This window comes from Pleurodeles waltl, chromosome 3_1, assembly GCF_031143425.1.
Source record: "Pleurodeles waltl isolate 20211129_DDA chromosome 3_1, aPleWal1.hap1.20221129, whole genome shotgun sequence".
Lineage (NCBI taxonomy): Eukaryota > Metazoa > Chordata > Amphibia > Caudata > Salamandridae > Pleurodeles > Pleurodeles waltl.
In genome coordinates, this window is record NC_090440.1 from 449,985,482 (window position 1) to 450,129,660 (window position 144,179).

A 144,179-nucleotide genomic window follows, 5' to 3' on the forward strand; every position below is an offset into this window, starting at 1 on the left:
ACATTCTGATTTACAGTAATTTTAACTGGCTCCACTCCCTTTATCAAATCTACTTCCTTTCCTGTCAGATGCCACACTTTTTCTTTAACCATTCCCTGCAAATCAGGATGAAGCTCATTCACTGTGAACATCGGGAAAAACTCAATCAAAGGGTACTCCTCATTTGTGGTCTCATATTCTGTTTCTGGGACCTGGTCCTCTTCGTCATCACTATTCATCTGATCAAGTCTCTTCCTTGTAGGGATATCAGACTTGAATCGCAGGCTACAAATGTATGCAATCCCTGGAAGTTGACAATCTTAACTTGAACTGGATCTGTAATAAGGGTTGTCAAATACTGGTTTGCTACTCCCACAACCTGGACGGTTCTACCTGAAAAGGGCAAATTTGCAACTTCTGCACTTCTCACTGTACAGTGTGTAGCTCCTTTGTCAACCAGGATTGAAACCTTGTGACTCATAACCTTTCCCTTCACATAGAGTCATCTTTGATCTACTTCTAAGGAAGTCACAAACATGCATGGCTACTCCTCTGAACTGTCACTCATTCATTCATCATTTATTCCATTCTCACTGTGTAACGGGAATTGGTGCACTGTGTTACTACTTTTGTTATCCCTCTGACCTGTGACCTGTTGAGAAAGCATCATCTGTTTCTGCTCCATCGGGGCTTGAGGTATTTGAATTTGCTGTCTAGGTACCATGGGAACCTGCTGTTGCATTGGCTGCAACTGTGACATTTGTGCACTGGTCATTTGTAATTGATGCATTGGCTAAAAATTTTGCATTTGATTCACATTATTCTGAAAATTTGAATAAGGACCTCTCAATTTCGGTCCTCTCACATTCTGGAATGAATTGATGTAATTACTCTGCTGATGTCAACATCAGGACAGAGCGCTCTCTACAGGCGACGAAAATGCAAAAACCCAGCCTTTATGTAAGAGCATAATTCACGCATTGTGTTTATATGCAGTTTGTTAACCTTTTGCATTGCAGGCTTGAACTTTGAAAAACACTATTAATGATGTTTGCAATAACTGTTCAATTGCAAGGTATTGTTGCAGACTCATTGAGTGTGTTAGGGTGTGGTCCCTTTCTAGGACCTTCTAGAAGTTTCCTCTGCAGCATGACTGGGTGTGGTCTGTGGGCTGGGCCAGACTCTATATAAGGGAGCCAGCCCAGCTCCACGTGCTCACTATGCAGAGGTCCCGGTTCAGAGCAGCTGCAATTTCCTGAGCTCCTGTTCTGGAGGCATACCTTGAAGTTCCAGGCCTGCACTGCATTATCTTGGTCATCCTAGAGCAGGGTGGTAAGACGGTGATCGGGCTGGGCCCCCAACCCCGCTCTAAAAAGACTCTTGAATTTTTGGGCCTATTCTTGAAACTTTCAGAGTAGGCGAAGCATTGCTCTGATGTTAATCTTGGTTTTCGGATCAGCAAAGGTTTGCACGATCGTTTCAAGGCATTTGCATATTCTTGTTAGAATCAGCTGTGTGCGCGATTCATTTCCAGCATGACAATCTAGGTGTTCGAATCGCCAAAGGTTTGCGCGATCGTTTCATGGCATTTGCATACTCTTGTTAGAATCGGCTGTGGGCACGATTCATTTCCTTCATGGCAATCTTGGTGTTCGGATCGGCAAAGGTTTGTTCAATCGTTTCATGGCATTTGCATACTCTTCTTAGAATCGGCTGTGTGCGCGATTCATTTCCTGCATGACAATCTTGGTGTTCGGATCGGCAAAGGTTTGCGTGATCATTTCATGGCATTTACATATTCCTGTTGGAATCAGCTGTGTGCGCGATTCATTTACTGCATGACAACCTTGGTGTTCTGATCGGCAAAGGTTTGCGTGATCATTTCATGGCATTTACCTATTCCTGTTGGAATCAGCTGTGTGCGCGATTCATTTCCTGCATGACAATCTTGGTGTTCGGATCGGCAAAGGTTAGCGCGATCGTTTCATGCCATTTGCATACTCTTGTTAGAATTGGCTGTGTGCGCGATTCATTTCCTGCATGAAAAACTTAGTGTTCAGATCGGCAAAGGCTTGCGCGATCATTTCATGGCATTTACATATTTCTGTTGGAATTTACAGTGTGCGCGATTCATTTCCCAAATGTTAGACTTGGTGTTCAGATCGGCAAAGGCTTGCGCGATTATTTCAAGACATTTACATATTCCTGTTGGAATCGGCAGATTGCACAATTCCTTTCCCTCATGTCAAACTTGATTCCCAGATCAGTAACAGTGTGTGCAGTCATTTCATGGGCATACAAAAAAACTTTGAAGTGTAATGTTATTTAATGTTCACATATTTATTTTGTGAAGATGACAAATCCTAAATGTGACGTTCTTTGTGCATATTAAGTTCCTAGTACAATGCCAATTGTTTTCCAGGGATGTTTTTCAGACAGCCTTTAGTACTCATGTTAAAAAAGGTAGTGTTTGTTCTGAAGCAGTATTCTAGAAGGTTCTTGTATTTCTAGATATTGTGTAACATGTTATGAAAAGCTTTTATGAAACATTGCATTAATCAGCCTTGATTTATTCCAGGTATCCAGAGTTCTTGAGGTCTAGTTAAAGTCACTCCTTAGAGTATCCATGGTAACAGTAAGACAATACTAAGAACCATAATCTAGTGAAAGTCAATGTGATTTTATTCTGATGGTGTGTTGTTTAACCTTTTGCTTCCTACAGGCCTCCTTCCCGGCTGGTCCCTACCTAATCCCCTTTCCCCTCTTGGACTCCCTTAGACTCTGTGACATTCTAATCAGAGTATTGGAGCTGTATTGTGGTGGACATGTTGGGAGCATGCGCAGACCCCGAGGATCTGGTGACTCTGAAAGCTGAACAACACCTTCCTGCACCATCATTGGACACTCAAGTTTCCAATGTCCAACGGCTCCGCAAATATGACATGGCAATAACTTCTTCATCCCCTGCACATCTTTCTGAACCACTACAGTATTCATTTCTGGACCATGATTCATATTGCCTCCATAACCTCTACTGTGAGTGAAACGTCAGATCTCCCTGCTGCTGCTGCTGCTGCAGCAACTACTGTGAAACATTCCCTTGCACTCCTGTTTGAGCTGATTTAATCTACATCACCATCTCCTTTTCTTTCAACTTTTTCTGCTTCAACTCAATCTCATCACAACAGTATTTTGCATACTGCAACACCTCATCAATTGGCTTTGCTTGCCAGAAAATCAAATGACTTTTAATCATCTGACTAATTTCAGGTCTAAATCCTTCCACAAATCTGAACACAAAATGAAGCATGTCTTTCGCCTCATTTGACTCTGTACCACTGTAATTCTTGAACGCCTGCAACAATCTTTCATAGTACGCATGTATCGATTCCTTTGCTTCCTGCGCTGTCCTGTCAATTCTCTGCCAATCAATATTCTTGGGCAAAATTCTTCTTTTCAAAAACTCAATCACCTTATAGTAATATTTCATTACCTCAGGAGACGGTGCACCTCTATTTTTGTCTCTCTCTGCTTCACTTGTGGCCAATCCACTCTCCTCTTACACTCGATCCACAGATCAGATGGAACTACTATCTCTAGTAATGTGTTCAAGTCTTCCCATAGACACTTTGCGAGTTTCACAAACCTGGCTGTCTGCTGATACCACTCTACTGGCTTTTCTCCAAATTTTGGGTAATCATTTGTGAATGACAGAATGTCACTTCTGCTCCACGGACATGAACAAATTTGCCCCCTGGAATCTCTCTCATTGGTAAAATTTCCACTGGATCTTTATCCTGCTGCACATTTGCAGTTAGTTCCAAAGAATACCTTTCTCTCTTGTCTCTTTTCTTTATCCATTTGCCTTCCCATTTGTCTAATGCTCCAGAGGTCTGAGCACTTTGTAGCAATTCTTTAACGTGTGCCTTCATTCCAGCAGATCTCATGTGTTAAAAAATCTTTCACCTCAAAATCTAATCTGTAACGCCTTTTCAAATGCTTCGTTTTCTCTATTTCTATGCCGTATTTCTCTGCCAAGTCTGCTAGTCTCTGGTGCACATTGCTCACTTCTCTCATAATCATTGGGCACAAATATTTGAATTCTGCCTCTGTGTAGAATTCTAGCCTATTCACCCCCATCATTCACTCCATGGGTTCACCTGCTTCCATGCTTAATCTAGTATAATTCAAATGCTTCTCTCCCTTAGGGGCACTCTGTGCGGTATTCAGTTTGTCTAACCATTCAGTCCTTGCAACGAAATGTTACTTGCTTGGACCTTTGGCATCTGCTGTGCAACTGCATTTGGAGTCTGCGGTGTCAATAATTTCAGACTCTGACTAGCGTTTGGATCTGTCACAGCATCTGGAAGTGCTACAAATGGACTGAGGTCTAGCAATGATCTTGATCCGTCAAATGTCTGTCCCAGAGGAGAGACTACTTGCGCATTTTCACTGTGTCCTCCCCTCATTAGGTTCTGGGACTTTGCTTCCTGTTCACCTACAGTAGGTCTCTTCTGTGCAAATAATGGTACAGCTGGACCAACAGTAATAGGTAGAGATATGGCATCTGGGGCAGATCTGGTACCTACACTCTGTGAGAGAGCAACTCCCATATTCTGATTCATCATCAGAGTCATATCTGACTGTGTCTCTGTTACAGGAGTAAATCTTGGCATTACCCGTGGCTGCACTTGGGGCAATAAAATTGGAGTTGGTTCAGTCTGAGCCAATATCAGTCTCGGGTAAACTGTTTCTGTAGGCACCATTAAGTTAGAAGTAATTTCCATAATGGGCACATCAGGATAAATTCTCTGAACCTGTGGCGGTTGCATCTGGTTTTGCACTACAGGAGTGGTAGGCACATTAAGACCACTTTGCACTGCATTCTGTGTCAGGTTATCATTAACCTGTACCGGACTCGCTGTCTCATTAACCTGAGTCGGGGCTGTGGGATCACCACTACTTGGACCACTCTCATGTACTGTATATGGTGGTGGTCGATCTCTCAATACCTGTGTAATCCTCTTTTGTTGAGGATTTTCTAGCCTCCTTACTCTCGGATGAACTTTTATTAGTTTTCCTAGCTTTTTTTTCTTCCTTCCCCTTCTCCTACGTTATTGCCAGAAACAACGTAATCCCTTGCAAAGTGTCCATTCTCCATGCTTTCTGAACACAGTCCCATCTAGCCTCCGCTAGAGTCTTCTCTGCCTTTCTCATCCTCCTTTAGAATTTCAGTTGCTGTTGCGGTCTAGCTCTCAAATCGCTAATACCTCAAACTGTGCTGGTCTTAGAAGGGGCTTTGACTCATAAAGCACCTTCCGTAAATGCTCCAAAACTCTCAAACTGAACGTCCTGTTTGTAGGGAATGCTAATTTGCACCATTGCTTTAGCTAAAGACATGGCACAACACCATTCTCTTCCATTACAATGTAAGCTGGTGTACCTTCTGCCATGCACCCCAAAACAGTCAAAAGATAACTTACAGCTTTACTTTTCTATGTAACTTCCAGCCATAAACTCAGTTGGCGGCCTGTCACATTGGCAATATGAAACCTTGAACCAAACCCCGACTCCAACCAACCAAAACCTTGCTCTTCGCCTCAAGTACTTATCAACTGCAAATATGTTCAAAGATTTATTTAGTCTGTGTTCAATTTATATTGTAGAATTACAATTTTGTCAAGCACTCTGTTCCCTCTTCTGAACACCAGAATAAATGCACATAAACAAATAAACAAATCAATCCAGAGCAACAGTCCTGGCAGCATAGATCCGAGAACTTAGAAGGGGACAGTTCGAAAGCCAGTGTCTAAAAATCCTGGTTTCCATGTCCTTCCACAAGATTAAACGTTTGAGGCAAATGAATGACTGGCTTTCGCCCAGGTCTCCTCCTGTTAATTATGAGCTCTAAAGTTATATTTATTTATTTGTATGTAAAAGCAGGAAGGCCTGTCTTTGCCTGTTAGTAAATTTATCATTTAGTAAAATGGAGCAGCAGTGAAACAGGATGGCCCATCTGACCATTGGGCAAAGTAATAGGAACAAACCAGAACCGCAATCGGGAATAGACAGGAGTCAATCCAGCAACAGGTGCAATAGAACACACGTTCTATTTCTACTAACAGCAGACCCATCATTTGTTCACATAGATTATCGTTTGCTAAGTGGAAATTAAATAGCCGATATTGTTGGTTTCTGCATAACGTAAATTTATTAACGTCAGCTAATGTTTATTTAATTTTCCCATCACCATTGTTTATACTGCCAAATTTTGCTGTGATATTACCAAGATCCTTGTGTATTCATGGTTTGCAGTTTAATTTCTGCTTGATTTGCCTATAATTTGTGCACTAGATCTTACCATATGCCTATTAGTTTTTTATTTTTGATTGCACTTTGAGAAATCGCACCACATTTATGTTGCTTACAGGAATAATAGTGTCATGTCAATTTTGGAAAATAGTCACTTACAAGTTTGGAAAGGATTTGTGGCTGTTGACTTTGCAAGAAGTCCTGAATGAGATCCCACAAATTTTTATTTGGAGTCGTGACATCGATTACTAATGAACCAACAGTTAGGACGTAGGTGAAATCAGTTTAGTCACTTACAACTGTACATTTAAACTTTCAATATGACTGTTCATGTCTCTACCATTACCATTACTGCACTTATTATATTGCTGCATTTTTTTTGCCTTTCCACCTTTTAATTATTTTAATTAAAGTTCAAAAAACTAAAACATACAATAATTTATTTGACATCCCTGAGCATGGACATTATTTGCAAATAGTATTTGTTGTAATACTGGGAATCGCTAATCTCTTTATCAACATATAAAGTTCTTTATAAACATTTCTTAAGATAAACCCATCTCATACAGAGAGGTATATCCATATTTAATCGATATACTGAGGTGAAACTGAAATAATATAGCCTTAGACACGAATTTCCATGTCTAAAACACCACAGTCTGCTCCAAGCAAGCGCTTTTTCACTTGTTCTCAGGATCTGCACATGTATTTTTCTGTTTACTTCCATTGATCATTGAGAATAAACCATTGTAAGGGGCTTAAGGCCAGATGTATCATTTTTTACAATAGCGATTAGCTAACTGTGATTTTCAGCGAATCATAATTAAGTAACTGCTATTCCAATGTATGAAACTCCAGGTCTTTCATACCGTCATTCGCAGGGGCTAACAAAACGACCTACCTCGTTAATATTCATGAGATAAGTAATAATTTGTGAGCTATTGCGAATGGCTACAATCACAGGGATGGTGGCCTGCTCGGCTCAGCAGACCACCATTTCTGTGATTGGTTTTCAATAAAGCAACTTTTTTTTTTTTTTAAATGCAGCTTGTTTTCCTTAAAAATTAAAAACGAAAAATGTTCTTGTCATTTTTTAAGAGTAGGCAGTGGTCGTTGGGACCACTGCCTGCTCCTTAAAAAATGTTTTTGCATGCCTTCCCCTTTGCAGATGGGTTACCACCTACATGAAGTTACCGAATCACAAACTGGACTTGTTACATACCAGAAGACATTTTACGATCGCAATGTTTCATACATCTGGCCCCAAGCTAGGAATTCCGAATTCTCTCCCTTGACATAATAGACAGAAAAAATGAATCGCCTAATTTATTTTTATTAGTTCATATTCACTGGGCCAAAAACAACGGGTGAAAATGTATTTGTACTGGTATCACTGGTTTCTCTGAGTCATCATGTGTTCATTTACTCTCATCTCTCCTCTTTCTTTCTACTCCTGTATCTTATCCTGTTTAATCCCGCCCAAGCTGCTTTCTCTTGTAGAAGTTTTGAATCTCCACCTCTCTCCAATTACATCCTGCTCTAGATCTTCTCTTCTTTCAATATAGACAATCCAACTCATAGCTTGCTGCCCCAGTATGGTAATTTTATTCTACCTTACCATCTTTGTTGTTACTCAACCATATGATTGGCCTTTTCCCTTCTTTTGCATATTTTTCCCTTGTTTCTTGTTATTCATCCTAGCTAGTCTTCATTTTATAATTCAGTGATTTATCTGCTCTATGTGCTAATATGGTTTACTAATTAAGATAACCTTTTAAGTCCTGCAAGATTATTTTTTACTCCAACAACTATTTTATTGACAGTTAGGACCAGATGTATGACCTTTTTATTTTGCTGCTTGCAATTTGTGAGCAGCTTGGGAATCGCAAATTGTGAGTCACAAAATGAAATGTACAACATTGTTAAGCATACTGTTTGTGATTTCCAATTGAGTCACAAATTACCTACCACATCAATAATATTGAAGAAGGCTGCAATTTGCGACCCCATTGGGAATAGCCGCACTCACAGGGATGGTGCAATAGCGTCTTTTTTTTTTACACTAAGGCGGAGTTAATGTGGCATTTTCTCCGCACCGCATTTACAAAGTGGCACAAGGTATGCATTGTGGCACTTTGTGAACCCACATTATGACTGCGCCACATTATGCCTGCGCCAGACACAATATAGGCAAGGGGAGCTGTTAGAAATGGGGTCTTTGGTTGACAGTCAGGTTACCTCCTGTTCAAGCAAGGACCCTCACTCTAGTCAGGGTAAAAGAGAATCACCCTCAGCTAACCCCTGTTGATCCCCTTGGTAGCTGGGCAGAGGAGTAGGCTTCACTTCAGAGCGCTAGGTGTAAAGTATTTGTACCAACACACACAGTAACTTAATGAAAACACTACAAAATGACACAACACCAGTTTAGAAAAACTGAAAATATTTATCTAAACAAAACAAGACCAAAACGTAAAAAATCCACAATACACAAGTCAAGTAATCAATTAAAAAGCAAAAATGGTCTTTATGTAGTTCAAAGCACAAACTAACACTGTTAGAGTGAAAATGTACCTTTGGTGCATCAAAAATAACCTTGCACGGGAGAGTGTGCGTCAAAAAGGGTTTGAGATGCGTCGATTCCACTCACGAGCAGGATCGTGCGTCGTTTCTCCTATCGTCGGTTCGGGCGTGTCGTTTCTTCTCTCTGCAGGAGACAGATGCGTCGATCTGGTCAGCACTCTCGGGTCCGGACAGGCCTTGCGTTGTTTTAACACACCCAGCGGTACTTGCGTTGGAAGTCCAGCTGCAAGACGATCTGAAAACCACGCAGCGCGGGTTGCGATCTCCTAGCTTCCATCAGCGATCCTGCACATCGTTTCTCAAGCTCCGTGAGTAGGTTCTTCGGTCGCGTTTCTGGCGAGTGTCAATTTTCAGCCACGGCGCCGGCGGCGCGCTGTTTCTTCAGTCGCAGATGGGAGTGGTGTTGATCTTTTTCCTGCATGGCACTCTCTGCTATGGATTTCCTCCTCTTAGGCTGCCGTTTTCTCCTTTCAGAGTCCCAGGAACTGGATGGGCACCACAGGACAGATTAGGAGTCTCCCCAGAGACTCCAGGTGCTGGCAGAGAGAAGTCTTTGCTGTCCCTGAGACTTCAAACAACAGGAGGCAAGCTCTAAATCAAGCCCATGGAGATCTTCATAAGATGGTTGGCACACAAAGTCCAGTCTTTGCCCTCTTACTCTGGCAGAAGCAGCAACTGCAGGATAGCTCCACAAATCACAGTCACAGGCAGGGCAGCTCCTCTTGTTTCCAGAAGTATTCTAAAGTCTGTGGTTTTGGGTGCCCTTCTTATACCCAACTTCTCCTTTGAAGTAGGCCTACTTCAAAGTAAAGTCTCCTTTGAATGTGAAATCCTGCCTTGCCCAGGCCAGGCCCCAGACACTCACCAGGGGTTGAAGATGGCATTGTCTGAGGGCAGTCATAGCCCTTTCAGGTGTGAGTGATCACTCCTCCCCTCCCTCCTAGCACAGGTGGCTCATCAGGATATGCAGGCTACACCTCAGCTCCCTTTGTGTCACTGTCTAGTGAGAGGTGCAACCAGCCCAACTGTCAAACTGACCCAGACAGCGAATCCTTAAACAGGCAGAGTCACGTAAATGGTATAAGCAAAAAAATGCTCACTTTCTAAAAGTGGCATTTTCAAACACACAATCTTAAAATCAACTTTACTAAAAGATGTATTTTTAAATTGTAAGCTCAGAGACCCCAAACTCCACATGTACATCCGCTCCCAAAGGGAATCTACACTTTAATCAGATTTAAAGGTAGCCCCCATGTTAACCTATGAGAGGGACAGGCCTTGCAACACTGAAAAACGAATTTAGCAATATTTCATTGTCAGGACATGTAAACACATTACTATATGTCCTACCTTAACCATACACTGCAACCTGCCCTTGGGGCTACCTAGGGCGTACCTTAGGGGTGTCTGACATGAAAGAAGAGGGAAGGTTTAGGCCTTGCACGTGGGTATACTTGCCAAGTCGAATTTACAGTTAAAAATGCACACATAGACACTGCAATGGCAGGTATGGAACATGATTGCAGACCTATTTATGTGGATGGCACAACCAGTGTTGCAGGAACACTAGTAGCATTTGATTTACAGGCCCTGGCACCTCTAGTGCACTTTACCAGGGACTTACTAGTGAATCAAATATGCCAATTATGGATAAACCAATTACATACTCATTTGTAAATGATCACTTGCACCTTAGCACTGGTTATCAATGGTAAAGTGCCCAGAGTAACACAAACAATAAAATCAGAGTCCAGCACACATCAACAACCTGGGGAACAGAGGCAAAAAGTTAAGGGAGACTATGTCAAGGATGAAAAGTCTAACAGGAGCATTCATACATTGGGGGGTCGAAGAGATTTCCTTGCACCATTTTGTTCTGACCTTTTAGCGCCTGCTCAGAGCAGGCATTAAAATGGAGCAGCAAGTAGAGCACCATCCATGCATTTCAAACAAAAAAATGAAAAGTTTTGTTTTAATTTTTTCTGTGTAGGCAGTGGTCCGTGGGACCACTACCTGCTCTGAAAAAAATATTTTGCTTCCATTCACAAAGGGGAAGGGGTCCCTTGGGGAACCCTTACCTTTTGCGAATGGGTTAGCAATAATTTGAAATTGGCGTTAACTGCAATTGCTTTGCGACCGCATTCACGGTCACAAAATTATACATACCATTCAGATTCGCTATTAGGTAGGGACACTCTAAACACGCCCCTTCCTAATACCGAATTGCAAAACCCAAATTGAGATTCAGTAACATGTTACAGAATCACAATTTACCCTTTGTACATCCCCAAAAAAAATTTTCTAGTCGCACACAGGCCGATTCTGCGAATCAGCCCATTTGAGACTAGAAAAATAATTTGTGCATGTTTCTCCCATTGCATTCCAGATAGAAACCATAATATCAGCATTGATTTCAGCTGGTCAGGACAGTACATCTCAAACACCGTTTAACCACAGTGACTGGTTGGACAGTCTGATAAGAGAAACAAACCTAAAAAACAACTTCTCAAATCTCCCCTCCCCATCCCACCCACAAACATGTGAATTTGTATTCCTGTATGACTGCTGACTGTTTGAAGAAGGCTGCTTTATACAATATTCCACTAAATTGGTTTGAGCCAGGGAATCTGCCCGTCTATATATTTCAATAGGCTGCACGTATCTCTAATTTAGCTTTCGGGGCACATAGTTCATCCACATGGTCTCTTGAGAGCCTGGAAAACTACAAACTGTCTACAGTATCTCCCTAGCTTCTTGCTGCCTGGAATATCTGGAGCACAGCTTGAAATAATAAAAAAAATTAATCATTCCATACTTTACTTGACTGCGTGGATCTGTTTACTAAACAGATAGGACTAAAATGCTGTCTACTATAGACTAATGCTATGATAACTTCAGTTTGGGATCAGATGGAGAAATGTTGTTTCCACTCAAATGAATATGTATCTTAAAATCTTTTTTAATGGTAACGTTGGATTTTCAGTTACTAGTCTGAAAATGCTGCTTTTAGAAAATTGCCATTTTTGTACTTAAACCAAATGTGCTTTTCTGCCAGTATCCGTGGTCACATGACTGTTAATTGGTGTCCTGTAGAGGTTTGTGCATTCCTTGCAGACATGGAGTCAAAAGAGGCTTGTGTGGGTGGTAAGGTGTCCTGGAGGATGTACTCAGCCTTTCTGAGTTTCAAGGGGTTGCTTGAGGGCTTGCCCCTCCTCCTTCCTGACTTCTAAGTGCCACCTACCTGAAACTGACAAATCTCAAGCTTAGCCCTACCTGCCCTTTGTTACCCAAGGTAATTTGGAGCCCAACCCAGATAAGTGGGAACGTTAGACAATAGATAACATCCTCTACGCATGAGCTGGCATTGGGGATAAAAGTGGAACATTCCTGAACCTGTGGGAGATCCAGAAGAAGGACCGCTATGCTCTGCAAAGGTCAATTGGTTGATCTCCCTTTTGAGCTACTTGGACACAACAAGTTTCTACAGACCCATACAGCAATCGCCAAGCTGACCAGCACCAACGAGACTGGCCTGAGCCCTCTTCTGGAGTGAGCCCCAACCTCCCAAGCTGGTGCCCCCTCTAGATCCTGGACTAATGCCTGGCATTTAAGGGTATTCCTCTGCCCCAAAATCACAAGGCCAGAGCTCCAGAAGTTTTAGGATTCTTTGTGACTGCAAAAGGACTCCTTGTGTCACCTGATGACCACACTAAGTGCCCAGTGACACAAATCTCCAGCTACAGACTGTTCTTCCTGTTCACTTCAAGAACCAATGCCAATATCAGAAGGCCCTGTCAACTATCAATGAGATGCTCCAGGAGTGATCTACTCTTCATGCTGAGCAGTGATAGTCCACAACACACCAACAGCGATTTCACATCCACCTTCAACCCAAAGCTCTGCTGCTGCTCCCTGCATTGACGTCGACTCACTGACGGTAAAGTCACCATCAGGTCAAAACCTGGTCCTGTAACCAACCTGTCCTCCATTGTGGTCAGCGTGAACCTAAAAGTGTGACCCAAACCAGTGTGACCACATAATCACAATTAACCCTAGGTACTATTTTGGGACAAATTATTATAAAGATGTATAAGGATTGCTCTACTGATTGGAGTTTCCCTCTTTGGTGTAATGTTATTCATTGAAATACATTCTATTTTTCTAAATTAGCATGGGATTTTTATTTTGTTGTGATTTAAGTTTATTACTGAAAAGATCCCTTTTTATTAAAACACCTTGATTAACTATTTATTTTTCCTTCTTCAAATTCAATTCCTGTCTCACGTAAGTGTACTCATGTTACTTGCTTTAACAAATAGAAATGGAGATCAGGAGCATTGATATCCTCTGGTGGTAGAGTTGAAGAAGCTTTGTGAGGAGAAAGGACTAATCCTGGGAAAGAGAGCTATAGAAGTGGACTTTCAAATAGCTCTTAAAGCTTTTGAGGAGGTCTGCAGGATGTAAGGTGCAGCAGACAATCAGGAAGGAGGTAATTCTAGGGATGGAGAGGTGGAGGAGGAAGAAGAGGAAGCAGATGGATCAACTGAAACCAGAGGAGGATGGCAACGTGTCCACAGAGTGAGGTCCCCTGCCACAGCAGTAATCAAGGTCCTACCACAATCTGTCCCCTGAGGATTTAGAGGACAGGAGAGGAGGAAGTTCCAACTGCATCTGCCCAAGTGAAATTAGCGGCAGAGGAGAGAAAGGCTGAGGCAGAGCAATCTCTAGGCAATGAGAAGGCTGATACTGAAAGGGATGAGGAGAAGAAACAGAGCTCAGAATGAAAGGAACATTTTGCTGGTTCAATCAATATGACAAAGGGAGCTGAACTTCAAAACCAAACATCTGTAAGAGACCAGCATCAATGGTGGCAGCAGCAATGCAGTGTCCAATGGAGACAAATTGGTTCTTATTCATAAAGATCAGAGCCTGGATAGGGGGTGAAGGATAATATTGATAAGTTGTTTGCAGCCTATGAGGTACTCCCGCAAATGCATAGGATCCTAGAGGAGGATTGAGTAATATATAAAAGCGTAAACCATTTGTTGAGAGAGACACCCGGCTGGCCCTAGACTAGCAGATGGCCTATGCCCCATTAAAGCTGCCCTTATCACCAGGTTTGAGCTCACCCTAGAGAAGTATCGCATGTGATTGAGATATAGTCACGAACTGTCAAACCAGTCTTTGGTAGATTTTGAGGCATTCTCAGGGAAGGCACTAAATTATGGGGAGAGGGGCAGCAATGTGAGTGATGTTGGTGGGTGGGTGGCACATGCTCTATATTTACTTTACAGAGTTGGACCACACCTGATAGATACCAAGATCACTGAACTCAAGAAACTTGCGAAGAAGGCTGGATCCCGATCAGCACCAGAATTGCAAAGGAGGTACATGTGGGAGGATCATGAAACGGGTGGAAATGGTCCCCACCAAAAGGAAGAGGTGAGAGACAAGGATACATTTAAAGAGTTCTCTAAGAAGGAGGCCCAATTTCATCTTGAACAAGGAAAGGAGTTTTTTAGGGGAAGAAGCCTTCATGCTATTTTACACCCAAGTGCATGAGTGCTATTAGTGTGGGTACTTTAAGAGGAATTTTCCTCTCTCTGAGCACAAGAAGCAGCTGTTCACATTAGGCAGACAACATAGATGGCAAGTGCTCGGGGGGAAAGTAGCCCCAGTTAGTGTGGGAGAAAATGCAGCAATTATCCTGGTACCCATGGGTGACAGAGAGATGGCGCCAAAGGTTCACATCAATGACTCTAGTAAAAGGTACAGGTGGTGGCTCACCATCACTGGGCACAGGGTGAATGCTGTGAGAGATACAGAAGCCAATATGACTTCTATTATCTGTCATCTGGTCTCCTCAGAGGAAGTAATCCCTTATGTAGTATACCAGGTTGTGAATGCAGACAACCAAGTGAGCCACTGTCTGGTGGCTCTGGATCAGTTGGATTGGGGGAGTGTGTCAGTTTTCTTAAAGGTAGTTGTGAGTCTGACCAAGCCTGTGGACCGTTGGCTAGGTAATGATCTAGAGCACCCCACCAGGAAAGAGGTGGAGCTTTGGTCACACTATGAGAAGTTAGCATTGCCTGAGTGGGTGTGCCTCACCACAGTCCATGGCAGCCCGTCAGGAGAGTCCGAAGGGCCCATAGCAATCACCCAGGTACCTGCCAAGAAGAAGCGGGTAGGAAGTGTGGGATTCCTGCCTCAGACAATTTCACGGCTTGGGAGTAAGCTGATCCTGAGGCTTAGACCCCAAACTTACAGAGCAGAACATAGCTGCCTTAGGAAACCTATCTTATCTACCCAGGTGGCAAGCAGAAAGGCCCCTTCCTGGGAAGAGTTCTATCAGGTGCAGAAAGAGTGTCCCACTCTTGAGGGTCCACTGTGAAAGGCCAAGACCTCTAGTGATCACCTCATATACTGCTATAATAATCTACTATAGTGAGCCTAAGGTCCCTGAGTCTGAGTTAACCCTTTTGTTGGTGGTCCCCAAGTGCTGCCAAGGCTTCCTACTGGGACTGACTCATGATGTACCCTCAGCAGTTCATCTGAGACAGGTCAAAACCTTTGCAAGTTTGGTCACCCACTTTTATTTGCCCCGGATGAGAATGGCCTCAGATGCATTCTCCGGGTCCTGGTAAAACTGAAGGATCCCCTGATTCCTTTCCCTGTCCTAGGCACACCATTTAAAAGAGTGGGAATCAACATTGTGTGGCCTCAAAAGTCCAAGACAGCCCTGTACAACAGGATTGTCTTACACTTGGTAGACCTTAACACCTGACACCCACAGGCCGTACCTCTGAAAACAGTGTCAGTTCTGTTACCAGGGTCTGATGTGGATCTTTTCCTTTGCCTGACTCCCAAAGGAGGTTGTATCTTACCAGTACAGCCCTTTAATGTCAACGTACATGAAGTCATTGTTGGATGCGTGTGGGGTAACCTATAAGATCTCTACACCCATCCATCCATGACCAGTGACCTTGTTGAGAGGATCAACAAGACCCTCAATGGTATGCAAATGAGAGTATCAGAGCCCTTGAGGTGTAAGTGGGCATCGTCTTGCATGTCTGTTATATTTTTGCATGCAAGTGCCACAAAAGCGGAAATGTTTTTATTCCTTTTGAACTTCCATGAAGCCAACCTGTCAGAGGGCCTCTCTGCCTTGTAATTGAGGGATGGGAGCAAGCACCCACAAATCCCTCTAAGCCCCAAGATATAGTGAGCTACATACTGACTCCCAGGACTTAGATGAAGCTCTTTTGGAAAAAGACCACTCACTGATAACCTGTAAGCCAGCCAGGAACTTACATAAACTCTGGCATGGCCAGATGATTACTCTGGTGTATACTTAACCTGGTCAAAAAGTGTGGATGACAGGCCCAATGGAATCATAGACCTTGCAGGACCAGTGGACTGGGCCTTATGATGTCAAGGAGCACAAGGGTGAAATCACTTACCTGGGGACCTCCTGACACCCAGGAACCTTTTGAGGTACCTGCATGCCAACTACCTCAAGCCTACTTTGAGAGGTCTGAGATCACCATGCTCTTGTGACAGATGGGAGTGAAGAGGAGGAGGGTGGACCTCTCCGAGATCTATTCTCCTCTAAAGATCAAGATGGTTCAGTAAAGGATGTGAACCTCTCCCTAACTCTCACTCCACAACAGGAGAGAGAATGCCATCAGTTACTGGAGCAAATCTTCTTATTCTCACCTACCCCGGGCTCACCTGCAATGTATCCATCATACTGACACAGGGAACAACTAGAATAAGATTTACTGACTGCTTGATAAAATGAGAGAGAACATCAAGGAGAAGGTATCCAAGGTGCTACAGTAGTGAAGTAAAAGTAAAACACAATTAAAATTCCAAACACATTTAGAACACATAGTCAATTTTAATAAATAAAATGAAACTAAAATGGCAAAAAAACAATAAATACAACTTTTTTTACTGCATTCGTCATTGCCAAGGGCACCTGCAAATCAAAGAGGAGACCAGGGTGTGGGGCCAAGCATTTCCCCATGCTATAAAGTGATGCTGGTTCCCCCACACCGCAGGATGCTTTTTTACTGCAATCATCGTTGCCAATGGCACCTGCAAATCAAATAGGAGACGAGGGGCGGGGCCAAGCATTTCCACATGCTACAAAGCGCTGCTGGTCCCCCCGCGCCACGGGATGCTTTCTTAATGCATTCATCATTGCCAAGGGCACCTGCAAATCAAAGAGGAGACCAGGGGGCGGGGACAATCATTTCCACGCGCTGTAAAGCGGGCCCGCCCTTCGCATGTCAGCGACCGGAAGAGGCCGGGCTGGACCACCCCCCTGAAAATTGCCTACTGGGGAGAAAAAAGTAAATAAGTAGATGCCCAATATAAGAAGAAAGTGGGCATAGCTGACTGTGTACACCATAATGTAGTATTTGTGCATTTTGCTGTTGTTGATTTGATAGGGATTACAAGCCCTAAGTGCCAGTGATAAGGAGAGGGGAAAGAGTTGTTTGATCTGTGACTGCCCGAAAGCGCACTGCGCACCCCCTCAATGTGGGAATCATCTACTGTGCTGCCGCTGACCTGGTAGGGACTACAAGCCCCAAGTACCAGTGATAGGACTCAAAATTGAGGTTGGTATTTAAATGACTTTTATCTATATGACATGATTTATCCCTATGGACAAGGTTATCTCACAGTGTCAGTTCTTCTTCTAGATTATGTACCTACGAATGGAGTATTCAGGTGGTAACTGGGAAACGGGACTGGAGCAATAATTTTTGTGGGGTTTGGCTAGTTGGTGAATCACTTGCACACATCCTGCATTCGACCAGCACAAAGAAAAAGATTATAGACTTATAGATGTTATATCTTTTTTTCTTTAACGCACGTTAATAGCCATTATAATTATGGGCAAAAGAAAGTACTTAATGCCGAACCCTCATATAATCGCAAAAAATAGCACCTCCATATTCAAATACATTTCAGGAGCGATAGGGGTGATAGATAAGAAAATCTCTAGTGTTGAAGAAAAAATGCTGACCTCTGGTGAATGCAACTTACCTGCATCAAGGAGACATAGGTTGATTACAGTAATATCGAGAGGGGCATTAGTACAGAGGTAACTGAGTGTCAGAAAAGTAAAAACAATAACAATGGGTGTATTATCTGGGATACAATATTTGTCCTGGATGATTCTCCACCAGCATCTAAGTGCCCAAGGAAACCTTTGTCAGGGTCAGTAGATAATTCCTCTAAAAACAATCCAAAGAAGGAGTCAGTAAATATGCCTGGAAGGCAGCCTTTAAAAAAAGTAATTCAGAGGAAAACTCCAAATAAATCACCTGAAACAACTTTAAATCTCTTTTACGAATCAATAAACGCCTTGAAATCATCGGTCGGGGCCTCATTGGATTCTCTTTCAGAATGATTAAGAGCGGTAGAGAGCAACCTTGAGGTGGGTTTAGTACTCATGAAGTCATTTCAGCCTCTACAGTCTGGGGAATTACATCACCCCAGAAAAGTTCCTAGTACACCACATTTAACTACAAATTACACGACTGATAGACAACCCGTAACTCACACCAGAAAAGTTTCTACTGCCCCACATTTGACCCCAAATCTTAAAAGTAATTCACAATCCTTTAAACCAGTGACAACTATTTAACAACCACATGTTATGTTTTCAAATAGAGGGGGTCATTCCAAACTTGGCGGTAAAAGCCGCTTACCGCTGTCAGAAGACCGCCAACATACCGCCATGGCCGCGGTAAACTGCCACAGTCATTCTGACCCACAACAGGCAAACGCCAAAATACAGACATCCACAAAAGTCTGCCACACCGAAGGCCAGCGAGAAACTGGCGATGACCAAACCTCCACCGTCACGCCAACAGAAATACGCCCACACTATCACAACACATGAATCCACGCGGCGGTCTTTCAACTGCGGTAATCCATTGGCGGTACACACCGCCGCGCTCAAAATACACACACATTTACAAAACACATCCACATTGGACAATTCAAAATACACACACCTGATACACATACACACACCACTCCCACACACCCAACACAATATAAAACACACACCCACATCACCCACAAACCCCCACCTCTACAGAATCAGGACCATGCACTGAGAAAAAGAGAACTGAGCACCCAGACACGCATTTTACTTTTACCCAGCAATATTTCCACGCACTTCACACAACACACCAATACACATCACCACACAATCCACCCCACACATCACCCACACCACCCCATGGCACCGCAAAGATACCCCAGGTTCTCCGAGGATGAACTCAGGGTCATGGTGGAGGAAATTGTACGGGTAGAGCCACAGCTCTTCGGGACACAGGTGCAGCACACCACCATTGCCAGGAAGATGGAGCTATGGAGCAGAATAGTCGATAGGGTCAACGCTGTGGGACAGCACCCAAGAAATAGGGACGACATCAGGAAGCGGTGGAACGACCTACAGGGGAAGGTGCGTTCAATGGTATCCATACCCCCACCCTCACCACATCACATCCTGCTCCTTGCAAATGTCTCACCATCACAGCCCACCCATCCCAACACCAAGCCCTGCATGTGACCACAAAGCATGGACACCCATCAACAAAGCATGCCCACTGCACATACCCATCCCCCACCAAATCACGTCACAAAAGCCCCCACACAGGAATGCCAGCACTGGGGTACAAGGGCACCCACCCATTACACCCCATGGCACACACAAATGCAATAACCATACTTTTATACCCCTGCAGGACCCGAACTCCACGTCACCGCGCAGGAGGGTCCACAAATGTCCACTCCACCCCCAGAAGAGGCCCACAGTGAGGACAGCACCTCTGTCGACCTGGATCTAGATGACCAGCCCGGCCCATCGGGGACCTCAGGACAGTCGGTTCCCCTCAGACAGCCACAGCCCATAGCAGACCTTCCCCCCTCTGGGAACACCAGCACAGCACCCACCCAACGGGCCCATCCCTCAGTCCCCAGGACACGTCAATCACTGGTGTGTCCACCACTACAGGGAACCCAGGTTAACCCCCCACCCCAACAACAACAGGGACCTGGGGGCAGTGGTAGTGGGCACACGGTCCAGGGGACAGAGGCCCAGGGAAACAGGGGAACTGGGAGGGCTGCTGTGCGACAGGGGGGGGGACAGGCCCAGGGAACCCACTCTCCACGAGGCCCTCTCCTCCATCATGGAAGCCTACCACCACTCCCAGGAGACGATGGTGACGGTCCTGGCCAGGTTTCAGGAGATCCAGCTTCTGCAGGAGGAACAGTATTTGGGGTTCAGGGAGGAACTACGAAACATCAGTTCCGCCCTGGCCACCATTGTAGGGGCTCTGAATCAGGTAGTCAACACATTGCGGGACACTGTGGCAGGACAAAGGGCCCCTGACACTAGCATGGACCAAGAACTGCCTACCACCTTTGCCGGCGCTAGTGGACAGGAGGCACCGCCACAGGACCAACAGGCTACCAGCACTCCACCCCCTGCAGAAGGAGAACCACCCCGCAAGCGGGCCCTGAGATCCAGGAAGAAGATAGAGTAAGATGCCAAGACCCCCGCCAGGAAAGGATACCTCCCTGATTGTCATCCCACTGTCCCACATTGACACCCTGTACATTCTTTTTACTGCCCATGCTCCACTTTCCACAGGCATTTGGATACTGTACCTGTGATACTAATAGTCTGGACTCTGCCATGGACAATCCTCCACCATCACCCCTCACTGATTTGCAACCACCCACCAATATAGAGCACTGAAATAAACACAGTTATTGGACAAAACAATCAGGAGTCTGGCTGTGACTTTGTACTAATGTATTAGACATTACCATCCCAAAATGCATATTTACATTGTGATGCCAACATACCACTGTCACACAGCTGTAGTCCATGGGGAAACAAAGCAGATGTCACGCAGAATGGCCCACATCTCTGAAATTGGAAGGGAAAGTCACAACTCAGTTACCATACACAGGGGGAAAAGGTCAGACGGTAGAGAGGTAGTAGGGGTTAAGTATATGTAATATGACGGGTTGGAATCATACCTGTGTGTCATTGAAAATACTGCTGTATTACTGTGTTCCTGTTGTCTATGTCGTCCTCTTCGGCTTCCTCTTCTTCACTCTCCACAGGCTCCACAGCTGCTACAACACCACCATCTGGACCATCCTCCTGCAGAAAAGGCACCTGGTGTCGCAAAGCCAGGTTGTGAAGTATACAGCAGGCCACGATGATCTGGCACACCTTCTTTGGTGGGTACAATAGGGATCCACCTGTCATATGGAGGCAGCGGTACCCGGCCTTCAGAAGGCCGAAGGTCCACTCGATCACCCTCCTAGTTCTCCCATGGGCCTCATTGTACCGTTCCTCTGCCCTTGTCCGGGGATTCCTCACTGGGGTCAGTAGCCATGACAGGTTGGGGTAACCAGAGTCACCAATTAGCCACACACGGTGCCTCCGGAGTTGACCCATCACGTAAGGGATGCTGCTATTCCGAATGATGTAGGCGTCATGCACAGAGCCAGGGAACTTGTCATTAACATGGGAGATGTACTGGTCTGCCAAACACACCATCTGTACATTCATCGAATGATAACTCTTTCTGTTCCTGTACACTTGTTCACTCCTGCTGGGGGGTACTAAAGCCACATGTGTCCCATCAATGGCACCTATGATGTTGGGGATATGCCCAAGGGCATAGAAATCACCTTTCACTGTAGGCAAATCCTCCACCTCAGGGAAAACAATGTAGCTCTGCATGTGTTTCAGAAGGGCAGACAACACTCTGGACAACACCTTGGAAAACATAGGCTGGGACATCCCTGATGATATGGCCACTGTTATTTGAAATGACCCACTTGCAAAGAAATGGAGTACTGACAGCACCTGCACTAGAGGTGGGATCCCTGTGGGTTGGCGGATGGGTGACATCAGGTCTGACTCCAGCTGGGCAATCAGTTCCTGAATAGTGGCTCGGTCAAGCCTGTATGTCAGTATGACATGTCTTTCCTCCATTGTCAACAGGTCTACCAGCGGCCTGTACACTGGAAGATTCCTCCATCTTCTCGCCAGTCCCAGCGGACGTTGCCTATGAAGGACAACAGCAAGCACAGAGTCAATCAGCCCACAGGTACGTAACCACAGTTTGCACAAAACACGATTCCCAATGCATTGAATGGTTTGTATGAGTGTTGATGCAAGGCCTAGGTATGTGTGATGCATTTAAAAGTCAGCCATGTGGGCTCTTGAAATGGCGGCTGCCTGACCTGTGAAGTGTGACAATGGGATGTGAGGTCAATGCGCTGGCGTGGCACACCGTGGCGGTACGCGGTCGAAGACCGCGGCGCAAAGCAGCATTGGTTAACATTGAACCCTATGGGTCTCAGGAGCCAATGACGGTACGCACCGCCGCGGGCGTGACCGCCATTTTCTATCTGCTTAATCACTCGATACCTGATCTTCGACAGGAGAGGACCTACACTGCAAGTGCTGCTGTGACCTCGGTCTGGAAGGGACAATGGCTCATGCGACTGGGGAAAGGGCCCCTGCCTTCACTGCTCAGGAATTGGAGAAACTCGTGGATGGGGTCCTCCCCCAGTATGCGCTACTCTATGGTCCTCCAGACCAACAGGTAAGTACACTGGGACCATGCTTTGTGGCCACTGCCTGTGTTGAGTCGGGTGGATGAAAGATGGTGGGGAGGGGAGCGAATGAGGCATGCATCAAACGACGGATGACAGGTTGTGCCACATGGCAAGGGTAAGGATGAGGGGCCACTCACATTGAGGGTGCAGAAGGTGAATACTCTTTTTCTCCCCCTGTACATTTCACATAGGTCAGCGCCCACCAGAAGATAGACATTTGGCGTGCCATCGCCACGGACGTCCGGGCCCTGGGGGTCCACCACAGACGGGGCACCCACTGCCGGAAGAGATGGGAGGACATCCGACACTGGAGCAGGTGTCTGGGTGGGGGAGGAGGGCTGTGGGTATCCCTAGGCCAGGGCAATTTCTGTAGGCTAGGCCTCTCCGTAAGGCATGGCCCTGTGCCCTTGCCCCCCACCTCTGTAGGGTGCCAAGTACAGTTATCCATGGCCCTGTTTCATCTATGTGTGCAGTTGTCGTCCATAGGCTTGTAGGCCATGTCCCACGGATTGAGAAGTGGACCCCAAGTGCGCGGCGTAGTGCAGGGGGCTTCTGTGTCTGTCCTCTCCGCCAACGGTGTCGCCAATGCATGCACTCAACATGTCTTTATTTTCTCCCCCCCCTTTTTTTGTGGTCTTCCTGTTCATGTGTGCATTAGCATCATCAGGCGGAGGAGAAGTGGCATCGGAGCATGAGGGAGCTGCATCCCACATGGCCCTGGAGGGCCATGCAACGGATTCCGAATACACCAGTCAGACAGAGGGCGAGGGGAGCTCCACAGCGGGGACTCATGCAGACATTAGTGACACGGACTCGTCCTCTGAAGGGAGCTCCCTTGTGCTGGCGGCAACATCCGTGCCCCCCGCAACAACAGGTACAGCCGCCACCAAGCGCACCAGCACCGCCCTCCCAGCAGCCCCTTAGCGTTTGGCCCGTGCCCGCTCACCCAGGAAGGTGGGCATCTCCTTCGCCCCAGGCACCTCAGGCCCTGCCCCTGTCACCCCTGCTGCCCTCAGTGAGGAGATTATTGACCTCCTGAGGACGCTCACTGTTGAGCAGTCTACCATTTTGAATGCCATCCAGGGTGTAGAAAGTGAGGTGCACCAGAGTAATGCATACCTGGAGGGCATTCATTCTGGTCATGCTGCCCTTCAGCGATCGTTCAACACTCTGGCCTCAAAACTGATGGCAGCAATTGTCCCTGCCTCTAGCCTCCCCACCCCAACTTCCTACACTCATACCCTATCACCTGTACCTCTGCCTATCCCAGACACACCATTCAGACCAGCCTGCACACACCTCAACACCCAAGGGTAGCCCATCCAGACATAAGCACCACACATCACACAAGCATTCACACAAGCAACATCCACATACAGACATACCAACACCCACAGCCTCCACTGTGTCCCCCTCCTCCTCGTCTCCCTCCTCCCTCCCTGTCACGTCTCCACTCACACTTGCATGCACAACATCTTCAGCCACTACGTCCATCACCAGCACACACACCAGAACCCCCGCACACGTGCAGTCACCACCCCCACTACCATTTACACGTCCCCTGTGTCCTCTCCCAGTGTGTCTGTCTCCCCGTCTTTCAAGATACACAAACGCAGGCAGCCACCCACCCAACAGCCATCCACCTCACGACAGCCTCCAGCACCTGCACCCAAAGACACCAGACTTAAGACTCCTACAACCACAACCACAACCTCTTCCTCCACTCCCATACCCACTACACCTACCCGTCCCACTGGTCCTAAAATGCTATTCCTGTCCAAACGTAACCTCTTTCCTACAACTCCCCCTCCCGGTCCATCTCATAGGACTCCAGTCAGCACCTCAGCCACCACAAAACCGGGCCCTGTGATGACAGTCTGCCATGGACTGTGGAGTCCCCCACCCTCAAGGGCAGGCAGTTCATTACGGAGCCAAAGCACGGGCAGCCCGCCCCCAGAGAAACACCCGAAGATAGTCAGCGGCCGGCGCGAGAGGGTGAAAACCCCAGCCACTAAAATCCCTACCATGGCTCCGGCACGAAGTGTGGAGACAGGTGGCACACCGCCCAAGGTTGGGAAGGGCCACAGGCGAACAGGGAAGGCTGGGAAGGGCAGCACGCCAGAGGAGATCGCCTTCAGCCCAGCTGGCCAGGAGGGCCCCGTCAGCCCCATCCCAGGTGGGCAGGAGGACACCAACAGGCCCTGTACTGCAGACCAGGAAGGCCCCGCCAGCCACCCGACAGATGGGCAGGAAGGCCCGCCAGCCAAAGGACAGGTGGCAAATGACCTGCACGCCATGGCCGGATCCGTTGAACTGGGCCCTTTCACTCAAGCACCGCTGCACTGGGCACCGCCGTCTCAAGCACCGCTGAACTGGGCCCTTTCACTGAAGCACTGCTGAACTGGGCCCTTTCACTCAAGCACTGCTGAACTGGGCACCGCCGTCTCAAGCACCGCTGAACTGGGCACCGCCGTTTCAAGCACCGCTGAACTGGGCACTGCCGTCTCAAGCACCGCTGAACTGGGCACCACCGTCTCAAGCACCGCTGAACTGGGCCCTTTCACTCAAGCACCGCTGCACTGGGCACCGCCGTCTCAAGCACCGCTAAACTGGGCACCGCCGTCTCAAGCACTGCTGAACTGGGCACCGCCGTCTCAAGCACCGCTGAACTGGGCACCGCCGTCTCAAGCACCGCTGAACTGGGCCCTTTCACTCAAGCACCGCTGAACTGGGCACCGCCGTCTCAAGCACCGCTGAACTGGGCACCGCCGTCTCAAGCACCGCTGAACTGGGCCCTTTCACTCAAGCAGCGCTGAACTGGGCCCTTTCACTCAAGCACCGCTGAACTGGGCACCGCCGTCTCAAGCACCGATGAACTGGGCACCGCAGTCTCAAGCACCGTTGAACTGGGCACCGCCGTCTCAAGCACCGCTGAACTGGGCCCTTTCACTCAAGCACCGCTGAACTGGGCCCTTTCACTCAAGCACCGCTGAACTGGGCACCGCCGTCTCAAGCACCACTGAACTGGGCACCGCCGTCTCAAGCACCGCTGGCCAATTCGCGGCTGGGGCAGGCCCGCATCTGTGTCGGGCAGGGCTGAACAAAGCACTCTGTGCACCAGTCCCCCTCCAGAACCAGTGGAGACTGTCATCCACTTGAGAGACTGTGGCTTTGCACTCCCCAGGATGGTACAGTGGGCAACCCACCCACTGTAGAGACTTGAGAGACTGTGGCTTTGCACTCCCCAAGATTGAACAGTGGGCAACCCACCCACTGCGGAGACTTGAGAGACTGTGGCTTTGCACTCCCCAGGATTGAACAGTGGGCAACCCACCCACTGTGGAGACTTGAGAGACTGTGGCTTTGCACTCCCCAGGATTGAACAGTGGCCATGGAGACCCCTCGTGGATCTGGCGTCGTGCACTCATCTGGCTGAGGTGCCCCTCCTTCCCTTCCCCCTGAGGTACCTGTAGTTTTCCTATCTGATGCCCCTGCAGTGTTCTCTCAGTTGGAGTCAGGTATCCTGTGTGGGCTTTGCCCATGTGATTTGGGCCCAGTGGACCACGGACAATACCTGCTACAATGCTCGGACTTGTACATATATGTATATAAGTGTTTTTGATGTGTAGAAATATATATATATATATATATATATATATATATATATATATATATATATATATATATATATAATTCAGCCAGTATTACAATATATTCCAATGTTTAGAATCATTTCCTTTTGTGTTTGCTTTCTTCCGGGGGGTTTGGGGTGGGGGGGAACTGTGATGTATTTCTATGCATTGATGTGTGTGTTGTAGTGGGTGAGGGGGGGGGGGTGGGTGTGTCGCGTATGTGTGTGCCCGTAATATTTTCTCCTCCCCCCTCCCCTGTGTCGTAGGTGCAGTACTCACCGTTGTCTTCTGCGCCGGCGTTCGTGCTCCTGGTAGAGGAGCAGGAAGACAATCGCTGGGAGGATGTGGAGTTCGGATTCCATGCTGTCCTGATTCCTCGTGGGGTGTATGGAGGTGAGCGTTTTCCATTTGAAATGGCTGTTTCCGCCGTGTTTTTATCGGCCGGGCTACTGCCCCGGAAAAGGTGGCAGATTGGTGTGTTGTGATAGGGTGGGCGGTACATTTTCTCCCGCCTGTCTGTTGGCGGTGACCGTCGCGCTGTTTGTTTGTCCCGCCGTGGCGGGCGGTGTGTTGATGCGGCGGTCTCTGTTGGTGGTTTCCGGCAGGGTCGGAATTCCATTTTTTTTACCGCCAGCCTGTTGCCGGTTTAGCTGCATGTTTAACACCGACCGCCAGGGTTGGAATGATCCCCAGAGTCTTGTCTTCAGATACGGTAATTCGGCCTGTTATACATCCCTCTGGGGGAAGTGTCTAAGTGGGAGAACTTCGGAGTACTCTTATACACCTAGAGATTTTTTACATCTCCCTCCTGAGTCGACACCATGCGTATTGATCCTAGCTAATGTTCCCACCTGGCTAGCCAGCATCAGGAAACATTAACAGCCTTGAGGAATAAGTCCCTCAACTGGATAGGATCGCACATGGATCCCGGTATGGTGGGGTCTCTCTTTGATGACATAAAAATGGTGAGGAGAACTAAAAGGATAGGTACCAGTCAGAAATCATTAGATGGAGATTGTGTGGTCCTCTCATTTAAATCTCCAGAACTAGTAGAGAGAGTCATCCGTGAACTTGGGGCAAGGAATGTTATTTATCATGGCATATCGTGATTACCTTTGGGCTACTTTTACCAAACAACTGTGGGGAAAAATCCTAGTAGCATTCAACCATTCTATTCTGTAGACTTACCTAGTGTTAACCCTATCCCCATTAGTAACAGATTTCAAGCCCTTTCAACACTAGAAGACATGGATTGACTCACTAGGGTGACAATAGAGAAACCCAAAGAACTGACATCCATAATGAACACAGAAGGAGGCAGATAGGGCCGGAAGAGTCATCTAGATCATTAATTCCTATTGCCCACAATGTGTAGACTGTAAACAAGGCACAGGAACAGAATCAATAGAACTTTGAAATTGATTTGCTTTTTTGGAATTTGGCAGGCTTAAGTAATAAGCTTAATAATGAGGAGAGGATAAAGTTTGGCTGGACAAATGTACATAGGGGGCCTGAGAAGGTATGTGGATTGCATGAGATAGACATCGATCCGAGGGTTCATTTCACTCATAATCTGCAAGGAGAAGCTATGAATATACTGGTGCACAAATTTAACTTGTGTTTTGTAAATCAAATTTGCCTGGATGATCCGCAGGGGTATATTCATGAGGTGGGTCGCAAATTGCGGCCCCATAGCGAGTATAGGCACTCGCAAACATGAAGGCCTGCTGTCGTCAACAGACCTCCATGTTCGTGACTGCTTTTAAATAAAGCAGTTTTTTTTTTTTTTTAAGTGTAGCCCGTTTTCCTTACAGGAAAACAAGCTGCACTTAAAAAAAAAACGAAACCTTTAGTTTCGGTATTTTTTCAGGGCAGGGAGTGGTCCCTTGGACCACTCCCTGCCCTGAAAAAATATTTGTGGTTCCAGTCACAAACTGGAAGGGGTCCCATGGGGACCCCTTCCAATTTGCGAGTGGGTTACCATCCACTTGAAGTGGATGGTAACTGCGATGCCATTTGCGACCGCGTACGCGGTCGCAAATGGTATTGCAAACCACTCAGACTCGCAAATAGGAAGGGAACACCCCTTCCTATTTGCGAGTCGGAAATGCATATTGCGAGTCGGTACCGACTCGCAATATGCATTTCTGCATAGCAAAGAGGCATTTGCACCTCGCAAACAGCGATTTTCGCCGTTAACGACGTGCAAATACTTTGCTACATCTGGCCCTAAGTGACCACTTCCCACAGAGTGTAAAGATTTTACTAACATCTAGCATGATACCCCTACAGGACAATACTGTATTGGCAACTGATATTGAATTAGCCTTGCGCAATGGGTACTTGTTACGATGTTCCCAAATAGAACCAAAAGAACTCCTGAAGCAGTTAATATGTGTACATACGCAAGATTTTGCAGACTGCCTTAGCGATGATATAGAGCCATCAAAATGTATTAGTGCCTTTTCCTCGATAGCGAGACAGGTGAAAGAAGCTCTTACTAATAAACGGGGAAACTCATGGCGGAGGAATAAAATGGGCTGGTTTGACCATGATTGTACAATAACACTTAGGAGATTAAAAAAGGCATTAAGTGCCCCCAATGAGAAGTCCAATTGAGATACGTATTCTGGGGAAGGAATATAAGGCGGCCATTAAGAAAAAGAAAACAAGCCTGAAGGAAAAAACCTGGGAATCTCTTCATAGAGCTAGTTTTATGAAAGATAACACCCTTTTCTGGAAGATAATAAATACTCTGATCTCTAGGGCCAGACAGGACCCTAGATTGGAGATTGCTATAGTGGAGAGGGATTAGATCAGTCACTTTTCTAAGATATATGGTATGGCTCCTGATACAGACTTATTTGATTTCCCAATTAGTGACTCCTCTCAAAATAATCTATGTTCAATTGGAACACCTCAGTTCAGCCTAGAGGAAGAAGTAGAAGCTATTAATGTAAGTAAAGCTGGAAAAGCCAGAGACCTTGACGGTGTCCCGGTACACTTATAGAAGGCTAACATACATTTATGGGGCCCCATGTTGACCCACGTCTTCAAGGCTCGTGCCTGCAAGGACCTTTATCATCAAGGTCCGATTCCATTATTGTACTAATATACAAAAAAGGTGATCATCTCAACCCAGCCTGTTATAGACCCATTTCATTACTCAACTCTTTAGCTAAAATAGCTGCAAGAATCATGCTGAATAGATTACAAGGGTGGACCGAGGAAAATAATATTCTATCCGAACTACAGTATGGTTTTCGCACAGGAATAGGCACCATAGAACAAGGGCTGAATTTAAGTATTATAATTGGAAAATACACAAAGATCACAGAAGGTAATTTGTATTTGGCCTTCATAGATCTGTCTTTGGCATTTGACTGTGTGGTCCATGACAAACTATGGGAAATCATAAGTGATCTAGGGGCAGAACTGACAATAATTCAGTTCATACGGGAACTGTATTCAGAAAGTAGAGCGATGATGAGATATGGGATAAAGGGGGAATGTACTAGATCTTTCTGTATACATATAGGCGTACGCCAAGTCTGTGTACTAGCTCCTTTCCTATTCTCAAGATATATAAATTAGAATTAACAAGCAAATGTAAAGATCTTTCTCAAATAGGCCATTGCCCGATTCCGGCTTTACTTTATGCAGACGATGCTGTCCTTATGGCTCGGACTCCGTTAGCTCTTTAAAGACTTTTGACAACGTGTGTAAAATATTTGGCAGATCTGGGTCTCACCATTAACCATTATAAAACTTTTATAATGAAATGTGGTAGAAAACCATTGAAGTCACCTGACATTACCATGTAAGGTGGAAAAATCGATGTTACTACAACATATTCTTGCTTGAAAATAATGTTTGACAAAGTAGGTTCCTGGCGCAGTGTGTAAAAATTAAGAAATTACAGACCACGAAGGCAACAATGGACCTGAAGATTTTTTCTAAAAGGCTAGGGACGATCACCCCACAGAACATGTTAAAAGTATTTAGAGCTAAATGTATTGCGACTGCCACATACGGAGCAGGCGTATGGGGGTATACCAACTGTAACCCGATTAAAATCGTGGAAAATTATTTCCTGAGACATTTACTAATGGTACCAAATGGTGTCTCATTATTTGTTACACATGCAGAATTAGGGGGTTCCTTTCTAGTGGATTTCATTAAGATTCTATGGCAGAAAATTTTGACCTCTGAATATATTGCCCTAAATAGAGCAGTCCTACAGGATTGTATGGCATCAGCATTTTCTTTACGAGTGCCATAGTTGACGTATTTTAGGACCTTTTTTGAAAATATGGGCCATAAAGAGTAATATACAAACCCAGAATTACTAGAGTCATTAACTAGGAAAGAGTTGAGGTCTCTGTCCTTGAGGCATTTAGAAGAGCTGAGGTGGACAGTAGAGGCAAAAAAACATATTGTTGTGTCCAACCAATTGATTCTGTTCACAGATGGTATCCAGCCTTATTTGATGCATGTTGTAAAACCTAGACACCACTTTCTTCTTACTAGATTAAGGCTAGATACGTTCCACTGCTTGGTAACCTTTCCAACTATAAATGATTGGATTACAAAATGAGAGGTGTGCCCCTGTGATTTAATGTCAGCACACAGTACAATACAAGTGGTTTTGTTCTTCAAATTTTATTAAAAAACTGAGAAATGCCTTTTTAACTCCTTTTTTAAGATTGATCAATATTAGGCAATGTTGTCATGCATATATATATCTTAAGACAATACCCTCTATTGAAATATGTGGTATTTTAGTAAACTTTTTAAGTTCCATCATTACCGTAAGAAAGCTTTTGACTAGACCAGTGATTTGAACATCAGGGACGATAAATTTATTCTGATTGATTAATTTGCTGTCTCAAATAAATCATAGTAGGTCATACCCAAATGAAAAATAATTGTCTTTGTCGTAGAAAAAGTGGGGAGCTCCCTTTTAAAGTGATAATAATGTCAAACACCATGTATTTATATATAAGTATGTTTTAGATGGTACAAATTATGTTTTTAAAACTTTTTTTGAATTTACGATGAAATAATCAGGGATCGCAATTGTGCATGAATATATAAATGTTTATGTGATGATTTTATATTGATAAAATTGGAAATGTATCTTTGGCTTTTATGATCCTTTGAGTCCGAATAAAGAAAGATTGACTTACTTAATAAATAGAACCTGAACTATGAATTTTTAATGTTTGAATTAAAAATAGTGCCAAAAAGTATAAAGATCTAATCGGAGGTATCTGGTTGTGTTAGACTAGGTCAAAGTCAAAAGCTAATGCCAACTGCCATGGATCCCGGCTCATATACAGGAAACAGGTGTAACCCATTGGAAGCTTTACCTTCTGAGTTAGAAACTTTTATGGAGAAAAACTGATTATCGACTGGTAGCCAGTGGGGCAACCCGCTACATGGATGCAAAATGGGGCTCAATGTCAGTGGGTTGCTGAAGAGTGGGATCCTGGTGGAGTTGTCAATGAAAGCGGTAAAGCTCTGAGTGGGTAAATTCCAAAGTCTATGCCCAGGAAGGACTTTATATCAATTTAATGCAGATCATTGACGATCTTAATTAAGGTCTTTACGTTTCGACTTGGAAACTTTTTTGGAAGTAGGATCTCCTTCAGCAGGGCAAACCAGCAAGTTTAGAGCAGCTGCTCAACACGTCTTCAGGGCTCGTGCCTGCAAGGACCTTTATCATCAAGGTCCGATTCCATCATTGTACTAATATACAAAAAAGGTGATCATCTCAGCCCAGCCTGTTATAGACCCATTTCATTACTCAACTCTTTAGCTAAAATAGCTGCGAGAATCATGCTGAATAGATTACAAGGGTGGACCGAGGAAAATAATATTCTATCCGAACTACAGTATGGTTTTCGCACAGGAATAGGCACCATAGAACAAGGGCTGAATTTAAGTATTATAATTGGAAAATACACAAAGATCACAGAAGGTAATTTGTATTTGGCCTTCATAGATCTGTCTTTGGCATTTGACTGTGTGGTCCATGACAAACTATGGGAAATCATAAGTGATCTAGGGGCAGAACTGACAATAATTCAGTTCAAACGGGAGCTGTAATCAGAAAGTAGAGCGATGATGAGATATGGGATAAAGGGGGAATGTACTAGATCTTTCGGTATACATAGAGGCGTACGCCAAGTCTGTGTACTAGCTCCTTTCCTATTCTCAAGATATATAAATTAGAATTAACAAGCAAATGTAAAGATCTTTCTCAAATAGGCCATCGCCCGATTCCGGCTTTACTTTATGCAGACGATGCTGTCCTTATGGCTCGGACTCCGTTAGCTCTTTAAAGACTTTTGACAACGTGTGTAAAATATTTGGCAGATCTGGGTCTCACCATTAACCATTCTAAAACTTTTATAATGAAATGTGGTAGAAAACCATTGAAGTCACCTGACATTACCATGTAAGGTGGAAAAATCGATGTTACTACAACATATTCTTACTTGAAAATATTGTTTGACAAAGTAGGTTCCTGGCGCAGTGTGTAAAAATTAAGAAATTACAGACCACGAAGGCAACAATGGACCTGAAGATTTTTTCTAAAAGGCTAGGGCCGATCACCCCACAGAACATGTTAAAAGTATTTAGAGCTAAATGTATTGCGACTGCCACATACGGAGCAGGCGTATGGGGGTATACCAACTGTAACCCGATTAAAATCGTGGATAATTATTTCCTGAGACATTTACTAATGGTACCAAATAGTGTCTCATTATTTGTTACACATGCAGAATTAGGGGGTTCCTTTCTAGTGGATTTCATTAAGATTCTATGGCAGAAAATTTTGACCTTTGAATATATTGCCCTAAATAGAGCAGTCCTACAGGATTGTATGGCATCAGCATTTTCTTTACGAGTGCCATGGATGAGGTATTTTAGGACCTTTTTTGAAAATATGGGCCATAAAGAGCAATATACAAACCCAGAATTACTAGAGTCATTAACTAGGAAAGAGTTGAGGTCTCTGTCCTTGAGGCATTTAGAAGAGCTGAGGTGGACAGTAGAGGCAAAAAAACATATTGTTGTGTCCAACCAATTGATTCTGTTCACAGATGGTATCCAGCCTTATTTGATGCATGTTGTAAAACCTAGACACCACTTTCTTCTTACTAGATTAAGGCTAGATATGTTCCACCGCTTGGTAACCTTTCCAACTATAAATGATTGGATTACAAAATTAGAGGTGTGCCCCTGTGATTTAATGTCAGCACACAGTACAATACATGTGGTTTTGTTCTTCAAATTTTATTAAAAAACTGAGAAATGCCTTTTTAACTCCTTTTTTAAGATTGATCAATATTAGGCAATGTTGTCCTGCATATATATATCTTAAGACAATACCCTCTATTGAAATATGTGGTATTTTAGTAAACTTTTTAAGTTCCATCATTACTGTAAGAAAGCTTTTGACTAGACCAGTGATTTGAACATCAGGGACGACAAATTTATTCTGATTGATTAATTTGCTGCCTCAAATAAATCATAGTAGGTCATACCCAAATGAAAAATAATTGTCTTTGTCGTAGAAAAAGTGGGGAGCTCTCTTTTAAAGTGATAATAATGTCAAACACCATGTATTTATATATAAGTATGTTTTAGATGGTACAAATTGTGTTTTTAATACGTTTTTTTGAATTTACGATGAAATAATCAGGGATCGCAATTGTGCATGAATATATAAATGTTTATGTGATGATTTTAAATTGATAAAATTGGAAATGTATGTTTGGCTTTTATGATCCTTTGAGTCGGAATAAAGAAAGATTGACTTACTTAATAAATAGAACCTGAACTATGAATTTTTAATGTTTGAATTAAAAATAGTGCCAAAAAGTATAAAGATCTAATCGGAGGTATCTGGTTGTGTTAGACTAGGTCAAAGTCAAAAGCTAATGCCAACTGCCATGGATCCCGGCTCATATACAGGAAACAGGTGTAACCCATTGGAAGCTTTACCTTCTGAGTTAGAAACTTTTATGGAGAAAAACTGATTATCGACTGGTAGCCAGTGGGGCAACCCGCTACGTGGATGCAAAATGGGGCTCAATGTCAGTGGGTTGCTGAAGAGTGGGATCCTGGTGGAGTTGTCAATGAAAGCGGTAAAGCTCTGAGTGGGTAAATTCCAAAGTCTATGCCCAGGAAGGATTCTATATCAATTTAATGCAGATCATTGACGATCTTAATTAAGGTCTTTACGTTTCGACTTGGAAACTTTTTTGGAAGTAGGATCTCCTTCAGCAGGGCAAACCAGCAAGTTTAGAGCAGCTGCTCAATCAACACGTCTTCAGGGCTCGTGCCTGCAAGGACCTTTATCATCAAGGTCAGATTCCATTATTGTACTAATATACAAAAAAGGTGATAATCTCAACCCAGCCTGTTATAGACCCATTTCATTACTCAACTCTTTAGCTAAAATAGCTGCGAGAATCATGCTGAATAGATTACAAGGGTGGACCGAGGAAAATAATATTCTATCCGAACTACAGTATGGTTTTCGCACAGGAATAGGCACCATAGAACAAGGGCTGAATTTAAGTATTATAATTGGAAAACACACAAAGATCACAGAAGGTAATTTGTATTTGGCCTTCATAGATCTGTCTTTGGCATTTGACTGTGTGGTCCATGACAAACTATGGGAAATCATAAGTGATCTAGGGGCAGAACTGACAATAAATCAGTTCATACGGGAACTGTATTCAGAAAGTAGAGCGATGATGAGATATGGGATAAAGGGGGAATGTACTAGATCTTTCGGTATACATAGAGGCGTACGCCAAATCTGTGTACTAGCTCCTTTCCTATTCTCAAGATATATAAATTAGAATTAACAAGCAAATGTAAAGATCTTTCTCAAATAGGCCATCGCCCGATTCCGGCTTTACTTTATGCAGACGATGCTGTCCTTATGGCTCGGACTCCGTTAGCTCTTCAAAGACTTTTGACAACGTGTGTAAAATATTTGGCAGATCTGGGTCTCACCATTAACCATTCTAAAACTTTTATAATGAAATGTGGTGGAAAACCATTGAAGTCACCTGATATTACCATGTAAGGTGGAAAAATCGATGTTACTACAACATATTCTTACTTGAAAATAATGTTTGACAAAGTAGGTTCCTGGGCCCAGTGTGTAAAAATTAAGAAATTACAGACCACGAAGGCAACAATGGACCTGAAGATTTTTTCTAAAAGGCTAGGGACGATCACCCCACAGAACATGTTAAAAGTATTTAGAGCTAAATGTATTGCGACTGCCACATACGGAGCAGGCGTATGGGGGTATACCAACTGTAACCCGATTAAAATCGTGGAAAATTATTCCCTGAGACATTTACTAATGGTACCAAATGGTGTCTCATTATTTGTTACACATGCAGAATTAGGGGGTTCCTTTCTAGTGGATTTCATTAAGATTCTATGGCAGAAAAGTTTGACCCCTGAATATACAGTATTGCCCTAAATAGAGCAGTCCTACAGGATTGTATGGCATCAGCATTTTCTTTACGAGTGCCATGGTTGAGGTATTTTAGGACCTTTGTTTGAAAATATGGGCCATAAAGAGTAATATACAAACCCAGAATTCATAGAGTCATTAACTAGGAAAGAGTTGAGGTCTCTGTCCTTGAGACATTTAGAAGAGCTGAGGTGGACAGTAGAGGCACAAAAACATATTGTTGTGTCCAACCAATTGATTCTGTCCACAGATGGTATCCAGCCTTATTTGATGCATGTTGTAAAACCTAGACACCACTTTCTTCTTACTAGATTAAGGCTAGATATGTTCCACCGCTTGGTAACCTTTCCAACTATAAATGATTGGATTACAATATTAGAGTTGTGCCCCTGTGATTTAATGTCAGCACACAGTACAATACATGTGGTTTTGTTCTTCAAATTTTATAAAAAACTGAGAAATGCCTTTTTAACTCCTTTTTTAAGATTGATCAATATTAGGCAATGTTGTCATGCATATATATATCTTAAGACAATACCCTCTATTGAAATATGTGGTATTTTAGTAAACTTTTTAAGTTCCATCATTACTGTAAGAAAGCTTTTGACTAGACCAGTGATTTGAACATCAGGGACGACAAATTTATTCTGATTGATTAATTTGCTGTCTCAAATAAATCATAGTAGGTCATACCCAAATGAAAAATAATTGTCTTTGTCGTAGAAAAAGTGGGGAGCTCCCTTTTAAAGTGATAATAATGTGAAACACCATGTATTTATATATAAGTATGTTTTAGATGGTACAAATTGTGTATTTAAAATGTTTTTTGAATTTACGATGAAATAATCAGGTATCGCAATTGCGCATGAATATACAAATGTTTATGTGATGATTTTATATTGATAAAATTGGAAATGTATGTTTGGCTTTTATGATCCTTTGAGTCCGAATAAAGAAAAATTTACTTACTTAATAAATAGAACCTGAACTATGAATGTTGAATGTTTGAATTAAAAATAGTGCCAAAAAGTATAAAGAGCTAATCGGAGGTATCTGGTTGTGTTAGACTAGGTCAAAGTCAAAAGCTAATGACAACTGCCATGGATCCCGGCTCATATGCAGGAAACAGGTGCAACCCATTGGAAGCTTTACCTTCTGAGTTAGAAACTTTTATGGAGAAAAACTGATTATCGACTAGTAGCCAGTGGGGCAACCCGCTACGTGGATGCAAAATGGGGCTCAATGTCAGTGGGTTGCTGAAGAGTGGGATCCCGGTGGAGTTGTCAATGAAAGCGGTAAAGCTCTGAGTGGGTAAATTCCAAAGTCTATGCCCAGGAAGGACTCTATATCAATTTAATGCTGATCATTGTCGATCTTAATTAAGCTCTTTAGGTTTCGACTTGGAAACTTTTTTGGAAGTAGGATCTCCTTCAGCAGGGCAAACCAGCAAGTTTAGGGCAGCTGCTCAATCAACTTTGATGTCTGTGGCTTCTTTGGAAAGCCCATTCTCCATCTGTCCTCCAGGCAGAAAGCTGGCAAATGTTTGTAAGTCCTACTTTTTTTTAGTTTGGGAACAGGAGGTGTACACTCTAACACTAGCCAAGGGACTAGGATGTGGAGGGCACCACTTTGTCATTATGGTCATCCCAACAGAGACCAGTGGCAGGGTCCAGGGCAGGTCCAGTGAGAACTGGTGAACTAGACAGTTGCTGGAGGCTTTTTGCTTCCCGGTAGCTTAAATATTAGGTCAGCCAACAAACCTTTCAAGTCAATTCTAGGGTTCTGAGTTCAAGGAAAGCATCTCCAGTATTCATTCAGGTTTTCCAAACAGCAGGGAGATCCATCCTCTGATTCTTCACAAGCCCAGGATTGTTTCTGATGAGAGGTCTGTGGGATCCACTGTTATGCCCATTGCCATTATGTGGGTGGAGAGCAAGCCTTTGTCTAACCCTTAAATGATTTCGGGTCAGGTCCGCCACTCACACTGAGTTTAGAGACAGCCTGACTAGGGGGACAAAATAGAGATAGGCCTAGGTGTGAGCTTCATCTACCATTGACAAGGTAAGCATCCTTTGATGCACACGAAATAGCTGGGTACAGCCCCCATGCCATCCTGTCAAAGGGGAGATGCCCTCCCCACTCCCAGTGTACTTTGTCCACTGTATGGGAGCAACACACATCTCACCACAGGGAAGCTGTGATAAATTAGGATGTTGGTTGATGAGGGTGTGAGTCCTGTACAAGAAAAGCCACAATCCTTGTCAGGGTGAACCACAAAAGCCACTAAATTAACTGTGCTTAACCCTCTGGTAACTTGAAATAAAAGCAGTCAGGCCTAACTTAGGATAAATGTGCACGGTTTTTGTGCAGCAAATAAACAGTAATAAGTGAAAACACAAGTAAAATGGCACACCAATTTAGTAAAATATATGATAATGTAATACAATATTGGCACCAAAATGTTAAAAGTCCAATCAGTACCACCAGTGCAATTTCAAAGATTTAAGGTAAGTATAGCAATTAAAAGCACAAAGTGCCACTCATGCTTATCTGGTTATGTGAGATCAAGTGAAAGTCAGAAGTTCAGGTTGAATACAAGGGAGCACAGCTGGTTACAGGGAGCAGGTTAATCCAGCTAAAAAAGTTTAGTCAAGCAGGAAGAGTTATGTTTGTCATGGAGGAGGCCGTGATGAGCAGGGTAATTGTTGTGGATAGTCATCGCTGCAGCACGAACAGCAGGCTGGATGTCATGGATAGTTGTCACTGTGGAGTGAAAATGCTGTCAGTCATTGTTGGACCTTCACTTTGATGGCCACCATTGTCTGTGGATGCAGTAACACAACGTGTAGATCTTACATTGTCGGTTGTCACTGGCAGTAGCTGCAGCGTGAAGAGTCAGGTTCACTGAGTTGAGCGTTGGCGGTCAGTGCAGGCAGCAAGGTCTTGAAATGAAAGGGTCCGTCCACATTTTTGAAGAGCCCAAAACTTAAGGATGTCTCCTTTTCTTTAAGGAGAAGCTTAACTGATGGAACAGCAAGGGTTCTGAATTTGGAAAGCACCTTTTGGGGATCAGGAATTCACTCCAGGAGAGGACAGTAAGGCTCAGGCAGGTCCAGTTGCAGGTCCTGTGCAGCAGGTCAGCTGGCCAGTTGTAAGAAGACCTCTGGAGCTTGTTGTAACCCTGGAGTTCAGAACAGGAGGCCAGCTAACTAGCCCTCAGAGTCTCTCAGGTGGCCTGGGCCGAAGGCTGCAGGTCCAGTCTTTGTTTTTAGATAGCAGGAAAGGCCTCAGGTAGCAGAATAATTCTTAAGCAACAGGGTAGACCTTCTGTAGTATCCACAGATTCAGTAGTGTACTGAAGAGTGGGTCTGAGGGTCACCTTTATATACTTTGTGTCTACCTAGAAGTGCAAGAAACTTCTGGAATCTTCCCCTTACAATAGTGTCTGGAATTTCCCACCTGCCTGTCCTGTCCCAGTTTGTCTGCAGGCACAACAGGCTAGAGTGAATTCCTTTGTGTGCGAGCTGAAGCAGTGTCCTTGAAGTGCAATGTGATAGGTGACAGCCCCAACCCTCTCATGAAGTCAAGATAGCCCATCCTGCCAACACCCAGATTTTCTTTTGTGATGCTGTCTGGGTGGTATACCCAAAAGTCAACTGCCAACTGGGCCCAGTGTCATAGTTAAACTCTTGCTCCTAGGAGAGACTGCTGGTTTAGGGATGACAGCACTTTTGATTATAGGCAACTGAGTCACTCCTACAACAAGTCGCAACTGTTGGCCCAACCCTCCTGGCTCACAAGCAATACCTCACCAAAACCCCACACAGTAAAAGGTCATTTCAGGAAGCCTTACACATGGACTCTAGAGTGTGACATCTCAGGGGAGTCATGGTGGAACAGAAGTTACCCTTTTCTCTCATTAGCAACAAGTCTCAGATATACACAAGCAATGAAGGAGATGCAGGGAAGTTTTCAACAGGTTTATTGAAAAGACTGCAATCTACGGTAAAATGTATGAGCTGTAACGATTAGGATAACCAATAACAAAAGAAGCATAAGTGTGAAAATGAAAGTTATGAATACAAAATCCCCCGCCATCTTACAATAAACATGAGATGTAAAATCCCTAAATCCCTAGCATGGAGAACCTAATATCAAACCTAATGAGAGCTAGGTATGATAAACCTAATCTGCCAGTGTCATCTCCATGAGAAGCTTCCCCCATCCCTCATTGCCTTAGAATGAGATCTGTAGGTCAGACTCCATGGTGACACAAGGGCTAAATTCTGCAGTGAGGGTGGCATGCAGTATACATGGCATAGATGGCATCTGGAAGGGATTCCTCTAATAACCTTGCCTGTGTTATATGTATTTATGTAGATCATGTAGGACCCCTGAGACAGGATTATTCCCAAATAATCGATAAGGAGGCAGAATTGTGGCGGCAATTAAGTAAACAGTCCCCAACAAGTATACATTGTGTTCCTGTCACTTGTAAGTGAGAAAGGGACATGATGTGAATGCCTACACACATCACTTGCATCACTTGATTATGATGTTATTAGTGACACCTTCACAGAGAGGCACTAATAATGCAAATCAAAACATTCATTTAACTATAAACAATAGCAGCCATCTTTAAAGAAATAATAAAATAAATTGGCTATAAGAGAGCAAGCTAAGTAGGTTAAAAGTCAGTAGGTGATGGGGCACAAGCCTGCAAGCCAAAAGGCTAAACTAACCTCCTGAGTCCCCAAAAAAAGTTAATTGGATTCACTACACCAGACATGTGACCAAATCAAAAGGCTGCAGGTATCAAATGGTTTGGATAAGAAATGCCAACTTTATAAAAGTAGAATCAAAACTGTGAGTTACATTCTGACTACTAAATTGCAATTCCTTAGACACCAAACATGATTTCCTACCTGCTCCCAAACAAAAGTAATCACTTATTAAATGTATTAAAGTAACCCAATGTTATCCTATGAGAGAGGTAGGCTTTGCAATACTGAAAAACAAATGTGTGAATTTTTCACTACCAAGACATGTGAAACGTAAAGTTACCTGTTCATCTTTTTAATTACACTGCACCCTGTCCTATTGGCTGATTAGGACTTACTCTAGGTGTGACATATATGTTATAAAAAGGAAGGCTTAAACCTGGCAAAAAACACTTTTACATGTTAATTTAAAACTGTACAAACTAGATTCAATGGCAGGCTGGAGACGTGTTTTAAAGGGCTACTTAGTTGTGTGGTGCAGTAAGTGCTGCAGGCCCATTGGTAGCATTTAATTCACAGGCCCGGGGCATATGTTTTGCCACTTTACTAGATAAGAATAAGTAAATTAAATGTGGAAATTCAGTGAAAGCCTATTTTACCATGCTTAAAGAAAAAGCATAAGCACTTTAGCAGTGGTAGCAGTGATAGAGTGTGTAAAGTCCTAAAAGCCAACAAAAATGGATTCAGAAGACAAGAGGGATGGAGGCAAAAGGTTTGGAGGTGACCGGGCAAAGAGGGCCAGGTTCAAAAGAAGCCATCAGAAGTCAGGTGACAGCTGGAAACTGGTAGGAAAGCCTTTTGGTTTTAGGCAGGCAAATGACAGCTATCTCAAAATTTATTTTTAAAAATAACTATATAAAATCTGACTTGAATATTAAGTTGAATGTTAAATTACTATTAAAAACTAGCCCTTGAAACATTTTTCTAGCCGCTACCAAACTGACTGTTAACATGTATTAACTGTTAAAGTAGAAAGTACTGTTAACCTATAGGAGAGCCAGACTTGCCACAGTGAAAAATGACCTTAGAGTTTTTTTCACTGCCAGGGCATGTAAAATATTAAACATACATATCTCACTTTTTAACTACCACGTGCCCTGCTCAATTTATATATATATTAAAAGCTGGAGGTTTGTGCCTGCCAACAAGTTTATTTTGTCAGTTTGAGGTGACAGTTGAAAACTTCGCACCCACACTGCAGTGGCCAGACATGAAACGTGTTTTACTGTGCTACTCTAGTTGACTGCACAATGAGTGCTGCAGCCGTCTATTAGCATTCAATTTTGAGGTGGTACAATATGCAAGAGATATATAAGCACATTAAATGTGGCAATCAGGTTTATAACAATTTTAACTTGTTTGAAACGTATGACACTAAGGGGCATATTTATACTCCGTTTGTGCCGAATGTGCGCCAAAAAGTTTGACGCACTTTCAGCGCAAACGTTGCCCCATATTTAAACCCTGACGCCCGAGCCGGCGCACAAGGAAAATGGCGCTATGTGCGCCAGTTTTTGGAAGCGGCACCCCGCCCTGCGTTAATGACATGCAGGGTAGGCGTTCCCGTCCAAAAACCGACGCACACAGCGGTGCGTCGTATTTATGCTTCAGGGCAAAAATCACTCCCGCGCGGCAGGCGGCGCAAAAAAATGGCGCAAAGCACGAATATCGTGAAATTTTAACGCCTGGGTCAGGGCAGGCGTTAAAATGGGGCAAACACACCTGTACTTAATCAGAACACACAGAACAAACAACAGAGCAGCAGAGCAGCAACAGGGAGACATGGAGGTGCTTTTTCTTCAGTGTGCACGTAGACGCAGAGCCCTGCAGCAACAACAGCAGCTACAACAACAACAGCAGGGACCCCAAAGACAGGGCAGAAGGCAGGAGAGGATATTCCGCCCAGAACAACCCTGCATGGCCTCAGGGAACGGGACATCATCCAGAGGTACCAGTTGAACTGGCAGGCCATTCAGCAGCTGCTGACAAATATTGAACAGCAATTGGCCCCCACTTTAGTGACTCCACGCACTATCCCAACAGAAACAAAGCTGCTTACCGTACTTCACCTGCTGGCAAGTGGCTCCTTTCAGACAACTGGTGCCCTGGTTGGTGGAATATCACAACCCTCATTCTCCGCCTTTTTACCCAAAGTACTGGATGCCATCATTCGCCTGACACCCCGCCACATCTGCTTCCCTAACACAGTGCAGAAGCAGCAGGAAACTAAACAGGGGTTCTACGCCATCAGTGGCTTTCCGCACGTCCTTGGTGCAATCGACTGCACACACGTACGCCTTGTGCCAAGTGCTGCGAGTGAACACCTCTACCGCAACAGGAAGCACACACATTCAATCAACGTGCAGGCCATAGTCGATCACCAAGGACTGATCACCAACATTGTGGCTAAATATCGTGGGAGTGTACATGACGCATTCATCTTCCGTCACTGCACCATCAACCAACACTTCCAGGATGGACGGTATGGCAATGGACTACTTGTTGGTAAGGACAAAAAACAAACTCATATGCACACTGCACAGAAACCCTCTAGGATAAACAACACATACACCACAATAGCAACACCTAGACAGGAACACACTGAGGTACTCACATCACTAGCCATGTTTCACAAGTCACCATTGAACCTCTCACACATTGGAATTTACTCTACAGCTTAGTGTGAAGACATTAATGACTGTGGTTGCCTAAATGTCACCTTGCAAATTTGAAGGCTCACAATCACCTGTACACTAATACAATGCATAAGTTTAAAGGGATGGGATGGCCTGGGTATGTTCATATGAACGTTTCTAATACACTTTCATGTTTCAACTCTGCATGGAACTATCATCACACCCCCAGTGAGGACACACGGACACCTGTATCACAAGTCACAATGCAAGGGAGGGCACACTGTACTGGAGAAACCAATACATCCTGCTGACAAACAGTTAGCCAACAAACACTTGCTCAGCCAAGGAAAAAAAACAATGCCAAAGTTTTCACCAACAACCATAGGTTGTCACATTAGTACACAAAATAGTCACAGACAACACAACACAACTACTGCCATCAAAGATACGTACAACAGTGCCTCCTACATCTAATTGATACCATTCTGCGTTTCTCTTTCAGCTGATCAGGGGTATGGCATCCAGCCTTGGATAATGACACCATATGGGAACCCAAATACTGCTGCTGGGCGGGCATACAATGACGCCCACAAGAGGACACGCAGCATTGTGGAGTGGACCTTTGGGATCCCAAAGTCAAGGTTCCGCTGCCTTGACAACGCTGGCGGTAGCCTACTCTATTCCCCAGAGATGGTCTGTAAGATCATACTCACTTGTGCCATATTACACAATATTTGTGTAAAAAGGAACATTCCCCTCCTTGAACCGGACCAAGACATGCCTGAGGATGACGAAGAGGAGGATGCTGGCCTGCAACAGGAGGGGGAACAACCTAACACGGGAGCAGGAGTGCGTAGGCGCCAACAGCTTGTCAACAATTTTTTTTCATAATTTATTATAATCACTTGTATTCCACACTTGTAAATAAACACAGATAAGAGACACCACATCATGCTTTGGCCTATTCATTTCTGACCACCTTTATTTTGAAATTGCTGAAGATGAATGTCGTCTCATTGAGCAAGAATGCTATAACATTCATCACACCAAAAAAAAACATCACAAATGTATGCACAGAGGGTAGGATGTGACATGATACATTACCATACACAGAGCCCAACAGGAGTACAAATGTGGCAATTACACATGCCGGATCCAAACAACTGAAACAGTCTCTCATCCAGCCCAAAATTGGAGATCATTTGAAAGTCACATCACACGTGTTCAGAGACAGGGTGGGACCATCCATGTGTACGTGACCATGTCATCAATGGCTTCTCTCAAGTGTGTGATATGAGCAATACACAATTGGTACAACATCAGCTGCCACTAACTCAGGAGGAGACCTTGAAGTCACAGTTTCAACATACACCCAGACAGGTGATAGTGGATCCACATTCCCACACACATGTACACATATGTCATACAATCAACCTAATATTTGAAAGTAGACCATCACAGTTGTGTCCCAGTTTGAACCTAGCAGGAAGATTGTAACATGCCACTAAACCAGTTAATGCAGAAAGGGACACAGACAACAAAAAAATTATTCTCATTATCACATCGGGAACGCTGAGAGTCTTGCAAACATAGTCATTTGAAAATGGTATGCAAGTTTGCTCCAATTCATCATTACTGCAAACGTCAAATGGGCTAATGAGATGAATGAATGGTCAACAGTCATTCATACCATATGGCCTTACATTAGCCTGCTGCTGCAGGTTTGCCATGATATAATAAATATACTCCATGGATACAGTAGCTATTCTGGATGGTCAAATCCTAGGGTGCTGGGGGCCTAAGTCCACCTCTACCGCCCCCAAAACATACAAGAATCATGTACTTGTGAACTAAACACATGCATAAGGCACATGTGTGGCCTACATGTCATAAGTCCAACACAAATCTGAAACAAAAAATCATAATGGGACATGGTTAGCCCCATAAAAACTGTAAGTGACTCTTCCACTCCCTGTTAGGACTACAGATAAAAGCATCACCATCCTAATTGTGGACACATTTTGGAGAAGGAATACATCATGGTACCCATCCATCATTTCAAAATAGCCATCAGCAATTAACCCAAATATGTTGACAAATATGGTCAATACATTAGTTAACGTATCCAAAACATTACAGTGTGAATGCCTTCTATACATAAAACAACGGACATGTGTCATATCCAAACACAAATGTGTATCACATCGCACCGTTTGACCATGACAAATCACCTTTCCAAAGGTAAAAACATGAAGACATAAGGAAAAATTTGCTCCATATTCTACGCATACAGCATGGGCGTCATAATTTGTTCACGTACATGAGTGCACACATGCAGAGTCAAATACGAATGTATCCAAAAGTGTCTTAATATTTCGCCTTCAGAGTATAATTTACATCATCAATTTTTTGGACTCTGCATCATGTGCACTACTGTACGTGGAAAAAAAATGACGCCCATGATGTATGCGTGGTAAAATTGACGCTACATGGACAATATGTTGGTCATCTCATGTACATTAAAAAATATTAATATTCATATCATATTTTTTGACTCCGCATCATGTGCACTACTGTACGTGAAAAAAAAATGACGCCCATGATGTATGCGTGGTAAAATTGACGCTACATGGACAATATGTTGGTCATCTCATGTACATTAAAAAATATTAATATTCATATCATATTTTTTGACTCCACATCATGTGCACTACTGTACGTGGAAAAAAAATGACGCCCATGATGTATGCGTGGTAAAATTGACGCTACATGGACAATATGTTGGTCATCTCATGTACATTAAAAAATATTAATATTCATATCATATTTTTTGACTCCGCATCATGTGCACTACTGTACGTGGAAAAAAAATGACGCCCATGATGTATGCGTGGTAAAATTGACGCTACATGGACAATATGTTGGTCATCTCATGTACATTAAAAAATATTAATATTCATATCATATTTTTTGACTCCGCATCATGTGCACTACTGTACGTGGAAAAAAAATGACGCCCATGATGTATGCGTGGTAAAATTGACGCTACATGGACAATATGTTGGTCATCTCATGTACAATAATAAATATTCATATTCATATCATATTTTTTGACTCGGCATCATGTGCAATGTAATGCGTCAAAAAAAAATGACGCACAATTGTGTATGCGTGAAAATATGACGCATAACGGGAAAATAAAAACGGCGGCCATTTTATGCAGGAAGTGATGTAATAGGATATCCTGTTTACCAAATCTGTACTGGGAGTTAACTTTCACTTTCACTTTGCAGTCTCAGATTTATCTAGACTGTGTGGTTGTGTGAAAGGTGTTGTCCTGTGTTTTACTGCTTTTGTGTCCTGTGTCCCTTGTATTTTGTCTTTTTGTCAATCTATTCTTGTTGTATAACATTGTCTCTGTCTGTTTAGTCTTGTTTTGTCTATTCCTGTGATAGTTTGTATTGTCTGTGGGAGTCTGTTGTGGGTAGCATAGTTTGGGGGGTTAGTTGGGCTATTTTTCTACTTTTTCTTTTTCTTTCACACCTCTACCTTTCCCCATTTCCCACTTTTACTTTAATATTTCATTTGTCCATTTTTAGAGCTCTAAATATGTCAGGTAGGCCTCGCCTGTCCAGGATGGGTGAAGATGAATTGGGGGGATTCATATGGCTAGTTAGCCATTTCCTCCCACTGATGATGGAGGCTGGGGGCCGTGTGATACAGGGGTATCACACGGAGGCTAGGAAAATCCGGTGGGAGAAGGTGCGCCATCACCTGGTCCGGGTATACGGGAGCATGCGAAATGTCCATCAACTCAAGCACCGCTGGGCAGATCTGATCACCAGGGAACAGGACCTGCTGGACCACCTGGGACTCCGGATTGGTGGCCATGTTGGTGAGTACAAATCAATTACATGGGAAAATTAGAAATCTGTGTGGGAACATGTGATGATTGTTACCCAATCTGCTAAATAGGTAGCAGACTGTGTGTAATGCTAGGTAAACCTAGGCCCGTGTTTATACACATATCCCCATTTTTGCAAAACATTTTCACGCAAGAACAGCAGAAAATTGCAACTTCTATCTGTATTTTGCTAAGTAGCCCCCTCTCTGCGTAACAAAATTATGCAAATGATGCGCTACAAAGGTATACATATGTGCTCTAATGTGTATTTGTTGCAGAATGTGTATGAAGACCAATGCTACCAGTCCGATGGCTCATTTTTGCAACACATACCAGATGCCTGTAGCTGTATGTAATGTAGTGTTGCATTTGTGTCAGAAAAGCAACACGTGAACGGCTCTATTTGTACTCTACTGGTCATAATGGCCAGTGAGTAAGTCATGTTGAAACAACATACCTACATATGTAGACGCCATAGCTAGACAGAAAATTAGATACCCATGATGATGCTATACATGTGTGTTGGCTTCACGTCACATGAAGTTAGTTATGTTGTCCACACATATGTCACATGTGTGTGTGGTTGCTGTGTGTTGAACATGTCCACCTAGCCTGTTTGATTGTGAGGGGTCATGCAGTTCTCATGGAACCAGTTTTGGAATGTCTCTCTGGGATGCACATGCTGAGATGTATGGATAACATTATTGGTGGGGCATACTAATGGAGGATTAACTTGGCCGACACATGACTGTCCTGGCCACTGCATGTGTGTAGTAGGGTGTGTCACTGTAGCAGGAGACTCATCCAATGATAATGTTGAATACAAAGTCATCCATGCAGTATGAGCATGTCTGAAAGTCTATCATTACCATGTCATATTCACACAGTGTCATTGTAACTGAAATTATTTGTCAGTTCACCCAGTCTGAGTATATTCTTCCTTTCATGCTTTACAGGTGGACCAGCCCCGTACACCGGGGGAGAGGTGGCACATTTTGACGACCCTGATACCTACAGTGAGTGTCGCCTGAGTGCCATTTTCATTGTTTGGTAAAGAAGCATGATGGATTACTGTGTGTTCAAGAGAATTCATGATTTGATGCGCTCGCCGTTCATTGGCATTGTTGTTTTAGTGTGATATCAAATAGGACTTCTGTTTCTGTAAAGCAATACCTAGCCATCTCTCAGTTTGAGGGTCTGTAGTTCATTCCAGTTGTGCGGCAATGGGGAATGGTATGACTCATTTGGAATACACTGGTCAATGTTAGACTTGGTCAGGGACTTGCCATGAACTGAGTCTGCATATCAGACTGACAGTCTCCCAGATAGCTTAGGCACATGGCTTTGATGACAAGTGCTTCTTCCTAGTTGAGGATGGACTGAGTACACTGTAGGTCGGATCTTCCGGGGGCATGTACTTCCACAAGGTGAACTAGAAGTGTGTGTGACTTGAGTGCAATGGCCTAGGTGTTCTGTGGAATCATCAGAATGGGTGTTCTACCTCCTCTGTGTGTGTTGTAAAACATGCCTCACTGATAGTATGTCATGTTGGCCTAAGTCATATCATTTTGACATGTGTGGACCTGGGATGTGACAATGTTTGGCTGACTACAACGTGTTGCTAGCCCTTCATAGGTGTTGTGTGTGAAGGCACATACTTGTGGAACTTTCTAAACACTCCTGGGTGTGCATTGAACATGGGATTGTTGGTTGTTCTTCCCACACCACCCACAAAGACTGGGATGTTACTGTGAAACAGGGTACCTAGGACTGTAGCAACCAGTATGTTACACGTACTTGACACCTTTTGTGACTTGAGTGAGTACCTAGGGCCAGATGTAGCAAAATGTCTACACGTTGCAAATGGCATAAATTTCTGTTTGTGAGTTGCAAACGTCTGTTTCCGATTCCAAATTGTTATTGGTGGTCATGAACATATTAGCAAAATGCTTTTCAAATTTGCAAAATATTAAGGGGTTTACCAGACCTACTTGCAACTCACAGTGGTAGGCAATCCCATTTGCAACCGAGTACGTGGTTGCAAAGTGAGTCGCTGTTATCATCCACTTGAAGTGGATGGTAACCCACTTGCTAACTGGAAGGGGTCCCCATTGTAACCCTTCACCTTTGTGAGTGGACCAAAATAATCCTGCACAAAACAGCCAGTGGTCTAAGGGACCACTAATTACCGTGAAATGATCCAAGATTGAATTTGTTGTGATTTTTAACTAATTGCAGCTCATTTTCCTTTCAGGTAAACGGCCTACACTTGGGGAAAAATAACCTGCTTTATTTAAAAGCAGTCACGTCCATGGAGGTCTGCTGTTCCCAGCAGGCCTCCATCCCCGTGAGTGCCCATAGTCGCTAAGGTGGCGCAACTTGGAACGCACATCATTGATGTTCATGAGGTGGGTCTTAGGGACACCATAGCGACTCGCAGACGGTGTCAGAGACACCGTTCTGCATTGCAAATTGCTAGTTGCATTTTCCAAATTCCTACATCTGGCCCCTAGTGTGGACATATGATTCTGGGCCAGGGGTTCAATCTTAGCACACAACTAATTCCAAATGCCATTGAGTGAGGAGTGTGATTGTTATCACATAGAATGACATATGTAGTGAAGTCAGTATGCGGAAGAGGTGGTGCCATAATGTCAAATGCCTTAGGTATGATTTGGATGAGTAGTTTAGGGTGATGTCATACATCATGTAGAGACATGGATATGCTAGGTGTGATATGCCCTTATGTATGCATGCTTCACATGTACTTCCTCTGAGCCTTTCCGTGAACTATGTTGTAACAATTGCTGCAACCAATACATTTCTAGTAATGGACAAATGACCCATTGTGGTATTCCACCCACTGCAAATCCAAAGCTAAATATTTGCCTTTTCTCTTCACAGCTGCAAACCTGAGTGCCGCTGATCGCAACCATTTTGAGCGCCGTGCGATGAGATACAGGCACATCCTGCAGGTGCAGTGTGGGTATCGGAGGATGGCCCGCAAGTACCATTCAGATCGGGTCTCTGGGGTGTGGTGGGCCATACCACAGGCTCCCCCAACGGTGCCACCAACAACCACCGACACTACATCCACCAGGTCTGCCCAAGTGGACCCAGCAACGGACCAAGCATCTTCCTCCAGACCTGGACCCAGCCGTGTGGTGGGAGCAGGACTGTCCCGTGGCCACACAACTCCTGCCACAACATCCACCTCCACCGGCACGCAAACCAGCACTGACCCTCCTATCGACCCAGCGGCCTTCCAGGCATTGTCCCAAAAACTGGACAAGTTGATTAGAAAGGTAGACAACCTGACGGAGGACATGAATGAGGTCAAAAAGAAGGTGCGCTCCATCAGGCGCACACTACGGAGGGCAAATCTGTAGTACGTTTGCCCTCCTGAACTTTTACCCCTCCCCTCTCACCTCTTTCCTATTTTATACTGTTGGTTGGGTTTGGGGGGTTAGTTATAGGATAAGTGTAGGTAATTAGCTTAGTTAGTGTTAGGTAAGAGGGTGGGGGGTCCTTATTATTTCTATCTTCTATTTTTGTGTGGGTGGGTGGGTGGGGGGCAATGTTGGGATTCCTGTTTAAATAAATAAAAAAATAAAAAAACACAAAAAAATACTAAAAAAAATATATGTTTGTTTAGGATAGTATAGTATGTGTGTAGGTTAGTAAGTGTTGTCCTGCATGTGTCTTGTCTCATAATGGTGGGTGGGGGGTTGATGTTTAGATTGTTTCGTTACATGTGTAGAGTAAGTTTAGCTTAGGTTAGTTAGGGACAGTTGTGGGTTAGTAGTAGTCAGGTTAGATTAGTGTAGGTTTACCTTTCCCTTAGTTGCCTCTTTTATTACTTCTTCGAAATAAAAATTTAGTTAACCCTTTACATGATGCGTTAGGTGCTACATTATCATGGCCTTGACATCAGTGTAGCAGAATGTTTTAGTATGACATTTGTGTCCTATGCTCGCTATCCCCAGGCTATTGAGGTTTAACATGCCAGCTACCCATGTGCTAACTTGGTAAGTATCCACCATGTGGGAGACAAACCATTGGTAGTGTGCATTGATCATCAAGGTTTTGGGTTGGCATGTATCCTACTTCACAAAGAGTGCTTCCAGACTTGTTATTGTAGGTAAATAGATAGGTCGGACAGCAGTGTGAAGTTCAGGGAGATCTTTGTAGATGAGGATTTGTTCACACTCTTGTCTTGTTGCTGTCATTGCTGACCTACATCATGTGTGTACTGATTCAGCATGACTTTCCTTCATGGAAGTATACGCCGTAAGGGTGATTGATGCAGTGTAATTTGTTTATGATTCCTTACATTTTACAGCATTAATTCTAATTTTAGTATAGCATGGTGACTACATTTCTCAGCCACCATTAGTTGTCTAGAATAGCTATAGATGGTGCATCATTCTGTCCAACACAGCATGATTGTGTGTGCTTAGTCCCTTCATCAGTTATTTTCCTCAGTATAGTAAGGCTATGATGCAATCCTGGCCGATGCACAGATGTTTCAGTATACATGAAATCAGGACAGTAGTATAGAGAATCTACATGGTTGCCACACAGCCACTTTGGAGTTATGTACTGCACATTTGAAGTGTGAAATAACACAGAGACACAATAGGTGTGCAAGTGATATTTATTTATAGGTGGTGTAGTGCAAAATGTCCATTCACAATGTTAGCTGAGTCCATTCTGGTGCATTCTTACATGGTGATCCTACAGACGGGGTGTGGATGATGCTCCTGACATACTGGGGTGATGTCACACACAGTGCAGAGGAACAGGAATTGCCAAATAGTAGGAGAGAGACATTCACTGGCAATAGGGACAAGTCATACAGTGGATTGCCGAACAGTCATTGAGTGTAGTTGTAGTGAGACTGGCATGTGTCAAAACGTAGGACCTTGGTCAGAGTAGGCCATGGTGCAGGGACTAGGGCTTCCGGGTACTCTTGCGTGTGACTGTAATCTGTTCCATGTCTTCTTCTTCTGATGTGTGTGTTGCCTGGTGTGTCCTTGTTGTTGTTGGTTGTGAAGGGGCAACACACACCTCAGTGTTAGAAGACATGGAGGCAGACATCCCGGGGGCTGCTCCCTGTCGAGTAATGAAGGGCAGTACTGCAGCAAGGAGGGCCTGCTGGTTTTTCAGAATGGCAGCCACATCACGATGGTAGGCAGCCAGGTCGGCCCTGAGGGGTTCTAAGTTGCATTCGTGCACACGTTGACTGGCTTGCAGTTGGAGTTGTTGTGTCAACTGGATGACAGCTGTGCAGATTTCCTTCTGTGTTTTTAAAAGTTCCTCCAAGAGCGATGTTCGTGCTTGCATTGCAGCTGCCTGATCTGCAGTTGACAACATGCACGAACGCACCCCCTCAAGGCTGGCTGCCATAGTTTGCATCCCCACCCGCACCTCCTTGGCCAGCTCCCGCTGGACCCCAACGACTGTTCTTTCAAAGCTGGTGCCAGTGTCGTCAGAGTCCTCAGCTGTGTTGGAGCTGGCAGGTCTTACAATTGGGGTGGTGGGTGGTTCTCCTGTGGTGGCTGCTTCTTCTGTGCTCCTCCTTCTGACTGAAGGTGGGGTTTGGAGGCTTTCAAGGACCATTTGAATGGTCTCTTGTGGGAGGTTGATGGTCTCGTCATCCATGTCATCAGGGAACTCATGGACAGGCAGATCGGCAGGAGATCCGTGTTCCTCTGCAATGAAACAGGGTACAATTTGTGTGTCTGTGTTGTGACAATTTTGCACTAAGATACAAGCCTTTGGATGCCTTAACTTTGTACTCTGTGTTTGTCTTGGTATCTGCTGTCCGTCATAGGGCATTGTTGTAGGCCTATGGCCCACCTGTGTGTCACATGTATGATATGGAGCTGTCAGACATGTCTGCCAGGTCGCCTCTAGGTGTTGCTTTGTAATAATTTAGGAATAGGCTTTTTTTTTTCCTACTTCTCCCTCGGTGTTTAACTATTGTTATGGAGGGACATTTTGTGGGGTGGGCTCTCATTATCCTACATGTGATTCTTGGCTTTCTAAGCAGCAGGATAGCTAATGGTGTGGGGGACTAAGTCTGACCCACTTGTAAATAACTCTGTCACCCAGATATTTCATTTTGCTCAGACTAACTAGCAGTGCCTCTGGTCTCCCACAGCAAAGGAATGTTTAGACATCCGAGCGCATGACATCTTTGGAACTTCTCAGGTAAGTCGTGGTCACTCAGATCCTACACAATTATGTCTTTTCCGGTATGTTCCCATACACAAATGACAAAGACAGTATTTGTTTAATATGAAGTTTCATTGTACAACTGACTTGTAGAAATTTAGGTGTGAGCCCTAATAACCCAAACAATACACACTGTTAGAATTTAAATAGTCCGCAGGAGAGTAATACATTAGTACACAGCTATCATGGTGCCTAACAGTTTCTACTCTCCCTCTGCTTGTTCTATGTATAGCACAGCATGTTAAGTTTGGAGCTTGCCTGTCTGAATCACAGGGGAGACATCATCCCTCATATCAGAGGAATGGGCTGTGATCTGGTTGTGCATCAGCAGCAAGGCAGGCAGCATCTAGTTGTGATTTTCTGTTTGGAAACTCCCTCTTGCGTGTCTTGGGACAAGGAAGTGATTTTAAAAGTCATATGTCATGGTGATGACAATGTTTCCCTACGCAGGAATGCCAAACATTAACCCCTACCACATCTATCGGCAACGTACCAGACTGTATCCTTGACTGGGGCACAGAGTGAATATGTTCTGGCAAACTCCAGTGCAGAAGTAGGCAAAACAGTGTGATTTGACTAATTGACCACACCTTAAGACTGGCCATTTGCTACATTAACTGATAGGAAGGGCAATGAGAATCATTTAGTGCAAAGTGCTCTGAGGCTCTTAGATGTGAGCAAATGAGTATAAGTACATTCAGGGTAAGATGCACAAAGGCCTAAAGCCTGAAGCTAATGCGCAATGTATACGTTTCACTTGCCACAATACACTTTGACTGACTGTGGGTGTTGTGACTGCCCTGCCAGCACACTTGCCTCTCAGGCCCTGCCCCATACACTTTTTATTCACATTGCATGAACTGTACATGTTACGTGGCATTACCTATGCATGTCAATGTTAGGATGTGGTATGGATGTAAACATTGCTGATGTTTGAAGATGATGTTGGGTCATGTGTGTCTTACTGGATTGGCCTGTTTATCGTATGAATGTCCTATTTGTTTGTCAGACTGTGCAGGTGTGTTTCAGTGACCAGTTGCCTGTGTCCCCTCCTCAATGTTGTTGTATGAGCAGTATGACATTAGTGATGTAGCCTTGTTAGCCAGGCACGTGAGGGATCCTGACGTATGCAGCATGTGTGTGTCGTTAGTGCTGTGTGGCTCCTATTGCTGGTTACTTAGGCTTATGTATGTGTCAGGTATGGACATTCGGCATTTGAGTGTACTGGTACCTTTGTCTTATTTCTAGGAGTAGTTGCGGATGTCATCCTCACCCCCTAATTTAGGTATGTATGTTCCAGGGGGGGGGGATTCCTGCCATTTGGTACTATAGCTGCACAGAGATGAGAGGTGTTATTGTCAACTGTTGTGGCAGTTACATTGCAGTTGTTGTTTTTGCTACTGCATTACAGATAGGGACCTAGTTGATGTATATTAGATTTTGCAATACAAGTGCCTGGATGTGGATTTGAGGTAGTGGCCTTCCCACCTGTCACTGCTTTCCCTTGGCTCTCTTGTTGTAATTACAGGATGTCCCCATGGGACTGTTGTTGTTGCTGTATTTTGTCGTGCCCCAGCTTCGGTCAGTACTGGGCATGCCCCCCTGCCGTGCCCCTTTACCCATGCCACTTCATATATGTGCTAACTTACATGCATTGTGTAGTAGGTATCCCCCCCCTGCTTACAGTCCCCATTATTGCATTTTAATTCCCCATGCGACTTACCCTGCATGTGCGTTGTGTCGTGGTAGTCTGCGCTGTCCAGTCCTTGAATCCCTGTGACGATCTCCTCCGGGATGACGGCTGCGACCATCTCCTCCATGTGGTCCAGGGCCTCCTGTTGTGCTGGACTCCCCCCTCCAGTCTGCATTGCTGCCTTCCTGTTCCTGGCCATTTTCTCTTTTGTCCTACATTTGCAGTCATGCCAGCGTTTCTTACACTCAGTGACTGTGCGGCGTTCTTCAGCCACACTGTTGATCTTGTCCACTATTTGTTTCCAGATGGCCTCTCTCCTACTGAGTGGCAATTTTGAGGAGATGAAAAGTTGGTGCTGGTGTTCCGTCACCTCTTTCACCAGGATTTCCTGCTCCTCTTCACTGAAGCGACACTTTTTTTTATTTTTTTAAATGTCCTGGTTCCTGTATGGATCCTCCTGGCTGGTTCCTGGTCTGCTCTCATCCTCCTGGGGTCTGTTGGGGCATCTGGGATCCATTTTGGCTCTCCTCTGCTGAAAGGGCAGTTTTCGCGCAAAAATGTAACGCAATAGCGCGAAAAAAAACAGCGTTTTCACAATTGCGCTGTCGTAAATCGACCCACAGTGATGTGCGTCGCATTTACGTTGGTTTCCTTTACGACAGACCGACGCTGTGTGCGTCACGAAATAATGACTCCCACCTGTTGGTTGCGCCGCCGTACGTCAAAGTATAAATTTGACGCCCGCATGGCGCTTCAAAATGGCGTTAGACGGCGCAAATTTTTTTGACGCAAAACTGTGTTTGTGCAGTTTTGCGTCAAAAAGTATAAATATGGGCCTAAACACTTTACCACAGGTTAGCATGGGTAAAGTACACAGAGTCCTATGGGCAACGAAAACTGGTTATGCAGCAGAAGGCAAAACTGTGGGGGAATACCACACAAAAGATGGTCATTTACAACATGAGGGAAAGCAGAGCACATGCCTGGGATGTCTTTAGAGATGCTTATCCTCTGTTCACGGTGAGGGCTGCCTGATCAGGACACCCATGAGCAGTTGTCAACAATATAACTATGCATGTATAATTGTGTACTGATGTTTCCCCTCATCAACATTGATGAGAGTTTCTTCTGCTTTAGTCACCTGCAGTCCACACTAGTGGCTTCTAGGCTATTACTTCATCACAGGAACAAGGCATTTCAATCTACCCACTCTATGCCCAGCACTGCCAGACACCTAGCAAGCTCAAATTGTGCCTGGACTATACAGTCTTGTTCTCATGAGCGGTGCCCCATGAAATTCTCAAGGGCAGTGTCTGCAGGTCCTTGATTTGTGTCAGTGAAGATTTAAGATGGGAGAAATAAAGAGTCCCTCAGTCACTATCACTGACCTAAAAAAAGTTATTAGGGATCGTAGTGTGTATGTTTTCCTGGCACCCCATCTATACCCAATGACTGCACAAAACCGGCAACCAAGGTCCCGCACTTCAGTCAGTCAGCTTTGTCCTAATCCAAAGAAATCAATGGATGTGTTGTTTTAGCACAAAGTACCAGGTATGTGTCAAAAATAAAGCCACACGGGCTGGCAATGTGTGAATTTCACTGGTGCTGCAATGATTTTTCAGGCACGGTGCAGGCGCTGCATAACATTTTCAGCCGATCGGCTCCAGTGCATGGATTTTTAATGTGGGTTTCCCAGCATCTCCTTTCTAGGACCTTGTGATTAGATTTGGCACCACTTGGCAGGGTAGTGATCTCAGCAAGTGAGCCCCTGTGCTGGCAGATGAAGTCTTTGATAGTCCTGAGACTTCAGAATAGGGAGCAGGCTCAGTCGATGCCCTTAGAGAAACTTCACAAACAGGATTTCAGAAAGCAAAACCCATTCCTATCCCTCTTAAGGCAGAAGCAGCAGGCCAGCACAACAAAGCAACAGGCAGAGTGGCAGGCCTTCCTCAAGCATCAAGCTCTTCTCCTTGGCAGAGGCTCCTCTTGATTCAGATGTAATCTGAAGTTGTGGGGTCAGGAGTCCAATACTTATACTTATTGAAGTAGGCAATCTTCAAAGGAAAGTCTTTGTAGTGCACAATACCCTGCCTCTTCCTTGCTCTGCCCCACCCACACTCTAGGGGGTTGGAGACTTTGTGAATGGACAGTCACAGCCCTATTCAGAAGAAGTTGTCAGCTCCTCCCTCCACTCTAGCCCAGGAAGACTCATCAGGACATTCAGGACACACCTCAGCTCGATTTGTGTGACTGTTTAGAGTAACTTCACACACAACCCAGCTGTCAGTCTGAATTAGACATGTATTTAGTAGCCACGCAGGAGCCGCAGAATGATCAGTTAGGAAAATGCCCACTTTCTAAAAGTGGCATTTTCATACTTGCAATCTAAAAACAACTTCACCAAAAGATGTATTTTTAAATTGTGAGTTCAGACACCCCAAACTCCACATCTCAATCCACTCTCAATGGGAAACTGCACTTAAAAGATATTTCAAGGCAATCCCCATGTTACCCTATGGGAGAGACAGGCATTGCAATAGTGAAAACCAAATTTAGTAGTATTTTACTATCGGGACATGTAAAACACACCAATACATGTCCTACCTTTTAAATACACTTCACCCTACCCATGGGGCTAACTAGGGACTAACTTAGGAGTGACTTACATGTAGTAAAAGGGAAGATTTGGGCCTGGCAACTAGGTACACTTGCCAGGTTGAGCTGCTGGTTTAGAACTGCACACACAGACACGGCTGTGGATGGTCCGAGACATGTTTACAGGGCTCCTCATGTGGGTGGCACAATCAGTGCTGCTGGCCCAATAGTAGAATTTGATTTACAGGTCCTGGGTACCTCTAGTACACTTTGCTATGGACGTAATGGTAAATCAGACATGCCAGTCATGGATAAACCGCTCACCAATGCAATTTAGACAAATAGAATATGCACCTAATCACTGGTTAGCAGTGGTAAAGTGTCCAGAGTCCTAGAACCAACAAAACAGGTCAGGAAAACTAGGAGGAAGGAGGCAAAATGGTTGGGAATAACCCTTCCCAAAGGGCTAGGTGCAACACTGTCTATGACTTCCCAGAGCAAAATGGCAATCCTACATATGTTATGTAAATGGACGCTGCTGGATATCTGGCAGCTCCAAGGGAGTTCACATGGTCATTCATTCATGGGAACCATTCTCTTGGGATCATTGATAAGACCCTTCTCTGTTTTCCCTGCTCTGTAAATCTACAATTTGGGTACACTATTCTGAAGCCTATGGGCATTCTATCTGTATACACGCAGATGAGGCATTCCAACTTTGTGCAGGCAGAAACTGTTTGGCTGGCACCATAAGGGTCTAACCAGTGTCACTGTTTTGTACTATTTTAGGTACAAATCTGAGAAGTTAAGAAGAGAGTAATAATTAGGGTGGAGTCATCTGCATTCATGTTTTTCTATGGAAGAAGAAAAGTGTCTTTGTTTCCTGAAATGGTTGCAAAGTTTGGCAGATTAGAAGGAGGTACTGAATAATGGTTAGTGACAATTTGTAAATAATGGCTGCCACAAAAATACCAGATGATTGTGGGAATTCTGTGATGGCTCCAGTACCTGGAGCGACAGTCAACTAATATATAATATTAATCTGATAAGATGCAGGTCAAAACGATTAAAATGCAATAAGTAGATGTTGAGATCTCACTGTAAAAGTGATATAAAGGGGGTTATTCTAACTTTGGAGGAGGTGTTAATCCGTCCCAAAAGTGACGGAAAAGTGACGGATTTACCACCAGCCGTATTACGAGTCCATTATATCCTATGGAACTCGTAATACGGCTGGTGGTATATCCGTCACTTTACCGTCACTTTTGGGACGGATTAACACTCCTCCAAAGTTAGAATAACCCCCAAAGTGTCTTAAGTCTTTGCAAAACAAATAAATGTCTCTTAAAAACAATAAACGTCTCTTGCAAGCACAAAGTACCTGGTTCGCATTCAAAATCTCTGCAAGGGACCGCAGAGGAGGCGATGCATGAAAAACAGGGAGGTGTGCATCGGCTTTAACTGTTCGCACACTGACTTGCGTCATTATTTTCCACACCGGGGAAGTCTCTGAGTTGATTTCCGGCATGCAGACTTGGTTCCTCTGCGGGTTGCAGGGTTTTCTGGTGCCCTGGGGACTGTGCGTGGAATCCTGGGGTTGCGGAGCGAAGTCAAAAGCGCTGCGTCGATCCAGTGGGCGTGCGTGAAAATTTCTCCTGCACGGTAGGTGCTGCGTAGATTCCTCTTTGGAAGTTGGCTGCGTCATTCGGGGTCGGCTGTGCGTCGCTCCGGTGGGCCGTGCGCCGAAGTTCTGGTTGCAATGCAGGAACAACGTCTACCTTCTCCTTGCAAAATCACGCTGCGTCATTCCTGTTCTGCGTGTGGTGAATTTCTCACCGGAGGGCAGGGTGTGCATTGTTTTTAGAAGGCTGTGCTTCAAATTTGCACCGCACAAGGAATCCAGTTGCAGGAGTGAAGTCTTTTTGGTCCTGGGACTTCAGGGAACAGGAGGCAAGCTCTATCCAAGCCGTTGGATAGCACTTCTCAGCACAGCCAGGGAGCAGCAAGGTAGCAGGGCAACAGCAAGGCAGCAGTCCTTGTCAGAAAAACAGTCCCAGTTAGTCCTTTGGGCAGCCAGGCAGTTCCTCTTGGCAGGCCTGGTTCAGGGATTCTTCAGCAGCAGGTTTCTTGTCCAGAAGTGTCTGTGAGGTAGAGTGTCTACCCCAAGAAGTGCCTTAAGTCTGTGGTTTTGGGTTCTTTACTTATACCCATTTTGGCCTTTGAAGTAGGCTTACTTCAAAGGAAAGTCTCACCTGTTTGTAAAATCCTGCCTTACCCAGGCAAGGCTTCAGACACACACCAGGGGGTTGGAGTCTGCATTAGGTGAGGGGAGGCACAGCCCTTTCAGGTGCAAGTAACTACTCCTCCCCTCCCTCCTAGCACAGAATATGCAGACTACACCCCAGCCCACTTTGTGTCACTGTCTGGAGAGAGGTGCAAACAGCACAACTGTCAAACTAACCCAGACAGGGAATCCACAAACAGGCAGAGTCACAAAAATGGTTCAAGCAAGAAAATGCCCACTTTCTAGAAGTGGCATTTTCAAACACACAATTGCAAAACCAACTTTACTAAATTATGTATTTCTAAACTGTGTGCTCAGAGGTCCCAAGCTCCACGTGTCTATCTGCTCCCAAAGGGAAGCTAAGCTTTAATCATGTTTAAAAGCAGCCCCCACGTTAACTTATGAGAGAGATATGCCTTCCAACAGTGAAAACCGACTTTGGCAGTATTTCACTGTGTGGACATATAAAACACAATAGTATATGTCCTACCTTAACCATACACTGCACCCTGCCCATGTGGCTTCCTAGGGCCTACCTTACGGGTGTCTTACATGTAGGAAAAGGGAAGGGTTATACCTGGCAAGTAGGTATACTTTCTAAGTTGAATTTACAGTTTGAAACTGCACACACAGACACTGCAGTGGCAGGTTTGACACATGATTACAGTGCTACTTATGTGGGTGGCACAATTAGTGCTGCAGGTCCACTAGTAGCATTTGATTTACAGGCCCTGTGCACCTCTAGTGCACTTTACTATGGACTTACTAGTAGTAGGAAGGGATACCTTCCATCCCCATTAAATAGTGACAGTTGTCCCGCCCCGGAAGTGACGTCACTTCCGTGACTGGGACTTCCTGTGCCCCTGAGAGCCCTCCCCGGAAGTGACGTGGGTGCATGGGGGTGTCACGTGGATTGTAACCTCATGATGTCACGTGTTAGCCCTGTGCCTGGGTCCTAGCCCCCTGGATATTGGCCTATGGGCTGTGTAAAAAGTATGCTCTAGTGCTGTGCAAGTGGTTTCAGAGCCTGAGAGGGACAGGTCTAGACATGTCAGACATTCATGCCCATCTGGCTGTTAGGGGGCTTCTGCACAGGGCGGCAAAGTGGGAGGTCTGGCCAAACCTCCACACTGTTGGCTAATCTAAAAAAGAGGGAAAGGTCAAATGCTGCTTTAGTTAGAGCCAACCTATCAATTTAGAGAGGTAAATCTAAAACAGCTGTGTGCCTACAGGCTTTCCCTGGGACATAGTGGGGGCTAAATTAGAAACTGGCCAAGTAATTAAAAGTTTGAAACACAACAAAGAATGAGCTGCATAGCAAATCTAAAACAGCTGTGTGTCTACAGGCTTTCCCTGGGACATAGTGGGGACTAAATTAGAAACTGCCCAAGTAATTAAAAGTTTGAAACACAACAAAGAATGAGCTGCATAGCAAATCTAAAACAGATGTGTGCCTACAGGCTTTCCCTTGGACATAGTGGGGGCTAAATTAGAAACTGGCCAAGTAATTAAAAGTTTGAAACACAACAAAGGATGAGCTGCATAGCAAATCTAAAACAGATGTGTGCCTACAGGCTTTCCCTGGGACACAGTGGAGGCTAAATTAGAAACTGGCCAACTAATTAAACGTTTGAAACACACCAAAGGATGAGCTGCATAGCAAATCTAAAACAGATGTGTGCCTACAGGCTTTCCCTGGGACACAGTGGAGGCTAAATTAGAAACTGGTCCAGTAATTAAACGTTTGAAACACACCAAAGGATGAGCTGCATAGTAAATCTAAAACAGATGTGTGCCTACAGGCTTTCCCTGGGACACAGTGGAGGCTAAATTAGAAACTGGCCAAGTAATTAAAAGTTTGAAACACAACAAAGGATGAGCGGCATAGCAAATCTAAAACAGATGTGTGTCTACAGGCTTTCCCGGGGACACAGTGGAGGCTAAATTAGAAACTGGTCCAGTAATTAAAAGTTTGAAACACAACAAAGGCCAAGTATTGCCAACCTATAACAGATGTCTTTTTTCAGGTCCCACCAATCACAGAGCCCAGGCATAATTACCATAGTGAGTCTTGAATAAGAACCCCCCACCTTCACAGACCTCTTTGTTCTGAACTACATACTGCAGTTTTTGGCAAGCAGAGGATCATCAGGACATCAGGACATCATGGCTGAAAACATGAAGGGCAGAGCGCAGACTGGTGTTGCTAAACCTCTTCTACTTAAAGTCTGTAACAGTGTGGTGTCTGTATGTGTTTTACTATAGTTCAACAATGACATTAGCCCCAACCTGTTTAACCTGTTTAACTATACATAGACATGTATTTTCTTTTTTTTTTTAATGATATTCATGTATTTTTGAGGTTCTGTAATTACTGTGTGGGCTGGTTGTAGGGCTTAATTTGTACTGGCTGGTTCAGGGACTATGTATGGGGTCTGCATTTTCAAAGTCTGCACTTTTGTGGGATGGTTTTGTTTAATTGGTACCTGTAGGGTCTTGTGCTATGTATTTGTCTATATTTTTTGCGTGGGCGCACTTATTTTGGGGGCTGTATTGCTATTGCTTAACTTGTACCTGCTGGTTTTGGGACTATGTAGGAGTATGTATTTTTGAAAATCTGCACTTATTTTGTGGGATGGTGTTGTTTAATTGGTACTTGTGGGGTCATGTGCTATGTATTTGGCTGTATTTTTGCGTGAGTGCACTTATTTTGTGGGGTGTATTGGTACTGCTTAATTTGTACATGATGGTTCTGGGACTACGTAGGGGTCTGTATTTTTGATGGTCTGCACTCATTTTGTGGCATGGCAGGAGGGCTTAATTTGTACAAGCTGGTTCTGGGGTTGTGTATGGGCATGTATTTTTGAGGGTCTGCACTTATTTTGTGGGCTCCTGACCCTGCTTAATTTGTACTTGTGGGTTCTGGTGTTATGCATTTGTATGTATTTTGATGGTGTGCACTCATTTTGTGGCACGGCGGGAGGGCTTAATTTGTACATGTTGGTTCTGGGACTATGTAGGGGCCTGTATTTTTGATGGTCTGCTCTTGTTCTGTGGGATTGTAATGTTTAATTTGTACTTGTGGGGTCTTGAACTATGTATAGGCATGTATTTTTGCGAGGTCTCACTTATTTTGCTGGCTGTAGGGTGTGCTTAATGTGTACATGATGGTTCAGGGGATGTGTAGCTGATTGTATTTTTTGGTCGGGCTGTATTTAATTTGTACAGGGTTGCTGTGGGGCTCTGTACGTATTTTTTTATGTGCATTTTATTGTTTGGCCACAGTATTATGTGGTCACACATTTAATTGTTGCAGTCATTTGTTTAAACAGCCTGCTCTAGGGTGCCCTGTTATTAATTTTAGAGCGCCACTCACCGTGCTGCGCAGAGCGGCATTCTAAAATTAATAACAGGGCACCCTAGAGCCGCCCTGCGCTCAGGGATGTCCCATTGTTACCTTTTCCGCGCGCTGCTCTTAGAACCCCATGGGCCCTGAGAGCAGCATGCTGAAATGCTAATAACACGGTTCCCCTGAGCATTCCCGCGCTCTGGGGAGCCCCACTATCAACTTTTCAGCGCTGTTCTCAGAGCCCTGTGTGGGCTCGGAGAACAGCTTGGGGATGTTGATAAAAGGGCCCCCCAGAGCATTCCTGTGCTCTGGGGAGCCCCACTATCAACTTTTCAGCCCTGTGGGCTCTGAGAACAGCTCAGAAATGTTAATAATAGGGCTCCCCAGAGCATTCCCACGCTCCAGGGTGTCCCATTATCAACTTTTCTGAGCTGCTCTCAGAGCCCACGGGGGCTCTGAGAGCAGCTGCGTCCTGAAATTTTAACATGGTCTCTGGGCATCTGTAGACGCCCGGAGACCATGTTATAACCTTAACAACAGATCTCTGCTCAGAGGCCGCTCTGTCTCTGAGCAGAGATCTGTTGTCATGGTAACAAGTTCTCCTGACTGCTGCAGCCTCCCGGAGATCTTGTGTTTTAGAATGCTTAAGGCGGTTCTCAGAAGCCGCTGGGGAATACCCCAGCGGCTTCTGAGAATCGCCTTGGAAGGTTTAAATACAGAGAACGCCGCGTGTGTTTCAGCGCGGCGTTCTCTGTAATTAAACCTTCTGATCGGCTTGCAGAGACCTCATGGTGTTCCACGAGGCCTCTGCGAGACAATCGCTTGCCGCCAGAGTGCGGCGTTTGTTTTTAAAAAGGTAGCAATGGCGTGTGGCCAGGGTCTGTGGGGCCCTGACCTCGCACGCTTGGGCCCTAGGGCCCATACAAATATAAATAAATTAAAATAACAAATACAAAAAAGGAACAGGGTCTTGGGGGCCTTGGGATTGGGGTCCCCAAGGCCCCACAGGACAGCATTTTTTTACAAATAAAAATAAGGCTTGTGTGGCCATGAGGGTCCTGAGCATGAGGCTCAGAGTCCACCAGGGCTCCTAGGGCTGCCTTTTGAAAAAAAGAAAAAAAAAGAAAATATGGCAAGTGTGACCCTGGGGTTTAGGGGCCCCTGGGGTCTACAAGGTCCCTTTTTTGTTTTTTAAATCACATAAATTAAAAAATAAACGATGTGGAAATAAATAAAAAATAATAATAATTAAAAAACTATCCTTGATAAAGAGCCTCAGACCCCCAATGCCCCCATCCACTCACCGTAGTTCAGGAGGGTCTGGCGTCCTAGGTTAATGTCCTGAAAAACCATGGGCCTCACACATGCTGCATCCACAGACGGACATTTTTTAAACAAAGACTGTAAATGTGTTGGTGGGGTTGGCTCAGCTTGGAGTTTAGACTGAGCTCCGCCCCCACACATGGTTCAGAGCCTTGTTGAGCTAAGGTGAAAACCCGGCATGGATCCTAGGATCCGGTTTCCAGTCTATTGTACATGTATAAATTCTAGGAATTGTGATGTTTTTTTTAAATAGGACTGTTTTATATATTTTTACAAATGGTGCAATTATAAGGCATTATAAAGACCTTAGGGCGCAGTGTAATATGATTAAAAAAAAAAAGATTGTGGAGTTCTTAGAAATATATAATTAATGCCTTATAGAGACAATCCTAGAGCTTGTATTGTGCAAGAGCCCCACCATGTGGACTTTGTTTATTAAACCGTGTATAGTTTTTGGGAAAAGCTTAACAATTGTCAGTGTGTATTATACTTCCAGAACATAGGGATTCAACAATTTGAATCTTAATATATTTTTAAATTGATAATTATTTTTTTTTTAAATTATTTATTTATTTATTTTAATTTATTTTTTAATTATAATTTTTTGTCCAACACTTGCTATGCTTTTATGAAGGGCTTGTGCATATAACATTAAATGAACTGTGTTTAAAGGCAAATCTGTCTCTCTTGTATGTAGGACCTCCAAGAGTCTGGGGCGTCCTCAGTGGCAATGGAGACAGTGCAACAAGGTGAGTCACCGGTCACAGGGCATTCTAAACAGAGTTGTCATGATTGTTATTTTTTTATTTTACCTCTAATGGCTTCCCATGTGTTTGTGTGGTTGTACAGGATATGATGCAGAACTACAGATGGCGGTTGCCACTCTGCAACAAATCCTCCATGTTCAAGACGGCCCTGCACAATGTCTCAGGATAGCGCTTTTGCAGGTAAATAATGGAGCATGTGTGTAAACGCCTTGAAAACCTAAAAACCAATAAACCCAACGGCATGGAGCGCTCAGAGAACTCGTATAGTTTATGTATTATATTGTAAATGTTAAATTTTTCTTTTTTTCTTTTTATCCCGAGGGGCCCCTATGGGAGAAGCGTCATCTGGGGTATCGACCCTGAATGTAGATGCAAAGATTAAAAACCAGCACCGCAAAAGAAAGTCCCTCGTGCCTATTAAGAAGGGACCCTCAAGCCAGAAAACCCAAGGTAAGTTTTAGAAAATGTAGAGTCTGGTGTATACAATCCTTAGTGTGTCTAAACCTCTTTCACCCCCATAGGTATAGCAGCTATAACAATCGCTAATATGTATTTTGCTATCTTTACATCCTAGAATCATCACACAAGAGCTTCGGAGACGCCTGCCATCAGACTAAACGGCGGCTGTCATCTTTAAAGGTCAACACCGGGACTGCTCAAAACCCCATAGAGACATCGGTACTCATGAACAGCACTGGACCACTGGCCCGACCCTGCAACAGCTCTACAGACACCGGTCATGGTACAGATGCAGCTCTTAACTACACCGCCCGATCAGTCATAAAGGGTATGACCAGTACCATGAACACTTTTACAACAACTACCGCTGGGTGGCGGCTTGGACACTGACAATGTTGTGCTTACAAACCCAAACACACAGCAGCTTGTACCGTGTGAAGCATTTGGAGGGGCCCCTAAGCCCTGCACCAGTCCTCAAATAAATCGGCTGTCATTAAAGAGTCGTAGGAAGAAGCTGCAGACCCCTGAGCTACAATCTGGGCCTTTGGACCTGTCTTTTAAAAATTCTGGTAATGTTCAGCCTGCTCCACCTATGTCCCAACATTCTAACACTGGTGAGTCGGTCAGCGCTCTAACCCCTCCAGTGTGTATAAGTAGCCCTCCTCGATTACATGACACACAATGGGAAAATGATCACCCTGTAGAGGATCCCTTTTCCCCTTGTATAGGACTTCTTAAGGCTCTAGCTGATACTGCACAGAGTTCTGAAGCCCCAACTACGCCCGTGACACTTCTAACATGATCCCCTCAACGTTGCAGTCAGCAGGGGCTCAACCAGCATCACCCATCCACAGCAGTGCCTCTACATCTGAGGCCATCAGTTATTACGATAATCATTTAACCTCCCCCATGTCTGATGTCCCCCGATACACCTCCAGGGGCATACGACCCCACCAGCCCCACCCCAAGTGCCTGCACTCAGTGGTCTTCGCCATACCCATCAATATACCCAACCAGGAGTATAGGATGTAGCGGATCGCAAAATCAGAGTTTTGGAACACCCTCGAGTGATGATCAGGCCTCTCAAACCCTGGGGTGTTCACATTGATACCCTGTTTTTACGTCCCGCTCCGGTCCACCAGCACTGAATAGGGGTGATAATGTTAACCATTGTCCTATAACAGGGGAGGCTCAGGGAGTTGGAAATCATACCTCTAATGTCTCAAATACTGACCCTGAAACCAACCCTTCAAACCATACTAGAGTTATGGACACCTATATAAAAGAAATATATCAGTCGGTTAGACAGTTAAAATTCAGACTCCGTCTAAAAACTTTAAAATTGGGTAAGAACGGCTGTAATACAGGGGCATCCGGAGCTAACATAAAGGCTTTAATATAGCGGCTGGCTGGGTGTAGAAGTGAGGTGGTCCAAGCTAAAGGTTCAGCAGTTGCAGACATGGTTAACATACCAGCGTGACTAGGCCTGCATGCAGACCCGGGGACTGTAAGAGCAGCATTTACCGATACAATGGTCTAAATATAAAAAGAAGACCCAGTATTTGCTCAGTAGAGCTCTAAGAGTTTTAAGGGCTCTCAAAAGTCAGAAGCCATGTGAGCCACCAAACCACAGCCCATGAGGCCTCAAAATATACAGTTAGGAGTTGCTGCTGGTATTTACAGGTCCTCAGAGGGTGATAGTCAGAGCAGTCTCAGCCCTAAACAATCTGAAGCACCCCCACCTGCAGTAGGTGAAGTGTCTGGGGTACCACTTGTAAACACCCCAAATATTGTTCAGATAGGCCGGGGCCGGTTACCAAATGGACCTGTAAGAAGTCAAAGTGGGCTGGTAGCGCTAGAAACTGCAAGCTTTTAATAAGAAAGTTAAAGAAAGCCAGACTCTGCGTTACCCGATGTTCTAAAAACACACCTACAGCTAACCACAGCCACCTACCTGTGGTTGATACCCCCGGGAGCTCTCCAGCAATCGGTAATTCTCATGCTGAGGCTTCAGAACCAGTGTTTATGGAAAGTGTGAGATGGTATAGTTGCGTTGTAGATCGGTTTAACACTACAGAGCACTATGAGGAGTTTATGTTTGTTAACCTTGATCGCCTACACTCCTCAGATCATGGCGTTATAGCTATACACCAGGCTGTGCAAACACTAATAGAACGATTGTTACATGATGTGGGGCCTAATGATTTCTTTCAGATGCTTTTTCAGGGACAGGCTCTCAATAGTCCCCTGTTCACCAGACGGTCGTCTCGGGATGTGTTTGACGCTGTGACGTTTTTAGGACACCTATCTAAACTTTTACAGAGCAAGGCCGAATTACTGGGTCCTTTAGAATCATCGCCCTCGTTGTTAGGGATCGCGAGGGTGGTGCTTCCAGAACCTTAAAGAGCATCATGTACAGTAAAATCATCGGCAAGAAATCTCGTTGGTTGCTCGACTTAATACCGAAGCGACCAATATGAGTCTGGCAGCAAGCATTGTGGGGTTGTTGGTGGACCGCACTACCCCAGACACCGTTATTATGTCGATGGCGACAGCAGCCCACGAGGCGCTTCAACTACCGCCAGACAGACTGGTTGGTTTTGGGGACCTGGGACTTTTTGAGAACCATTTTGCCGTGACGGTAAAAGTTCTATACCACGATGGTTCTTGGAAGTACCTCACTACCAATGAGGGTGTGAAAAACAAGACCGTTTATGTGCTACATCATGAAAAACACTTTTACGGTGTCTTGAACCTGAAGGGTTTTCTAGGTGCCAACTATGTGTGTAAGCATTGCGATCACATATAAAACAACCGGACCATACATCAGTGTGAAATACACTGCAAAATGTGTCAGAGGGACGGGTTTGTCAACAACTCTGCTCAGAAAGTGAACTGCTCCACGTGCAAGATGTTTTGTCCGTTGCAGGACTGCTTAAACGTGCACATCAGCCTAGCAAAGCGGACTGTGGGGTTTGCGGCCGTTACACGGCTGCCAAACACGATTGTAAAGGTATGCAATGTCCCAGGTGTACAGCGGTTTTTGTAGCCGGAACAACACAAGTGTTACATGCTCGGAGTCCATCCCCAGAAAAAAACAGAAGACTATATTGTATTTGATATAGAGTGTACACAAGAGACGGGTGTGCACCAGCCAAACTACATTTCCTCAACACGTTCATGCATCTGAAATACCAGGAGCATACATTTCTGGTTCACAACTCTAAAGCATATGACTCGTTCTTCATTCTCTGTGACCTGATTTGTGAAAAGTTGGCAGTGGACCTCATCACCCAAGGTTCCAAATTGATGCTGCTAAAGGTTGTGCCTTTTGACATTAGGTTCATAGATACCTTGAATTTTCTGCCCATGAAGTTGAGCAAACTGCCAAAAGCCTTTGGTTTTGAAAGCTGTAAAGGTTATTTTCCTCACTTCTTTAACACATGGGCTAATCAGAATTACAGCAGGCAGTGGTTTTCTTCTGATAACCCTCTGGGAACACGAGTGGTTAAAGGAGCTAGCAAAAGATGCCGAACTGGGCACTTTTATTAGGAGCCGGCAGCTACCTACACCCTTGGAACCCTGCGACACCTTATTCGGTGGTCGTACAAATGCCATACAATTGTACAGTGTTGCTGGGGTGGGTGAGAAAATATACTACTACGACTTCACTAGTCTGTATCCGTTTGTGAACAAGGTGAAGTTGTACCCGGTGGCGCACCCTAAGATCATATACAGGAACTTTAAGCCTCTCAAAGAGTACTTTGGACTCATTAAGTGTCAGATTCACCCTCCACGGAAGCTTTACTTTCCGGTGCTCCCGTGTAGAGTTGACGGTAAGCTAATAACCCCCTATGTCGAACATGCGCTGAAAGTAAACAGACTAGTGAGTGCCGGCATAGTGATGAGCAGAGACTGCTGGAGGGGACATAGTATACCACCGAGGTGCAGATGGCCCTCAAGAAAGGGTACCGTCTCTGTAAAATCCTGGAAATTTGGCACTTTCCAAACCCCACAACCCATCTCTTTTCTGAGTACATCAACTTGTTTCTCAGAGACAAACAGTAGGCCTCGGGGTATCCCTACCGGTGCGTCAATGAGCCCTCAAAGAAAAAGTACATCGCTGATTACAAAGCACGTGAGGGTGTTAAGCTGAGACCTGCGCTCATTAAGGTTAACCCCGCCCGATGCCAGTTAGCTAAGCTCTGTCTCAATTCCTTGTGGGGAAAATTCGCACTGCGCACCAACTTGTCAAACACATCCATCGTCACAGATGCAGACGAGCTTTTTAAGTATATATTCACACCATCTTATGACATTTCCAGTTGTGAATTCATCGACGACGAGACGGCCGTTCTATGCTGAAAATACGCCAAAGAGTACCCCACAACATGTAACAATATAAACATCTTTATAGCGTGCTTCACAACCGCTCACGCGCGACTAGAGCTTTACAGTTTGTTGAATAAGCTTCAGGATTGTTGTTTGTACCATGACACCGACTCTGTTATTTTTGTGAGTAAAGAGGGTGCTGAAGATCCTCCGCTGGGTGATTATCTAGGGGATCTGACCAGCGAGCTCGAAAAGGGGGAGTACATACTCGAATACACCTCCTCTGGACCCAAGACCTATAGTTACAAGACCTCTAACAACAGGGTTTGCATGAAAGTCAAAGGTATCACTTTAAACGTCAGCAATTCCGTTAAAATAAACTTTGACAGTCTGAAGGGTCTGCTGCACGAGTACCACACATCGAACAATCATAAGAACACCAAATCAATAGTCGTAAACCACCCAAGCATAGTCAGGTCCAAAAAAAAGTGGGAAATTACAACACAGCCGTTGTATAAAACCTTAAGAGTAATGTTTGATAAATGGGTCCTCACCGAGGAGGTTCGAGCCCCAGCCACTATGGACACCAGGCTGCAACACACCTTCTCCTGCGTTTTAGCAGGTCCCTCAAATAGCGGTAAAAGTTTTTTTATAAAGAAACATCTAGAGACGGCACCCAGTGTTTTATCTCAAACCCCTAGCAACATCGTTTGGCTTTATACCTGCTGGCAGGATCTTTACACGGATCTCTCCCTAAAGTTCACACACATCCGGTTTATAGAGGGCATCCCTAGTAATCTCAACGACGATGACTTGTTACCTAAATACCTTGTAAGCATGATTGTTGTGGATGACCTCATGCGTGAAGGCGGGGACCACCCTGAGATCGAGCGGGCTTTTACTCAATATTCACATCATCATAATCTGAGCATATGCTATATAGTGCAGAACTTGTTTTACAAGGGTAAGAGCAGCCGTTCCATATTCTCAATGCCTCATACCTGGTCTTATTTAAAAACCCTTGAGACAAGTTACAGATATCAATTATAGCTAAACAAATGTACCCTGGAAACACACAGTTTTTCATGGAAGCGTTTAACAACCCACGGCTACTTACTGGTAGATTTAAAACCCAATACTCTAGAAGACTACAGACTGCGCGCCGGTATGCTGCCGCCTGACTTCCCCGTTGCTCACATGCCTAAAGCAGGTCCCAAAGCCTATAAAAAGACCCAGTAAGAAGACTTTTATAAGATTTACACTCTAAACTTTGTGATATAAGGTCCCTACCATGTCTGCACGGCTACGGCGTAATTAAAGGCTCCTAAAAATGCTGATCACAGCCAGCCCCTCGAAAAGAAAGGCTATCCTTTGTGCTGTCTCGGCCGATTTAGTGGTGGCCATTTCAGAAATAGCCCTAAGCACCCTAAAAGGTAACGTCCCAATATCAACGAGCCAGTTCCGGGTTCTGAAGAAGAAGCGCCACATTATTAAGAAGCTCAGCAATAAGAGGGCGTTGCTCCTTTTTAAAAGGAAACTGGTCAAACAGTCTGGGGGTATTATAGGGTCGCTGTTAGGTATAGCTGTACCCCTAATCACCGGACTCCTGTCAAGGCCCTGATGGAGTATGCCCACAAAATGTACCTTGTACCGCGTCAACAGTTGAAACAGCTGGGCCCTTCTACCACTACATCTGGGACATATGCAAAAATGAGACACAGCGTCTTGACGCTGAAATCAAAGCCATTCTGAACAGGACCAATTTAAAACCGCACGACAAAGCAGGGCTTTACTCAGGGGTACTACAAGCAGCTAGCCTCTGCAAAAAACAAACTTACTCTGTATACCCCCGATGCTGAACAGGCACCAGCACCCCAGGTGGCGCCTCAAGACCATGGACCCTCACCCACCATGGACGCCTTTGTCATAGACCTTTTAAAAAATATAAGTCAGAAGTATAGAGGGGCTGCTCATATGTTGCTCAGTAAAATGGCTGCTACTAAAGATTTGACCTCATGGAACGACCGGGGTGAATTCGTTTACAAGGGTCAGCCGGTTGCTGGATCCCACATGTATGATCTGGTCAGGGGTCTCTCGCATGGTAAAACCCTATCGGCACAAGTCGTTCCTAGAGGTCGGGAGCAGTTCCTAAGTGCCGCAGCGGGACTCTACATTCCCGCAACGATTATCGGTAACGCGGACAACCTGCATAAGCTTGAAAGTTTAAAAAATCCGACCCCTGGCGTTTTTACACAGAGCCCCGCCGTATCGACATCGCCTTTCTTTTCACAACTAACACAATCTAAGAGCAGCGTCACTCTACCTTTGGGCCCTAAAAAAAGACTGTTCAAAATGAACACCTGGCTACCACTCTAAGGTTATCATAATATGTGTACAGTTTTGTTAAAAGTTTCACATGTCGAAAGATTTTACTTCATTTATTTGTTTACACTTGTAAATGTTTGTGTTGAAACCGGATTGTAATAAACACTTTTTAAATTTTCAACAATAGTACAACATCTTTTTTTTTTTTAAAAGGTTTGAAAATGTGCACCGTGTGAATAAAAATGCATAGTCTGAATTCATGTTTAAGATGTTTTTTTTTTTTTTACATTCATCACTACAAACAGTGGCGTTACAACGCCTTACACTTTTGACAAACACCATATTCTGTTTTAACAAAGTTCGACATAGTCCTGGAGTTTTCATTCACATATTTCATAACAATACCATCGGTGTTTACTAGATCGGCTGAATACAGATTTGAAAAATGTCTAAACGTTATACCTTCAGACATTTTAATAACTAAATATATACAATGCTCCCCACATGTGATGGTTAGAGAATCCTGTATACGCAGTTTGTTATACACAACCGTGGGTGATGCTTTTTTTACATACTTAAATATTGGTTTTGAATAAATGTTATGCTCGGGGAACTCGGCTAACCTGTCAAACACTATAACATTGTTTACATCAAGAAACATTGCAGCCCAGTGTGTACCGCCCTTGTAATGAGGGTCAGTGTTAAAGACGAGGGTGCGGGGTCTTTCTGGGCCTATCTTTTCAGGTAACCCATTGCTAGGAAATACACCTAAAAAGTATTTCTTAGCGTATTTATGTCTACTTAAAAGTCACGTGTCTCAGTAGTGTCCATTTTACAAGATTTAATGATAGTCAAACATAAGTTGGCGGGCGTGATTGACATGAATAACGCTGTCAAATACCAAGAATACAACCATGTTCACATTGGTCGCCAAGGCCTGTGTAAAACGTATTTCAGCTTTTAGATTTCCGTTTTTGATCAGGTTGTAGTGGTCACCGTCTTCCATGTCAGGAGTCAGGTCGAACGCAAACAGCGTGTAGCCGGCCGCATATCCCTGTCCTGAAACAACGACTCCTGAGTCCTGCAGATGTTTCCCCGTTATCGAGACCAGACCAAGATATTCCCGGACAAAATTGGATGTTCCAAAATTCGCATGAATTGTTTTGCGGGTATCACACCGCCCTCATGAACCAAAGCCGCGTAGTTCATGTTGTAGTGTTTGAATTTGAAAGGGTTAGAGTTGTAGAGGCCGCTAAAAGCTGTATTGTCCACAAACCCTATGATGATGAGTTTCGGTAATTGCCCCAGAAATCGATTCTGCTGCTGCGTTAATCTACTACCGGCGGGGAGGCTGAATATCTTCAGAGCAACTCTTTCAATGGCGTATTTGGCATTCGATAATTCTAAAGCTTCTGCATGGGCTAGTCTGATGCTCAGGGACACTTTCACTCTCTTTACAAACAGGCTCGCGGACAATATAACCACTTTATACTGCTCCGCATCGCCGCTGATGAGACAGAAAGCATCCTTGTTATGATTGAGTTTGATCTTGAGATCTATACCGTTGACTAGCAGCTTGTCTTGGAAGAAAAGGTCTGAATGTATGCGCCCCAGGAGATCAAACTGCCTACTGCTGGAAGCGAAGCTGGCTCTTTTTTTAAAGCCCTCGTTGCCCCCGTCCAAAGCCGTGTTCTCAAAATGCGCTTCGGTGTCTTTGTAGAAGAGTCCAGCTGAAAGTTGTGTGTCCAGGGCGTTGCAACTGAAATTTAGAATACTCTCTATGTAGGCCCTGTAGGCATACATGTTATCACTCTACGTGACGAGTCGATCGCCTAGGTTAATGTCCATTTGATTAAACATGGTTGCGATGGGGTATGCGATCGGGGCCACTCTAGCATAATCCTCGATGTTGCCGCCATTCGCTTTGGTTATTTTACAGACGAGTTGTAGCAGAGTGTTGTTGAGATCCAGATACATGTCCATGGACCCTGACACATAAAACTCTATTGGTGCAAGCGGCATCAGAGCGGCCATAGGCGATACTTCCATGAAGAAACTGTTCTCGATGCTGGTCTGTGTGGGTTTGAGAGAAAACAGATCTAGCTCGGAATTGGCTCATTCACCCGAGGAGCAGTGTACGAAGGCCATGAAAGTTGATTTAAAAAATATTCACACTAGAACGTGTTTTCTTCTTCTTGGAAGATCTCTTCCGTCTTACGACTCTTCTTTTGTGTGGGCCTTTTGAAGAAGTCAGCCGCTTCTTATAGGGCATTGGCGGCCCTCTGCGCCTCGAAGCCCTTCGGTTCCTTTTAAGACCTGCCTGCGCATTGTACATCAACCCTGCTCATTCTTGGGGCTGTCTATTCATGCGTTCGGCTACAGCCGACGTTACAGAGCCCACGACGTCCTGGGCTATTTTGTAGCAGCCGCTTTAACATGAGGTTTTGCAATTTCGTACCCTCTTCTCAAAAAGGGCATGGCTCGCCTAAACAAACTCCGAAAGAAGCCCCCCAATCCGGCCCGTACATAACAGGAGCCCCTTGAAAGTAGGGCGGGGGACCGCCATAGCCCGCTTGAACTCTATAATAATCCCCGTACATAGAGGGATCCCCGTATGTTTTCATGATGACCATTGCAACTGCCTAATAGTCACTGTCGCGGCGCGGCCTTAAATGAAGCTTAACAATAACTTTCCTGTGTTTAAAGGCCACCGTCTACGACTGATCGTTGTAGATCATGATGGTTATAGTGTCAAAATGTTTTTGGGAAATTGTCACGTAGTCGGGTTTGTGATGTTGTATATTAACCATTGTGTTATTCTCTCCCTTCACAGGGACCCATCTCAACAACGGCGAATAACTATCACCAATCCTCTGTAGTTCTATGATGTCACTATACACGTAGAGTGAATAGAATCCACCGTCAATATCAGGGCACGTAGGGTCAGGATCCACCTGCCTTTTCACATGTTGTACAGTCCCTAAAACCCTCTGTAATTTACTGGTACAGTTAAACACTGTACTGAGCTCCGGGGCTTTAAGAAACACTTTTCTTCTAATGTTATCCAACACCAGATGCAAATTTGCATACGTCTCGATGCTGCCTATAGATTTGTTGATGGCGTCGACCACCGAGGAAACGGTTGGGTAATAGCCATGAGGAAATCCCATGTGAATTCTCAGAGAGTCCTGCTCACGCTTTATACTAAATTTAGCCTCTTGCTTTGTAAATGTATTCCAGGTTGTAGGGTATTCTATCTCCATTAGGGCCACCTCCCACGACCCTTTCAAGTCCACGGGTTTCACCAGATTCACCGTATAATTAGAAATCTGATTGCTGGGGAACATGCCCTTCGAAGTGTTGGATGGTAGAGTGATATAAAACCGTGAGTTCTCCATCGCTGCGCTTACAGCGTAGTCTCACACTCTCCAAAACCAACTGTTAAATTTCTCTGGCCACCCTCGCCATTTGACCAGCGCATGTCTCTTAGCTCCGGTGCCTTTCCTTTTCAGAACCTTTTCAACCCTGTACACCCTGTTCAGATCATAGAGCACCTTTTGTAACCCTGACATGATCCCCTTCTTTTAAATCCAGTTTCTTGACCTTCGCCTCAAGACGACTCCTGTACACAGTTCTCCGCACCATTACCGAATTATCACTCGTTACCTCCTCTGGGGACATTTTGATTGTCCTATGATAACTGGCGTTATAAACATCTATAAAAGCCTGTAGAACATCCACGTATCTGTAGGTATTGTTGGCAGTGAAATATCGCCACATCTTAGATTTTAAAGTTCTGTTAAAACGTTCTATAACTGCCGCTTTTACCTCGGTGTGCGTTACAAAATGTTGAACAGCGTGTTCTTTAATAATTTCTGAAAAGGTTTGTTTAAAAATTCCTTTCCGCCGTCTGTTTGTAGTTTTTGAGGTTCGCGACCTCTAGCGAAGATGTCTTTAAAAGCGGCAGTGATGCTGGTACCACTTTTATCGTTTAACGCCTCTGCATAGGCGTACTTGGACAAGACGTCTATGACTGTTAATATATACATGGCACCGTTGTTATGTTTTGCTAGATCTTGAAGACTGATTATGTCAGCCTGCCACTGATAATCTAGCTGCGCACTAACAATGGTTGCCCTCCTCTTAAAACGCCTCCTGGCTGGTTTATGGAATGAATGAGCCTCTTCCCCCGCTAACCAAGTCTTCACCTCGGCTCTGTTTACAGATACATTTTCAACTCGGGCCCTTCTAAATAGAGCTTCGGAGCCTCCGAAGCTCCCAACCCCTAGTGTATCGTAATAAAGTGTCCTTAAAGTAGCCCCCATCATGCTGGCACCAGCCGCAACCATGAAGTGAAAGACGTATGTTTTGTGCAAGGTCATTTTATTAAACACAAAAACATAAAAGTGAGGTGGAACAACATAGACAACGTGTATTTGACATTTTGCGGTATATAGCTTATAACTGTCAAAGCTACGGAACACAGCAGCCTTTTGCTGGTGTATACATAGTACGACACATGTTACACAGATTACTCAACACAGTTCCTTTTGCCCTGTCTCAGCATCACAAACTTTTATATTTTTATAGCTATACTCTCAATAGCTCTAGACATGACCCCCCGCTCCCCCCACCTATAACTCTGGACGCTCAGGATACTGACAGCATTCAACAGTTCATACAGTTCTAGGTCGGACAATACCAAACCTTTATTTGTGAAATATTCTTCAGTCATGAGCTCCAAAGCCCTGTGCAGCCCTGTCAATGGTGAAAGTCTTAACTCATGAGCCTGATCTTTGTACGAGCTCCGTTATTTATCCGATGCGGGTAGCCGGCCGTTGATAGACCATTTGGCGATACACACAGGGCTGCTGCACTGCCACAAGGCCGAAGGATCCGAAATGTTCAGATACCGTAGAGTCAAGTGGTGTATTTCAGCTATTCTTTCTTTAACCAGCACATATATCAATCTCCCAATACAGATGTAGCCAGGGTGTAACTCATAGACATCTTGCACCGCAACACTCTGCTACACGTCCTAAAAGTGAGTAAGTATGGACCGTTAAGTAACAGTTATCGTCTGCTTTTTTAAAACAACTTTCATGGGGCTAAAGACTTCATTCTTCTGTTTTTATAATAAATGTCACACATTTGTCTTTCTATTACCCTTTCTATCATGCTTTTGTCAAAATAGGGACTTAGACCCTGCATACGTTCGAGTTTTGAGCATGGCTCAGCAGCGTATTGGATCTCATTGACAGCAGCTGCCAAGACCTTAACCACATCAATGTGGACACCATTCTTCACAGCTGACAGCCCGTACACCACTTTCAACAACTTATAAACCCTATGGGGGTCTAACCGGTTACAAATGTGGCGAATTGTTCTCACTTTACACGATTCGTATAGACAGTCGTGAGCCTCCTGCTAAGGGTTCGTTATTTTATGACCGTAACACATGTCATAATATTCCCGTTTAACACACGTGTTCACAACGGCCGCCGTAAAAACTTTAACTGGCCATATGGCGTCAAAGGGTATGCCCGGAGTTTCCTTTTCCAAATCAGGGCTATTGTAGGTGCAAACACATTTCTTATGCAGCTCTTTGTTCTGGCTTGTAATACTTTCAGACTGTCTGGAACAGCATAAGCAGTAAAAATGTACGTTGTTAACCTTTGGTGCCGACCACTCTAGAGCCTCTCTTTCTTCAGTTGTTTTCTACGGTTCAAACAGAAAGCAAAAAACAAATTATTAGTTAAAAGTATGATATCACCATATACATGAAAATTGTCTATAGAGTTTTACTAACCTCAGCATTTATGCCACACTCAGAGGCTGTTCTGAAATCTTGCGATTTGCAGAGGTCCATTGGGGTAAAAGCATCGCCGGAGTTCACACTGGCTGGCTGTACAATGACAGCCTCTGGATCTGGGTCCTCCTGGAAACCCATGTCTTCATAGATGGGCGAATTCCGTGGGGGTACACATTCTTCAACATATTCAATGTCGTTGAAGTTGACTGCACCACTTAATTAATCTTTCGAGGCTTCGCTGATGCTGCTGTTACCCTTAATAGGGGATATCAGTTGCGGCAAATCCTTAAGATTGTGCTTTTCAAGCCGCTGGCAAAGTTCTTCTTGAAAACCGGTAACATCTGTATCCTCATCATTAGGGGCAGGCTGTTGGGCATTCTCGTCCATCGTAAGTGGTGTTAGAGTCCGGTAATATCTACCGGCAGTGTTCAGGGCTCCTGAGGAGGCGGCTTTTCTGGCGAGCGGATTGTCTCTCTTCATGGCGTCTTGACAAGCTGTTTCAGCAATGGTTCACGGTTTGGCCAATGGCTCTAACCAACTCCTTATATGCATTCCACAGTTCAAAAAGGGCGGGTGCATCTACAACACCACGAGGTCACAAACCATGTGACACCCCATGCACCCACGTCACTTCCGGAAGGATTCTCAGGGACACTGGAAGTCCCAGTCACGGAAGTGACGTCACTTCTGGGGAGGGCTCTCAGGGGCACCGGAAGTCCCAGTCACGGAAGTGCCATCACTTCCGGGGCGGGACAACTGTCACTTTTAAATGGTGATGGAAGGTATCCCTTCCTACTACTCTTACTAGTAAATTAAATATGCCAATCATGGATAAACCAATGAATAGTACAATTTACACAGAGAGCATATGCACTTCAGCACTGGTTAGCAGTAGTAAAGTGCTCAGAGTTCAAAAGCCAACAAACACAGATCAGGAAAAATAGGAGGAAGGAGGCAGAAAGTTTGGGGATGACCCTGAAAAAAGGGCCAGGTCCAACACAACGTGGCAGTGAGACTTTGTGAAAGGTACACAGGCGGCAACACTGGTGTGGTGAAAAGCTGCCCCTACTCAAAAGAACACCCTAGGTGAACATGCTGCGATGATCCCTGTACAGAATTGCTGAAAATAATGGCACTAAACAGAGGACTGATGAAGGGAAAATCTATATCAGAGCTAAGCTAGAAAACAATGTTAGGGAATGGTGAGGTGTTTCTTAGGGCCTGTGAGAACTGATATTGCTCCGAGGACTGAACATGGGGGCACGGGACACACCTTATTATTAATATCATGGCAAAACTGTCGAGAGTATGATGTCAGTGCTTCAGAGCAGCTCAATTTCTGAAGTGAGCAGCACTACATATATCCATTGCCCTCTGGCAGGAGATTTTGGGCCTGATTCTAACTTTGGAGGACGGTGTTAAACCGTCCCAAAAGTGGCGGATATACCACCTACCGTATTACGAGTCCATTATATCCTATGGAACTCGTAATACGGTAGGTGGTATATCCGCCACTTTTGGGACGGTTTAACACCGTCCTCCAAAGTTAGAATCAGGCTCTTTGTCTCACAGTGGGCTACACTTACTGGGTCAACCTGTGCATGGAATTTATTGACGGCCGCTGATCTCATGGTGCTGCTTCTAGAAATTAAAGTCTGCTTACAAAAATTAAACTAAAAAAAAGACATGCTAACTAGACGATAAGATGAGAGAGAGATTGGACATTCAGCTCTCATGCATTGACTATGCAGATAGAAGGATCTTGCATATAGAGGATGACTTGGTGCATTAATCCTAAATCCTGACAACCATAGCAAGCATAGTGGAGAGAATTAAATTGAAAAACGAGGAGGATTGGGAACTAAGTTCATGTAGGAGTAACCTTAGATTTCTCATCATTGCCAAATCAACAGCTATAGCACTATGGACATCATTTAGGGATCCCCAGGGGTCACAGCTGCGACCCCTGGCTTGCCCTTTGTAACCCCTGGCACTGCCTTTGCAACCCCTGGCTTCAGAAGTGGCAAATTCAGTGCCAGAAAAACAGTGACAGCTCGTCCTTATAGTCATCAGGTGAGACTTGTTGTCTTTGTTTTCTCTCAATTTGTATTACACTCTTAGTAAATAGTAACATATTATTCACTATTAGTGTGATTAAAAAAAGGGACAATTAACTGGAATATTCTTTTCCATGGCAACTGAGGAAAGAAACATTCTTTTAAATGGATGGTGTAAGCATGCTTGCGGGTGTGTGTGTATATGTGAGAGAGTATGGGCCTCATTATGACCCTGGCGGGCGGCGGAGGCCGCCCGCCAGGATCCCGCCCTCCAAATTACCGCGCCGCGGTCAAAAGACCGCGGCGGGTATTACGAGTTTTCCCCTGGGCTGGCGGGCGGTTCCAGTTAAACCGCCCGCCAGCCCAGGGGAAAACGACCTTCCCACGAGGATGCCGGCTCGTAATCGAGCCGGCGGAGTGGGAAGGTGCGACGGGTGCTACTGCACCCGTCGCGTATTTCACTGTCTGCAAGGCAGACAGTGAAATACATTTTGGGGCCCTCGTACGGGGGCCCCTGCCGTGCCCATGCCATTGGCATGGGCACGGCAGGGGCCCCCAGGGGCCCCGCGACCCCCCCTACCGCCATCCTGTTCATGGCGGCTTTCCCGCCATGAACTGGATGGCGGTAGGGGGGGTCAGAATCCTCATGGCTGCGGAGCGCGCTCCGCAGCCATGGAGGATTCCAATGAGCAGCGGAAAGTCAGCGGGAGACCGCTGACTTTCCGCTTCTGACCGCGGCTGAACCGCCGCGGTCAGAATGCTCATTGGAGCACCGCCAGCCTGTCGGCGGTGCTCCCGTGGTCGGTGGCCCTGGCGGCCACCGGCCGCCAGGGTCAGAATGACCCTCTATGTGTGTAAGTGTGAATTTGGGTGCATGTGTAAGTATGTGTCTGTGAGTCAAAGGAGAGGTCAAAGGGCATGTGATGTCACTTTTGCTACCCCTGCCATTTTGGTGAATTGACGTCCATGCATGTGATGCACAAGTGACTGCTGTTTGATGTTTTTGGGGCTCACCAGCTGTCCAAGATGCTGGTCTTTGAGAGAAAGCATAGCTCATTGGACCCCAGGCCGGTGCCTGGTGCCCTCCCACATATCACATCATGGTCAAATTTCTCAACAAGCAGGAGAGAGATTGACTTCTGACACTCACCAGAGAAAAGCAGAACATCCAAAATGCTGGAATGAAAATTTTGGTTTTCCTTAACATAACAAAACGCATCCACGTTGCCCACGGAAATTTGCACCAGCAAAGTATAAGCTCCAAGAACAAGGTATACTACATGCCATGTTATACCCTGTGCTGCTGTGTTTCACACTGCAGGGGAAAATCACTTGCTCTTAGTCCCTAAGATAGCAAAACTCCTTTCTCATTGAACACCCAAAGACTAGGTGGGCATCACCTACAACTGAGCAGGAAGGTGCAACAAACTATTTCATAAATATGCGTTAAAAGTCTAATGTGTCTTTGAGATTTGAGGAAAATGGGGACATTGTGATCAGTAAATAGCTTTTTCTATCAGTCACTGCACTGTGAGTTGCAGTTTCTGAAAATTGTAGGCCTCACTACTAAGCCAGATCTTGCCATTCTGATAAGATGTGGTAATTCCCTGTTGAGTCTGTGAGTGTGACTATTACGACTTAACTGTGAGCCTATTTAATTATAATCTAGATGCTACTCTGTCTTTTCCTGACAGAGTATCTAGAAAGTACACTTAAACTGTAGTTTATAAATGTATTGTGTGCAATGATTTGATTGTTATGAAGGACGTTTTGAGGGATATTGCTGAGTGGTTGGGGCCCAATGTGGGTGAGGGGTAGGGGAGGGAAAAATATGTCATCATGAACATGATAAAAATGCAATTCACCTAAAGTTTAAGGACTGATTATACCACTCTTTTAGTGACAGACATGGGGTAGGCTAGAGAACGTACTACACAAACTATGGTCCTGAAATGTGTGACTTGGAACACTAGAGGGTTGGGCAATCCACACAAATATCACCAGCTATTAGCATATCTATCTTAACATAACATTGAAGTGGTGTATCTGCAGGAAACACTGATACTTCACCTCTTTCTCTATGTATTGGAGCGGGTGGCTGTATTGTTTAAGCATATTGCCCAATTTAAATAAAAAATGTTCTGGGGACAAAGAGGGATTATAGCTCATCATGCAAGGTATGATAGGAGACACACACATCACGTTGATTGATTCATTTGCATCCATTACTGACTGTCCGGATTTCTTTCGAATACACGAACATTGCCAATCTTTTGGAAACTCATATCATAATTTGAGGAGGTGAAAACAACCTTCTATTAAACCCTGGACTAGACTGCACAAAGGAGCTAGCTAAATGACACAGTAGGGCAGGGGACACTGAGGTTATGGGAAATATTGAGCTAGTAGACGTGTGGAGGTTGAAACATACCAGAAATAAAGAATTTTTCATTTCAATTGTTGGTGTACGATTCTTCTTCAAGACTGGTTTTCTGGCTTGGAACAAGGGATGTTATAGACCGGACTACGACATTTCACTATTTCCTCAGGACACTGTCACCGGTAGTCATGGTGGTGACCATCCACAATTGGCGTGGCAGTGGCACCCCGCAAAATTATTACACCAGGTGTTTTGTGAGAATAGAGAAACTACCCAAAACTGCTTCTCTACAACAAAGGTTCAGTTCATTCGAAGGGAGAGCTGTGGTAAACATATAAGAAACATATAAGCCTATGTTTCATGGGAAATACATCGCTAAAAGTAATGATATATTTAAATTTACACAGGCTCCAATGGACTGCTTACAAGGACGTGTATGTGCTTTAGAGAAGCGATATGATGATATACCTGATAATTTTGTTCTGGAGCCCATACAAACTAAACTCAAAGATTCCAAAGACTTTAACAAACAGTAAGTACATTTTCGTAGTAAAAATTTACATGGCACAGAAGTATGGAGAGAGGAAACGCCCGAGCACACATTGGGATTGACGATTAAGCTCAAATAGGCAGCCAATACTGTGCTAAAAAAAACGCAGAAGATGACTAAATGATGTATGGTTCTGCAGATATATTGGATATGTTCAAGAGGTTTTGCAGTAATTTATACTGCTCCAAACCATCAGAAAATTAGAGTAATATACATGGATTCCTGAACCGGGGCTACTGTGGCATGGCTGAAACCTGCACATTGTATTATGCCATTATTCTGTCAGCAAATCAAGGCAGACGAGATTTGTTGGGGGTTAGGGCTCATAAAACACTTAAAAATGGCAGCACTCTGGAGTGCAATGGCCTCCCACAGAATTGTATAAAGAATATGAAGAGGAACTTATACAGATTCTGTTATAAGTATATGATGAAGTATACCAAAATTGGAAAGTTCTGGTAACTTTGGGGAAGGCAATTGTTATTACGATTCTGAAGCCAGACAAATGATTGTTGTGGTTCACATCGCCCCTTATCTGTAATAGATGTAGATAGTCAAATAGTGATTAAAATCTTGGGGAATAGACTGCTGCCACTAATGTCTGAATTTGTGAGGCTAGACCTCGCTGGCTTTACCATAGGTCATTCCTTTGTAGGCAACCGGCGTACTTTGGTTGCTTCAATTCATGGAATAACCCCAGAAATATCAATAGTGGTGAGATTCTTAGACTCTGAAAAAGCAATTAACTAAATTACACAATGGATCAAACTAATATAAAATGGCCAGAATCAGAGTGAATGATATGCTATCCAATCCAACGTTGATCAGCAGGTTAATCTGTCAGGACTGCCCACTGTTCCCCCTCCTGTTTTCCTTAGTGATGGAACCCTTGGCATGCCTATTGATCATGGACGTGGAATACGATTAGAGAAATGTGTGTGATAGTATCATAACATGCTGAGGAAGCACTGTTCTTGGTAAAGAACGCTGACTCCAAAATAAACACCATAATATGAGAAATTATAGCATACAGTTGATGGTCAGGATTGTCAATAATTTGGGAAAAATCTATTATGGTTCTATTGACTTAAAACACCACCAGTAACATGGAATGGCAGGCTGACCCTCTAAGATACTTGAAGACTATGTATCACATAAGTAACATACAGTGACATTGCTTCTATCATCTCATTGAACTATGGAAAATTAATGTCACCTATTGGAGGCCTAGCATATAGATGGATTAAACTCCCACTTATAGTAGCAGGGAGGAATGCATTGATGGAAATCTCCTGTACCTTTACCAGAACATTCCCATCTATTAAATAAAGCATCTTATACCTAGCTTAGAACACTGATGATCACACTGGCTTAGGCTAACAGACAGCCAAGGATTAGTTTGGTCAAATGCAAAAGTGATCTGCCCAGAGCGGATTTGATGCACCACATTTTTTATGTGTTTTATTTGGTGGCACATGCACAATTTGCCGTCATTGGATTAACAGTTGTAGACAGGTCCCCCATTACGTCCTGGAGAGAAGCCTGATAGAGCATATTCCAATTCAGGCTGCCCTATTTCAGAAGTCATCTTGGCCTGGTTATGAGATTGATACGTTTGAATGCACAAAATGGACATAGGTGCATCTGGTTGTCTGGAGGGGTGGCAGGTAGTATATTCCCCACATACTACAATTTCACACTTCTTACAAGCAAAAATAGAATACAACCTGCACTGATGCCACAACTGAATAAGTTTGAGAGTGATGGGAAATCTCGTCCAGTATCAACATTTTAGCATGCTCCAGGAATACATGTGTTCATCCATTAATTCCTTGCTAAAATACTTATTCCAATCTAAATAACCTGCTAACAGAAATTATCTTCTCCTTCCCAGCCCACAACCACACAAGGAAATGGCCCCAGAATATTACATTCTTTTTTTAGAAGCTGTTTTCATTGATTTTGTTTATGTGAACGAATAAATACAAAAACTCAAGCAAACATTCCAGAGAGAACTCCTCAAAGTCGTCTGTTGCTAATTATTCATACATGGTGTCATCACATTCAGGGGTTTCTTACCCACTCTACCTATTGCTCAAAACATACAGTCTACACATATAAATAAAACAACAAACTTGATTAACATAACTTCTTAAGTGGGTCCAGGGTAGTGGGGGGCAGTGCTTGTGGGAACGCTTGGTAGTAATTTGAGATCGAAGCTAGTGGTCAGGAGTATTGGGTAGTGAAGGGAATATCCAGCTGGGAGTGGCTAGAGGAAGCACTGTTGTCTCTCAAGTTTTAAAATTGGAACAGATGTAACACCCTCATTCGTGTCAGATATGTCGTCAGTGGTAAGCATCTAGAGAGATAAGAAACTAGTGGGCCCCAAACAAATTCAATGTTTTTAAAGTCAACAGAGAATATATCGGCCATTCTCGCCATAGCGTGGGCTCACCACTGTTGAGCATGCCACTGCATGATTGCTGGGGCTTCAGGTTTTTTCCATCCGACTGCAATGGCCCTTTTTGCTACTCCCAGGCAAAGCAATATTGTGGCTCTGTCACAATTTGTCTGTAGTTTGAGTTTGGCCTCTCAAAGTCCCAGCTGGGCAAAGTCAATTGTACGAAGTATAGGGTACCCCAGTAACTCTTTAGTTTGCACCAAAGTTGCAGTCCAGAAGAACAAATGTTGGGGCAATCTCACCAGATACGGCAAAAGTCATCGATAAGGCCACATCCACTCCAGCAGAGATCAGAGGTGCCTGGAAACATTTTGTTTAATTTGGCAGGGCAGAGTTACCAATCATAAAGAAGTAGTAGTTGCATTTCAATATATCTCTCCACAATCTATGCCATCTCTCAACTCCCAAGAGGTGTTCCAAGAAGGCTATACGTGAAGGTCTAAAGGGAGTAGTAAAGAGTAGAGGAAAGAGATACTTTCTCTAGTCGTGCCTGCTCTTTGAAAAAATGTATCTATTGGCCATAAGTCTCTCATGGGCGCTTGGCGTTCTTCAGGTTGGAGTACCCAGGCCCATATTTATACCTTTTTAGCGCCACATTTGCGTAGTTTTTTTATGCAAAAGTGGCACAAACTTACAAAATACAGTTCTATTTTGACAGTTTGTGCCGCTTTTGCGTCAGAAAATAATGCAAATGAGGCACTAAAAAAGTATAAATATGGGCCCCAGTCTCATAATTAGGTGTATTGGAAGAATTCTGGGTTTTGTAGGTTAAAATCTTTCTGACAATGTTCAAAAGTCAGCATATCCAAGTTGTGAAAAAGATTAGCTAAGGTGAGCCATTCCCCTTCTCTTCGAGCATCAAAGGGCCTCGGGTGAAGTGCAGGAGGGAACTCAGGATAGTAATACATAGGTGTGTAGGGCCAGTGGAATATGGTCCATAATGCTGATTTGGTAAACCTGTCTTATATTTTAAGAGGGGTCCTGGTCAGGGTGCTATTGTAAGTATTTTGGTGGTGATTCACTCTAGCATTCCAAAGGAGATTTTAAAGTACCCTTCCCACTACTGTCCTGTCCATATGGAACCAGTGATTGTCTGATTCACGAAGTGACCATTCCGAAATAATCTTCAATTGAGCCACCTTGTAATATAAATGTACATCTGGAAGAGCAAGGGCCCCATAGTCCTTCAGAGGTCGTAGTAGTTTAAAGGGTAATCGGGCTCTACCATTTCAACAGTGCTCAAAAAGTGGGGAAGAATTCTCAGTCCATGTACCCAGGTAAACTTTAGAAAAGAGAAAAAACCTTGGGGAGGACTATCATTTTCATGGTGTGTATTTGCCCCAACCAGGAAAGATATGGTGGGGCCTACCTCTTGAAGTCAGTCTTTAATCATGTGAGGGAGGGGGGTAATTCCTCTATAGAGGTCAGCGATGCAGAGTATTATTCTAATACCTAGATGAGTGATCTCTTTCTTGGCCCACAGGAAAAGGGTCATTGTTGTCAGCGTCTCCATATCAGTAGTGGGTTTCGTCAGGTTTACTATGTAAGATTTTGTTAGATTAATTTTAAATACTACCACCCTCTCAAAGACTCGCAATGCCTCGTGAAGGGTTACCAGTGAGGGTGCTCAGATTTGTAAGTGCCAGTAGTATGTCATCTACAATGAGGGAGATCTTGTGCTCCACCAAGCCGGAGGCCACTCCTCAAATATCGTATTCTGAATTTGCACTGCTAGAGGCTCAATGCTGAGCGCAAATAGCAGTGGAGACGAGTCCCTCGTCGTAGGCAAAAGGTTCTACGTCCCATTCACCAGGACTCGAGATGTAGGCAAGGCATAGTTAGTTCTTATCATAACTATGAATTGATCAGAGAAACCATAGCATTTGAGGGTGAGGAAGAGAAAAGGCCATTCCACTCAATCAAATACCTTCTTGAAAACAAGGTTTACTAAAATAGCTGGAAACTTCTTTTTATGCACTTTTTCGATCAGGTGAATCACCCTCCTCAGATTGTCGTGTGTTTGTCGACCTTAAATGAAACCTGGTTGATCCGGGTGTATCAACTCTGGCATCAGGTCTTCAAGCCTAGCTGCCAATACACGGGAGTAGAGTTTAGCATTCACATTTAGAAGTGTACTGGGTCTTTTGGAGCCGCAGAATTGTGAATCTTTCCCTGGTTGGTGATCACTGAGAGCAGGACTTCACTCATTAAGGGTGTAGTGGCCCCTGAAGATGCTATATGGTTAAAAAGAGATGTCAGGTGGGAGACTAGATCAGAGCTAAAGGCTCTGTAGAATTGCACTATAAGCACATCCGGACTTGGCGCTTTCTTCAATTTGAGGTTGGTTATTCCATATTGCACCTCATCTTAGGTAATAGGTCCATCTAGGGTCTCATTTTGTGCAGTGATCACTTGGGGGGAGAGTCACCTAATCTAGGTTATGAGCTTGGGCTTGGGCTGTCTTGTGTTCAGAAGTATATAGTGTATCGCAAAAGTCCCTAAATACCCAGGTCTTCTCCATATCTAAGCTAAGAGCACTTATATATTCCAATTCCCATTTGAACCTAATCACATTGCCAACTGAGATCTTGTCTTATTTCCCTGCTCACAGGAGGTACGGCCCAAACCTAATAGTGTAAGCTCGGCCCTGTTAGCATAAATAACATTAAGCTTAACTCCTAGGGTGATGACCTCACATTGAAGTGACAGTGTTGGGTGTTCCTTGTGTGCCTGTTCTTAAGTCCAGGGTCTAGATTCAAGGGCTAGCCTCTCTTTCACCCTTTCGTTATTACATGCAGACATCAAGGAAATACATTTTCCTGAGATCACCGCTTTGAAGGTGCCCCAGTGTGTGGCAGGCATCATGTCAGTGGATGTATTTGGTTGGAAATATTTCCTAATATCTTTCCATAAGTCAGCACAGGATAATCAGTTTTAAAATTGGGAATTAGGGAAGAACCAGTGGCGGTATTTTGAGGGTGCCTTTCCCCACTCTATAGTAATCGACATTGGAGCATGGTCTGAGAGAATATTTGGGTAGATGGTCGCCTCTTCTTAATCTTAGATTTTGGATTGTCTGATGAAGGCATGGTGTAGTCTAGAATAAGTGTGTTGGGACTGAGAAAAGAAAGTACAATCACAGAAGTCAGAGTGTACCATCCTCCATGCATCTACCAGCCCCAGTGTCTGAATGGCATGATTCAATGCCCTGTAAAAGTTTCCCACGGGTGACCAATGAAGGTGGGTAATGTCTACTGCTGCATGCCAAGTGAGACCAAAATCTCCTATTAAAACAATCTCTCCATTCACAAACCCTACAAGCAGGTGCAAGGTGGAGTGGAGGAAATGATCCTGCTTGTTGTTTTGGGGACATAGATCAAGGCAAATGTTATGAGTTGGCCATAAGGTGTGCCTTTGACCATTACAGCCTTCCCATCCTTGTCAGCCTTTATGTCCTATGGGCAGGGAGGTGTGGAACATGAGTGCTACCCCATTATGTTTCAAGGTGGTAGAAGGCTTAAAGAGTTGGGGGCATGCCCTGTGTTTAGGTCTGTGGTCCTCATTGCATTTGAGATGAGTCTCTTGCAAGGCCACTAAAGTTGATCTAGTAAGGACTTCCAGAGTTTGTGGTGCTTCGTGTGGGAGTTTAGGCCCTTGACATTCCAGGTGAGTGACACTATAGCCATTGTGAGGGTCTAAGTGTAAAAATGCTCATGATGTGCCTCGCTACATTGCATCTAATACTTCTCTCCAAAGCATGCAATTTGACCCAAGTAACCCTCCCACTCACCCACCAAGTGGCCTGCACCCCCATGACAGACAGCTGTATTGCAATTAAAAATCTGCTCCCCAGTCAACAAGGACCCTAATACCATAACATGAAGTTGATAAAAAATAGCAGGACAACCAGTCCCAGAATCCCACAAAGGTGTAAAGACATCTATATTGAAATGAGCAGATGGTCCAATACCACTATGTTTGGTGCAGATCAGCAAATGAGGTTTAGGAATTAAATCTAACAGAAATCTCCAAAAGTGTCATAACTGATCAAAAGCTCAAACATTAATACATGGAATGACAAAGAACGGTATAGAAGCCTTTGTTACTCAAGGAGTACACTCCCTCATGAACTCAGCTTTCTTAGCTGGGAAGATATCTGAAGTCTGCCCAACGAGTTCCCATAACCTCACCTTCCAGGGGCAGGCCTCCAGAAGCAGCCAAGCCCAGTGAGTCGTTGTTCTGCCTTGCTCATGTAAAGTAAACATTTTTTATGCGGACAAGGCTTGTGTTGGGACAGCCAGTTGGAGGAGTTTGAAGAGCAGGGGGCACACTCCTGAGTATTCCCCATGCCTTCTCCCCCCAGCTCAGCCGCCGGTTCTGGGAGACCCAAAAGCAATATGGCCCTCATCAGGTCCGTGACATGACATGGCTTGTTCTGGAATACAAGGGCGTGACCAAACTGGTATGTCCAACAATATTTGATGCGGTCCCACCTCAGTTTATCTGTTACCGGTCTAAATTGCTGCCTTCAGACTGGTGTCGGAGGGGCTATATCATGGTACAATGCACACATTGATTTTTGGAAGGAGACCATCTCCACCACTTGTGCCCCCCGTAGGATGGCTTCCTTGGTTTTGAAGGAAGGAAGTTTCACCAGAACATCTTGTGGATGCTTCATGTCACTCGACAATCGCAGGCCAACTCGGTGTACCCCATCTAATTTCACTTTTATTGTTGCAGCTCTGAGAAGAGGCCCACAACAAAGACCTCCAAGTTAGGGCCTTCTGACTCTTTTTCTAGACCTTGGATCTGAATATTGTCACAACAGGACCTATATTTCCAGTCTTAAAAAATTAAGGCTTGGAGAGGCATACATAGTGCTTGGTTGCGGTCTTCCTGCTGACCAGTACGAGTCTCCAAATCAAAAGATTTCACCTCTAGTTCCAATACTCCGGTCCCCACCAGGTCTACATCATGTCGAAGAGCTGTTAGTTAAGCATTGAGGTCTGATCGCAAGGTCTCCAGAGATGAGATTAGGTCTGATTTCAGTTTTTTACTTAGCTCCTTCTTGAATTATGTAAGAGATTAGAGTAAATCTGCCCTTGTGAGTGTCATGTCGCAGTCTGTAGAATCATCAGAAACTGGTGCTCTAGCTTCTGCTGAGATAAAGTAACTGTAGACTCTATTGGATTGATGTTTTTTCGGTGGCATTGAGATGATGATTCCCACACTAATAGTGTCAGAGTGTAGTTTCTCTGTGAGGGAGTTCCAGCAGTGTGTCAACTAATTATGACATTTGGCTGCTGCTTTAGAGGTCACCTCAGTGATTTGTACTAGGATATTAATGGTCACGTAATTGAGCACCATATTAGGAACGTTAAAAAATTAGGAAGGTCTGTGAGAAAGTACCTCTTTTGACATGGTTAGCCCCCCACTTTTTGCATGAAACACGATGTGGTTTCAAACTGTAGGTGCCCTGGGCCCTGCCAAATAGGTTCCCAGGAACAGATGTCTTTCCCCAAAACTGTACTGTGATTGGCACTTTAGCCACCCTTGTAAGTCCCTAGTAAATAGTACCCCTGGTACCTAGGGCATGGGTACTGAAGAGGGCCCCCAGAGCTGTAGCACCAATTGTGCCACTCTGTGAGGCTCCACACTAGCCTCATACAAACTGCCATTGCCATTGCAAGGCAAGGTGTACCCAAAGTTGCAAAATCGAAATGGCACTCACCATGGGTCCCATGTTCACAAACACTGCATGTGTGGACAAAGCCATTCTCTGGAACAAACTACGGAGTTGGGGTTTGCAAGAACGTATTTTGAGGTGTATAGAATTGCTGTATGACAGAACCTGGTACGAATCAAGGTAGCAGACGGCTCAAAAGTTGCCAGGAGAATACCAACAAATATAGGATTAAAGCAAGGCTGCGTGTTGGCCCGCACCTCTTTAACCTCTTCATGGCAGATCGCTCTGCAAAACTAGACGCAACCAACTCACATTTACCAAGGATGGGAAGTATGGCTATAACACATCTGTCATATGCTGATGACATTGTTCTGTTAAGCCACCCAAAAATAGGGTTGCAACGACTGGTCACTGCCTTGGGCGAATTTGCAAAGACAAACAAACTAGAGGTTAACACTTCAAAGACAAAAACAATGTCAATCCTGCGAATAAAATTAAATTAAACAGTTTCACTCTCGATACGATCTGCAGCTACAAATATCTTGGATTTACAGTAGACAATAAGATCAATTTTGTGCCACAAAACCAGTATATTCTACAGAAGTCCAAAGCCCTGACGTTCGCTTTCTGCACTCTTGCTAAAAGATTAAAGGGCCCATCATATAAACCACTAATGTTGGTTATGTCGGCCAAACTCCTTCCAGCAATTACATACGGAAGCACAGCCCAATACGGGAAAGATGCTAGCCTCCTGGAAAGGTAGCTAATAAAAATCTATAAGCAAGTCTTCAATCTCCCTCGCTCTGCTTACCCTGCAGAGATAAGGCTGGAATTTGGTCTAACACACAGCACCTCGACAGAAAGGCCCACACAATAAAGATCTGGTACAAAATAAGTAAAAACACTGTCAGCCCGCTAGTAGCGGCACTATGGAGGTCAGTAAACGGCAATCCTAATTCAGTATACAATTGATACCTGAACAACTCCTTGCAAGAGACGAAAACAAAGTACCTATGGGATTCCAACATGTCGTATTTCCTTTTGTGTCGAGCGATAAAAAAGGGAATAAGTATCCAATCTTTTCTAGATGATAAAGCTAAACTTGCGCAACGCTCACACGCCTGGCAGGTAATGCACACTTATACCACCATGGCCTCGTCACAATACTTGGTCGAAACCTTCGCACTTCACATCAAGCATCGCTTCTTGACTCTGCGTTTGGGAGCATTTCCTGCTAGAGCGGATCAACCATCGTGGAAGAATAGAGGAGAGACTTCCTGCAGGCTATGCAAAGGCCCGAAAGAAGATATGGTTCACCTGATTTGTATTTGTCCAGCCTTAAAAGAAGCCCGCAGTCAACTATTAAAACCGCTCTTTATGAGAAATGGGACTTGTTCCTGTCGGTCAGCGGTGATGTTTGATCCAAATGATGCACAGTCAATATGCAAATTTATAAAATTCTTGACTGCACACACCAAAGACGTAAACCTGCCATCCGGGATGCATACTTAATCACACACTTTTTGCATCTTAGAATTAAGAAACTGATTTTAGATCCTCGCATGGTTTCACGGCCAAGGAATTTATGGAATTTTATAGAATTTTAGAGATGTTTTATCTTTAAACATGTTGTATTATGAGATCATTGTTATGGTTTTTACTAACTAAACAATAAAGATGATAGTCCTTTACTAACACTGCATGCAATATAAGTAAGTCACCATCTGTCAGGACTTACAACCCTAAGGCAGGGTGCACTATAATGCACAGTGTATAGGGAAGCCATAGCAAATGCATACGCTGGACACTGATCACTATGGGTCCCCCAGCTGCATGATGGCCTCTCGGAACTCTGGGCTCTTTGGCATCAAACAACTCAGAATAATAAATCCACACCGATGCCAGTGTAGGCCTTATTATAAAATGTACCCAGAGGGCACCTTAGAAGTGCCACCTGCAAAACCTAATAGCCCTGTGTTGGACTTTTGCTTATGCAGGGTCATCCCCAGTCTTTTTTGCCTCCTGCCTCCTATTTTTTTCTGACATGTTGCTGTTGGCTTTTCAACTCTGAGCACTTTACCACTGCTAACCAGTGCTAAAGTGCATATGCTCTCCTGTTTAAATTGTATGTAAGTGGTTTATCCATGATTGGCATATTTGATTTACTAGTAAGTCCCTAGTAAGGTGCACTAGAGGTGCCAGGGCCTGTAAATCAAATGCTACTAGTGGGCCTGCAGCACTGGTTGTGCCACCCACATAAGTAGCTCTGTAATCATGTCTCAGACCTGCCACTGCAGTGTCTGTATGTGTATTCTTACACTGTAAATTCGACTTGGCAAGTGTACCCACTTGCCAGGCCTAAACCTTCCCTTTTCTTACATGTAAGGCACCCCTAAGGTAGGCCCTAGGTAGCCCCAAGGGCAGGGTGCAGTGTATGGATAAGGTAGGACATATAGTAATGTGGTTTATATGTCCTGACAGTGAAATACTGCCAATTTCGTTTTCACTGTTGCAAGGTCTGTCTCTCTCTCATAGGATAATATGGGGGCTACCTTTAAATATGATTAAAGTGTAGATTCCCCTAGAGAGTAGATGGACATGTGGAGTTTGGGATCCCTGAACTCACAATTTAAAAATACATCTTTTAGTAAAGTTGATTTTAAGATTGTGCGTTTGGAAATGCCACTTTTAGAAAGTGAGCATTTTCTTGCTTAAACCATTCTGTGACTCTGCCTTGTTTGTGGATTCCCTGTCTGGGTCAGTTTGACAGTTGGGTTGTTTTTCACCTCACACCAGACAGTGACACAAAGGGAGCTGGGGTGTAATCTGCATTTCCTGATTAGCCATCTCTGCTTGGAGGGAGGGGTGGAGTGGTCACTCTCATCTGAAAGGACTGTGCCTGCCTCTGACAATGCTGTCTCCAACCCCCTGGTGTGTGTCTGAGGCCTTGCCTGGGCAAGGCAGGATTTCACAAGAAGGTGTGAGTCCCCTTTGAAGAAAGGTGACTTCAAAGACTAAAATGGGTATAAGAAGGGCACCCAAACTTACAAACTTTAGAAACACTTCTGGAACCAAGAGGAACCTCTGCCTGGAGAAGAGCTGATAGCTGAGGGAGAAGGGCTGCCCTGCCTGTGACTGTGCTTTGTGGAGCTTTCCTGCAGTGCTGCTTCTGCCAGAGTAAGAGGGCAAAGACTGGACTTTGTGTGCCTTCCATCTTGAAGAAGAAATCTCCAAGGGCTTGATGTAGAGCTTGCCTCCTGTTGTTGAAGTCTCAGGGATAGCAAAGACTTCTTCCTACCAGCACCTGGAGTCTCTGGAGAGACCCCTACTCTGCTCTGTGGTGCCCTTCCAGTTCCTGGGACCCTGAAGGAGAGGCTGGCAGCCTAAGGACAAAGAAAATCCACGCACCGAGCGCTGTGCGGGGAAAAGATCGACGCAAATCCGATCGCAGCTGAGGAAACGACGCGACGCCGGCTCCGCAGCTGAGAAACGACGCCGCAGGAAACGCGACCGGAGAATCGACGCCCGGAGCAGGAGAAACGACGCGCAGCATCTCTGACGAAGGCTGAGAGATCGCAACCTGCGCCGCGGGACTTCGGACCGTCGCGTGGCTGGCTTTTTCGACGCGCATCGCCGTGCCGAGTTGTTTTCGACGCATATAACCGTGCAGGGTTATTTTCGACGCACACCGCCCGTGCGGGGTTATTTTTGACGCAAACCAGGTACATTTACACGCTAGCAGCGCTAGTGTGTTGTTACAACTACCTAAAGACTCTTTTTATTTTAAACCTTTAAAAAATCATAACTTGACTTGTGTATGTTGGATTTTTGTCGTTTTGGTCTTGTTTTGTTTAGATAAATATTTCCTATTTTTCTAAACTGGTGTTGTGTCATTTTGTAGTGTTTTCATTAAGTTACTGTGTGTGTTGGTACAAATACTTTACACCTAGCACTCTGAGGTTAAGCCTACTGCTCTGCCAAGCTACCAAGGGGGTAAGCAGGGGTTAGCTGAGGGTGATTCTCTTTTACCCTGACTAGAGTGTGGGTCCTTGCTTGAACAGGGGGTAACCTGACTGTCAACCAAAGACCCCATTTCTAACATTGGTGACCAGCGGTCGGGATTTGGACTTGTATTTGTACTTGACATACAGTAATTAAGTGTACACTACTGTTTTGATCTCAGACCACTACGTGACCACATACTACTTGTTTGGTGATCTTTTGATTTTTCTCTTAAGGACTCTTTTTATTCTACTTCCATGATTTTGCTGATCCCTTGACTGATTCTTTTTACTTCATTGGGAAATAATTTTTTTCTGCCTTTGGAACTTTGCACTTGTGACCATCATGTCTCAATCTGGAGATGCAACAGCTGGAGCTGTGTTTGAAATGGAGAAACTGAAGGAGTACTCAGTTGCTCAATTGAAACAGTTCCTTAAAGATCTTGACTGTCCCACTGAGAGCTCCACCAGGGAGGGGGAGCTGCAACAGGCACAGAGGGCTTGGGTGACAATCAAGAAGGCTGGAGGGCACACAGAGGAGGAGAATATGGGTGGGGAAGTGCAGAGGATACACAGTGGTGTAGTGGAGGAACCTGTTACGCCTGGGGGGAGGGTCCCCAGGAGGGATGGCAGGGTGTCACCCGAGGGTCTGACTCCTGAAGAGTTACAGGACAGACAGGCAGAGAGGGAGTACCAATGGGAGCTGAAAAAGCTCAGTTGGGAGTTGGAAGAAAGGAGGAGGAACTTAGAGATTAAAAAAATGATTTATGCTTATGAGCTTAAATTGAAAGAGCTGGAAGTCATGAGGGCTGAGTCCAGCTGGAATGGTGGCAGCAACAATTGTATATCCAGTGATGCTGCAGAAGTGCACATGCCCAGAGAGGTGGTGCCCTACTTGAAGGAGGGAGTTAACACACGCCAGGAGGTTCAGGGGTATGAGGTAGCTCCAGTAATGCACAGGGTCCCTGAGGTGGATTGGGGAACTGGCATGGGGAGTCATATTCCTACTGGTGGGAGGGACACTCTACTGACTCTAGGTGAGAGTGACAGGGAGAGGGGTTCCCCCCAGGTAGAAGTCCTGGTTATGGAGTGTGAAAACATCCCAGAAGAGTGTGGGTTGAGTGTCAGGGACAGTCAGGTACTGTCTCACCAGTCTCAGGAGGGTGATGTGGGGTGCTTTTTCAAAGCAGAGTCACTGGATGGTTGGGTGAAGGGTACTTTGGTTAATTCATGTGAGGGGCTGAGTGATGTAATTGCTGGAGAGCATATGTCTAGTCCTTATTTTCCAGAGCTATGCCAACACCAGGTGGAGTGTGAGTTCTCTGACCCCAGGGAGCTTACAATGGAGGCAGACTTCTGGGTGAGTACCAGAGAGTCTGAAGAGGCATTTGGGGGTGCTCCTGAGAGGAGTGGTCTAGGTAGTTCCCAACCAGGTGAGGTAGGGAAGGATTGTAGTGTCCCAGGTAGGTCCCAGTGTAGTGGGATGGGTGAGGGACCCCATGTCCAGTCTCAGAGGAGAGGGAATGGGGATGGGTTGAGGCCCAAGGTGCCCGAGATCCGGTCCCAGGTCCTGGAGGGTTCCCTGCGGGAACACCAGGAGGGAAGCCTAGCCTGTACCATAGGGCCATCTGTTGAGGGAGACCCCACAGTGTCAGGAGAACTTGGGGGGGCGGCTGTAGCCAGCGTCCCACCAGTTCTGGTGTCTGGCAGTACCACTCCTAGTGAGGGGGTGCAGAAGTCCAGACAGAGGGTTGAGAGGGGGTTGCGGACCCCAGTGGAGAACCTGGAGGGTCAGGGGTCAGCTCTGAGAGCAGAGCCCCCCATGAATGACCTTGGTGAGACCATTTCTGGGTTGGGGGGAATCCAGACTCTGTCAGATGGGCAGAGGTCAGGAGACCTGCGCCAGCCAGACTCTTGTGTGGCCCTTCGGGACAGTGTGTCCCTTGAGGGGGTAAGTGTGCCCCCCTGGAAGTCCTGGTGTGCCAGGCAATGGTTCAACCGCAGGGTGGTGACTCTGGGTTGAATGATCAGGTTCAGGGGGTAAACTCTGACCTGATGGGGGGTAAGTGTGCTCCCAAGGAAGTCCTGGTGTGCCAGGCAGTGGTTCAACCGCAGGGTGGTGACCCTGGGTTGGATGACCAGGTTCAGAGGGTAAACTCTGACCTGGTAGGGGGTAGGTATGCCCCCCAGGAAGTCCTGGTTTGCCAGGCAGTGATCCAGTCTGTGGGTACAGACCCTGGATTGGGAGGCCAGGTTAAGGGTGTCCCCCCTGACCTGGAGGAAGGGGCTACTGCTAACAGTGCCCCTACCATGTTGTCTTCTGGGGGGGCCGCTCCTAGTTGGGTGGTTCAGGACCCCAGAAGAGAGGGCAGGGGGAGGGAAGCCTCACCCCTGGCCCTGGTCCAACCTGAAGGTACACCCCAGGTTGGAGGATCAGTTGCAGGTTAACATCCCTGCACTGGTGGAAGAATTGTGCAGGACTGCTTCTACAAGCACCCTGACAGTTTTTGACTCTGGGGGTGCCGCTTCTGCAGGGAGGTTACAGAGCCCCAGAGGGGAGGACCAGGGTCAGGTTGTCATCCCTGACCTGGTGGAAGAGAGAGTGGTCAAAGGGTGCCAGGCACCTGGGGCTACCACCCCCCACTCTCCACAGTCACAGTGGTTAGAGAGGCCTGAGGTCGGGATCTCATCCCTGACAGTTGTCTGGGGCCACTGTGGCTTGCTGTCCTGGTGGACAGAGTTGCCCCTGGGGGGGGGCGGACGAGAGTCACACCCCGGGGGTGGAGTGGGCAACACCACTGTGATGGCCCTGGTGGTACTATCTGCCCATTGCAATACATCTGTGAGCAAAGTAAAGTTAGGTGTTGCACAGATGGTGTCTGTAGATGTGGAGAAGGGTTCCCCATGGGTTAGCTTAGTGGGCCCTGAGAGTATGGACAGAGGGATCCAACTGGAGTCAGGAAGGCGTAGAACTGGAACATGCCCCTGCTGTTGTGGGCCTGGGTCCCTGTTCTATCGCCCCAATCAGGGAAGTACATCAAGGTATTGATTGTTCTCCCCTGGCTTTAGGCTGGTAGGGGGTCGTGTTGGACTTTTGCTTATGCAGGGTCATCCCCAGTCTTTTTTGCCTCCTGCCTCCTATTTTTTTCTGACATGTTGCTGTTGGCTTTTCAACTCTGAGCACTTTACCACTGCTAACCAGTGCTAAAGTGCATATGCTCTCCTGTTTAAATTGTATGTAAGTGGTTTATCCATGATTGGCAAATTTGATTTACTAGTAAGTCCCTAGTAAGGTGCACTAGAGGTGCCAGGGCCTGTAAATCAAATGCTACTAGTGGGCCTGCAGCACTGGTTGTGCCACCCACATAAGTAGCTCTGTAATCATGTCTCAGACCTGCCACTGCAGTGTCTGTATGTGTATTCTTACACTGTAAATTCGACTTGGCAAGTGTACCCACTTGCCAGGCCTAAACCTTCCCTTTTCTTACATGTAAGGCACCCCTAAGGTAGGCCCTAGGTAGCCCCAAGGGCAGGGTGCAGTGTATGGATAAGGTAGGACATATAGTAATGTGGTTTATATGTCCTGACAGTGAAATACTGCCAATTTCGTTTTCACTGTTGCAAGGTCTGTCTCTCTCTCATAGGATAATATGGGGGCTACCTTTAAATATGATTAAAGTGTAGATTCCCCTAGAGAGTAGATGGACATGTGGAGTTTGGGATCCCTGAACTCACAATTTAAAAATACATCTTTTAGTAAAGTTGATTTTAAGATTGTGCGTTTGGAAATGCCACTTTTAGAAAGTGAGCATTTTCTTGCTTAAACCATTCTGTGACTCTGCCTTGTTTGTGGATTCCCTGTCTGGGTCAGTTTGACAGTTGGGTTGTTTTTCACCTCACACCAGACAGTGACACAAAGGGAGCTGGGGTGTAATCTGCATTTCCTGATTAGCCATCTCTGCTAGGAGGGAGGGGTGGAGTGGTCACTCTCATCTGAAAGGACTGTGCCTGCCTCTGACAATGCTGTCTCCAACCCCCTGGTGTGTGTCTGAGGCCTTGCCTGGGCAAGGCAGGATTTCACAAGAAGGTGTGAGTCCCCTTTGAAGAAAGGTGACTTCAAAGACTAAAATGGGTATAAGAAGGGCACCCAAACTTACAAACTTTAGAAACACTTCTGGAACCAAGAGGAACCTCTGCCTGGAGAAGAGCTGATAGCTGAGGGAGAAGGGCTGCCCTGCCTGTGACTGTGCTTTGTGGAGCTTTCCTGCAGTGCTGCTTCTGCCAGAGTAAGAGGGCAAAGACTGGACTTTGTGTGCCTTCCATCTTGAAGAAGAAATCTCCAAGGGCTTGATGTAGAGCTTGCCTCCTGTTGTTGAAGTCTCAGGGATAGCAAAGACTTCTTCCTACCAGCACCTGGAGTCTCTGGAGAGACCCCTACTCTGCTCTGTGGTGCCCTTCCAGTTCCTGGGACCCTGAAGGAGAGGCTGGCAGCCTAAGGACAAAGAAAATCCACGCACCGAGCGCTGTGCGGGGAAAAGATCGACGCAAATCCGATCGCGGCTGAGGAAACGACGCGACGCCGGCTCCGCAGCTGAGAAACGACGCCGCAGGAAACGCGACCGGAGAATCGACGCCCGGAGCAGGAGAAACGACGCGCAGCATCGCTGACGAAGGCTGAGAGATCGCAACCTGCGCCGCGGGACTTCGGACCGTCGCGTGGCTGGCTTTTTCGACGCGTATCGCCGTGCCGAGTTGTTTTCGACGCATATAACCGTGCAGGGTTATTTTCGACGCACACCGCCCGTGCGGGGTTATTTTTGACGCAAACCAGGTACATTTTCACGCTAGCAGCGCTAGTGTGTTGTTACAACTACCTAAAGACTCTTTTTATTTTAAACCTTTAAAAAATCATAACTTGACTTGTGTATGTTGGATTTTTGTCGTTTTGGTCTTGTTTTGTTTAGATAAATATTTCCTATTTTTCTAAACTGGTGTTGTGTCATTTTGTAGTGTTTTCATTAAGTTACTGTGTGTGTTGGTACAAATACTTTACACCTAGCACTCTGAGGTTAAGCCTACTGCTCTGCCAAGCTACCAAGGGGGTAAGCAGGGGTTAGCTGAGGGTGATTCTCTTTTACCCTGACTAGAGTGTGGGTCCTTGCTTGAACAGGGGGTAACCTGACTGTCAACCAAAGACCCCATTTCTAACACCCTGCAAGGATGCTGACTGGTCTTAACCAGCCTGCCACCACCAGAAACAATTCTAGACTCCAAGGGTGAGATAATGTGTTCTCAGGAGCCAGAAGACAAAGCCTTTCCTTGGTGGAGGTGTCAGGCCTCTTTCCGCAGACAGGGACCCTGGACTAGCAGTCAGCTTCAAAGGTTTTGTTGCCTTTGAAATCTGACCCCCACCTCTGCTGCTAGCAGCAGAAGACAGCCCAATGGTTTCACCATCACTTTGTGTGGGAGAACTGGCAGGAAATTTAGCATGAATAGGGGGAGTGGCCACCCTCAGGCAGGCACCGCTCAGTTTCATTTTCCTCCATCTTGGAGGTAGTAAAAATAGCCAGTCAGGGTCAGGGATGTGTCGCCTTCTCGCAGAAAGTGGTCACACAGTGGGTGTAGTCACCCTGAGGTAGTTGACCCATTGTCCTCTACTAGGTACTCCCCTCCTAACACCACCTAGATGCAGAATTTAGAGGGCATCCCCTGACCAAGATTTTAGATTTGATGGGCACAAGAAGACCAGAAGCGAAGAAGACCCAAAGCACGAGAACTGATGACCTGCTGCATAAAGACAAGGCACCAAACTGTGCCTGCTGCCCCAAGGACTCGACCATCACCGCTGATGGGGTTGCCTGGAAACCTGTAGGACTCCACAAAACCCCAGGGCACCTACAGCCTTTTAACAAGCACCAAGAACCTCCCTCTCAGTGAAGGTCTCACTCTTCTGCACCCTGCATGCAAGATACCCTTGAAGTCCAGTTTATGGACCTGTTGCAGACGGATGACCTGGTCTCAGCAGTAAAGCAAAAAGCTGTAAAATAGCCCTTGAGGATAATACCTACCACAGTGCCACGTTTGGTGGCACTAGGTCTTTCTAAGGCTGTAGTGTACCACTACCAGTGGTACCAGATCCCCTATGTTGGATACCCAGAAAAAGAGTTGATTCCGGACTACTAAAAGCACAGGTGCAAGCACCTGTCAAGGGACTTCAGGATACCTGAGATCCACCCCCTAAGTGGCCCTGCTGATCTGCAACCCAACCTCAAAGCTGCCTGCCCCTGACTGTGAGGACTCCAAGCTGGACACCTGGCTGACCTACCTGCGGTGGGCCCAGCCTCCCTGGCCCCCGCACCGATGAACCAGCTGTGCCCTCATGATCCCCAAGCCCATGTGACCTCCCCCCTCAAAGGTGACCCAGAAAGCTTACCTTTAAGTCCCTCTGTGCAGTGTTTTTTTTAAGTGGCCCCTTCTTCTTTGTGTGCCAGCTCCAAGATCTTCAGCCACTGCTCCAGCTCAAACCAGGAACTGTCCATATTTCTCCATTGTTCCTCTCCATGACCTCGACCTAAAAACAGAAGGATATACTTTGCCTGAGTAAATATGCATTTTTGAAGTTTTCCCACTGATTCTTATGCTGTGTAATTACTCACAAAAACAGAACATTTTCCAAACTTTGGAAAATCATAACTGAAGAAGTACTTACCATAATTTGATGATCTTGGTCTTAAAATTATTTAAAAATCTGAAATATTTTTGTAAGTTGGCCTTGAGCTATTCTTCCGAGTGAATTCACATTTATTGATACTGTGAGCACAACAAACGCTTATCACATCTCCTGGATTAGAATAAATGCTTACCCATACTGCCAAAGAAACAGGGCATTAGGTGGTCTACTTTTTACCTCTAAATACCAAAGTGGGGTTTCTTAAACTCTCTTCACAGTGCACGTCACTTTCGTACAATCTGGAGAGAGACAGCCTCCTATAGGGTCACTGCAGGTTAGCGGGGCAATGCAGTGATGGTAGAGTGGTGCTTGATGCCCCAACATTCAGTCTCTTTTGTGAAGGTGAAGGTATCGTCGCCTGCTCTAAACCACTATATAGGCTCAAGTTGTACCCCTGCTCTCTGGCCCATCTGTCAGGGATCAGCGTTGACACGAAGTTCACTGTGCAGATACACCCCTGATGGCCCCAGCAGGACATCTGTCACCCCTCGTCCCTCAGCTAATGGGAAAATATCCGTAGAGTTAGGTGTTAGGTAGTCACTGGTGCAGGTCAGGTCAGCAGCATTCTTGTCTGCTGTTCTTCTGGGTCTCACAAGTTCCTTCCCATTGCCATTTTAGAGCCAGACACATTGTATTGCCTAGTACATTATTGTCCCTTTACACTTCCCGTTTCTCTCTGTCGAAAGGTGAGCTGGACAGGTAGCCCAGGCCCAAAGCACCACAGAGCATAGCTCAGGAGATTAGAGTCGCTTAACTGTTGCTCACCATCTTATGATCAGGAAAGCAATGTGAGCCAAGTGGGAGTTGGTGGAATGAGGGGGGCCCATGAGACCAGGGAGTCCCTCCACTGCAGTGGGTGACAGGACATGCATAGGTGAGTCCTGATGGGCCCCACTTCGCACCTCTGCCTGCAGGGACCCCTATCTTTCCAGCTTCGTCATGCCAGCCACTGGGATGTAGGCTTCGGGTACCGCCGTCCCAAAGCCTCATCAGGGTTTCCCACAGGGGCCCCTCATAGATGGCTAGGGGGCTACCACTCATCTAGGTCCAGGCACTGGCTGGAGAGCAGCTAGAGGCGTCCCATGCAGGGTCGAGCTGGGGCACATCCATGCTGAGAGCAGAGCCATCACTCTCTAGGACACAGTGGGGCGGCACATATCTGACTCCATCTCACAGCCACTGGCCATTGTAGCGTGTTCTGTTCTCCCCCCTCCGGGATGTCCTCCATACCAGACGTGTCCCTTTAGTGGCAGGCAGGGTGCTTTGTAGTTGACAAAACCTTAACTTTGCTGCCACCTGCAGCAGAACCGAAGTGATTCACATCTACTTGGCCATCTTGGCAGACCACACCACTGCAAAATAATGAATTCTTCGCACTCAAATCCCTTCAAAACCACATTCACGAAAAGTTGCTTATTGCTAAAAACCTACCCCTGTCGGAATAATGATGAGCACATTCATTCAAGGCTAAATTGGATGTGCCGCCCTTACATCTAAATGAGAACACTGTTGACATGCATCTCTTGATCAGACCCTCGCACAAGAGTCAATTCCCGCATTACAAAAAGAGGCTACACTCTCTGTATCTTGGCGCTCCTAATCTCTGCTCTGTGTCATTGCCATCAAACGATGACAAGTGTGTAACCTTCCTGCACGGTGATTTGAGACGTACAGGAACCGACTATTAATCTTGAATGAGAAAAAAGGGGACACACACCATTTGGGCAGACTTGTGCAGACCAAAGACAATTGTCTATACCAAGAAGAAATCCTACTATATTTACACTTAGTGGTTTATGACTTATGATGTGGGTGTTGCTTTTCTGTACAGCTCTCTGATACCTACGGCCCAGGGTTGCTCTTAATAAGACTCACTAAATAAAATTAAAAAAAATGGGAGGCATTAACTTAGCTGCTGACAAATGCAAACCCCGGAAATGTATATTCCCCAATGGTAAATGGAGACTGATTCACTATAAATAGCTGCAGAGAGTCACCTATGCAGAATGTCTTGCAAAAAATGGGCACCGGCTGCTTAATGACTGCACCTCAAAATGCTACTCTGCAAAACAATAACACAAACACTTTACATGCTGAAAAACTGAGCAGAATGCGATTCATTTTTGTATTGCTATCTTGCATATCCACTAGATTTTGTGGGGTACATATTACTTTGGATTAGAAACCAATTTGCGGTAGTTTGTAAATCACAGCAGAATATTTTCTATCACAAACACAAATTCAACACGAACTCTTTGTAAATTTGAGCCTGTATATCCATGAACTAGCCTACAAGAGAACCGCTTAATGGCAATCAACATCCAATAGGATTATCACCTTTTCCAACAGAATGAACAAGCTGCATATGGCATGTTTGTTAATATTTGTGCCGTAACCTATAGCACAGTTTTCTTTTCTTTAATCCTAGATATTTTTAGATGAATCCAAGAAGAATCCCTGGACCTTGTTTTATGTATCTTGCATGAGGGTGTGAATTTTGAGAGTTTCTGAAATTATTCTAGGCAACGTAAGTAGCAGGCAATTTCTTAGTAAATAAACTGATTTGCTGCATAAATTCCAGCCGAAAAATAAACTGGATTACACACAATTGTAATTTTATCATTTCATTTATGTAGTGTTAACTGCCTCTGAGGAGGCATTGAAGCGCTTTTCCACGAGTACCCCGCTACTCCAGAAACCAAAGGATTAGTGGTAGATTACTATAGGCAAAAACAATCCAGTGTAATACTTGTTTTTTCAGCTTGAATTTACTAAGAATAGCAAAGAGTACAAGTTCTGTTATCAATTTAAATGGATGAAAGTAATAAACCTATAATGTAATACATGTGCAAAAATTATCAAACATTGATATAAGTATAAATGATATGCCTACCACAGAATGGGAGATAGGAAAGAAGAAAAGAAAAAATAGAGCCATGGAAACGAGCATCAATGAGATAAATATAAAACAAAGAACAAACAGACAGTACAAGTCATACAAATGACGAATGAAGTACATACTACCGAAAAGACAGAAAAATGAGAGGGATCGTGGCGACACCTTAAGACGATGGCAACAGCACTCAATCTCCAAAGGACGGAAGGGCAGAGTTGATTTGAATGGAGGGATCACATTCAGATGCCCCATACGGGAATGGGATGTGAAGACGCATATCTGTATCAGAAGAAAATAAAAAAGAATCAAAATATAAATAAACAAGGGAAAAAGCATCAAGAGAAGGGGGTGCCAGGCCCTCGGGGAGGGAGCACTGAGGGCTCCTGGCAGGCCGAGGTGGTCACGTCTCTGGCACCTGAGCGCCACGTCATCGGACGTAACCACATGGATATTTACAATACAGATTGTCACTCAAAGGAACCCACTTTTCTCTCTGACATGGTTGTGACATGATTGTTACCATTCTGGCCTGAGCTATTTATAAATTAATTTTAGAAAATGTAAAATTGCATTTCTGTATGCTATTTTCCTACAATATAAAGTAGCTATGAAAAATAGTTAGTGGCTGATTTACTAAAAAAGTGTGCTGCGTCACAGCCACTGAATAAACTTGCGGCCTAATTTTCTTTGTTTTAGCTGAATATGCTTGCCATATTTCGCACAAAGGATGATGTGCAGATATCAATTAATTTCACCTACATTTGTAGAAGTAGACTGGAATTAATAAGGCACTCAGTTATTGAAAGAATAGTAGCTTTATGTAAAGATACATACCTACTGGGGTGGGCAGAACTCACGGAGTTTCACTCCATGGAATTCTGCAGAGTTGCAGAAAAACTCTGTGCGATTCTGTGGAATTCTGCAAACGGGCAGAAAATATGCAGCCTGTGCTGTTATTTAGCTCTGGTTTTGAGAGCAGTACTGAAAATCAACACAATGCATTGCTCAAGAGCATGCAGCCATTTGAGTCGATTTTGCTGCCGCTTGAGTAGAAACTCTATCTAAGCAGCAACAAATCTCCTCGACCTAACCGTGACTGCTTGCAAATGCCAGTGACCATCAGCATTAGAAATTTGTGCTAGGGGATGCCAAATCTCACTCACACTTGCCAGCTCATATATTCTAGATCCTCACAGGAGAACATTTTTGCTACACAGCGATTGGTGGAATTTTGCCAGAACCCTGCGTTAAAAAGTAAAGCGAAGTGTCCAAAATTCCACCAATTCCATGGACGGAACAGAACATTTTCCCCACCCAGAAAACCTACAGACTTTGGTGAAACAATATAATTTAGAGCACAGCGTTGTTCCCTACATATATACATATACATATATACATATTTAGATATATATTCTTTATAATGAGTGAAAAACTATACCAAAGCATACAAATCATATGTGCACTCTAGTACAGAGGACACATTTGCCCCACTAAAGAAACTGAGAGCTACTTAGACTGTCATTATTGAAGAAAGCTACACAGATCATTGTTATCTCCCTTATACCAACATTACATTAAATAAACTTAGGTCTTTGCTGGATGCAATTGCCCTTGACTCAAATTGAACCATATACACATTTTAAGTTTTTTTGTGTCTTTTTGTGTAGCTTTGTAACACACATGGTGCAAACCAATTTCGTCCAGGTGCAAAATTAAGTTTAACAGCACAACTGCAAGTACATATGACAAAACAGTGAGACAAATGATAGCGTATAGATTACAGTAGATGTTTAGGAAGAATCTCACCATATTTACACATATAGGTGGGTCATTACAAGTTTGGCGGTCTTGTGTGAAGACCGATGCGGTGGCGGCCAACAAAATACCGCCATGTTGGCGGTAATCCTACTACCGTATTAAGAGTCACACTGTGAAGTCTGCCAAAAAACAGCCAAAAATCCAAAACCGCCAGGACACTGGAGGAGGGGAAAAGGCAGGTCCACCATCAGCACTGTCAGCCCAACAAAAATTCTTCCATTAGATTATGATCCACAAATCACAACAGCAGTTCTACCATGGCAGAAAAACATTGGCAGAGCGAACTGCAGTGGTCTCACCTCGCATCACACAGAACACCACATCACATTGGATAATATGAATAGCCCACACCTGACACACATCCACACACTTGACACACCTACACACTGCACTATATAACACACCCTTACACAACGCACAATCATTTGCAAACAAAAGGTCACTCGCAGCCACAGAGAAGGAATAACTATCCCAGATTTAGCAACAAAAACTGTTGCCACCTATACTCATTTCACCACGCATACATCCCACACCTGCACAGCATACACAACACACAAGTTACTATCACACACAATACAGAACAGTCATCACCCACTCACATCACAGCACTTACACCTCATCACTAACTTTTCCTTCAACCTGCTTTTTTTACACTGCCTCACTGTCTTTACCATCACAACCATGCCCCCACAAAAACACCCATGTTTCACAGATGATGAGTTAATGGAGTTATGTCAAAGAATAGTTGACAAGGTGAATTATGTAGGCAGCTACAAGAGATGACATCAGGAAGAGGTGTAACAACCTCAGAGGGGAAGTATGTTCCATGGCATCGAGGCACCAGCTGGCAGTACTCAAAACTGGTGGTGGACTCCCACCTCCTCCCCCTTCTTTCACATCTTGGGAGGAGAAGGTCTTGGATAATCCTGCATCCTGAGGTTCTGACAGGAGTACCTGGGGAGTGGAGTTGGGTAAGTCCCCACAACATTCATGTCACCCAAATATTTTGTCTTGCCTGCTCCCTCATCACCTTTCCCCACCTCATTTACCAAACCACCCACCACCCCTCTGTGCTAAATGCATAAATGCCCCTCTATGGTATGCCACATGTCCACTAAACTCACCTGGGTCCATGGCCCTTGGGAATGGCATGTTAAGTCCTGGGAACTGATAGCACTACAACTCCCAGAACTCAATATTCCATCATAAAGAAAATTAGAACAGTGCACCAAATATGAGATGTACGGTGTTAGAAATGGGGTCTTTGGTTGGCAGTCAGGTTAGCCCCTGTTCAAGCGAGGACCCACACTCTAGTCAGGGTAAAAAAGAATAACCCTCTGCAAACCCCTGCTTACCCCCTTGGTAGCTTGGCACAAGCAGTAGTCTTAACTTCAGAGTGCTAGGTGTAAAGTATTTGTACCAACACACACAATAACTTAATGAAATCACTACAAAATTGCACAACACAGGTTTAGAAAAATAGGAAATATTTATCTAAATAAAGAAGACCAAAACAACAAAAAACACCAATACACAAGTCAAGTTATCAATTAAAAAGCAAAAAGAGTCTTCATGTAGTCTTAAACACACAATAACACTGTTAGTGTAAAACTTTCCCTTGGGTGTGTCAAAAATAACCCAGCATGGGTGAGTGTGCATCAAAAAGGGCTTGTGATGCATTGATTTCACTCACGAGCAAGACCTTGCGTCGTTTCTCCTTTCATCGGGTCGGGTGCATCATTTCTTCTGTCCGCAGGAGAGTGATGCGTCGATCCGGTCAGCACTCTCCGGTCTGGGCAGGCATTGCGCCGTTTTTTCACGCCCCAGTGGTGTTTGCGTCGGAAATCCAGCCCCATGATGATCCAAAACCACGCAGCACGGGTTTCAATCTCACCAGCCTCCGTCAATGATGCTGTGCATCGTTTCTCCAGCCCTGGGCATCGATCTTTGGGTTGCGTTGCAGGCGAACATTGATTTTTTAGCCGTCTTTTCCCTGCCTTTGGTGCGTGGATTTCTTCCTCTTAGGCTGCCAGCTTCTCCTTCCAGGGTCCAGGAACTGGACGGGCACCACTTGGCAGAGTAGGAGTCTCTCCAGAAACTCCAGGTGCTAGCAGAGAGAAGCCTTTGCTGTCCCTGAAACTTCAAACAACAGGAGGCAAGCTCTAAATCAAGCCCTTGGAGATCTTGACAAGATGGAAGGCACACAAAGTCCAGTCTTTGCCCTCTTACTCTGGAAGAAGCAGCAACTGCAGAATAGCTCCACAAAGCATAGTCACAGGCAGGGCAGCTCTTCTTCCTCAGCTCTTCTCCAGGCAGAGGTACCTCTTGTTTCCAGAAGTGTTCTAAAGTCTGTGGTTTTGGGTGCCCTTCTTACACTCAATTTCTCCTTTGAAGTAGGCCTACTTCAAATCAAAGTCTCTCTTGAATGTGAAATCCTGCCTTGCCCAGGCCCCAGACACTCACCAGGGGGTTGGAGACTACATTGTGTGAGGGCAGGCACAGCCCTTTCAGGTGTGAGTGACCACTCCTCCCCTCCCTGCTAGTGTGGTAGATTGTGAGCTTGACAGCAGAATGTATAAAATGTTAGACGCAGTGCTGTGTTCTCTTTGACATCATATTAGAGTGTTGGGGGTGGAAGCTCTTGAGGGATTCTGTTGGATGTCGGTTGGACTTGAGGATAGCTGTCTTTGATGGTGTTTCTGATCTGTGGATGGGATACTGTTAATAAAGAACCTTCTGAACTTACTCTGGATTTATCTTCACTACAATTTGGCGATGAGGATGACCCAACGCTCTTACCGTTTAAACTTCAAACTTGTTGGATGTTTTACGGCTGTTCATTTTTACTGGCTGTTCAACATTTCGAGACTGTGGCCATCTATCCGCTCGCACTTAAACTTTTCAAGACTATATTTAAAAAAAAAAAGTGTGATTTGTGAGAAGTTTAAAGAAAACACCCTAAAAGTCTATTGTTTACATACCGATGATAAGAAGCTACAAAAGTGAAATTTGTATTACTCAGCATATTGAACATTTTGCTACTCTCAATTTGAGATTATCATGTTTTTTTTGGAATATTTAAAAGTTCTACAAACGCAGCATGCAGAATATCTCACCTCCACCATTTTTCCTAACTGTACCAGGGGAACCACCTATTAAATGGTCTAAATGGAAAAATACTTTTCTTCATTATTCAAGAGTGTGTGGCACCAATTTGTCCAATGAAAGGAAAACAGCTTTCCTTATGCACTGTTTAGGTAATGAAGGGCAGGACATTTTTGAGACTTTACCTGATCCAGGGGATGAAGGTACAGATTTGAATGAATTTGAAATATGTTTAAAGAAATTGGACCTGCATTTTCTGCCAAAAGTGAGCACCATTCTGGAAAGGTACCATTTTCGGATGAGGTAACAAAAGTCAGAAGAATACATAACAGCTTTAAGAAAATTAGCTTCCACATGTAAGTTTGGAAGCACGATTGATGAACGCATCAGAGACCAGTTCATGCTGAGATGTTTAAATGATAAAGTGATACAGGAATTGTGGTGTAAGGATGACCCACCTTTACATGAAGTTATTTTGTTGGCGAAAAGTGTGGAACATACCTTAGCATGTGTTGAAGAATTGGAAAGAGGGAGAAACCTATCAATAAACAAGGTTACTGTAAGAAAAGAAAATGTAAAATAAGAAAGTGATGGTGATAAAGGAGATGGCAGAAACAGTCAAGAACAGTGGTTCAAATATAAAGATGCTAGGTGTTTTCGCTGCGGCAACTCTGGACATTACGCTTCTTATAAGAAATGCCCTGCCATTAATGTAACCTGTAGACTTTGTAACAAAAAGGGTCACTTTGCTAAATGCTGTAAATCCTCTAAAAATCCAGGGTCTGTGAAGGTGGTTGAAGATTGTGTGCTGTCCGTCTCATCCAATGTTCAAAAGAAAAATTACCCAAAGGATAAAGAAACCATTTTAGTAGTCAAAAGTGAAGTCTTATTTGACTCGAGAGCTTGATTAACTTTAGTATCAAGTGAGTTTTTTGATGAACATCTTAGTCATAAGGTTGAGTTGCAAGACCTGGATGTCATGCCTGGTGCCTACGGTGGTCAAAGCATAGATCTGAGAGGATATTTTGAATCGGAGATTACATTTAAAATGAATACTGTATTTGGGAAGATTTATGTGCCTATCAAAGGGGACAGTGTTTTGAGCTGGCCACATCAAAGGGACTTAAACATTAATTAAGATCCTAATTCTACAACAGCTAGCACAGATGGCTCATCAAGAAATACAGACTACACTCCAGCTCCCTTTGTGTCACTGTCTAGTGTGAGGTGCAACCAGCCCAACTGTCAAACTGACCCAGACAGGGAATCCACAAACAGGCAGAGTCACAGAAATGGTATAAGCAAGAAAAACGCTCACTTTCTAAAAGTGGCATTTTCAAACACACAATCTTAAAATCAACTTTACGAAAAGATGTATTTTTGAATTGTGAGCTCAGAGACCCCAAACTCCACATGTCCATCTGCTCCCAAAGGGAATCTACACTTTAATCATATTTAAAGGTAGCCCCCATGTTAACCTATGAGAGGGATAGGCCTTGCAACAGGGAAAAACGAATTTAGCAGTATTTCACTGTCAGAACATATCAAACACAATACTATAGGTCCTACCTCAACCATACACTGCACCCTGCCCTTGGGGCTACCTAGGGCCTACCTTAGGGGTGCCTTACATGTAAGAAAAGGGAAGGTTTAGGCCTGGCACGTGGGTACACTTGCCAAGTCGAATTTACAATTAAAACTGCACACACAGACACTGCAGTGGCAGGTCTGAGACATGATTATAGAGCTACGTATGTTGGTGGCACAACCAGTGCTGCAGGTCCACTAGTAGCATTTGATTTACAGGACCTGGGCACCTCTAGTACACTGTACTAGGGACTTACCAATGAATCAAATATGCCAATCATGGATAAGCCAATTACATACACATTTTGTAAAGGAGCACTTGCACTTTAGCACTGGTTAGCAGTGGTAAAGTGCCATGAGTAACAAAAACAGCAAAATCGGAGTCCAGCACATATCAACAACCTGGGAAACAGAGGCAAAAAGTTAATGGAGACCACGCCAATTATAAAAAGTCAAACATCCGGCAAGTGAAAGTAACAACCAATGAAAAGCACCACGAATGTTCCACTGTGAAACAGTTTATGGTAATGTCAACACTGCAATGGCCAACTCCCACTACCACTACAAGCAGAACACAGCTACAGCTGAGTGCCCAATAAAACTGCCCATTCAAAGAAGATTCCAAAGTTTGAGATTTACTCACCTGGGGTGGAAATCTAGATGCCAAAGTAGATGCACATGCAGTACATTCCGATAGAGGTCAATGTCAATTGCATACTCCTAAACTGTGTCACTGTGTCCCTACTCTGGCGCTATTGTGTGTTGTTCAGGTTTTAGTGCCATGTATCATACCATACACTTCACTAGGAAAAAAAGGTTACCGCCCATGCCTTTAGTCAGACAACATAAGAGGGTATCAGCAATCATATAACTACCAACATAGTTTAAAATCTTTGAGCATGGTGCATGGTATTAAAATACGTGAGACTCATTTTGGTCTAACTGAGAATTGTTAGCAGCTGTCTGTCATTTCTGGATTTCATATTAAGGCAGTGTGTGCTTCTCACACAACATCACTACTATTCAAACGTAAACCACAATTGTGTGTTCCACTTCTCCCACAGGTAACCTTGCCATTGTCACCATGGAGAAAATACCAGAGACTGCCTCAACCCCTCTGGATGAAGACCCCAGTGAGGACAACACCCCTAGATGCATGGACCCTGACGACGAAGCTTGCCCATTAGGGACACCTGGTCATTCAACAACTGTCAGCCTCACCCTGCCCACATTGACTCCTCCCAGCCCTGTTGCATCTATAACAGACAACCATTTGCCCCCAAACCTGTGACCCAAGGACTGTTTCTTCCATTGGGTGCCCCCCAGAACAGGTACCTGAGTCTCCTCTTGTCACCCCTGACAATGATGGACCTGCCACCACTGGGAGTGGGCACATTGTGCCAGAGACACAAACACACGGGGTATGGTGCATGAGAGGGATGGTTTGGGCCAGAGGATGGGGACTCAAAGGGACAATACTGACCAGGAAACCATCTCCCAAGTCTTGGATTTCTACCACAATTCCCAAGGTATGATGGGCCAGGTACTCACCATGATGGGGTAAATCTAACTGCTGCAGAGGGACAATCACCAGGAAGGCATGCAGCAGTGGGAGGCACAAAATGCCATTCTGACTTCCATTGCTGAGGTGCTGAGGGACATCAACACTACCCTAAGTAGGTCTGCCACACAAAATCAGGCCTCTGTCACTAGTAATGGGTCATAAGCTCCATCAACATACACAGCTGCTAGTGGAACGGAGGCCCTGCCAAGGGAAGGATAGGACTCAGACACTCCACCCTCTCTAGCACTGGAACCCCCGCTTCACCCCCACAAATGTGGGCATCCACCGAGACATCCAGGAGGAGCAGATACCAAGACCAAACCCACTGTCAGGAAGTGAACCTTTCCTGATTGTTTTCCCTTGTGTGCCACAGATACACCCTGTTGACTGTTCTGAAATCTAACTCTATTTTATTATGGCGCAATGCCCGTGGACCTGTGTTTCCAAATAGTGTAGCAGCTACCCTGATGATTTCACCCACCATGTCTGAACCATTCACTGTTTACTTTCTGTTATTTAATTCTCAATTCACGAATATTGTTTTGCTCTCCTCAATAAATACAACGTAAACACAGGTACTGTGTAAGTGTCATGTATGACAGCTTGTGTCCCAATATGTCCCTCTGAAGTGTACTACCTTTGTTATGGACATCACACATGTACTATATAACCTGGAGACTCCTTACATTGGGATTGTAACATAGACATAACTCAAATCAGGTGTATTGAACATCTCCACCCATTTGTTAGTAGATTTGTAATCAGTAGATAGAGTAGTACTGCTGGTGACTTCAGAATGTCAGCTTAGGTGTCATACATACACTGATAGCCCACAGGATACAGGAGTTAGGGACATATCAGTCTTTCTACAAGCCATGAGGCAAATAGATTCATTCTTTGTATCATTAGGCAAAGCCTTATCACATACCAACACCTCAGCTTCCTCATAATCATACCCCATAATACAGACAGAGATCAGTGCTGATGTCCCCAGTCCAGGATCCTTTTACTTACCATGTTCAGGTACCTGTAGGCTTCCCATTCACCTATATCAGTCATCAGAGACATGCACATTCGTCTGCAAAGTATTAACACACTGACAGCTATGTACAAAGTAGGCCACATATAACAGAAACCATTATGATGGTAGAGGCTCTGGATCAACGTTTTCATGTGTCAGACACATATGAACACATGCATGGCACCATATGACCACCTCTAGTACCATACAGGTATTCCTGTAGGAAAAACACACTTCCATCCCAGTGTCCTGACAGTCTGGACGTATATGTGACACTCCACATACTCATGCTAATCAGAACCTGCTTTCATCCCTGTCCACTTATCATATTTGCCTGCAAATCCCATCTGACACTGGTCAGATCATTGATGATGAGCCAAACAGAAACTCAGCAAATCTGTGATTGTCAAAGATATGGATAGGACATAATTATAAACATATGTTTATTCAGACAAGTCATTTGTACAGGTGTCACTTTGCATGTGCAGTAACAAATCATGGCACTGTATACCACACTGTTCAGTACACAATACCAACTAACAATCTGCATGCATACTTGAGTCATTGGCATTGGAGCTACCTAAGACCTCACAAATGATGGTAAATAGGAAGTGCATGCCAGGCATCAATAATAGACTACAAAATGGAATCTCACTTTTAAGAACACATCACACACCTTTAGTCAGTTGAAGTACTGATTGATGAGATCTGCCCAAATGTCTTTAGTTTCAACTTCATCAGGTTCATCCTCACCTGGCAAATCTGTATTTCCACACACAGGCGCTGCTGGCTCCACCTCATCTGGTATGAATTGTATATGATGTCTCAGGGTAAGGTTGTGGCACATGCAGCAGGCAAAAATAATTTCACATACCTTGTTGGGTGAGTAGAGGTGGGATCCTCTAGATATGTCCAGGCTACTAAATCTTTCCTTCAGGAGCTCAAAGGTCTGCTCCACGACACACCTTGTCCTTCCTTGAGCCTCATTGAAGTGGACTTCCCCATGTGTGGTTGGGTACCTCATTGGTGTCAATAACCAAGGATGGTGTGGATAGCCAAAGTCACCTGTAAGGAATAGGAATACCAACAAAAACATATATCTTGTACATGCACATTTGTGCTAGAAGGAGAAAAGTGTTGCGGACACACATGTTGTCATATGTGACTTACCACCAGCTAGGCCCTCTCTGTGTAGAGTTGTGTCATCAGCAGAGGGATACTGCTGTTCTGCATGATGAAGCCATCATGGACTGATCCAGGATAATTTGCACATACTTGTGAAATGTACAGGTCTGCCAAACACACCACTTGGACGTTGATGAAGTGGTAGTTTTTCCTGTTCCTATATACCTGTTTATTAGCACGGGGAGGAACCAAGGCTACATAGGTGCCATCTATGGCTCCAACCACATGTGGAATGTGTCCCAAAGCATAATACTCTGCCTTCACATAGGCCAAATCGACACATTTGGGAAACCTGATGCAGCTGTTCAGGTGTTTCAAAAATTCAGACAGTACAGCCTTCAAAACCGGACTGTACATGGGCTGAGATATCCCTGCAGTTAGGGCCAGTGTATTCTGAAAGGACCCAGTGGCCAGGAAGTGTAGCATTGACATGACTTGACAATGGGAGGTATGCTTTTGGGATTGTGAATGGCAGACATCAAATCTGTTTCCAACTGATCACATGGATCTATGATTGTATGCCTATTCAGGCAATATATTCGTATAATGTGTCTCTTCTCCATGGTGTGCAGTGGTCAGTACCGTGGAGGTTGTCTTCCTCTTCTACTGCCAGGGTAGCTATGTGGGACAGAAACAGATTGTAGGTGAATTTTAAAATGTACACATAATGAATATGTTCATATACAAGTCACACATGTCTGCATATAATGTCAGATGAGGCATATGACATTTGATGTACATCATATTGCTATGCATTCTATGTCAGTTCCCTTTGATGCAGATTCCCTTAACCCTAAGATGTACTTTACATGCATATATAGGTGACTGACAGTGTTTGATAGTCTAACCTAGTTTACGTGTGAAACATCTTTGTTGCACCTATACTGCATTGATGTCGCATAGATAGGATGTTGTAGAATAGATTTTTGACATAGCTTTTACTACTCGCATGGACTTGAGACTACTAAACATGAAAGCAGCACGTAAAACAAGTTCACACTATATAGTTAATACCGAATGACACACCTTCCATTACTTTCCCATACATATAATTGACTCAAAATGGTAGCTGCCTGACCTACTGTACTGGCCATGAGGAAGTGACCTAACTCCGCCGGTGGATGTCATCATGGTGGTAACAATCATGGTGGACATTACCATTCGAACACATTGCTGCCTTTGATGGACTTCGGCCAATGGCGATGTTGGCCGGCAGTGATAGTCAAGTGTGTGGAGGACATAATGGCCATCTTGTGCAGAATCCCTCACTTGACTCCTTACACTATTGCTAGCAAGACCTCAACTACCTGAGAAGCTGGGTACTGCCTCCTGAAGGTATCATACCATGTCCTGCAGGTGATAGGACCCCAGGCTTCACTCAAGAAGAGCTGAACAAGCTTGTGGATGAGGTCCTACCCCTGTATATACAGCTATATGGTGCACCAGAAGAGCAGGTGAATCCAGTGGTACACCAATGTGTGAAAGGTAGAGTGTATGATGGTGTACATGAAATGTGCAGTAGTGAAGGATTGGGCAATCATGTGAAGGTGTATGGACATGTGTACATGTGCATATGCAGACATTTAGTAGTGATACTTGGTAGATACTGTGTAATCCTACTTCCTTTATACAAAAGATTGCAGCATGCCCAACAATAATGGTGTTTGAAATGCTAAGAGAGATACATCATGTTATGGACAGTCATGTGGTTGGTCATTTGTGTCTAGTCAATACCTGGTACTGACCATGCATGTTGTATGGGTGACTCCACTTCACACATGGGCTGGCAGAAGATGGAAAATTAAGAAGGAGCTAGAACTGGAGGAAGGGAATGTTTGGTTACTTGCTGTGACTGAAGTGTTCTTACCACTTGTGTTGGTATGGTGCATGTGGACATAACGTTCTCCTTTTGTCTGTGTCATTCGTGCAGGTCAATGCCCATCAAAAAACTGAATCTGGCGTGCCCTCACCAACAGCTGACAGAGCACTCACAGTGGGAAGTGGTGGGAGTACCTGAGACTCTGGGCCAGAAGACTGCAGAGACCCAGCTGATGATGTCCTCCCAACGATGGAGGTGTTTGAGGGCAGCACAGCAGCCACAAGTGGGTAAGTACTGACTACACACATGTACATCCCTTTAAAGGTTTACTGTATAATGTTTAAGTATTTAAGCTGTGACAATGTGGTAAGTGCTAAAGGCAAAGGCCCCCCTATGAACACCCAGGTGTATAGTTTATAACATTCATATACAGGTGTGGACATTCTATTGTATATAGGGACATAAAATGTACCTATGTTATCCATATTGTATTAAAACGCGTGGTGATGCACATATGACTGTGTCATATGTGTACCACTATACTGCTCTATATGTAACCTGCTGGGTCATCTTTCCCACCTACCGATGCATACTCCAGATATCCTGTTGGTAAGTTGTCCAGGTCTTTGGTCTCTGTCCATTCCTATTCCACTGGATCTAACTCTATGTGCAACATAGGATCTGACAGGTGAGAAACAGGCCAATTATTCATACTTTGAGAATTAGGTGTAAAGTTCATATGCGGGTGTGATCTTAATCTTAAATTTCACAGAGCATACTTGCTACACTTACTCAGAGGTTTGAGGAGGTATCCCCATTTTTAGGTGTGGACTATACATTGGCATATGTGCTGTTCAATCAAGGTGGACATCCTACATGATAACAAGCATGGTGGTATTTCTACATTCTTAGTGTAAGGCATATCATTGACATGTGAGTTCAGACTATTTGTACCATGTCCATGGTATTATGAATGTAAACGGCTAGCCTGCTATTCCCTTAGACCATGTATTGTAGCCATGCAACATAGGACAGGACTTCTTCTATATAGGTCCAATATACACTGTTGTTTACCAAATTTCCTGTGTACATCGGTAGTTCTGCCATTTTAAAGATTTGTGATCCAAGTTTGGCATACTTACATTTGATCTTCAGATTCTGTTTAGTATGGCTATGCTCATAAGCCCAATTTACACTGACTTCATTGTGTTGCTGGTGTTGTAGTTGACATTCACATGTTGGTGGAATGGTATATGTTCTCAGTCAATTTGCTGGACTCTAGGTGTGTGTCTCAATCATTTTTACTTAAGAAGTTGTTTATGTCAGTGAAACTTTACTCCACAGATATGAGGTTACTAATGTCTGAAGTGTTCATAGTGATGTTGGTATTGTGATATTGTTAATTTGAGGTTGATACACATAATGAATAGTAGAACTGTATTTGACCTTCATGCACATGATAGGTGTTCATTGTATTGAAGGTGTTGGTATGCCCTCTGGAGTTGTCTGTCTGTAAATCCTGTGTGCTAAGTAGGCCCCTATTGCTGTACATAACTTTGTTTTCTATGTGAGGATGACTAAGTAGGTCGACAAAGTATGAAAAAGCCTTTGCAAAAACACAATGGATACATGTGTTGTTGAAATGCATTTTAATTCTATTATACTCCAAATTTGGATTTGCCTAATGGAGTAGGTGCATCTCTGTTTTTTGCCCTTGTGAATGTTATAGACACAGTTACATGTTATGATTGTGATTGCCAAGCAACATGTTGTACTGTAATTGGACTGTGATTAGATAACTTTCATAGAAAATGCCATCTGGTAATAGACTGAGCAAGTATGGATTTGTAGTATGCATAAATTTGAAATCAAAGATAAAACTAATTCCCATTGATGGATTGTTGTTTCACAGTGATGCTCTATATAGGGACACACTTTTTATGTTGACAAATCACCTTTTACAAGTATGGTTTAGGGGAATATCTGTACTGACAGGATGGTTATGAAGTGATCAGATATGTGGCATATGTTGTGTGTGACATTGTTGTCATATAGAGCTGTGGAAAGTATGTTGTTGTGACATGATGTTGGCTCAAAATGATTCCAACCTGGAGGCGTATTACACATAGATACGATGTGACTGGCGTGTATGATGTAATGTATGTTAATGTAAAGAATGTAATGGCCATACCTCTCCCTCTGTTTCTCAGCATCAGCATCCACAGGCAAAGGAGATAGGGCACAGCCAAGTGGGAAAGCTGCTGGCCACGGGCCCAAAGTCATAATAACACCAACACCAAAGGACCCAGTGGCCCAGAGGGTGAGGGGAATACCACTTGTGAGACAGGATTCAGTTCTTCATCTTCAGAATCATCCAGTGAACACTCCCTGGCAGTGGTGGACCCATTTTGGACCACCACAGATCCATCTAAGTCTGCCACCCACTTTACTGCCACTGCTCTCCCTGTAGTTCCCCACCCAGTTGGCCATGCCCGCTCACCCAAGAGGGTGGGTGCCTCCTTTGCCGTAGGCACCTCTTCCCCGTAAGCCTTGCTGCCCTCAGTGAGGAGGCTATTAACCTCCTGAGGTCCATCTCTGTGGGTCAGTTGACCATTGTGAATGCCATCCAGGGACTTGCATCTCAGATCCAAGAGAGTAATATGTTCCTGGAGGGCATTCACAGTGCACTGGCTGGCCTACAGGGATCCTTTCAGGCTCTGGCCTCCACACTGAGAGCAGCCAGTCACCATTTGTCTCCCATCCCCCTCCACATTCTTCTTCCCAATCCCAATACCCTCTTCCCCAACCCAGCCAAAGCATACAGACAGACACGCATGTATCCACCATTACATCCAAGGTAAGCACAGACAAACATAAGCAAAGCAACACACTCCACCGGCATGCACACAAGCAACATTCAGATGTACACACAGGAACAGTCTCATCCTGCCCTGACCCTCCCACCGCCAGCATCACTGATAGCACAACTGACACACCTACAGACACCACACCATCATTCACAGATCCAGCCACTACACCAATCCTGCCCACAGACAGCAACAGATCATACCCTCAGGCATCCACCCCAGGCACCTCACCCACAGACACCACATCCACTGATACACCTACATGCAGCACATCCACCTTACCTACAGTCACCACCCGAACAGACACTCACCCATCAACCCAAGACACATAAATACCCTCACTCACCCACTCACCCACCCACCAGTAAATGACATAATCTACTGACGCTGATACAGCAAGAATTTCTGTCTGGCTCAAAAAAATCATTAAAGAGATGTAAGGTTCTGCCGTCTGTTATCTTCACTCTCCTTTTTTTCTCCTTGCCTATTCCTCATTGCTCACTGTTTCTTCATCAATTTCTTCTATTCCTCCATCAATTATTATCTCCTTATCATGTCAAACGCCTCCCTCTTTCACTAGAGCCTGAACATGTGTTTCATTTTCTTTGGCTACATCATCTATTTCTTTACATGTATGACCAACCTACACTGGATACTTCTGCTGCCCTGGGTTTTCGGGAAAAAGCAGAATAGCAGTTCTTCATGGCAATTATTATAGTAATTTTGTATATAAAAGTTGCTGGTACATGCTATCATTATTAGGGTGATTTTTTTTAAAACATACCACAGATGTACTCAGAGTCTCGATAATGATTTTCATTATTATGAATCAGAATTGCCATAGAAATCAAACTAAACTCATTATGTGAATATGTAAACTTATATGTTTGAATCAATATCTTCTAAATATTTTTCTCCTCAAAATAAAAGCATAGTTAAGGCTATTTTGCTATGGTTCCTTTACACTTTCAAGAAAAGGAGATATTCATTGGTATATGATCTATCACTGTTCTATGCTGTTCTGAGATTATGAGGCAGTAGTGGAGGTATATGTAAGACTTGTGTCTCACTAGTACATTGCCTACCTTAGGGAGGAAAAAACATTTTAACTGAAAGAGGAATATGTTGAAAAGTATAGATCGTGGTGTGGTGCTGAGCAAAGGATGCCTATTTATATACAGTTCCCCATTGCAGTGCTGGTGAAAATGCCACCATGCGCATACTGGTAAATAACATGCTCTAAATAAGGCAGCAGGCTGTCATGATTTTGACTGTAGAACCACCAAGTCTTGGAGATGTTTCTGTCAACAGTATGGTGAAGTGATTATAGAGATTGAATGGCATGATGTCCATACGTATTGTTTGTTCGAAATATGGTAGACATTTTTTTAGGGTGGTGGATAGAACATGTGTGTCTGGCAGGATTTCCATTACAGCCCTATTCATTGTGACATTCTTTGAGTTTTTTCTTCTGGTGATGTTAGTCAGTAATAAAACACACTGCTGTGACTCAATGTAAACAAAATCTAAAATTTAATGTTGAAAAAATGGAAATGTTTCAAAGTGTAAAAGTTAAATGTTTTATGACAACAAAATGCTAGAAAATGTAATTTGCAGTTAAATAAAATGTTCAATTAAGTAATTTTATTAGAAAGTTGAAAAATAAACTTACACCTTTAAGCTTGAAGCTATGTTGAAGGTAAAATTAGTTGAGGGGTACAAGAGTTGAAAAAATGTCAAAGGCTTTTGGGAGTAACGGTTGACATAGAGAAATGTAGCCAGGCTGAATCATTAGACTTTCTGCTTCACAAAGAAATGCTACCAGTCCCAACTTCACATGGAGCAAAGTTTAACTTGACCTGACTCATTTCATGCAAACAACTCATGAGCTGTGTTTCCTTTATGGCAACCAGGGCTTCCACATTCTTGAGCAGTAGCATGGAAAAATAATAGCCATCACGTTGTGGAACCAGAATTTTGTAGTCAGAATCTTGTCAGACATAAATTACCGAAGCTATTTACTTATTCTAAAAATATTGTCCCATTGTAATTAGGAATAGTAGGTCTACACCAGGTGAGTCTATAAATGTGTAAATGGTATTTAGAACACAATTTGAATGTCAGATGGCATTTCTGACTATAATATTCTGACATACAAACTTTCCTGCAGGTTTAAATCCCATACTAGGATTTCAATGCTGCCCACTGCCAGGATCCAGGTCAGTACATGGGTACTGAAACCTGAGTGGATTTTTGCCAGCCTTTCCACTAACCCCTGAGATAGAACTGCTGCTCTTTGCTGATGAAGGGCTAAACCCAGAAACATGTGTCCAGAGATGTATAGCACTAGCTGCACCTACTAAGGTGAAAAAGTGCTGACTACATAATAAAGTAAGAACAAACTTGTACTACATTTACCATGATGCAGTGGGGCTGACTGCATGCTGGAGTGTGAGGCAGGGCGTTCCCAATGTTTTCCTGGTCTCAAGACCCATTGGAAGTGTTGTGTAGCCATTTTAGTTTGAGGTCCATGCACGTTATTTTAGCACACTAGGCCTGCCGGTGTGCACTTTAGTCTAAATATTCTATTCTGCTTCATTTATTATTTTAACAATAGCAGTCTTGTTTTATTTCTCTCTATCTAACTGTTCTTGCTTCGGCTAGCACTACGTTCTCAACAAGACATTCTTGTTCACTCTGTGCTTCTTTCAAGGCTGCAGTTAGATGCGTTGTCGGTAAACATGGTAAAAGTTTTGTCTCTGCTATTCATAGAAAAACACACATCCTTACCTAAGGACATTTTCTTAGAACATCAGGTGTTTTATTATAAAACACTTCTTTGTCCCCTACAAGTTAGAGGTAGATTCCAGCCAGAGGACCACAACTGTATGCTGATTGCTGAACGCTTCGCTACAGCTGCTTACACAGACTTCAGGCCTTTTCTCAGGTATGGGGGATGATGTCTTCCCAGGGGAACTTGAGGGGCAGAACTAGAGCTTAACATGCTGTGCTCTAATATAGCCTCGGAAGGAATTAGTCTAATTGACTCTAGTGACAATATGGTAGCGTTATTCCTATGTTTTACTTTCCTTCTCACAATTCTAATTCTGTCAAGTTGATCATCCTGGTTATTGCAATACATGCTTTATTGTCTAAGATGCAGTCGCTTCATTAAAACCTTATTGAAACATATACTGCCTCTGGTTGTCATTTGTATGTGTGAGACTAATGTAATTGAGAGAAACGGATGAAACCTGAGTAACCACGATTTCCTTGAGAAGTCAATTGTGTCATGCGCTCGGCTGCCCAATCATTCCTGCTCTTGGGTAGAGATGAGGAACTGCTAGTTAGCCGGAGCAAACCCCGGATTAGGGCGACAGGTGTCACCTGTAGTAAGTTAAGACTCAGTCTCAATTCTGCGTCTCAAATCAAGTAGTCTCATTAGAATAATGAGAGCCTACGTGACACAGTCAATAGAGGCACTCTGCCAGGATGCCAGCTTCCCCTGATACTATACACTATTGCCTTGGGGCCACAGGCAGCTTGACTGAAGCAACTCCATGCTGAACATGGCCTAAACTGTGGAACCTCACAGTATCTATGTGAGCAACCAATGTGAATATCTACATGATGAATCCCAACCAAGAATCTTATGCCTCTTGTATTCCAAAAACCTGGTGCACTCACTGGGATCACCATCACTGATCCAAGCTATTGATCTTTCCCCTGACTGATTCCACAGCACAGTTTCCAACAGAGTTGCCACAAAATTTTACTAGTGCAATTGTTAAGTGCCTGGGGATCTTGAATCAGCAGAAATATGACGTAACTTTGGCAAGAAAACTGTGGCACAGTTGTAAGGTGGATGGTGGAGGGGATTCCGATCTAGTCCACATTACCCCTGTCCCTTGAGGGAAGGATAGTCATCACTAAAAATTGTCTTGCAGCCTAAAGTTCTTTATATATTTGCCAATGTTCCAAACCACTCACAAGGGCCTTTTTCTTTTTCAACCCCATCAGATGCTTCTTGTGTCAGCTAGCGTGGGCTGGCAGTCACCCAAGATTGTCCTAGGAGGTGCAATCCTTGCCTTTCAAGTAGGGAAGACTATGTGCCACTGTTACTGAAATATATTACTATTGTGTGCTGGCCCAAACACTGGAAATAGATAATACTGATTCTTGCCCCTTGGAAACCTTGACATGTGCTGCACTGATACACCCACAGAATACATCCGATACAGTACAGTACACTACATCAGCATAGAACTGGCACTGCTAACTGAAGCTGTCCAATAACCTGATGCTGCATTCCACAAAAGATAGATGAGTCCAGCAGCAGTTGGGCAGAATGGAGCCAGAGACTTTAGGTGACTTGTACCCAGCCAGTATGTTTGTTAGCTTAGAGGACATACAAGAGCACATGGACTGCACTCCACTCACTGACTTTCTCTATTGTCGTTTTACAGTACCTATAAGACAAAACATGATTCTTTCCCTCGGCTGCAGGCTTATGCCTATGATGCTGCTTTTTACTAGGCGGTGATTCACTAGGGATGTCCTGCCAGCCCATGTAAAAATAGAAGGCTGAGGGATGTCTCCTATTGCAAAGAGAACATAGATGATATTTGGGCACCAATGCCATTTAAATCCTGCCCCAAAGATATCTGGATTCCTTTTAGCACCTACTAAGCTCACCAGTCTGAGCAGGAGCTATGAGATAGCCAAGACTGGAAAAGCTGCACTTAAAGGCGGGAGGAAAATAAAAACTATGAACACTCATGCAACTGCAAAGCGAATGGGCCACATTGCTGTTACATACAAGATATCCTCAGCATCAAATGTGCAAGGCTGAGAGCATCTATGCTATTAGAACCTGCATAAACAAAAATTATCTATGTAGGCTGGGAACTATGATGTTTACTTTGTAAGATACATTAAACTTTGAATAAAAATGTATTAAAAAAAAGTCTCTTGGAGGTTACACTAATTCATCATGACAGAGATTTTGCTTGAAATAAAGTGCTCCTGGAGCATGTGGTTTCTGCACATGGGCTCTTGAGTGTAGAGGCTCCTGTTGGTTGGTCTATGGATACATTTATAGCAGGTTCAAATATAAGAAAGGCTCTTGCACTCTCTGAATTGTATTGAATGTTCTTTATTGACACTGACAATACTGACAGTGCATTGTTATAAGCTTGAATCCAACTCTAATAGTGTTTCATTGACAAGCACTAAGTACCCAATCAATCATTACATGTTTTAATGATGGATATTGACACAATTTAAATTGCTTTATTGACATCCCCAAGGTTAACAGTCTGTCATGACAAGCCTCAATTAATGTCACTATAAGATGGTGCCATCCCTATTGCTTTCAATGTTGTTGTATTTGTTTATTATGTCATATTTCTACTTTTTTCCACAAAAGTCTTTCTTGAAGTTTCCTAGAATACAATTAACATCAGCAATGTACGACAAGATGCTGAAATGTCATAGGATACCATGGATATCAATTACAGCTGATAAACATCTAAAGAGACAATTGTTGGTCTTCGTCCAGACCCAATAAACTTGAAATATAACTCCCCCCCACGCACTCCTACTTTTGTGCAAGGTCCTGGAGATAAGACTGCAGTAGCTAAAGAGTGGATGATCCACAATGGTCATTGTGTGCCTATCTTTAATCTCAAGGCCCTACTTACTCCTTTCTGACCAAAGGGACCAGCAGGTATTTCAAACACTGGGGTCCCTGGGTGAGAAATCCTCCCGGGATCTCCTTAATCTGACAACATAGCTGTCCGCATGCTCAAGTCATCGTCCAACTTATCATCTCTACGGACAGGTTTCATTTGCACTTCTTCAGCAGTTAACCATTCACAGACATCTCAGAGCCATTTCATATGCTTTGGAGGTGCTGTACTCAGCCATTTTATAGCTAGGAAGTGTTTAGCTAATAGTAAGCCCAGTAGGACAAACTTCCTACAGAATTTTTCATTAGAGCGGAAGGGAAGCAGCCCCAACAGCACCTGTCACACCTCTAGCTGCAGAGTTCACCCAGTAGTTTTATTCAGATTTTTCAGTGCTTCTTGCCAGTACGGAGACTCAGAGCAGGCAATAAAATGACGCACCCATTTTATCAATAGGCCTCCTTAAACTTTGCTACAAAAGCGTCAACATTTTTTACGCTAGTGTAGCAAAACGCCAGAATAGTGTCAAAAATGTTGATGTTATTGTTCTAACTACCACCATGGTAGGTTGTATGTTAAATACAGTGGAACCATGGTGTTATTAATTGCTGGTAGGGGGGAACAGAAAAACTGGTGCATCAGAGCTGATGCGCAATTGTTTCAAAAATCTGTCACACTCATATTCTCTAAGTCACTAGATGAGTTTTTTTTTCTCATCTTAGTCTAATTGCCCAATTCTGTTATGTGGTTCAGTACCAATATGCCCACTAATTCTGAACTGTTAATTTGTCCAATGTGCACTGCCCTGATGCTGGAAGAAGCTGACCATCCTGCCTGACAACCTGCTCTTCTCTGTTGTTCCATGAGGAGAGGTTGAACAAAATGTGCCTTCTTGTTTCCTTCTTAGTCAGATGATTACACCAGCGTATTTTTATAGAGAGTGACCCTAATGTAGGAGGCTGGCCTGGTCTGCAAGGGGTACCTTGGATACTTACACCTTATACCAGGTCCAGTTATCCCATATTAGTGAATGTAGTAGTGTTCTAGCAGATTAGGCTGGCAGCGTTAGCTATAGCAGAGCAGCTGAGGCTGAACTAGGAGACAGGCAAAGCTCATGCAATACAACTTATAGTTACACAGTATGTATAAAGAAGTCAAACCAATAATCAGTTTAACCAAACATAAAGGTATTTATTTGGGTGACACAGTACCAAAAATATCTTAGAGACAATACTCCTTCTTGAGGTAAGTATTATACACAATATATACACTAGACACAAAATTAGACAAGTAAATAGTCAGAGAACAATGCAAACAATAGGAAATGCTATAGAATGCAATGGGAGAAAATAGGTCCAGGGGCAACACAAACCATATACTAAAAAAGGGGAATGTGAATCATGGATTTTCCCCTAGACAAGTGTAGTGTGTGCAGAATCACTGGGAGAGTAAGAATACAGTTAAGGTAAGTAAATTACCCCACCCCAGAGCCCAGAAAAGCAGGAGTAAAGTACTGCAAGTTACCTTAGGACACACTACACCTCATGATTGGGATTTTGCAGCAACCAACCAAGTCTGCAAAGAACAACTGATGGATTCCTGAACCTGAAGACCTGCAAAGAAAGTGGACCAAGTCCAGAAGTTGAAAGATGTTCCAGGAAGGACAGGAGCCCCTGCCAACACAGAAGCCAGTGCAAAAGAAGAGTCCCCGGATAGTTAAAGACTGCATGAATGCACCCTAGGAAGATGCCAGAGGGTTCCTGCATGATGCAAAGGATGTTACATGATATGAAGATCATGTCAGATGTGATTTTGTGTTGGAAGTCTCCAACAAGCCTTGGCTACGACAAAAGTGCATTTTGAGTAAAAATGCTGCTGGATGGACCGAGGAGGGACCTGGGGGCCTCAATGCTGTGTGAGGAGGAAGAGGGGGCTCTCAGCACTTTAGAGAGCCCTCAGGATGCCAGTCAGCTACCCCGGGAGTCTTAGGATCCAGGGACAAATGAGGTGGAAAATGTGGTTGATGAAGCCCAACAAAAGAAGTTTCTACTCCAATGAAAAACATCTCAGCGAGTTGAGCATTGCAGGATAGAGTGCTGGGGACCTGGAACAGGCTGTGCACAAAGGAATTTAGCAAATAGTGCACAGAGGCCTCAGGAGGTGGAGAAGACGCAGTACACAGGGGTACCGTCGCTCTCTGGGAAGGAAAGGTCTTACCTCCTCCAAATTGTGTCAGCAGGACCTCAGGACAGTCTGTGTAGGTGAAGTCCACCCTCTGCATCCTTAGGAGCATGCTCGTTGCTGTGAGAGGAGTCCGAGGGTACCAGTCGTCGTCTTAGAAGGTGCCTGCTGGAGCAGGGGAGTGTCTCCATAACCCCACAGGAGATATCTTTGGCCCTTCTGGTGCAGGATGAAGACAGCGAGTCCTCAGAGTGTGCACACCATGGAAACTGTTACAGTTGCTGACTTGGAGCTAAGTTTGCAGAAGAAAAGTATCTTTTGTGGATATTTTGTTGCAGTTACAGCGTTTTTTGGAGCAGGCTGCGGTTGATCTGAGGTCAGAGGATGCTGAAGTTGTTGCAGAGGATTCCTGAAGGAAATGTGCAAGCAGAATCTGAAGAGAACCCACAGAAGAGAACTTAAATAGCCCTGAGAGGGGGATTGGCTACCTTATCAGCTAAGGACCTATCAGGAGGGGTCTCTGATGTCACCTGCTGGCACTGGCCACTCAGAGCCATCAGAGTGACTCCACATCTTGTAAAGCAAGATGGCTGAAATCTGGGACACACTGGAGGAGCTCTGGACACAACCCCTAGGGTGGTGATGGACAGGGGAGTGGTCAATCCCCTTTCCTTTGTCCAGTCTCGCACCAGAGCAGGGGACAAGGGGTCCCTGAACCGGTGTAGACTGGCTTATGCAAGGAGGGCACCATCTGTGCACTTAAAAGCATTTCAAGACGCTGGGGGAGGCTACCCCGCTCCAGCCCTTAACACCTATTTCCAAAGGGAGAGGGTGTAACACCCTGCTATCAGAGGAAATGCTTTGTTCTGCCTACCTGGGACTGGGCTGCCACCTCACAGACAGAACCTTGTATGTGAGGTGGCAGCAGCTGTAGCTGCAGTGCAAGCCTCAGAGAGCTGGTTTGGCAGTACTGAGGGTCCATGGTGGAGCCCCCAGGATGCATGGAATTGGCTCCCCAACACCAGATTTCAAATGGGGGGACCATTCCATGTTCCTAGACATGTTACATGGTCATATTCAGAGTTACCATTGTGAAGCTACATGTAGGTATTGACCTATATGTAGTGCACACGTGTAATGGCATCCCCACACTTTTAAAGTCTAGGGAAATGGCCTCGAACTCTGTGGGGACACCTTTGCTAGTGCAAGGGTGCCCTCACAGTTAGTAACTTTGCACATCACTTTCAGCAAGTGAAGGTTAGACATATAGGTGTTTTATAAGTTACTTAAGTGCAGTGAAAATGGCTGTGAAATAACGTGTGTGTTATTTCACTGAGGCTGCAATGGCAGGCCTGTGCAAGGGTTTGTCTGAGCTCCATATGAGTTGCAAAAGAAATGCTGCAGCCCATATGGATCTCCTGGAACCCCATTGCCTTGGGTACCTAGGTACCATATACTAGGGACTTATAAGGGGGGGTCCAGTGTGCCGATTAAAATTAGTAAATGAAGTCACTAGCCTACAGTGACACATTTAAAAGCAGAGAGAGCATAAGCACTGAGGTTCTGATTAGCAGAGGCTCAGTGACACAGTTAAGCACTACACAGACACACACCATAACCTATGAGCACTGGGGTCCTGACCAGCAGGATCCCAGTGAGACATGAAAAAACATACTGACATACAGGTACAAAATGAGGGTAACATGCCAAGGAAGATGGCACTTTCCTACACCCTAGCTAGATGATTTTTCCAAATTATGTTTGACTTCCTTTTGCTTTTGCTTTTGTCAGAATGCTTTTGTTAGCCCCTTCCCACAAATGCAAGTCCAAGTTTGTGTTAGTGACAGGAATGGCCCCGCCCTGAAATCTTAAGTTGAATACTAAACTGTAGTTTGATGATTCATTGCTGTCACTAATAATAATGTGCTTGATGTGTTGTTACTAATCTATATCTTCCTTTTGGAGTGTTTAACAGTATTGATGTTTAGTAGGTTAAATCTTTTCAGATGTTTTGGTCAGCCTATGGTTTACATATATGTTTATAATTTAGTTTTGTGTACCATACGCAACATTGATTTTGGCATTATAATAAAGCTTTGAAACTTTCTTCAGTTTGGAGTTTGATTTAGTGTTAATTTGTTTAAGTCCAAGTCCAAAGATCTAGTTGACCATGAGAGATGAGAAAAGGGATGATGTCTCATCGGTGTGTGGGTGGTTTATGAACCGGAATTGGGGACAAACATATTTCCCGGGCCCAGGATACCAACAGTTTTTGGTAGCACAGCTACGGTTTTGCCTTGTGAGGAGGAGAGTTGGAATTTGTCCACATTATAAGTTGTTCTTGATGTAATATAAGGGTTTGTGAAATTCCAGCATTGTGTTACAAGTGTACGGTATGTGTTTTGAGTAGAAGTTGCGCTTCCAATGCTTTGGATAACTTGTGGTGAAGTGTGATGTATGAAGTGAGTAGGGCATTTGCCTACTCCAGGTAATTAAGTAGGGAGTTTGTGTACTCCAAGTAAGAGATTGGGGAGTTGGTGTACTCCAAGTGAATGCTGCGCTTTGTGCTAAAAAATTGCCCCCATGGTTGTTGTTCAGGGGTCCTGCGAGGCCTAAAACTCCGGAGTATTGTGCAAGTATATGGAGACACTTGGTTAATTTATTGTCTGCAGGTAAGGAATTGGTTGTTTGAACACTGTCGCCAATACCAGTAGAATTGCCCTTGAGAGTGTATGTGTTGTTGGTTAGTATTAGGTGAATCCTGAGTGCACATGGAGAATTGATATCAATCGGAGGGAGGTTTGCGGGTCAAATCTTACTTGAGTTTGTGAGAAAGCCATAGTCAGAAGAATACCTGCTTGTGTGAAAGGCCACAGTCGAAGGTTTTGTACAGCTTTCAAAGCATTTGAGTCCAACCAATAATGAGCAGACAGGTTTTGTTTTTTGTGCTCACAATATTTGCTCTTAGGTTTTACGTGAGAGGTGTATTAGATGGCCATGAAGTGAATTGCAGATGCTGGGCAAAGTGAGTGTGAAGTCATTTGGTCTGCACTGGGATAGGTCGGTTGGTGAGAAAAGCTGCATACAGATTGGTGGGCAAGACTTTAATGCCATAGGTTGAGGAAAGTTCATGAAAAGGGTTCTGGGATTGAAAACAACTTCCTGGTTTCCTAGATGTTGTGAATTAGATTTGTACAAAAATGACATTTTTGAAAGCTGTACAGAGCAAGTTGAGAGGAGATGTTTTTATTCCAATTAGGGATGGTAATCCCACTCCACCTGAAGGTACACCCGCATTTGACGTGATGGAGGAGAGAGGAGATTCAGCATGTCGTGGGGTAAGTCAAAGGTACAAAATAGCTGAGAAGTAAGGTTCCTTAGCTTTTCCCTGTTACGGATCCTTTAATTTGAGAATTTTGGAGAATTTGTTGAGAGTGTTGTATGAATCAGAACCCCATCCTAGACCTGCAAAATTTGAAACATGTGCCATTTCACTGTTAGTTGCGAGACAAAAAGAGGCTCCGAAATTTGAAAGGAGAATAATGAAAGCAGAGAAGATTCTAGAGGAAGCTCTATGGGATGCAGATCAGAGACTTTGGATCGCAGATATTTTACACGCAGTGAAGTTCTATCCAGCAATTACTCCGGAAGATGATCTAAGTGTTAAGCCTAAAGTCAAAAAGAAATCCGAGGGAGATACAGAACAGAAATTGCGTGAAAATGAAAGGGTAGCAGATGTTGAGAGTGATTCAGGAGATGAATTTATAACTCAGTTGTTCCAAAATCATCCTCCACCATGTAATGCAGTCACATCAAGAAGCTAGAATTTAGTCCTGAGTGTTGCCACATCCCCAGTTGAACAGAGTGAGGTTTAGGTAGTTACAAATGTGCCTACTGTAAATGTTGCACAGGTGACTGCAGTTTATTCAACATTTCCAAATGGTAATGCAGTACAGAATGTTCCACTTATGTCACAGCCAATTCCGAATGCAGGAATGACTCAATTTGAGTCCACACCTAATGTACAGAACCTTGCATAAGTCATGAACCAGAGACAGACCATGCCAATGTATTCCCCAGTGATGACACCATGAAATGTTACCCCTAATTAGTGAAATCAGGCTTACTGGCCAAAGTGAAGGATTAATGTCAGGACCAGAAGCATTGAAAGTTCCTGTAAGAATAGGTCCAGTGGTCCTGTTGTATGCCCAGGGTTATCACAAGAGTGGTCCCCAGATTTCAAATCGGCAATGAATTTGCCTTTTGGAACTAATAAAGAAATGGTGATCCTAAGCACTATTGTGCCAGCCATGACCCCTATGAATTCTTTTGGTTTGAACCTAACACATAATGGAGTTGGTCCACTGATTTATGTGACATGCCCCTCATGCTCCATGGTTTTATCTGTGATGACTCAAAAGCAGGCTATTGGAGCTCCATGCAATGTACCACAGTTTAAAGCTCGAGGCAGAGGTAATAATATTAGTTTAGAAGGATTGACTGCCCAACAATTAACTGAATGGTTAGATAAATTGAATGTGCATCAGTACAAGGAAACTCACCAGAGGGAGAAAAGACATTGAATTTGGCTCAATTAAAATTGGAATTAAATAAAATGATTGAAGGCACACTTGAGTTGAACATATTATATTCTTACAATGAGAATGAATTGTGCTTCATGTGAAAGGATGTTACTCTTCAAGCAGGACAGGTTTATGAGAAGTTAACTAATTTGGCTGAGAACTATGAAATCAAGATGAATAAATCCAAAGAGTTGAAGAAGACTTACAGATTAGAATTTGACTTGAGAGACATTGTAAACATGATATCTCCTGGAATGAAATTCAGATTAAGGAGTTGATTCAAAGTATTCAAAGATGGGAAGCATTAGATAAGTCAGAAGGCAGATGGGCAAAAAAAAAGAGATCAAAAGAAGAAACCGACTACATGTTCTAATAAAGTACAGCAGGCTGAAAAAGATTATAAAAATGATGCCAATGAGAGAAATTCCAGAAGGGAATTTTGTTCATGTTCCTTGGAGCCGAAGTGACATAGGCCCACATTAAGAGACTGGTGGTAAAAACTGCCTACTGCCACAGCAGCCAAAAGACCGTTGCCGCGGCTACCTGACATCTGCCGTATTATGCCCACAGCTGGATTTCCCCCTGAAGGATGATGGAAATCCAGCTGTGGCCATGCCGGCAGATGGCGGTAAGGTGGCGCTGCTGCCACCAGCAGCGCCACACCGGTAAAATGCCGGCAGTAGTATTATGACCCATAATACGGCCTGCCGGTGTTCTGCTGGCGATCGCTGCTGGTGGCAGCAGCACCCCATCCCGTCTCCTGCTGGAGGTCCCACTGAACAATTGTAAGTTGGTTCTCCAACAGGGGAAACGGGTGGGGGTATTGTGTGTGTGAATGTTTGTGCATGTGTGTATGCGGGTGTGTGTTTCGTGTTGAATGTGTGCAGGTATGGAGGTGTGAGTGCGTGTATGTTGTGTTCTGTGTATGCGTGTCTGCGTGTATGTATGAAAGTGTGTGCGGATGTGTGTGTGAATCAATGTATGCATGCGTGGATCTATGTGAGAATGGGTGTGTGTATGCGTGTGTGTGTGTGTGTGTGTGAAGGGGGCGTGAATGTAGGGGGGATTTGTAGAGGAAGGGGGTGGGAGTATCTGCAGAGGGGGGTGGAGGTGGGGAAGGTCTCCATCAGTGACAGGAAAAGTATTCCCTGTCACTGATATTGCCTACCACCATGGTTTTCGTGGTGGTAAAGAATCCATGGAAACCATGGCGGTGGGCGGGGTCATGATCCTGCAGACGGGACAGTGACGGCCACCGGGCTGGAGACTGATATTTCCAGCCAAGCAGCTGTTACCGCCGTGGAGGTCAGTGTGGTACATTGGCTGTTGGGCTGCAGCCAAACCACCAATGTCATAATATGGTGGAAAGTACCACCAGCCTGTTGGCAGTACTTTCAGCCATATTACTGCCGACTGCCAGGATCGTAATGAGGGCCATAATGTCATGTAAAAATTGATTATCCAAAGTTGAGGGAGAAAACAGTGGAATGGTATCAGCAAACAGAGAAGTTAGTCAAGCTTGCAAAGTGTTTGTGGGAAGATTTGAATTCTTTATTTGAGATTGCGGTTCCAGCAGATTTGTGGGTTGCAAGTGGAGTGCTAATTAACCAATGCATGAGTCACCATGGGATGCACTAACAAGTGCGCTCTGTGAGGAGGTAATGAAGAGCTATTAGAAGGTGATTGAGTTTCTGAAAACTACTTTTTACAATAAAGATATTGGTTGCCAAAGAATTGACAGGACATCTCAAGAGTCAAAGAGTCTGTTCATGTCTGTTATGAGAGATCGCTGCAAGTATTCAAGCAGTACAGTGGCACACAGATTATTGAGCCAAGAGACATGATTGATTTTGTGTTTAGATTCATTCAAGGATTGAAACCTGAAATTATTCATATGATTCAGAATCATTGGATTTGTTGGCAAAGGAAGCCGATTGATGAAGTAATGCATTATGCGAAATACTGTAGTGATAAAATTTAGTTGAAGCAGAAAAGGGTGAGGGAGAAGGCAATGGTGATGCAAATTAAGTCTGCCCAAGCAGCAGGTTTGCAGGGTTCACCAAGAGTGATAAACGCAGGAGGAATGGAGAGAAATCAGCAGCAAGGCAATATGTTGCCTCAGTTCAGAAGTAGAGGTTGTAGAATTCAAGTAGATCTGAATGCATGTATGGCTGATGCTCAGAACATGAAGAAAATGCTTCCTTGTCATGCGTGAAGCAAAGTCGGACATTGAAAAGAGGAGTGTCCTTTTATTAGTATAAATAGCTAGGTGCAAGATGGTGGTGTTGCACAGATGGATAACAACATTCAATTTCAAAATCAGAGATTTCAAAGGCCCCGAAATCAAGGCATGAATGCAGTCCAAATGGCATGAATGCCATCCAACTGCATGTTCCCCAGCAAGAAGTACACTTTCCCCAAAGGCAGATCTATGTCCCACACCAAATACTGATACCACCAGCTCCGATGGCACAGCAACATATACTCAGCTCAGCAGAATGTGAACTAAAGAAAGAATGCAAATGTAAATCAGCTAATCACACAATATTCACTGATTTCAGTGATTATAAGAAGAGTGACGAGTATATGAGTGAGAGTTCAGAAGAAGGGAAATATGTGTTGGCTGGCTCATTGGAGGTAGACCAGTGTGGTCTTTATGTGAATGCGACTGTCATGGGTCATGATGTTTCATTCCTGGTGGATACTGGAGCAACACATTCCACTGTCATATCTGTAGATATCCCAAATAGTCTCTTTTCATATTGGATCCTGTGGCTGCTTATTTGCCTGGTTGCTTGGAAGCTGTGGCCAGCGCTGGCACCAGCATAGGCCAATGCGAAGGCATTGTGATGGGACATCCTTTGATTGTTTATATCTGACATTCAGTTGAGGTTCTTTAAACCAGGTCTAACACCCAATATTTGACCAATGCCTGACGTACCCGTTATGAGTTTTTAATCCTTAGGTCATCCAATTTAACTGTCAGGAGATGTGAGGTCTTAAACCCTGCCACATTAAAGGCTGTAAATGTAAATGATTCAAATGATGTTAGTGAAATGGAACATGACTGCCTCGATGTCACTGATGTGTGCACCAAGCCTAGACCTGATATTCAGGACACTCCTTTAGGGGAGAATGACCACTTTGTCTTTGTTGATGGCTCCTGTTTAAGAGACGGTGGAGGTACTGTGAAAGCAGGGTATGCAGTTTATACCCTCTCAGGAGTGGTCAAAGCCTCCTGGCTTCCAGGAGTTGTTTCTGACCAAGTAACCAAATTGGTTGTTCTTACGAGAGCATGCTGCGTATCAAAGCAGCTAAAAGTGACAATATTAAGGCATTGCGTTGAATTCCGGCATGCAAGCTTGAATCCTTTTTGCAATGCGAGGTCTTTTGAAGCTCAGGGATGATGCGTAGAAATCCTGTGTGTGCGGGACGAAGTCACAGCTGTTGTGTTGATCTGGTGGGCGATGGAGTGGAGTTTCTTTCACACGGCTGGAGCTATGTCAAATCCTCTTGCGGGAAGTCAGGCTGTGTCGTTCTGGCTCGGCGATCTAGTGGGTTGTGCGTCGAAGTTCAGGTCGCAATGCTGGCGCTGCATGCATCTCAACTCGGGGAGCTGGGCTGCGTCATTTCAGTTTGGTGATGCAGTGATTTTCTCACTGCCGGGCAGGCTGTGCGTTGATTCTGGCAGGCTGTGCATCAATTTTCACCGCACAAGGAGTTTCTTTGTAGAGATGAAGGCCCGCATTACAACATTGGCGGTAAATCCCACTTACTGCCGTGCAGGAGACCGCCAACACACCGCTGCGGCTGCTGAAATCCACTAAAGCTATTACGATCCACATCTTATAATCCACCAAAATCTAGACACCCACACAAGTCTGCCACACCAAAGGTTAGTGATAAACTGGCAATAACCAAACCTCCACCATCACGCCAACAGGAATACGCCCACTCTATCACAACCCACGAATCCATGCGGCAGTCCTTCAACCGCAGTATTTCACTGGCGGTACACAACGCCGCGCTCCAAATACACACACATTTACAAAACACAACCACATTGGACAATTCCAAATACACACACCTGATACACATACACACACCACTCCCACACACCCAATACAATATAAAACACACACCCACATTACCCACAAACACTTACAACCACAGATTTGGCAGAAGCAGAGAGACAGCAAAGCAAAGACCACACCAGCATACAGAGGCACACAACACCATCACTCACACAACATCCACGCACAAAACACTTCACACCCCTAAACATCACCACACACATCACAACACACACCGCTTCACACATCACCCACACCACCCCATGGCACCACAAAGACACCCCACGTTTTCTGAGGAGGAGCTCAGGGTCAAGATGGAGGAAATCATCCGGGTAGAGCCACAGCCATTCAGATCATAGGTGCAGAACACCACCATAGCTAGGAAGATGGAGATATGGCGCAGAATCGTGGACAGGGTCAAGGCAGTGGGACAGCACCCAAGAACTAGGGATGACATCAGGAAGAGGCGGAACGACCTACGGGGGAAGGTGCGTTCCGTGGTCTTAAGACACAAGATTGCGGGTCAGGGGACTGGTGGCGGACCCCCACCTCCTCCCCCACAACTAACAACATGGGAGGAGCAGGTCTTGGCTATACTGCATCCTGAGGGCCTCGCAAAAGTAGCTGGAGGAATGGACTCTGTTAAGTCAAATCTTTCACTACTTCATCCCCCACCCTACCTGCTTGCATGCTATCACATACCCCCACCCTCGCCCTCAACCCCATCACTCCAATTCCTCACATATATCCCACTATCACAAACCACACATCCCAACACCAAGCCCTGCATGCAACAACAAAGCATGGACACCCATCACCAATGCATGTCCACTATACATACCCACACAGACCCCTAAACATTTATCACACAAGGTCCTACACAAGAATGTAAGCACTGGGGTACAGGGTCACCCACCCATTGCACACCATGGCACACACAGAAGCAATAATCATGCCTTTACACCCCTGCAGGACCCCTACCCAATGTCACCGGACAGGAGGTTCCAGACATCTCCACTCCACCCACAGAAGAGGCCCACAGTGATGACAGCAGCTCTGTCCAACTGGATCTAGATGACCAGCTGTTCTGCTTTCCTTCTCTTATCTTATGACCGAGCTTACAAAACCTCTCTGGAATGTACTTCTTTGTTATTATTACTTCACCACGAGGTTCCTGAGAGACGAAATTAGTAGGTTGGAAGCACACGTTTACAAGTAGTTGCAGCAATGAAAGCAAAATATATCAAAGTACTTCTCAGTTGCAATGTACACCACAAATACATGTGATTATATTATAGCATAGCTTCAAAGCAAAGCATAAAGGTCAAAATTGCATCACCTTAGGACCTATCCCTCTGCTTCATCTTTCTGGGGCTGCAAGTTGATGACTCCGGTTCCACTGTGAGAAAGAGATTTTCTACCCAAACGGGGACAGGCAACTGACGTCCGTTTCTGTCTGAAGTGAAGATATTTCTCCTTCGCTGTTGCCCAGGGCCATCGTTCCAAAAACGTGCCCCCTCCTCTCAGACTCAGGAAAGGAAGGCAAGCCTTTGGAGACTGGCCAGATCTCCTAGACCCCTCCTCTTCCCAAGGCTGAGAAGAAAGGAAAACACCAAACGCTCTCTTATCAGCTAGACTTTGGTGTGAAAAACACAGCTTGGTCTATCATGTGGAAAAACACAGCTTGGAAAAACACAGCTCATCTGCAATGTCTCAACTGCAATGTCTAACTCCACGTTAAAGCCAATAGGCAGCTAACCTAAATATCAAATGTAATGTCTAATGCCATATTAAAGCCAATAGGCAGCTAAACTGAATACAGAATGTAATGGCTAACTCCATGTTAAAGCCAATGGGCAGCTAAACTGAATACAACATGTAATGTGCTACTGGTGAACACTGAGCAACTAATATGCGCAGTGATGAAACACAAAGTCATTTGTCAAACACAATTAATAGCATCACACCAGCCCGGCACATCTGGGACCTCAGGACAGTCCGTTCCCCTCATACAGTCACAGGCCACCACTGAGCCTCCCCCCTCCGGAAACACTAGCACAGCACCCACCCAGCTGGCCCATACCTCTGTCCCCAGGACACGTCAAGCAGCAGTGTGTCCACCACTACAGGGAACTCAGGTTAACCCACCACCCCAAGAACAACAGGGACCTGGGGGCAGTGGCAGTGGGCACACAGTTCAGGGGACAGAGGCCCAGGAAATCCGGGGAACTGTGAGGTCTGCTGTGCGACGGGGTAGGACAGGCCCAGAGAACCCACTCTCCACGAGGCCCTCTTCTACATCATGGGAACGTACCGTCATTCCCAGGAGACAATTGCAACGGCACTGGCCAAGTTTCAGGAGAGCCAGTGGCACCACTGCAGACATGGCTGCCATCCCCAGTGGTCTTTCGTACGAGGCTGGTGGTCAGTTCCAGGGGCCTGGGAAGCTTCCATGTTGCACCACCGTCAGTGGAGTATCACATCCACAACCTCTGTCCTTGGAAGGATGAAGCACTCTGGGCACAAAGCCCCCTCCAGAACCAGTGGAGTATCACATCCACTACCTCTGTCCTTGGCAGGATGAAGCACTTTGAGCACAAAGCCCCCTCCAGAACCAGTGGAGAAAGGCATCCACTACCTCAGTCCTTGGCAGGATGAAGCACTCTGGGCACTAAGCACCCTCCAGAACCAGTGGAGAAAGGCATCCACTACCTCTGTCCTTGGCAGGATGAAGCACTCTGGGCACAAAGCCCCCTCCAGAACCAGTGGAGAAAGGCATCCACTACCTCAGTCCTTGGCAAGATGAAGCACTCTGGGCACAAAGCCCCCTCCAGAACCAGTGGAGTATCACATCCACCACCTCTGCCCGTGCAGGATGAAGCACTCTGGGCACAAAGCCCCTGCCAGAACCCGTGAAGAAGTACATCCACTACCTCAGTCCTTGGCAGGATGAAGCACTCTGGGCACAAAAGCCCCCTCCAAAACCAGTGGAGTACCACATCCACTACCTCTGTCCTTGGCAGGATGAAGCACTCTGGGCACAAAGCCCCCTCCAGAACCAGTGGAGTATCACACCCACTACCTCTGTCCTTGGCAGGATGAAGCACTCTGGGCACAAAGCCCCCTCCAGAACCAGTGGAGAAAGGCATCCACTACCTCTGTCCTTGGCAGGATGAAGCAGTCTGGGCACAAAGCCCCCTCCAGAACCAGTGGAGTATCACATCCACTACCTCTGTCCTTGGCAGGATGAAGCACTCTGGGCACAAAAGCCCCTTCCAGAACCAGTGGAGAAATACATCCACTACCTCTGTCCTTGGCAGGATGAAGCACTCTGGGCACAAAGCCCCCTCCAGAACCAGTGGAGTATCAAATCCACTACCTCTGTCCTTGGCAGGATGAAGCACTCTGGGCACCAAGCCCCCTCCAGAACCAGTGGAGTATCACTTCCACTACCTCTGTCCTTGGCAGGATGAAGCACTTTGGGCACAAAGCCCCCTTCAGAACCAGTGGAGAAAGGCATCCACTACTTCTGTCCTCCTTGGCACAATGAAGCACTCTGGGCACAAAGCCCCTTGCAGAACCAGTGGAGTATCACATCCACTACCTCTGTCCTTGGCAGGATGAAGCTCTCTGGGCACAAAGCCCCCTTCAGAACCAGTGGAGAAAGGCATCCACTACTTCTGTCCTTGGCAGGATGAAGCACTCTGGGCACAAAGCCGCCTCCAGAAGCAGTGGAGACTGTTATCCACTTGAGAGACTGTGGCTTTGCACTCCCCAGGATAAAGCAGTGGGCATACCACCCACTGAAAAGAGTTGAGAGACTGTGGCTTTGCACTCCCCAAGATAAAGCAGTGGGCAAACCACCCACTGAAAAGACTTGAGAGACTTTGGCTTTACACTCCCCAGGATAAAGCAGTGGGCAAACCACCCACTGAAAAGACTTGAGATACTGTGGCTTTGCACTACCCAGGATGCAGCAGTAGGCAAACCACCCACTGAAAAGACTAGAGAGACTGTGGCTTTGCACTCCCCAGGATGCAGCAGTGGGCAACCCACCCACTGGAGAGACTTGAGAGACTGTGGCTTTGCACTCCCCAGGATAAAGCAGTGGGCAAGCCACCCACTGGAGAGTCTTGAGAGACTGTGGCTTTGCACTTCCCAGGATAAAGCAGTGGGCAACCCACCCAATGGAGAGACTTGAGAGACTGTGGCTTTGCACTCCCCTGGATACATTAACGGGCATGGAGCCCCCTTGTGGAGCTGGTGTTGTGCACTCATCCAGCTAAGGTGCCCCCCCTTCCCTTCCCCCTGAGGTGCCTGTTTTATTTCGATCAGATGCCCCTGCAGTGTTCTCTCCGTTTGGTTCGGGTATCTTGTGTGGGCCTCGCCCATGCATTTTGGGCCCAGTGGTCCACGTACTATATAGGTGCAGTACCTGGACTTGAATTCTTGGTGTACATATTTGTTAATAGTGTATATACATTTTTGAGTAATGGATTTTTCATAATTACATTTGCTCAAATCATTTCCTTTTGTCCTTGCATTCTTCCAGAGTGGGAAGGGGGGAAATGTAACATTTCAGTATGTATTTGTGTGTGTGTTGCTGTGGGTGAGGATGGGGGTGTTGCGTGTTGTGTGTGTGTGTCACTCTCTTCCCCCCCCTTCCCTGTGTCGTAGGTGCAGTATTCACCGTGGTCGTCGCCGTTGTTGGTCATGCTCCTGGTAGAGGAGCAGGAAGACAATCACAGGGAGGATTTGAAGTTCCTGCTCCATGTCGTCCTGGTTCCTTGTGGGTTGTGTAGAGGTGAGAGTTTTCCCTTCCAAGTCCTGTTTCCACCGTGTTTTTGTTCGCGTTGAATCCGCCCCGGAAAAGGTGGCGGATTGGCCTATCATAATAGTGTGGGCAGTACATTGTCTTCCACCTGTCTGTTGGTGGTGACCGCCATGCTGTTTGTTTGTACCGCCGTGGTGGTCGGAGTGTTAAAGTGGCTGTCTATGTTGGCGGTTTCCGCCATGGTTATAATTCCATTTTTTTCACCACTGGCCTGTTGACGGTTTTACCACCGCTTTACCACCGGCCGCCAGGTTTGTAATGAGAGCCGAAGTCTTTTGGCCCTGAGACTTCAGGAACAGGAGGCAAGCTAAATCCAAGTCCTTGGAAAGCACTTCTCAGCAGAACCATAGGCCAGCAAGGCAGCAGGGCAACAGCAAGTCAGCAGTCCTTTACAGCAAAGCAGTCCAGGTGAGTCCTTTGGGCAGCCAGGCAGCTTCTCTTGGCAGGTTGCAGGTTCTATTGCAGAATGTCTTTCCCAAGAAGTTGGTAGAGTCAAGGACCCGGTTTAAATACCCAAAAGTGCCTTTGAAGTGGGAGAGACTTCAAAGGGTGGTATTGAAGTGCACAAGGTCCCCTTTCAGTACATCCCTGTCTGCCAGGATCCCACTAGGGGGTTTGGCAGTCCATTATGTGAGGGCAGGCCACTGTCCTTTGAAATGCAAGTGTCAGGCCTTCCACCCTTCAGCTCAGGAAGACCCATTCAGTATACAGATGTGTGCAGGTGTGAAGGGACCTGTCAATCAGCCCAGCCCAGATGTGGAATGGATATAGGCTGTAAGACACAGAAGGATTTTAATGGCAGAGAAATGCTCACTTTCTAAAAGTGGCATTTCTAAAATAGTAATATAAAATTCAACCTCACCAGTCAGCAGGATTTTGTATTATCATTCTGGCTATACTAAATATGAGCTGTCTACTTCTTTCTGATCAGAATCTACCACTCAAACAGTATAGGAGGGTAGCCCTAATGTTAGCCGATGAAAGGAGCAGGCCTCACAGCAGTTGAAAACAAATTTAGGGGTTTTCCACTACCAAGACATATAAAACACATAGATATATGTCCTGTCTTTTATCTACACAGCACCCTGCCCTATGGGCTACCTAGGGCCTACCTTAGGGGAGACATATGTAGAAAAAGGGGAGTTTAAGGCTTGCAAGTACTTTTAGATGCCAAGTCGAAGTGGCAGTAAAACTGCACACATAGACCTTTCATTGGCAGGCCTGAGACATGGTTAAGGTGCTGCTTATGTGAGTGGCACTATCAGTGCTGCAGGCCCACTAGTAGCAATTCATTTTGAGGCCCTGGGCACATGCAGTGCACTTTACTAGGGACTTACAAGTAAATTAAATTTGTCAATTGGGTAGGAGCCAATGTCACCATGTTTTAAGGGAGAGATCATATGCAGTTTAGCACTGGTTAGTAGTGGTAAAGTGTGCAGAGTCCTAAAACCAGCAAAAGCACTGTCAAAAAGTAGAGGGAGGCGGGCAAAAAGTTGAGGTTGACCACCCTAAGGTTGTCAGGTCTAACATGTGTCTCCCTCAGCTGAAAGTGGGGAGAGCTACCCAACCACTTGGGATATCTAATTGCTAAGGTGGAAGTATCTGGAGAGACCACCAGCATTGGCGTGGTCAGTTCCCGGAGATGTTCCACCATAAAGTCCATCCCCTGTAGGGAAATGGACCACCTCAAGAGTTTAGGATTTTCACCCCTCATTTGCATGAGACATCTGAGGGGCCTGTGGTCTGTCTGAATCCAGAAGTGAGTCCCAAACAGGTGTGGTCCCAGCATATTCAGTACCCAGACCACAGCAATTGCGTCTCTTTCAATAGCCCTCCACCTCTGTTCCTGTGGTAATAGTCTTCTGCTAAAAAAGACTACAGGTTAGTCTAGTCCCTCCTCATTCAGCGGTTCTAGGACCACCCCTATGAGATGCTCTGAAGAGTCTGTCTGCACAATGAATTCTTTAGAGTAGTCAGGTGCCTTGAGCACGGGTGTCATGCACACGGCTTCCTTCAGAGAGTCAAAGGCTTTCTGACAAGCCTCTGTCCAATTCACCAACCTTGGTTGCTTTTTGGATGTGAGTTCTGTTAAGGGGGCCACTATGGTGCTATAACCCTTAAAAAATCTGCAGTAATATCCGGTGAGACCTAATTAGGCTCTCTCCTCTGTCTGGCTTATCGGTTGTTGTTAGGCCTTGAATGTTTCAATCATGGCCTAGAGGGGCTGCACCTTGCCACCACCTACTAGGTGTCCCAAGTACACCACGGAACCCTGCCCATTCTGGCACTTACTGGCATTTATGGCCAGGCCTGTCTGTTGAAGGGCCTGAAGCACCTCCTTGAGGTGGAGCAGGTGTTCCCCCAAACTGGAACTATAGATGGTGATGTCGTCTAGGTAGGCTGGACAGAAGGCATCCTAGCCAGCTAGGACCCTGTTAACCAACAGTTGGTAGGTAGCGGGGGCATTTTTCAGTCCAAAGGGCATGAGCCTGATCTGGTAATGGCCCTCAGGAGTAGAAAAGGCGGATCTCTCTTTTGCACCCTCAGTCAAGGCGATCTGCCAGTACCATGACATGAGGTCAAAGTTACTGAGGAACTTGGCAGTGCCTAGCCTGTCTATGAGCTCATCATTTCGGGGATGGGGTGAGCATCTGTCTTTGTGAAAGGGTTGAGACCCCGGTAGTCCACGCAGAACCTAAGCTCTGGCTTGGCACCAGGAGCGGCAACCTATGGAACCAATTGTGAGAGATTAGCTCCTTGTTGCAGTACCCTCCCACTTTTTGCCTGGTTTCTGAATGAAACTTGGACTGGAGTGCACTGGGAGCCTGCTAACCAGGTTCCAAGTGCTGGTGTTCTTTGCCTAAAACATGGTAAAAGTAATTGGATACACCTTTAGCTAC